Source organism: Nelumbo nucifera, chromosome 4 (assembly GCF_055504915.1).
Source record: "Nelumbo nucifera cultivar China Antique chromosome 4, China Antique-T2T, whole genome shotgun sequence".
In the NCBI taxonomy this organism is placed as follows: domain Eukaryota; kingdom Viridiplantae; phylum Streptophyta; class Magnoliopsida; order Proteales; family Nelumbonaceae; genus Nelumbo; species Nelumbo nucifera.
Genome location: NC_142652.1, coordinates 77555528 through 77699706, shown reverse-complemented (window position 1 = coordinate 77699706; position 144179 = coordinate 77555528). Strand labels below are relative to the sequence as shown.

Genomic DNA, 144179 nt, shown 5'->3' with positions numbered 1-144179 from the left:
GGTTGAAAATAATTAATCAGCTCAAAGCTAATGTGAGTGGATTTCTACGATCAATTTCTTCAATATTTTCTAAACTCTATTGATTAAAACCTTTTTGATATCGATATGTTTGCTTGAATTGAATTTATAGTTGGCTAAAAGAAATCTTATGGGCGTGGATGTTGCTTTTAGTAGTTCGTAAGGAGTGGGTATTGAGGATGATATTTTGTTTGCTATCCAGTTACTGGTTTAACATCCTGTATGGGAGATTTAAGTTTGTAATAATAAGCAGTTGTTTTTAATTTATAGAAAATGACACTATAACCATAAATATTCACAGAAAAAAATCATGATCCCTTGTTATGTCGTTGATTGATGAGATATTGTTGTTGGACTTCTTCCTAAACTTCTGACGTGTACCAACTTACAAAAATGCTGCAAGTATGTCGGTTGCATAGCTAGGGATTCATCGAGGTTCTACCTTAGTTTAGAGCTAACCTGGTGGTGTTTGGTTCACTTACCTGAACTAGATTGTTTTAGTTAAGACTGAAATTCTGTTATATTTATTTCAAGCATCTATTTTTCATCTCTAGCATGTTGAAAGGTCAAAGGCCATGTTTGAGAGTATACTATGATTTAAATACACACTTAGAGAAAAATGTAAAGAACCTCCTTTGTTTATAATTTTTGTTTAAAATAACATGTAGACAGAACTTCTGCACTTTGAATACCCTTTTTTGATCAATATTCCCTTTACCAAGCAAGGTAATTAAAATAAGTTGTTGTTAGGTAATCCAAAGGTGAGTAATAATACTGCTGCACGCAGCAGTATCATGCAAGATCTTTTTTTTTTTTTTTTTGATGAATAACGGAAAAGATTCATTTAAGAAGCTGAAAATAGTACAAGAATTCAGTCATCCCAGAGATTGAGACAAGACCCAATAAAAGAAACACAAAGAACGAAAAAACCAGCCCCCAAGCAGCAGTTACAAGTCAAACCCTGTAGTAGGGATAATTACAAGTCAGGAAAGAGTCCCAACTCCCCAGAATAGATTTTCTCTTTCTACCCCTTGTCGGCCAAGCCATCTGCCAACCCATTGAACAGATATAACTCTATTTCTTTTGAGTTCAGAAATCTCTCTCAGAATGTGTCTCTCTGTACTGCCAAGGGCACCTCTCTGCTTGCCTAACGGCCCTAACCCATTTCACCACCACTTCAGAGTCCTTTTCAACAATAATGTTGGTGTAATTATTCCTCTTGACCAACTTTAGGCCCTGTAGGACAGCTAGAACTTCTGCTCTAATTGCATTACCATGACCAGATGGACCAGAAAATAGACCAAGGATGCTTCCGTTGGCATTTCTGAAAATTCTTCCTATGTCAGGAGGTCCAAGGTTGCCTCTACTGCAGCCGTCAAAATTGAGCTTAATTAGCAAGTGTATAGGGGGTTCCTAACTAGGTTGAACAGGCACTCTGGTAATGGAAGAGGTTGCTATCAGCCCTCAATTCCTAATAATATCATCAGTGGTGAAAGATCTAAAAAGACTTAAAAGTTTTCTTCCAGTGTGTCACTCGCACTGTTATGAGGTCAATAATTACTCTTCTGTTTTGACTTTTGAGCCTTCTCTTGAAAAACTCTCCCATTTCTTTCCTCCCAAATCGTCCATTAAATAGCAGCTCTAGAACATCTCCATAGTATCTCTCCTCTCCTTGTAGGTGGATTAAGGAAATTGCTTCTGAAAACTGATGGAAAATCTGTGGGAGGAGTCCACCTGCACGGCTGCACCCAACTAGAGTGGAAAAACACTCCCAAATACCAGCCACAAAAGGGCAAGAGATAAGTAAAAAGAAGTTCCCCATTTGCAATGCAGAAAAGAGAGGCGTGAGGAGATAAGCACCAATTGGGTCTTTTCTTTTGAAGGGTCTAAGAAGTGTTTATTTTTTAGTGAAAAATTTCCTGGCAGAAATGGAACAGGTCCACTTGGACCACCCCACACCTCTTTCATTGGAAAAGTAGGGGCAGTGGGCAGGGTCACGAGAGGAAAGAGACTCAAAGAAGGAAGAACAAGAAAAGAGACCAGAAGAACAAGGGGACCAAACTCTGGCATCAAGATTTGGAAGATCCAAGAAAACACCCTCCAAAAAGTCTAATAACTCCATGCACAAGGGAATTTCTACTTCCCTCAAGTTACATCTAGACACAAAAGGCCACGAAAGCCCACTAGAGGAAAATGGCACAAATTGAGAGATATGTTTGTTTTTAAAAGAAGAAAGCCAATACAATAAGGGGAAATTTTCTTTTAAAGGAGCATTACCCCACCACAGATCTTCCCAAAATCTAATTTTGTCCCCAGAAAAGAGTTCATACCTGATAAAAGTCAAGAAGCAAGGCAGCAGACCTGAAATTGGTTTCCAAGGTGTAAAGGTAGCCCTTCCATTCAAACCAGAATCCTAGCCATTTTCCTTTAAACCATGAATACTCTGAATTACTTGTTTCCACAAACGATTCAGTTCCAGGGGAAACCACCCCAACCATTTACCTAACAAATCCTTGTTCTTTATTGTAAGTTTCCTAGCCCTAGACCCCCTTCCTTTCTGCACTTGCAAAGAATGCCCCAATTCACTAAATATCATGCAAGATCATTTACTGAAAACGTTTTCATTTGCCAAGAATAAATTATGGCATTTGATTTGTTGTGTAACTGATGTTATCCTATGTTAAAGGCAATGTTGATGCTACTTCTCAAAGTTTCATTATCCAAAGGAGCTTAATATGTGGATCCTGAGTTTCAAATCTTAGTCAATAGAAAGATGGATGAACTAACATGATGAAGATTGACAATGCTATTCTGCACAAAGGATTTGTTGCCGCTGAGAATATAGCTTTAACAAGCTTACTGATTCTGTGTTACAGGAGGAGCTAAAGAATAACACAATTACAATGGTGGAACAGAGTAAGGTTCTCAACACTCCTGGTGCAGAGAAACAGACGAAGAGGGAGCTATTTGATGCACTCCGACGTGAACTTGAGTAAGTATTTCACCCCCTTTTTTTCTTTGTTTTTTTTTCAAGATAGAAGTTGATTTTTTTATCAAAATATAGGCAAAATATAAATGCAATATGGCATTATCATGACTATATATAGAGATGGCATGGGCATTGGGGGTGAGTGGTCTGATCCATCATGCAATACGTGCACCTAGGATACAGCTTCAATCAGAATTTGCCTGTTGCAACTTTTCTATTCAGCCATCATATTTTTTTATGGTTTCCATGGAAATGGAAGTGGGTCCAGAAATTTCCAAATAATCTTTTAGAGTGCAATCGGGTTGGGTTTTGACATCATGATTCCTAAATGGGTCCATCAAGTAGTGGACATTAGCTTCACCATGTGGGGTGGAAATAGTTTTAACATTAGATATGAGAAATCTCTTTGATTGTTGCTACTTGTTACTGATAAAAATGACAAAAATCTATAAAAAAAGATATAAATATATATTTATAGATTGATTGCTCCATTATCTTCTTTTTGAGTTTTGACTAAACTAGGGGCTTTATTGTGGTGCCATTGAAATAGTTAAGATAATGAGTATTTATATGGAATGGGTTTCTTGCTCTTTATTGTACTAGTTTTGTTGCGCAGGCAATTGATGTCTGTGCCCTTGAAACTTTTACTTTTTTCATTTATGTGGATTCCACCAAAAGGACATAATTATATATATATCGATTCCTGAACCGAACTTCTCCTTTGCTAATTATAACTAGCCGATCTATGTAAAAGCTGAAAGTATCATCTAATATAATCAAGGATTAAAGTATTAGTATTGGGTATTGTATTGGAGAATTCAAATACAACGGATACGGATATGCTTTGGAAACACATGGATATGAATGAAAAATATGAAAACAGATGGATATGTTAGGGAAATACATACAAATTCCACAAATACATTAATAACACTAAATTTAAGACCAAAATAGTCACAAATAATATATAAATACATAGAAATGTATATTTTAATGGTGTATATGAAAAAATGTATTACAATTAATATATCGGGATGCCTGATATCATATAATTTTATTTATAATGCATCAATCAAGAGTCTAAGACACTAAACACATGTGCATATTATATTCTAATTATTATATCACTTATTTTTTTATTTTACTGTTTTAATTTTTAACATTAACAAAAAATCAACTAAATATTAAATTCTCAAGTGCAAATTAAAATACCAATTAATAATTCACAAAAATATAATATTAACTTAAAGTATATAAAATTTGTAAGATACATATCCTATACAAATTCATAATTTTTAATTACTAAAATAATTATTCCATTGTTAACATTTTTAATAAAATTTATTTTGTTCTATTTAATAACACAAGATAAAGTCTGGCTTGATGGTTTAGAGTGTGGCAAAAGATAGCGCGTCCAAATGACCTAGGTTCAAATCAGCATAGCTGCATTTTTTATGAAGTATAAAGAGACATGTCGTTTCGCGCGTATCGTCTCGTACTGGTGCGTATCGGCCGATACATTATGATACATGCCGATATGGATTTGTATTGGTGCAATACAAGCGACTTACGGGATACGCTTCTATTCGTTTCGTATCCTGTACTGTTGTCAACCGATACTCGGGCATATCGTGTCAATATTTAAGTCCTTGAATATAATGGAACCACAGTTTTCTTGTTACTTTTTAGATCTAGGATTGTTCCATCCAACATTTTCTTTTATTTCAATCATTTTGGTTTTTGGTGCAGAGGTCCGGTGCTTGAGAAAGCCTCTAAATCAGTTTGGGAGCTGATTCTGGATAATGATGGACTAGGGAAGGAAATTAGTGAAACAGTTGAAAGAGTTTTTTGCCGATTAAGTGGCAGGGAACCTCCGTTATTTCCTCCCAACAGTGAAACCCAGACAGAGAAAGAGAAAGAGAAAGAAAATTCAGATTTGTCATCAAAGAAAAGGAGCTTTGCTGAGATGCAGGGAGGATCAAATGAAGTTGTGGAAGCATCCAACAATCCGGTATCAAAGCTCTCTGTTGCAGTGCTGCCTTCTGATGCAAAGACATGATTCTTCTGAGAAGCTCGACTATCACTATCTAGTTTTTATTTCCAGAAGTAGCCAAGTTCGACTATCTAGTTTTTGTTTCCAGAAATAACCAAGTTCAGGGCCTTAAAGTAGATATGTAAAATTGAATGCTGAAGTTTGAATCGTCAAAATCCAATTTAATTAATGTTAATGGATATTTAAATATCCTATGCTGTTGCCTGTTGCATCCCTTATATGGTTGAAGTTGTGGGATCTTGTCTGTATCAAAAGAAAAGTTATAGTTGGATGAGTAGAAGTAATATATACTCTAATTCTTTAATATGTACTCTAATTCTTTAACCAACTTGGTAAGAATGAGCAAGAATGAATAACATTAGAGTGTTTAGTTTAAAAATTCTTGTCATGGCCACATTTATTTTAGAAAGAAAAATCAGCCCACAACACAAAAATTGAGGTAGACTATAGCACAAAAAATAATCAAGCCCCATCTTACTCATTTTCATTCTGAGTAAACTCTGCCTATAAAACTGTTGCCATAGATGTTTACTAGCGGACTACCGTAGTACTTTTATGAAAGCACTTTTGCAAAAGTACTTTTACATGAAAGTACTTTTATAAAAGTATTTTTACAAGAAAGCATATTTATGAAAGTACATTAATAAAAGCACTTTTCTACGAAAGAACTTTCGCAAAAGTACTTTTATGAAAGTATTTTTGTAAAAGCATTTTTGTGAAAGTATTTTAATAAAAGCACTTTTATGAAAGAACTTTTACGAAAGTACTTTTATAAAAGTATTTTTATCAAAGTACTTTTATAAAAGTATTTTTACGAAATTACTTTTACAAAAGTACTTTTAAGGAAGTATTTTTATAAAAGTACTTTTACGAAATAACTCTTACAAAACTTACTTTTACAAAAAAACTTTTACAAAAGTACTTTTATAAAAAACACTTACAAAAGTACTTTTATAAAAGTATTTTTACAAAAGCACTTTTATGAAAGTATTTTTACAAAAGCACTTTTATGAAAGTATTTTTATGAAATCACAAAAGCACTTTTACAAAAGTACTTTTACATAGGACACTTGTCGGTCTAAAAAGAATTCATTTTAGAATTTCAGCAATATTTTTATCCATTCTAAAAGGGCGTTTGGTTCATAGCAATATTCTCTTCCTGCCTATTTTTATCCATTCTTGTTCATTTTAGAATTTCAGCTTGAATAAGAATGAGAAAGAATGAAAATTAAACCAAACATAGCCTAAAGAGCTATTCTAGTGGTACACCATACCATTTGAAAGATCATTCTAAGGTCTGCTATTAGACCCATTATTTTGTATTCTATCCCATGTAAAGACTTGTGAATTGTGATCATTAATATAATGGATGCACTAGTACCTTCTAATGGATGAAACTGAACAGAGCAAAATGATGGAACGGAATTGTAGATTCCTATGGTCTTTTTTATTTTTGGTAATAAGCCTTTATTGAATAAACTACTTGTGCCTAACCATCACCAATCCAACAGGCAAAAAGACAATAAAGAAGATATCTTAAACGTTTGCATCGTTTGGTTCATGGGGGATATTTGATGGATGCCGTGCTCTCAGGTGTTCAAATTGTTTCGTTTTCAGGAAATCCCGTCTCTGAATGAATGGCTGTCCTACAATTATACGAGCTCCAGCAAAAACATTCCTGACCATAAAAAGTATTACAGCATTTTAAATTTCATTGTATTTCGAATTATCGATTGACGGTTGTCCATTTGGCAGAGTATGCAATGATGAATTTTTTTTTGGTATTTGGTGATAAACCCGAATCCCCTACAGCTACAGGGGGCCGTTTTTAGTTGCGCACCACCACTTACAACCCCCCTCCCCAAATTTGGTGGCTAAGGGAATTCATGGGTAGAAAGTGAATTTTAAATTCTACTTGGAGTAGAATATCTCTGGAACTAAACTGGTGTCCCCGAGTACAAGTTTGAAATCCACTGAAAGCCAGGGCTAATCTCCCCGAGTGGTTTTCTAACCGCATCCGTGTTACTGCTCTAGATGCTCCAAAACAGTGCAACCTTTTCAGTAAGCATTCGGTCCAGATCAAGTTCGATAGTAGATTGACCCTGGATAACCCTCTGTTTTACGAAGAAATGAATGAAAACATATAATTTAGTCCAATGACCTATATAGAAGTGATAACTTCAAACCAGCTACTGTTTGTAAATGTAATGGATGACAATCACACCAAATATATGCCGCCATTGCACATAACAGGAACTAACATGTTACAATACCAAAGAATTTCACAAAAATGAAATTTTAACTAGAAAATTATATAAGGTGTATTACAACACTAACACATTGGAGAATGGAGATGACTAAAGCTTCTCCCTGATTAATGATCCTCTCCAGAAAGATTGCTAATGTTGGACAATCTACAAGGGATAAAACATCAGGAATCAATGAAGCGGATGTCAAAAGTGTTCGGATGGATCTGCCACACATTTAGGGCTGCATATTCCTCTAAGCACTCCTTCAATTGAGCTTCACTGTATCCCTGTTACAAACAAAGAATATTCCAATAACGTGCAAGTTCTGAATGAGAGAGATGAATAAACTTAAGCCATTGTTGTGGAAGGAATTAATTATACACTACAGTAAAAAATATAAAATAAATATAAAAACAACCAAGCACGATAATGAATTTACAGAATTGACACTTGACACAACCGCAAGGACATCCAAGAGGCAATTATCTGCTCTCAGCTCAGGAAGGTAAAATACTTCAATAGCTGGACTACCTTAAAGACCAACTTCTGTACTCGGGATGGAGATTACTCCATGCTTGTGCTACACTACTACTGAACATCAACAGAAACCATTCCAATCGTCAATGGCATATTATTAAAACCCATTGTTTAAAAACTAGGTGATCCAGATGAAGGATCAAGCAATCTGGATTGACATGCCAGGTAGAATTGGCTCTTAACCAGGTGTTATTCCTGTGACCCCGTCAGAAATAGACTAAGCTTCCTGGTCTTAGGATCACCAAACTCAGGTGATTAGATAGATGGATCATGTGATTTGGAATGCACAAATAAGTAGAACAAAAAACAAGAAATAGACAAACAAGAGGCAGTTTGTAGGAAGGAAGGTGAAAAGAAGAAATAATGCACCTTTAAAAGTAAATAGAGAACTCTATCAGTAACATTGAGTGTCACTAACACCTTATCAGATCACAACTCCCTCAAAACATTTCAGGAAAATAACCATATCAAATGACACCAAACTCATGCAAAATAGCCAAGTTTTGGCCAATGAAAAATAGGATGAAAGAAAAATAATGATTTCATCTCGACATTTCAAAACTTCAAAAACTTTCTTATAAGAATCTGTAAACTGATTTAACCTTTTAAAACAATTCACCATACTTTTAACTTTTAAGACACTAAATAGAAAATAAATTTAAAATACTCAAAAATACTAAAAGCAATTGCCATTGGATGAAAAACTCGGAGAAAATCAATTTCTTTCTCCATGGAATCCTTTCTTACTTCCATGCCAGCACCACAGTTGGAGAGGAGATTGAAACCATAATTAACAGTTAGAGAGGAGAAACTAGAACCCTCACTCTTTGTTTATTTTTTCACTAAGCTTCAAGAATGCAGCCTGAATCCCCTAATAGCTAGAAATCTCAACCTTGAGATTGTCAATAATAGCCTCAGAAATAAGTAGGTATCAAGCTACAGGTATAAATTCACATTTCATTGATCTTTTTCTGTGTATATTTCATTCCCACTTATTGTTTTCGGGAAATCTGATTGTTGTCTTTGCAAGAGAGGCTTCAGTAAACCATCCTTATTCTTCCTGTTTTTTATAATCAAACTAGAGGGGTTCTGTCAGTTCAGAAGTAGGGGCTCTACCATGCCATATTTTCTGAATCTTTTTACGTTTCTGTTATTTGTATACATAGAATCATATTTTCATACAATAGTTGTATTTCTTCAGACTCAGTCAGGTTGGCAAAAATTCAGCAGAAACCCAAGCCAGATTACTGGGTAGATTGATCAAGTTTCCCAGTTTTTCTAAAGACATTAAATTCAATTAGCAGTACTGCACCCCTAGAAACTCTTATTAGGTTGCTAACTTTGTACTTTTTTATCAGTTGACTGTGTACTTAGACAAATTCCAGGCAACATGGTCAACTTTTTTTATGAGTAATCTCCAGGCAACACTGTCAATTGATGACAAGGTTAGATCTTCATGATGGGTTACACTAAAATAACCTCCTGATACAATGCCTTCTGTATTTCTTGTAGGCTACTCGACAAAAAAGGAAACCTTCCTCCAGTACTGGTTTTACTTTATGATGCCAAAGATTATATAGGTTGATGTGGTAGCAAGTACTGTGGGTGCATACAACATTCAAACCAGCTAGTTAAACCAAATAATCATAACTTGTTTCTTTATTTGTAGTTAAGGTGGTGAGGCACTTCCTAGGAGTTCGGATCTCCTACCCACACCTACTCACACCTCATTACAGCTGTACATTGAGAACGAACATCTCCATGTTTACATGTTATCATTCATGGAGAGGTGTTCCTAATGTACAACTGTAGTATCATGTGGGTAGGAGTGGCTAGGATTCTTGTGGGCAGGATATCTGAATTGACTTCCTAGGTGTTTTAGTCTGGAAAAGTTGACACCTAGATGGTAAAACAAACCTAATCACATTGTTACGATTAACTAAAAAATTAACCACTAATCATCATCATCTAAGCCTTGTCCCAAGTCCCAACTATATGGGGCCAACTAAATTAACCACTGATTATAATGCACCTAAATTTCTAAAAAAAAAACAAGACAAGATTGTTAAATTGCCCTGATTCAAATATAGAACAAAGGGATTAAGAGTCATAAATTTTAGGTCCATAGGCACATATGACCTAACAATAGTTAGATGAGCCCATTTGTTGCATCACCAAAATGTGGGCACAGTAATTTATGTGCCATCAACAAGATGTTTATATCTTACACATCTGGATTGGATCTACCCATATTTGAATCTGATCCTATTAATATTAGGATTTGAATAAAACTTTCTATGTTGGATTTGATTGGACTTGGATAATCATATATCATTAATGAATTAAGCTAAAAAATAATCAAATTGTTATATTCATTAAAATGAATTAAAAATAACTTCCACGAGACTAACTTTGAACCTTTGATGAAAATGTGATTTGGACCAACATTATTAATGAACATGTGTAAATTTTATATAAACATATGAACATACCAATATTATCAGACACAGGTCTTACTAGGATCAGATTGGGGTAGATCCATATCCAATCATTTATAAACAGATCTAGTTTTTGAGATCTAAATCTGGTTTAATTAGGTTAGATTTTGAACTCAGACCTGGATAATTGACTGCCATTGACAGCCCTACCTCCAAATTGCATATTAGATACCTCTGACACATTACTGAACTGTTCTTTATTAACTAAGCAGTCTTGATTTTTACAATGCTAACTAACCTTTCTTGAGATCCAGTTTAGTGCATGAGCATAGCTCACATCCATCCTGTTTGTCCTTGCAGCTTCATCTCGCAGTATGGAATAGATGTCAGAGATGGCATCAAGACCAGATCTCTGACGCTCTTCTGAATAAAGTGAGAACTTTGACATCTGCATTAACCTCAGTGCCTCGTCCACATCACTCTGAGCCACAGTTTCTGAAAAGCGGAGCCTTGCCAGTGCCTGGAAAAAGAAAAAATTAATATTCCACCATTAGCAAGCTAATGACAAATGATAAAAGAAAGTTACTGTGCCCAGCAGTCTACCCTAACATGTGAACAGAACCATATTAAATTTAAGGAGAAATGGACAAGCAAAGACCAACACTCACAGCGGATATCCGGAGAATACTGAGTAGGGTCCGCACAGTAGTGTATGAATGGGGACTATTTGATTTAGCTTCCTCCTGCCGGATGCTGGAGTAAGCACTTGCTATATACTCCTCCAGCTCTTTGGGAACATGGGGGGTCATTTTCCTTGCAGATGAAATATATGCACTGAAAACCAACAGAAAACACAAATTTTGAATGCAATCAGGGAATTCACACATTCTAAAAAGAAAAGAGGAAATCTAATGTTCTAGAAGATCCAGATAAAGAGGAAATCCATTTTGTAGGGACTGACATGTAATTTTTGGAGAGTAAAGCTAAAATCTCAGCCAGGTATATCTTTTTGGATTTCACATCAATGTTCTTTCCAGAGGCTGGAAAAAGATAACTAAATTCAGCCAAATCCATTATCTTTTATGGGATTTACATTAGAGTTCTTACTAAAAATCAGATAAAAATGGGAAATAAGCTTCTGACACATCAAATCTTTCTAGTTTTCACATTAAGATTCGTTTTACAAGAATGTTAATGCCTTTCAATTGGAGAACCTAAGTCAACTATGAGATACAAAGGTATCGTTTTCTTTCAATATATAGCAGTGCGCAAAGTGACGGAGCCCAAGAACTCTCTAATCTGGTAACAACAAAATCCATGCTCACATAAAAATAAACCATAAAATGTTAACAAAATGGCAGGGGATCTCTCAGATACAACCTACTCATAAAGTTAAACAATTCACTTCAAATTTGTAAATTATCATTTTCTTTACAGAAGTGGATAATGATATCAAAGATATATATTACAGACAGTTGTATGAACTAGAATGGACTTTACCGAAGAACGGATGGCTCAAGTGGAGTGAACCCAAGTGCAGGAGATTCTTTGTTCTGATGAACATAGACAACATGCCTAGCCATTTCAAGGTCACTGTCCATATCGGCCCTATCTAGTATCAACCAAAGAAGATCAAAACGTGATAGAAGTGCTGGAGGCAGATTGATATTTTCGGCGGGAGTTCTGCGTAGGTCATATCTTCCCCTTCAACCAAATAAGGAAAAATTTTTAACCTCAATGTGGATAACTTTCAAAAAGACACTTATCTATGAACTAATTGATTTGAATCCATGAGAATGCAAAAATATTGTTTTACGCTTTAGTGAAGAGAATGTTACCAGCTTGATTTCCATTATGTTTAAACAGAAGAGAGAATTGATTTTTCTCAAAACTAGTTTATGACTTTGACTGCTTAAAATAAAAGAATAGATTCACACCATGCAGGATTTGCAGCAGCAAGAACAGCAGTTCTGGCATTTAAGGAAGTGGTGATTCCAGCCTTGGCAATACTGACAGTCTGCTGCTCCATCACCTCATGTATCGCTGTTCGATCAGATTCCTCCATTTTATCAAACTCATCTATAGCACATATACCCATATCAGCAAGCACCTGCAGCACAACAATTTGCTTTCACAAAACTGATAAACTAAATAAAGAAATCATAATAATCATCAAACCCTTATCCCAACTATATGGGGTTGACTACATAAATCCTGTTTCTCCATTCCATTCTGTTTAATGCCATATCCAATGTTCAATTATGAGTGCTTTACCTATTGGAGCTACTCCTAGGTTCCCACTCATCCATCTCAATATATGCATTTCTGCCACACTCATTTTTTGGATATGTTGTTTCCCAACGCTCTGTTGCACACAGCATAGTTGGGCTTACAACTGTTGTATAGAATTTTCCTCACATGTTTTTCCAATTTTCAACTAAACTGAAGAAAGCCTTATCAAAACTATATTTATACATTTGAAATGAGAAAATTATCATTCATGCTAGCTAGCTAGTTCATAATAATTGCAACAGGGACAAGCATGCCAGTGCACCTTGCAATATGACATGTAGCATAAGCATAATATTTGGATAGTGGACCAATAAGCATGTGTTACACATCATGTTGCATTTGCATGCAAAATACAAGGTAGCATAAAACAGAATACATAAATTTTCATAAAACCATATATACCAAACAGATATGTTTGAATGCGAGGAAAGAAAAAATAGAAACTTGTTAAGAGTCTCACCAAGGCTCCCCCTTCAAGAACCATCTCATTAGTTACTGGATCTTTCTGAACTGCAGCCGTCAGACCAACCCCACTGCTTCCTCTTCCCGTAGTGTACACTCCTCTTGGTGCCACATTAATTATGTGCTTAAGGAGCTGACTTTTTGCAACTCCAGGATCTCCCATCAAACAAATGTGCAGGTCTCCTCTAATCTGCAATTCCAAATAAACACGTTCAGAAAGCCATCATACATTGTAGTGAAAATATTAATGAAAATTACTTGGAGATTGTTTTCCTAGAATTTAATGATGAATGTAGGCATGATAAGCCAAATGACAAGAGAAAAATGAGACAAAGAGGAGGCTACATTGTATCTTGTTACTAAGTGGAATGTGGAAATATAACTTGTGGCTGACCTAAAATGGTTACAAGCTTGATTTGTGATATTTATCTGACAAAACCAAGATTTTAACACAAATATTTGGTGGCCTTCCATTTTTTGTGTGTAACCACAGTTTACTTGGATAAGAAAAATAATCCATAAACTCTAAAGGTAAAATATATGGAGGCTACATTGTATCCTGATAAGCCAAATAACGAGTAAGAGAAAAATGAGATGAAGAGGAGGCTATATTGTATCCTGTTACTAAGTAGAAATATAACCTGTGGCTGACCTAAAATGGTTAAGACAAGCTTGATTTGTGACATCTATCTGACAAAACCAAGATTTTGATACAAATATTTGGTGGTCTTCCATTTTTTATGTGTGCTAAGCATAAGAAAGATCAACCACAGTTTACTTAGATAAGAAAAACAATCTATAAACGCTATAGGTAAAACATATGGGATTTTCATAATTAAGTGAACTTCTTTCTCATAATAAACATAGTTTAGTCATCAAAGAAAATCCCATCCCCATCAAACTGATAATAATGGGAGCATAATATGCATTTGATGGATTTACCTTCATCCCATCTTTCAATTTCCGATGAGGAGCTCCAACAAGGAGAAGAAGTAGAGCTTTCTTAACATCTTCATGGCCAAAAATCTCAGGTGCTAATGACCGTGCCAACTTATTGTAAATATCACCATCTTCAGATAGGCGTGCAATCTGCTCTTCCTCATCTCCTCTAAGTTCATACCTGTGGTTAATAAAAGTGACTAATTATATTAACCAAGGAACTTCAATTAAGAGATGCAAGGTTCATATATTATGTGCCTTGAGGCCTTTGATTTATCAATTCTTGGGGTGGGTAACCAAATTCAATATGTTTCTCCATTCAGTTTCTTTTGCATGTTTTAAAATGCTTAAGTTAGTATTGTTCAACTCCATTGTTAAGTTTTTGGTTCAGAGAATTTATAAAATCAATCTCTGCAGGGGTGACACACACAAACACATGTAGAAGGATCTTGCCCTATCAACATATTCAAATGATGTTCACTTTCAACCCTCAAACAAGATTTTAATCTACCATTTTAGATTTTCTTGTTTGAACTACTTAATCATTCAAATTAATCCAAAGTTCAAAGAAAGAAACTTAATCCCCAGTAAGTAAAATTTTCTTGAAGCCAAACCTTTTTTCTCAAGGTTCACAGCATGAAGAAGACAGGGAAGGAGGAGAAACAAAACTTACTCCTCATATTTTTTCTTGAAATGTGTCACTGACATGGCCTCCAAGTATGTGTCTGCAACCAACCCTGCCCGCATTGCTCTGAAACCTGTGTAAGGAATAGGAAGAAAAATCCCTGACATCTCAACGACATCACCTGGAGCTACCTGATCAATGCATAAAAAAGAAAAAAAAATGAATAAATGGTAGGAGTGTAATCAAGTGCACCACCAAAAAGAACATATTAAAAGAACTTCAAACCTACCAAGTTGACTTTGGAGAAATGGAAAAGGAAAGGTGTAATTAATAAGAAAAGTGAGACAACACCATTCCTTATCTACTGCTTATTAAGATGCTCATCGGTAATCTATACTTGTAGCTGTAACTGGAGGATAACGTTTTAATGGCTGATGTTATGCACTTTGCGAGAAAATTAGGTAATTAACATGAAATGGGTATATGTGCACTACTATACAATCTGTAATACCAGCATACCTTCCGAGTGAGTTCCCCACGTAGATGAACAGTCATTGTCCTTGGAATGTGACCTTTCGGAACATGTTCTGCTAGTTCTTGGATTTTTGCCTGCATCCACCCACCACAACCATATATCACATAAAAATTAAAGGAAACAAATTATGGTTTTTTTTTGCTTGTTGAGAAACCTTTTCTCTCATACAACTTTGAAAAAGAAACTAAACTTTTACATAAATTATAAAGCTTTTATATTGGAGGACAGAGAAGAAGCACCTCTTGAAACCTCAAAAACTTCGAAGCTCTGAGCTGAAGGATGAGGTTTCCTTTTGTGTTGTTTATTTTACAGCGGCTGGATGGGCACTCAAACAGGGGCATGAAGACTCGAGCGGTTACTTCCTGCAGTTATTAAATGAAAATGAGAAAAAAATAAGTTTTGTTTGGTTGTAAGTATGTGCAATGTGAAAGGGGAAAAAACAACAAAATAATGGGAACCCGAATGTAATTACCTGGTAAATTTCGAAACCACACTCTTCACATGTATACACAGCCACCTGCATCAATGGCTTAACGTCTGAGCATCGTGTAACAATGCCAGAGATCCTGACAAGCTGGCCAATGTACGAGGCTTTAACTTCTCTTATAGTAAATGGTCTCTCTTTAGAAGAAGCTTTTATATAGACTTCACTGCATTCCAGAACAAACCACGTTAGCGAAGAATACATTTCAAATTATCACGCTAATGTTCCCATTGAGCTCCCAAGTGAACATTATGGCACATTCTTATTCTACTTTTGTCATCGTTAACACGTTGATACCAAGGTGTATGGTCCAGAAAAAACCCTAATATGAGACTACACATCTTTCTGAAATTACAACAACCTGTCATCCAGGTACTTGAAAGAGTAATGATAATCCGAAGTAGGAAAAGTAAGCTGCCCTAGAAACAAGATCACAAAGGGATCCCTCCAAGACTTACTAGAAACGCTTAATCTCTGGGGGCATCCTCTGGCGCGGATCTGAACCATCGGCATTCTCCGTTCCTTCCTCCGATCGCTGGGTCATCAAAATGTCATGATCATCATCCGGGAAAGCCTCCGTGGGCTCTGGCATGAGATCATCGATGGCATCAGCAAAAATACCAAGATATCGACGGGTATTTTCAGTTACCCGTCTAAGAAATTCCTCGTCCAGGTCCTTATACTGGAGGGTCAACAATTTATAATTGCATTAGGATTTTGTTACAGGATCTCTGAATATAGGACAGAAGAGTAAAAGGAAAGGAGAAGAAGAGAGTTACATTGAAGAGATCCTCGAGATCGATTTGGATAGCTCGAATCTTACGGTTAGCGACTTCTTGCTGCAACCAACAGAAGAAATGGGGATTGCTTTAGAATAGTTGAAATTTTGAGGTGAGATGGAATCATATACCAAAAGAATTGTATGAGAAAAAGAAGACTTACGAGTATGTTGAGATACTTGGGTTCGCCATTTGCATCAGCGAAGTTGGTCAAAAAATCCTTTGCGAGGACTGCAAGAGATAGATGGATTGAAAGAGCGCTAAACGTAACGAGAGACAAAACGGCGGAGATGATGAGATCGACGGCTTACCTCTGTCGGCATCGAAGTCGAGGTCCTTCGTGTTCATCATGGTTGTTCCCGTCAGAGAACGCGAAGTGGGGGTGAGGAAGATTTTCAGCAAAAATGGAGAGTTGCTGCGGGTTGACACTCAGACACTGATGTTAGTGAGGTTTTGGCGGGAAAACGTTGATGGATCGTATCTGTTTTGGCGGGAAAGGGGATAACTGGAGCTGGGCCCGTTCGGGAGGGCTGAAGCTTTGACTCTTGAGAAGCCACTGAAAGCAGCTTCAGCGGAAAGCCCTGTTTCTGGCAGACTGTTAGGATGGGAATGTAGGACCCACTTCATAAAGCCAGGAGCCGCTATCTGAAAGCCCTCCCAAACACGGGCACTCACTGACGGGAAAGCGTTAACGGAATAGTTAGGGCCGAATCGGATTGAAATTGGTTAATAACTCGATAATTACGGTTTAAAGAAAAAAGTGAAAAGCTTTTTGTGGCTGCTGGGATTCGAGCCCAGGTCTCCACGGCCACAACGTGGAATTCTTACAACTAAACTACAACCACAAGGTTGAATAATATTATATAAACATTCTCTCAGAGGGAATGAAAAGCAAACCATTCAAATCCAATCCAACCATGAAACGAACAGATAAATATTTTGGATCTGAACTTTTCACTCGTGAATTCACGAACTCTTGCACAAATGGCTTTTGTTTGATCAAGTGCTCTTCATATATTGTTTGTTTGCAATGCAATTTCATTGATAGGAGTGCAAATGTGAATTTTGCAAAATTTGGTTTGTTTTTTCGCCCAGTTTTTAAATTATTCTGCTTTAATTCTCATTTTACTTGCTTTAATTCTCGATTGAAAGGAACAAAAATACAAATATATATATATATATATATATATATATATATATATATATATATATATATATATATTGTGCAAATACATACACGATAAAGGTTTTGAACTCTATGTATTTACATTTACACTCCTCTCAAACTAAGACTTAACAAAATTAAACCAAGATTGGATTTTAACTCATTTGCACCTTCATGTTATTGCACCAATGCGAATATAATTGCACGGGAAACAAACAAAGCCTTGAAAACGGAACCGATTTTCAATTCGCATGGTGGGTCAGTTGGTTCAACCCTCATTGTCAAATGGTCAAATGCTTAGTCTGGGTAAGTGCCTCAATCAATGTAATTCTTTGAGTGATTGGGAGTTTGGATTACCAAATTAAACTTAGCAAGGGAAAGATATTATTGGCATAGGTAGAACAATTTAGGAATATATGACGTCTTTAATGTTCTTTTTATCGATGTTTTAAATAAATGACCTGAAAACGGGAATTGCTTTTTTTATTTGGATGATGGGACGTGGTTCAATCATTTATGACATCATAAATCAAAATAATAAAATATAAATAATAGATAAAAATAAAGAATTAAATAAGAGATTGGACATGATATAAATCATATTTAACAAAAAATTGTGATAAATTAGTTTAAGGGGTAATTCGAGTTCACTCCACCTGATGGAATTGTACAGACCAGGTCAGTGTCAAATGTATTTATAGGGAGGGGATAAATACATTTGAGGAATAAATAAATAAATTGTGAGGTTGAGTTTAGAGTATAAAAATGAATTGGAATCTGCTCGGACGCCTCGTACCAATCTGATAGCTAAATCCCACCTTGTATTGATCCGGATTCCTTAGATTAAATGGGCAAAAGTTAATTGAATCATTTGGTCAAATCAATGACCAAGTGATTTGAAAACTAATGGACTACTGGCCAGGTGATGGATCCATTGATTTGACTAACCGATCCAACTGCGAGTTTGAAAACATTCTAACCAACATGTTGATTGGGTTATAAGGAGCCATTTTTTATCTTCTCCCCTCTTAAAAATGAATTATACAAATGAGGAGAAACAACCGATGAAAATGCTGAATTGTGGTAGGCAAGAAGGCTCCACCATTTCTTTCATCCGTTCCAGTAATTTATAATTTGTTTATTGTTTAATCTCAACCTACTTATATTATTATTATTTTCTCTCTCTTAAATGTACAAAATAACATGTATTAAAATCTTTGGGATTGAACCTAAACTAGCTGAATGATAGGACGGGGCATTGCGTGCTAGCCAATCAGCTGCCTAGTTTGCTTTACGATAAATATGCCGGAAGGAAATGTTTAAACTAAACTCGGACTTGAGGAAAAGACACTCACTAATGATGCTTTCCAATCTCCACGAGGGCTTAACTTTTTCCTTGAGGCAGTCAACCACGAGCTTCAAGTCTCCTTCAATAATGATAGGGTAATCCTTAAAATTAAAAGCAATGTTGATGGCCTTCCAAGCAGCCCAGGCCTTACCTAATTAATTGAAGAGACCCTAATACAATAGGCTTTGAGGTCCAATATAAAACCCATATGGTCCCTAGCAATGCACCCTATGGAGCACCAACTATCCGACTTGCAGGATGCATCAAAATTAACTTTGTTAGTCATAGGATTGGGATTGCACCATCTTATAAAATTCCATTCTTTAGAAATCTCATTGGGACCGGAAGAAAAACAATATTTGATTTTTCCCCAATAAGCAAGAGTCCTTTCTACAATAATTTGGGGATGAGCAAAATTATTGTTAAAGCAATTGTCATTTATATTCTTCCAAATAAACCATAGCAACACTGCCAACTTTTCTTTAACAAATTGTTCACTAGTAGAATCTTGGTTTCTCAAAGCACTAGACCACCGGTCATTTATTGAATTATCATTAGAACTTGGGATCTGTAGCAATGATCCCAGCCTTAACCAAATATGCTTAGTAAAGGGGCACACAATAAATAAATGCTCAAGTGTTTCATTTTCATTGCAAAATTCACATTTGGAATTCAAATTCATGCCTCTAGTAATGAGCTTACTTTTAGTTGGAAGCTTGTCATTGAATAGGAAGAATAAGAATACTTTAATTTTTGGAGGAATCTTAAGATTCTAGAAAGACCTCTGACAACTAGCACCAACACCACTTCCACTATTCTGACTACACTCTTCATTGTAGGCCAAATTTATAGAAAAATTTCCATCTGGAGTGAGTCTCCAAACAATTCTATCCTCAGATAACTTAGAGGGAATCAAGATTAGTTTTATGCAATGCCAAACGCTATTATGAATAAGAGTCTTAATAAGATCCTCCTTTCAAATCTTTCTATCATGGTCAATAACATTGCAAACAAGAAAATCCAAGTTTGACACTACATCTGGATTAACAATCTCAAGGAAATGGGAGTTAATAGCCTAAGTGTCCCTCTAGAAGTTGACACAGTTACCATTACCAATCTTCCAACTGATACCACTCCTAAGAATATCTCTAGAGGCAATAACACCTCTCCAAGCCCAAGAGATACCACTCTTAGACTCCACCTCCATAAAGTCTAAGTTATTTAAATACTTGACTTAGACCACCTTAACCCATTTCAGGTTTTTCAATCCAAGACCCCCCATTTTCTTGGCCGTACACATTCTCTTCTAGTTAACAAGATGTATAAGATTTTGACTTCTAGAATTAAAGCAAATAAAATCCCTTTGGGCCTTTTCCTACTCGCTAATGACATTATTTGGGATTTTGAAAGATTGCAAGGCCAATTGGGGGATCATAGAGTTAGTTAGGATCAACTTGCCAGCAAGGGAGAGAGTATTTTTCTCTCAATTGGCAAGTTTACTAGCCATTTTCTCGCTAAGAGATCTAAAAACCCCTTTTGAGACTCTCCAATTAATAACAGGAATACCCAAGTAACTTTTATCTTTTTCTCCAAAGGAATTTTAAGAATTCTTGCCATAATCTTTTGAAGCCTACCAGGAATATTCTTGGAAAAGGAAATAAAAGATTTAGAGTAGTTTGGCAGTTGATCAGAAGCCAAAGCGAAACTATCAAGGATATTTTTCACCTTAAGACAAGCATTAATTGAAGTTTTCACAAAAATCATACAATCATCAACAAACTGTAAAATAGGGATGGTGGGGCCGTTTCTTGATGCCTTACAACCAACAAGCTTATCCCCACTCGTGGATTCTTTCACCAGCATATTGGTGAGGGCTTCAACACAAAGCACAAAGATGTAGAGAGATAAGGGGTCCCCTTGCCTGATTCCCCTACTGGTTCTCACCTTATTAGAAGGAGAACCAATAATAAGAATTTGAAAATAAACTAATTTAATGCATTCCATAGCCCAATTTATCCATTTATTGTGAAAACCAAACTTGTTTAAGACTCTTTCAATGAAGTCTCATTCCAACCTATCATAAGCCTTCTCCATATCTAGAGGTGTAAATCGGGTCGTGCCGCCCGCGGCCTGGCACGAACTTGGACTAGACCAGCATGACCCGACGCGACGGTCCACGGACCATGCCAGGCCCGACATGATCATGTGGGTTGTGTTGGGCCTGGGGTTTTAGGTCCACGGGCCAGCATGGCACGACTTGATCGAGCGGGCCGTGCCGCCTACGACCCACGGACTAGCACAACCCAGCTCGCAGCCCGGCCCGTGGCACAACCCGACATGACCCATATATATTATTTATTTATATCTTGTATATTATTTGAATTAGGTCTAACTGAGATATGCACCAAGCCCACACATTATCAGGGATAATTAGATTCAAAATTTAATTAGGTATCAAACTTTTGGAGTCCAATGATGGCTTTAGTGGATAGGGCCCAAGCTAAACAACCCCTAATAAGTTGAATTTGGAAGTTATATGCACGTGGACAATCCTGTAAGCCTATGCAAATATTATTACACTTAAGGTGTGGGTTGGGTTAGGCCAATAAATCTTAAAAACTGCTAATACACTATCATAATTTAGCCCAAAATTTTTAATTTTTTGGTTCCTTTGGCTTCAATATTATCTAAAAATAGTTAAAAAAACCTAAAAATAATGCATGCATAGGCGCACTTGGTTTGGTGACTTTGGTCCAATCCAATTATGAATGTTACGAAGCATGCAACTTGGGTCGGTTGGGTCAGAATGAGGATCAATCCAAGCCTAATCCAAAGTCTTAAAATTGGGCTTAGATTAATTTAGTTAATGACAAAAAAAGATAACTATAGATTAATTTAATTATGACTATAGCTTAATTTTATATATTTACTGATCTTTAATTATTTTAAATATTTAAGTGATATTTACAAAAAAATGAAATAATTAATAAAATAGAACAATGACAAATAATGTGAAAAAAATAATTGTTTTATTAAGTAATTAGCAATAATTATTATTATTTTTGCTAAAAATATTAATATAATTAATCCAAATTACTAAATTACTAAAGCATTTTTGTAATAAATTATTAAAATAAAGATTTAATTATTTTAAACAACATTGCATTCTTTATTTAGTTACAAGTATTGATTATTTCACTTTCCTTGATAAATCCCATGCATCGCACAGGTCCCCGCTAGTAAAGTATTAACGCCCCAGCCATTAACTACATATTCCCCACAATCACTCCAATTGATGGTTAAATAGCCCCTAAAAAAGTTAATCCAACTAAAAACTGGTGGACCGGTCTCAGATTTAGAAAATTGGTCGTTTGTTAGGCTATTTTACTAGAACACCCCCTATAGTTTTACAGATTTATTTAAACCTACCCTATAGTTTGAATTTTACTAAAACACCCCTTATAGTTTGCAATATATTTACTTTATCAACCTTTCATTAAGAACTATTTGTTTTGCCATTTGAAAATAATAACATGATCACCTAAACTAGGTGGAAAATATTTAAGGGCGTGGACCCATGATTGTTTATTCCAAAAGTACCCCTAAATCAAGTGGAAAATGTTTAAGGGCATGGATCCATGGTTGTTTATTCCAAAAGTACTCTTAACATTTTTTTTTTGTATAGAAAACAAAATTGACCAAATTGAGAAAAATGGAGTGGTTGTCCATGTTTTACTAGGGGCAAAAATAGAACTTTTATTTTTAGTTGATTTTGGTTAAATTTATTTGATCTTATGTTTTAGTAAAACATAAATTATAAGGTAGGTCTTAGTATATTCATGAAACTACAGGGGGTGTTTTAGTAAATGAGCCTTCTTTTACATTGTTTGATATAAATGCAAATTTTTGAAGGCCATAACTCTGTGCTCATATGTTTAATTGGAGTGGTCTTTTTTCTATTAGTGATAACTTTTTGAGATTTACATGTTTCCAAGGAGCTAATTAGTTAAAGGCATCTTGCCCCACTGTTTTTGCCATTTTTTTACCTAAAATCTTAACTTTTAATATAAAAAATTTGGAACTAAAATAAAAAGATATATATTATAGCATCATATATACATATACATCACCACGGTTCAACCCTGGTAGAACTTTTGACATTTAAACCTCTCCCTTTTCTAGGTTAATGTCCGGTTTAGTTCTTTTAACTTTGCAAAGTACAAGTAATTTTGGGTTTGAAAAATACAACAGCGAGGGGAGGACTCCACGTGAAATGGAATCTAGAATGTGTATGTGGATAAACATATTGGTGGCCCTTATTAAGGATTGCAATCCAAAGGTTTTAAAGGACATTACAACTTGAAGTTTTTACAATAATATTCTATAATCTTTATATTTAGAAAATGGTCACTATCTGTCAATTTTCCCATCACTGCTAGATCTATGTTGAAGTCAGCGTGGGCAATTTGGGACTTAGGGTTATAACTTTTTACGTTTCTCTATTTTCCTTTAATTCATTTTGTTTTTTTCTTCATATCACATCTCTCAAACAACTCAATCTTATCAACTCTAATTTATCTCTTCAAACCTAAAGATGGCAAATTTTTGCTTTGCCATTGGGTACTCAATATGATTGGGTTGGAGATGGAGATTGTTTTTGTGATTAATAGGGATACTTGATTGAGGAAAACGATGGAGATGGGGAGTGAATTCCCCACCTTGCCCTGACCCCAACACACACACGCGCGCACACACACACACTATGTTTTACGCTTAGAAAACTTTTAATTTAAAAACAAAATAGAGATTTGGGTCCCTGATGGTGAACCTATCTTCATCAGAACTAAAAAATGGAGGTTAATCTTTCTCCTTGACGTGGATCAGGGTTGAGAATAGGGAATATAGTCTCCACTCTGAACCCACCCTGTTATGGTTAAGTTGATATTATGATAATGCTTGCCCCCATTAATCAAAGTTCTTAGATTTAGCATTGCTCTTGTAATGATTCCATTACTCATATTTCTATGTTTGGTAGGAGCTAAATATTTCATGTTGCACTCCTTGTTTTTGCACGTAGAAATTCTTAACTCAAAAAATTGTATAATTCGTAATTACATATTAACGTCTCTTTAAGAGAATTCATTGAACAACAATGTAGAATATAGGGATATAAGTTGGAATTATTCGTGAAAAGAAAAACATAAAAAGGGAATCATATAGATAAATTTTAGTCATATTGAGATGCACAACATATACAAAGAATAATTTGCTAAGTGTCCACCAATATCTCCATCTAAATATAGGTATTTTGTACATTCAATCCATATCAATCAATAATCCTTGAACATTGATTGGGGAATCCATCTCCATAACCTAATGGTCATGATATGGTGCAATAAATCATCTGTTACTTTATCTGTAAGATATGGTGTTTTCACTTAACTTGATCAGTTATTCTCGAATACTATGATATTTCAAGTGTACTCGTATAATTATGGAATGCATAAAAGAACTTTGACAACAGCAAGTTGAAGGGATTAGAAGGGGTAGGAGTAGACCAAGAAGGACATGGGTAATGATTTAAGTGCTAATAGTTTTAACAATGGATGTGACATTAATTAGAGCGGTGAAACAAGATTCATGTAACAAAGCCAAAATGGTTGGGATAAGGACTGGATTATAGTGACAATGATGATTCACATATCAATAATTGGTGAATAAGGCCATGATGAATGAAGTCGTGGTTAATGAATGCATCGAGTCCAAAGGACAACATACATCATAAGCTAAGGCCTTGAATGAAGTGAATACAAAGCATGCATTATGCTTCTACTTTGGTACTTCAAAAATCGTTTAGCTGAAAAAGTATGTTTTTTTTTTTTTTAATTTTTACATTATCAATCACGTGACATCTATATATGTTGTTATATCATATATCCAAATTCTATGTGGCACATGACATTTATACATTCAACCATTTGACACACACATGTTGTCTAATGTAAGGGTTTTCATGAAAAACCAAAAAACTGAACCGTGAAAATCGAACCGAAAAATGTGGTTAATTGAATCGATCGGTTTAGTATTTTTGAAAAATCGAAGGATTGGTTCAATTTTTGGTTACCCTAGAAAAAAATCGACGGTTAACTGAACCGACCGGTATATATATTTATATGTATATTTTATATATATTTTAAATATGTCACATATTTTTTATATATTATATAAATATATATGCATTATATATAAATATATTATATATCATTTATTATTTATAATATAATATTATACATATATTTATATAATATGTATTCTGAATATAAAAATCTGAAAAACCAAAAAACCAAACCAGTTAAAAACCAAAACCGATAGACCAATTAATCGGTAGTACTGGTTCATTTTCGGTTTTGAGAAATTAAAAAACTGGTAGGACCGGTTAGGTTTGCAAAAAATGTCTATGATTCGGTTAACCGAACCGTAGACACCCCTATCCTAATGCATTCTAATGCCATGTATCATCTATATATGATGCCATGTGCCCCATAATTTCCCTGAATATATTCAAGTGCTGTGCATCATCAATATATATTGCCATATGGCACGTGTCCTTAATGCCATGCAACATCCATATATAATTTCCATGTGACACACGTCACCAAATGCATTGAAATGCCATGTGCCATCTATATATGCTATTAGGTGGCATAAATGTGTCATTAAATATATTGAAATGCCATCCATCATCCATACATACTGACATGTGACACATGACACACATCTTTATATATATATATATATATATATATTTATTTATTTATTTGATGACACATGCAGTTGAATACATTGATATGCCAAATGCCACATGGGATCCATGTATATTGCCACATGGTGGGGAGTATTGATGCACAAGTTTTAGAAAATTTCAAATATTTTAGAGGTTCAAAAGCACAAGTATGAAAAGTTGTCTCCATGTTTTTCATGCTTTTACTTGAAAAAAAAAACACATGAAACAAGCATAAACATGTGTTTTTGTACTTTCAAAAGTATGAAAATATTTTGAAAAACCTATCTAAACAGCACCTAAACTCTACTCATGACTTACTCTCTAATCTCCCTCAGTGACACTAACACATATGACAACAAGAAAGAACATGTGGCACTTTATTCTATTAATGTTAAATAATTTGCGCCTAAAGTCTTGCAAATATATTTGGAAAACTATAAAACACTAGATGGTGCCAAAACATATGCTGCTCATATAATAAGACCCCCACTACAGGGCCAGTACTAGAACCCAACAAATAATTACATACAGATGGAATTGAATTTTCCGACTCCAGTGGACAAGTTGGACAAGGCAACCGGCTTTAATAGAGAACCCAAACTGAGAAGTGCACTTAAGACGGTGAAATTTCCACCAAAAGCTCCATTTGATTGTATACCTTAGCGAGGAGTCTGAGGGATTAGATGTGAATATTGAGGTATTCAGGCATGGAAGCAGGATGTAGTAGAGCAAGGTAAATTTGAGGTGTTCAAGAGTAGAGAGCCACTGCGTACGCACTTGCTGATCCAACCAAGTCCTATTCACCCACCCTAGGATTTTAGTATCAAGACATCCGATTCAAAGGGGAATAATATACTTATAAAATAAAATAATTAAGTTTTGAAAATTGAGCCAGGAAATTAGGAGGGGTATACTCTTCAAAGGTGGCCAAATGTCCTAACTGCCAGGATTTGGCCTATTGTAACCCAAAAACCACGATATGCCTGATACACTCCGTCCCACCAACTGAACTGTATTCAACATTCTGAATTCTGTACCTATGTGGTTTACCTAAGTGTCCAGGTTTTATAATATAGACATCTAAAAGTCAGACATCAACCCTGACTTTGAGAAACATGAGAAGGATAAAAAGCCAGAATACTAACTAGCATTTCTGACTGATGCATCAGTGAACCACGAAAAATATAATATACGAAAATTCCAATTCCCAATATCATCAAGAAAAACTTAGAAGCGAGAAGCTGCAAGATTGATCACTTATTTACATCAATGCATAAAAGAAAAACCCTTTATTCATCTCTCAAATCTTACAAGAGGGTACATAAAAATTCTCCACCCTTTCATTCAGAGCATTAGTATTACAAAGTAGTCAATTTACATATGCCCAAAGACTTACCATTGATACCTGCTTCAAGAAGAAATATCATTGTACTGATCAATACCATCTTTGTATTCAAAGAAACTGTAAAACCAATGGCTGGGAAAGCTTGGAATTGCCCAACTTGTCCTAACAAAAACAATGCTCAAGGACTGTTACAGCTGCAAAAACCAGTTTTAGCATTCTTGTGTGGCAAGACCATCCTGTTCTTGGCTGGTCAGCAAGAACTACTTCCTTGGCAAAAAAGAATCAAGGCATGTATGTACTTCAAGCAGCACCAAATGGAGAGCTGATCAGCTCTGATAATTATACTTCTTATGTTCATTAAGAACTTGGGTTTTGTTCCCGGCTCTTAGCCAACTTTACTTGTATTAGTCTCTCCAAGATTGCAGGCTCAAGAGGAACTGGATCAATAGACCGCTCAGCAGTTGCAACAATCACCTATTCATCAACATCAAATGATGTTTATTCAGTCCATTTGGCAAAGTAAGCAAATGATTTCCCAAGAGCAATTGCAAAGTGGTTCTCAAAATGTGTCAACACTAGAGAATACTTAATATTAGGGTAAAATACAGATAGGTACCCTGTGAGAGGGTTGGGAAGCGAGCTTAGTGAAATAAACTTTGTTAAGAGGGTTGCAGTATGGTGGCTTCAAGAACTTTGGACAAAGTTTATTTCACTAAGAACTTTGTCCAGGCAGCATTGAAGAAATTGCAGTATGGTGGCTGAGTGTCAAGTTGAAGGTGGGCTGGTTTCAGGTTTTTGAAGAAATTGCAGTATGTTAAACAAAATTTGAAATCGTGGAGTAAGGTTATATTTCCCCCAATCTCTGTTGAAAAGAATAGTATTTGGACCGAGTTGAGGGAGCTCGATGAGAAAGACTAATGATTTACAAGTCAGAACTAACTTGCAATCAAAATGGGAGCAGGGGGTCTTCAGAAAACAGATCTACTGGAGACAAATATCTAGATTCTAGTGGATCAAAGAGGGAGACAACGACACTCAGTTTTTCCATAAGTATGCAAATGGGAGAAGGAAGAATTTTTGTTGTTAGATTTAAGTTTTTTACTTCTGCTGTTAGAATGCTGTCAGCCTAGGCTGCTGTCAGCATGTTCTTTTCTTTATTTTTAGGGTGTGCCGCCAGGGATCTACTTGTAATTTCTTTGTATCTTATTTGTTACATCACATTAATATAAAATAGAAGCTGGGCACCGCCAGAACTGATCTTTTGACTCATTTTTTTCTTCCTCTTCTCTTCTCTCTTCTCTCCCCTCTCTTCTTCCTCTTTTCTTGTAAGAGAACAATCTAAGTTGCAGGTGAGTGTTCAGTTGATTGAGGAGCCTTCCAGAATCAGGGAAGAGATTGTTAATTTTTTTACAGAGCTGTTTCCTTTTGATAGATGTTGGAGACCTTTGGCCACATGGTAAAGTCCAATCCTCTCTTTTGAGACTAGGAGCTGGCTGGAAATTTCAGTGAGGATGAAACTAATGAAGCAGTTTTCTCTCTGGATGAGAATAAGGCCCCAGGCCTGAATGGCTTCTTGTTGGCTTTCTATCAGGAGTGATAGGACACTATCAAGTTTGATCTTTTTGAAGCCTTCGATGACTTTTTCAGGTCAGCCAAAATAAATAAGGGCAACAATTCAAATTTTATTAAATTGATTCCAAAAAATGGAGGTGTGTTAGGAGTGAAAGATTTTCAGCCTATCAGCCTTATTGGCAGCCTCTCTAAAAGATAGCAGCAAAAATTCTAGCAAACATATTAAAAAGGGTGATTGGAGAAGTTGTGGCTCCTGTGCAAAGTGCTTTTATACAAGGAAGGCAAATAGTTAACAGCATTCCAATTGCTAATGAAGGTGTTAAGGAAGAGAATCAACCTTGGAGGTTTGGTATTCAAAATAGATTTTCAAAGAGCTGTTTTCTCATTAATGGCTCCCCAAGGTTTGAAATGGATTAGTTGGATGAAGGGCTGTGTTCAGGGGGAGCTAGTTCTCAGATCTCATTAATGGCTCCCCCAAGGGTTCTTTAAGGCTACAAGGGGATTGCGCCTAGCCTGTCCCTTCTCTCTGCTCCTCTTATCTTTGGTTGTATATTCTAGATGCCTTCATGCAGAAAGCAAGTGGCATGGGATTAGTCAAAGGTTTTGGGGAAGGTAGGGAGAATATTCAGCTCACTGATAACACTACTTTTCCCAGTATGACACTATCTTCTTTACTGAGGGCAAGCTAGAGTTCCTTCTCAACTTGAAGAGGGTGTTCAATTGTTATGAAGCAGTAACGGGGGTAAAAACCAACTTAGGGAAGAGTAGTATTATTGGTATTAATGTTCCCCATCAGAAGATTGTTGATATAGCATTGCTTTGGGGTGTAAAGTGGAAAATTGGCCTTTAAAGTGTCTTAGTTTACCTTTGGGAGACAACCCTAAGAAGGTAGAATTTTGAGCTTCCATCTTAGAAAAATGTGAGAGACTAGAAACTTGGAGGAAGAATTTTATTTCCAAAGCAGGTAAACTCACCCTAATCAAGGCCTCCTTGCTCTAATAGAAAAAGGTCATTACCCCATGTTGGTCCCAGCTATCTGGGATCTTGGGATGGGTAGACTGGATATGGACCTAACCTTAGGCATATTTTTGCAGAAAGTGGCCACTCTCAGATTCAAACACATGTTCTGACACATGTCAGACTGAGATTTTACCATTGCACCAAGCAATTTCTCCTTTATGCTTTCTTTCACTGAAATCTTCTGAGTTATCTCCTGAGAAAACTTACCTCATCTAATAGGAAGTCAATGGCAGCTTCATCCTCGCCAATTTCTTTTAAAGGAGCCCGCAGGAACTGGATATCCAATTGAATTTGTTGGAATCCACTCCGGTTGAAGGTCTGCATCCGGATGAATTCTTGCAAGCTCTTAAGGCATAGTTTCACTATTGTTGATAAAACTGACTCCTGAAAATTTAGAAGCAAAACATGTTATACGTTGTTCCACTTGTGACTCTTTGCATCAAGTTTAACTCATACCTGTGTGAATTCAACTTTTGTGAAAATCTCCATTTTTTGCTTAAACAACTTCGCAAGATGTGTTTCCAGAAGTTGGCTCCTGGCACGTTGGGTATTTGACCTAGTCATTTTATCTTCCCTCAATGGATTGCTACGAGAGGAAGTGGTGCTACCATTGCTGTCAGATCGACGGTGTTTACGGATGAGTCCTTGAGGTAAAATCTGCTTTACTTCAGTTCCTATTGCTTCCAACTAAGGCAATGAGAAATTCAAACACACTGTCACATTCTTCATGTAGATCACCAATAAAATCAATGTTTAATGTTATTATAGTTACAGTGTATAATGTAATAAACCTATGGGAATAGAGTGAAGAGAGATTAAAATGAACAAACCTCTTGAAGAAATAAATCAACAAACATATGAACTTCTCTGGGCTCCTTGTGCTGTAATGTCATTTATGGAAAAAGTTAGGCATGCCAATTTCAAACTGCTATCTCAATGTTCTCTCTGAAAGAAGGTAATTGAATTATATTATAAATCAAGAAGCAGAAGAGTTGACTTACAAAATGCACTGACCTTTATCCAATTAGGTGTTGTAAACCTTTTTTTCAGAAGAACTGATATTTTCTGGGTTTTCATATTTATATACTGAAAACAAAAATAAACTCGAAATTAGGTTCTTGGATAAGTTTCCAGAATCTTTTTTGACACAGTAAATGAATTTGGGGAAGAAGCATTTCTTCAATGAATTTAGGTGATAATACTATACTCAATTTTGTAAATCAGCTAGGCTAAATAACAAGGATGAGATTCTGTTTGATTTCAGCATTAGGATTATTCTATCTCATGCTGGGTTAGTACCTATCTAATATTGACCATCATGCAACAAGTACTCTTTATAGTTTCCAGTGAGAAAATGTAATAACTATTTTTAACTGTTCTAAAGCTTAGATTTAAAGATGGAATTTGAGTAGATGATAATTGGTTTGCATTGATAAAGAAAAGGCCTGCCTATGCTCTCTAAATTGCTTCTTAAAGAGGTTTTACTGTTTTATAGATCTTATGTTCAATTAGAAAAGCAAAGTTTGGTTTCTACTGAAGTAAGGGGAAAATTTTGAGTGTTCATCAATAAACTTAACCACAGCAAATTTATTTTGTAATTTGTTCTATAACAATATAAGCTGATAAGGGAACAAGATTAGGATATAAATTCCAAATTGGTGAAGGAAAAATTTCCCTCTTCTAACAACTGGATTCATAGCCATAAGAGTTTGGCAAAAATTTTAATGTTCACTGCCAACCTGACATTACCCTCCTTTATCTGGGTGTGGGACTGGTGGGACTGACACAAACCTCTTCTAACATTTAGATTCATCAGGTAAGAAATGAGTATGAAATGAGCCAGAAGCCCTCATAAAATAGAAACTAATTTTTCATATATCAACTACATTGCATTTTTTTCTAAATGATTTCCCATGACTTTGGTTAAGAATAATGATAGTGTGACAAACTAATGTCATTGTCAAAAGAAAATTCTTAATACAAAAACTAAGAAATCAGTTTAATGACAAGAAATATCTATATTCATACAATTAAATGATCTAAAAATCACATAATAAAATCTAGAGAAGCTTTTATTCATACAAGTTGCAGAAACTTTTCACCAGCTGCCCGAAACATCCTGCAGATTTCTCCAGGAACAAATGGAGGTCCATGTTCATAACCTCGAACACCACCACCAGAAAAAGAAGCTGCTATTTCCTGACAAATAGAAGATGGAACTATGGTGAGATGCCTGTCAGAGTGTGGAACTAGAAGGCCATTTCTTCAAAACCAAATCAATGCTATATGATGCCACTAAGACAGAAGAATAAAATTTTTGCAGATCCTTGCCTCGGTAATTCTAGGAATTGCATTTTGTTCTACGAAAATCGAAAGCTGGGCCAGCACAAGCACAAGTCCCATGAGCATTTTGTCTCCTTGTGTTCCATCCATTGAACCTTGATCTTGACTGGTTAAATTATTTCTTCCCGAAAGCAAAAGGAAGTGATTTTCAAGTGATCTGAAGAACTCTTGGAACCCTTCTTGCACCCAATCGATGATTAAGTCTCTTAGCTTCACTAGAAGTTCCAGATTATCATCAAGCATCTGGCGGAAGTTCTGGAATGGGCAGAGATCAAAATACAGGAGAGCAATTAGACCATGCCATGAACAATATAACAAGCATAGGTTACCAAATGAAAGCCAATGAGAAATGAAAAAGTTATAACCATTGATGAAAAAGAGAATTACATAGTTTCTAAATTGATTAAATAAAATCCATGATCTAAAACCTTGGGTTTCGGTAGGGCTTTATTTAGTTGAATCAGTAGTTGGCCCATGAGTGGTTTATGCTGACCATATTTAATCAAGAATTGGCAAAGTGATTAAACTTGCAAAGATTAAAAACTTGTAAGTTCATGCTCTTCTCACAATCTATACTTTATTTCATTAAATCAGTAAACAACTGTACTAATTTAGATTCAGGGAATTAACACTACCATTCATGTTTTCCAAGCATGAGCTTGTAATCTTTATTTAAATTTGCATTGTAACATGAGGGAAAAAGAATAGCAATGACATGCCAATTTATCTTAACTTCCTAAAGGTTAGTAATTTATCCTTCCAATCACTTTTCAAACACAGCACATGCATGTCCAATTGACAATACCATAAGCTGAGGAAAATTGTATAGCAAAGGATAAATCAGGGTAACCGGGACCTAACAAAAAAATGGTTGAGCTGGCTTGAAAGATGAGTAAGAACTGTAACAGAAATTAGGTTCAGAGAATTCTATCAGTGATTGCATAAAACTAGGACTCCTACTATTTGATTGCTATTGCTAGAATCAGCATTGCTCCATGTGATCATTTTGACATAATGTCTGACCACCAATAGCAATCAGGAACTACTGGCATTACCTTAAAAGTAAAGTTGAAAGGAGTTATTTGGTCCACTCATGTGAATTGGATGAGGTTGATCCATGAGACTCTAAAGCCAATTAGTGGTCTAATCCTCTTTATAAAGGTATTCTGTCAACTTTCCTAGCAAAACTGATCTTTTGGAAATGTTTTGTGATATACTGGTTTCCCTTATCTGGTGTAAAAATAGTCCATCGACCTGAAGTAGAAGAGGGTCTCCTGGGGGCCAGCAATGGCATCCAGCACCCTTACCTAATGCTCTGTTTTCTTAGTAACAGGACAGACATTCTTAGCTGCATGTTAGCATACTAAGGCCATGTTTTTGTTTCAGTTCTCATTCTGCCATTTCTTGCTGTTTCTTGCTAGAAAGGAATTATGGAAAAAGAATGGCCAGGAATGGTGGGAAAACAAATAGAGAATAGGTTCATTTTCCCAAAAAATGAAAGTTCTCTGAAAGAGAAATAAAAAAGAATAAAGAGTACATTTGGTTTGAGAAAAATCATATTTGTTTTATATTGTACTATACTATACAATAATATGCATGTTCAATATAATGCTGTATAACATATTTATATTATAATATACTATTATATGATATATAATATAGGGTAAATTACAAAGACCCCCCTTGTACTATGGGGTCAGTGACAAAGTCCCCCCTGAACTTTAGCCGTTAGACAAAGACCCCCCTTGGCCGTTAAGTCAGATGATGGAAAGCATTAAATTACCAAAATACCCCATTAAACTTTTTCTATTTTCTTTTTCTTTCCCTTTTTCTCTTAAAACCTATTTAACCTATTGTTTTCCTTCTTTTTGGACTCTTTCCCTCTTTTTCAATTCTTTTTTTCCTGTCAGTGCTCTTCTTGCAAAAAAAATAGAGGAGAGAGGAATCCGGCTTCAGTCCAGGCAGCTTCAGTCAGGAGGAAAACATCAAGGCCATAATCATGGTATGTGAAGTGAAACTCAAAAAGAAGGAAAACATTAGGTTAAATAGGTTTTAAGAGAAAAAAGGGCAAGAAAAAGAAAATAGAAAAAGTTTAGTGGGGTATTTTGGTAATTTAACGCTTTCCGTCATCTAACTTAACTGCCAAGGGGGGTCTTTGTCTAACGGCTAAAGTTCAGGGGGGTTTTTGTTGCAAAAAAAAAGTACAGGGGGGACTTTGTCACTGACCCCATAGTACAAGGGGGTCTTTGTAATTTACCCTATAATATATCTTAATCAATTAACATTTTTATAAAATATATAGCATAACTATATTGCATTCATATATTATTTTATATAATAAACATAAAGGAAACAAACTCATTTTGAATTATGAAGTACTGCCTATACTTGATGTTAGAAAAAACTCAGGTCCTTAAATTGAGTTCTCAAGGATAACACTTCAATAAATCATGAATCCTATAGATCACTGGATCTATCACTTATGAAATCCTAGTATTCAGTTGTAGAGGGTAATGGTTTAATGAATCCTGAATCCTATGAATTACGATGGGTTTGCACCAAGGCTTAGCACTTAGTCCTTATTTATTTGCGATAGTTATGGATAAATTGACCAAACATATTCAGGAAGGTGTCCCATGGTGCTTCTTGTTTGATGATGACATAGTATTAATTGATAAAACCAACAGAAGATTAAATGCAAAATTAAGTTTGTGGACAAATACCTTTGAAACAAAAGGTTTTAAATAAGTAGGACTAAAATAAAACATATGTAATATAAACTTAATAATAATAAGAGTACAAAACAGGGTGCACTTAGGATTTGAGACAGAGATAACTCAATGTGAGTATGTGGCCTCTTTCATACTTTGGCTCAATAAGTCATAACATGGTTCACAATATCGGTGAGATTTGGCAATATATTCCCAAAATATTCCTATATGCTAGGTGGTGATACCAAATCTTCTGGTAATATTTTTTTTCCAAATATCCCTGATATTTTTTTGATAAGTAAAAAGAAACTTCATTAAAAAGAAAAAGCAAATAAAAACCTAGATAGGTTTTGAGAGAACACCTCCACATAAAGCTAAGGAACAACAACTTCCCAAACATTTTCCTATGAAAGACTTTTTCACCCAAATCCCAACCCAATACCCCTCCAAAAATCTTACAAGAACCAACCACCCCAAAAGAAACATAAAGACAAAACCCAAAATTGCAACAACCGCAAGAGCACACAAGCTAAGCCCGGGAACCAAAAGCAGAACAGCCACAGAAACATAAGCCTCACCTTTTCACCTGCATCATACCAGAAAACACTTTACTCTTCATCAATGATGCCAGTCTCCTCTCCTTTGCCTTCCTCCCATTTCCCACCCCCCCCATCAACTACAGTCTTCTTATTACTTTCCTGCCTTCTATCCTGTTCAAATTGTTCGATTGCCTTCCTCACCACCGCTTCTCCCCCCAAAAAGAAAAGACCAAGAAATTTCCCACTGCCAACTGTCTATCTACTAGTTGATCAATGCCAACTTTTCCTCTTTCCATTGTATTTGCCTTGGGAGTTTCTTCAGCTTTATTCCTTCCTATTTCCTTTCCCCCCTCACTACTTCCCCCTTTTTCAATATTTTTCTCCTCAGCTTTCTTCCTGCTCTCTCTCTCTCTCTTCCTCCAGATTCCTCTCAAAATCCTTTATGTCAGTGCTCTGAGCCTTCTTATCTGAATCCACAGCTAAACTGTCTTATCACCTTTGTTTGTGAGACAGCTCTGATTTCTAGCTGTGAGCTTACATCCTTTCCTTTTGTATTTTCTCTTGAATCTGCCACATGGACCATCCCCAACCAGTCCTTCCTTGAGGCAATGAAAAACCTTTGTGACATGAATGAGCTGCCCATTGCTGGATGCCTGGATCCTTTCTTTTTTCTCAGCTCCCCTGCCTTGGGGTTTTCATGAATCATGATTAGTCAACTTCGACACTTCTTCAACTCTCTTCCTCCCCAGATCCCTCCCCAACTTTCCAATGAAAACTAAAGAACTCAAAACTTCTTCACCCACCCTCTTATCAAACTCATCACTTGTGACTCCCCCTAATTCCTGGACCAAACCTTTACTACTGAAGTCACAAGAGGGAACCGTACTGTTTGATGAGTTGAAACTCACATTTTATTTGGAAAGTCTTCTTTATTCTGGTTTCCACTCATTTCAACTCTTTCCGCCACTCCGTTGCCCTCCTTTGCCCCATATGGAACTTTGGAAATTTCTTTCACTGGATGAACACCAAATTCCTTGGCGGAAACATTTTCTTGTGCATCGCTGTCTTCAGAAAACCATGAAAGTGCTTTGGAAACACACCTCTCTGCAGTTGTTTCAACTTCCAACTGCTCGGAAAAGCTCAATTCCTCTAGTCTCATGAACTTCGTAATCACCGACTCCCAAAGCTCCTTCCTCTTGCCCTGGAAGCCAGCAGACCTTGAAGCAATTTGTTTAAATCCTATTCTCTTCTTTGCCCTCAACTGCGAAGATGTATCCTCATGGAAGTGCTTTGGAAACACACCTCTGCGGTTGTTTCAACTTCCAACTGCTCGGAAAAGCTCAATTCCTCTAGTCTCATGAACTTCGTAATCACTCACTCCCAAAGCTCCTTCTTCCTTGATGTAACTTTATAGTTATGTGCCCAGGGGCACTCTTGTCTTTTTACCTTCTATTTTTTATAGTCACCCTATCTTATAAATACAAAATTACTGGCACCACCAGTTTGAGTTTTTGGTCAAAATTCTTCTTGCCTATTCTCTCTCTCTCTCTCTCTCTCTCCTCTCTTTCTTCTTTTTCTTCTCCTCTCTCCTCTTGATCGAGATCATGGTATCAGAGCAGGGCATCGCTCTGTAAGAGGCATCTTATCTGATCGAAGGTTTTGCAAAACACATATCTGGACTGAAAGTGGAGAAAACAAGTTCGACCCTGCATTGAGATTCACTGGTGGATCCTGTTCTCTCTTTTTCTAACAGAAACGGAAAAGAAAACAAGTTCGACAGATGATTGACTGAGTTCTATTGAGGTCAGTAGTTGTTTTTTTTCTCTTCTCTCCCATTCGTCTGTGGACTGTTTCTCAGAACTCATCAAACTGATCAGGAACCTATACTGAAGTGATTGTTTTCATTGGTTCTTGGTATTGTTACCAAGAACACCTTGAAATCTGCTCTAGCCGAATGGTGTAGACTGGTTTAATACCTCTTGTGGGTCTGTGACCCAAAACTGTGTGGGTGAAGAACTTGTCTAGGTCATGTATGACCTTATTCAGATGGAGAAATACATCAGCAGAACCGTAGAGGTTGTGTGTAACTTAAACCAGCCCTTGTAAGGTCAGATAGACCTGTAGATTTGTGACAGCAAGTGCTGTGTTGCTGTGACTGCAGTTGTTTTTAAACCCTACAGTAAGGGTTGTGTGTGTTTGTGAGTGTGTGAACTGTGGGAGAAGGGTTGTAGGTCTGAATCTTCTGATAACAGCCTTTGTTATGGCCTCTGAAGACTTTGCGATATCTGGAACTTCTTTCAACCAAGGAGGAATGAACAGCAATCTTGACTCTATGAGCTTTCCAGCAACCATTACTCCCTTAGATGGCAGAAATTATTTGACATGGTCTAAGGAGATGCGGCTGTACATCACAGCCCGAGGTAAGGCAGGGTATACCAATGGAAAAGTGAAAGAACCTAGGACTGGTACTGCTGAATATGATAAGTGGGACCAGGAAAATTGTATGATTATGTCATGGCTTTTGACTACTATGCTACCATCAGTTAAGCAGAACTTTATGTGGGCCAAAACAGCGAAGGAAATATGGGAACAAGCAAGGTCAACTTACTTCGAGTAGAGACACTATGCTAGAATCTATCAATTGCAAGCCGAGTCTGCAGCATGTAAACAAGGGTAAATAAGGATAAACTGTGGTGCACTCATTATCAGAAATCTCGGCACACATGGGAAACATGTTGGGAATTGCATGGTAAGCTGAAGTGGGCACAGGACCTAAATAAGAAATCAGCACAAGAACAAAACAAGAAACCAAATCAGAAGAGGTTCACATCGGCCAACTTGGTCTCTCATGAGTTGCAGAGTGGAGGACCTACTGTGAACTCTCAGGATTGCCCCCCTAGGTCTGATCTTAAGGAAGATATTATCACTGCCTTTCGTGACCATTTGGAGCAATATGGTAGGGCTTTCACACAAATAGATTCGGGACCCACTCCTTCAACCTCCTTTGCTTCTTCCTCAGGTAACTTAGCTTCTGCGTTCCATGTGTCTACTGATACCTCTGAATCTCCATGGATTATCGACTCTGGTGCTTCCAATCACACGACTAGTAAGTTCACCTTTTTCCAATCATACACCCTCCTTTCTGGCAAGAATAAAGTGAGGTTAACTGATGGATCCTTCTCCTCCATTGCTGGTCGAGGATCTATATCTTTGCCATTTGGCTTACCTTTATCAAATGTTTTACATGTTCCAAAACTGCCTATTAATTTACTATCTATTAACAGCATTACACACTCTTTGAATTGCTCAGTAATCTTTTTTCCTCAATCTTGTGTCTTTCAGGATTTGGCCTCCGGGAGGACAATTGGTAAAGAGAACATGGTGAATGGTCTCTATGTGTTGGAGAATAAAGTTGGTCTTACGGCCTCAGAGTCTTTGAATCAGTCAAATAAGAGTCAGGTTACTTTGTGGCACAACCGTTTGGGTCATCTGTCCTTTGAGTCTTTGAAGTATTTGTTTCTAGAATTGTTTAAGTCTGTATCAATTCATGATTTTCAGTGTCAAGTGTGTCAGCTAAGCAGACATTGTAGAACTTCATTTTCTTTACGTAATAAAAGATCAGGTGTTTCTTTTTCCGTTGTGTATTTTGATGTTTGGGGACCTGTAAATATTCCAATGGAGCATGGCTACAGATACTTCATATCTTTCATTGATGACTTCTCTCGATATACGCGGGTGTATCCTATGCACTCTCAAGATGAAGTTCCTAAACTTGTGAAAGCCTTCCAATGTATGGTATATACACAATTTCAAACAGAGATTTGAACTTTCCAATCAGACAATGCCAAAGAGTATTTTCATGGTGACCTCACAGGATTTTTTGAAACTTGTGGCTCTATTCATTGTAGTTCTTGTGCTAGAACCCCTCAACAGAATGAGGTCACAGAGAGAAAGAATCGTCATCTCCTAGAGGTTGCTTGAGGGTTGCCGATACACATGAATGTTTCAAAAAGGTTCTGGGTGGATGCCGTTATGACTACGACTTATCTTATCAATCGGATGCCATCTCGTCTCTTGGAGTACAAGTCCCCTCATCAACTCATCTTCCCTACAGCTCCATTGTTTCCTATCCCTATGCGTGTATTTGGGTGTAAGTGTTTTGTCCATGACCTATCTCCTACCCGTGGTAAGCTAGATCCCAAAGCCATTTTTTGTGTTTTCCTTGGCTATCCCCTTTCCCAAAAAGGTTATCGTTGCTTTGACCCTATTTCCAAAAGGTACTTTGTATCCATGGATGTTTCTTTCTTTGAAGATGTGCCTTTCTTCCCTGCTTCTCCTCAGGGGGAGAGTCCAAGTGAGGAGAAACAGAGGCATGTTTTGTTGCCTTCTCCTCCTGACCCTCCTCCATTTCGGGTCTTTCGTAGACAGCGATATAAAAGTCAAGGCCGGGATCAACAAAGTTCAATAGACATAAAGCATCCTGAAGCTGTGCAACCTGCGCCATCGGACCCTCAGGGGTTGAATCAATCACTGCATCCAAGTACTATTGTTCCAGTTAATGACCCAGAACCCATTGAATTTGATACTTCTAATTGTGATCTGGATCTTCCTATTGCTAAGAGGAAAGGTGTCAGACATGCACCACTCACCACCCAATAGCTCTTTCCTTCTCCTATGAGAATGTTTCACCCTCTTTTCGTGCTTTTCTCTCTTCTATTGATAGTGTTTCCCTTCCTAAGAGTGTTGCAGAAGCTTTACTTGTTCCTGAATGGACAAATGCAATGAAGGAGGAGATCAATGCCCTTCATAAAAATGGCACGTGGGTGCTGGTAGATATTCCCGAGGGAAAGGAACCTGTGGGGTGCAAATGGGTATTCTCTGTGAAACATAAGGCAGATGGCACAGTGGAGAGGTACAAGGCCCGGCTAGTTGCAAAAGGTTTTTCACAGGTGTATGGAGTTGATTATGCGGAAACCTTTGCACTTGTAGCAAAAATGAATTCTATTCGAGTTCTCCTCTCTTCAGCAGCAAATCTAGATTGGGAGCTTCATCAACTGGACATTAAAAATGCCTTTTTGAATAGTAACTTAGAAGAAGAAGGGTATATGACCCAACCTCCAGGTTTTTGTGCTAAAGGAAATGAGCAGAAAGTATGTAGACTAAAGAAATCTCTGTATGGATTAAAACAGTCTCCAAGGTCTTGGTTCAGTAGGTTCCACAAGGCAGTTCAACATATGGGTTTTAAGCAGTGCTAGTCTAATCACACTCTTTGTGAAGAGAGAGCAAGGGAGAATGGCAACTTTAATTGTGTATGTCAATGACATTATTATCATCAGTGATTGAGACTCAGAAATACAGAAATTGAAGAGATTTTTGGCCACTTAGTTTGAAGTGAAGGATTTAGGGCCTTTACATTATTTCCTTGGAATTGAAGTTGCTCGCTCCAATCAGGGTATCTTCATCTCCTAGAGGAAATATGTTCTAGATCTATTGAAGGACATGGGGAAGCTTGGAGCAAAACCTGCTGACACTCCTATAGATGTAAACCACAGGCTCGAGGATTGCAGTGACGAGCCCATAGCATACATAAAGCAGTACCAAAGGCTAGTGGGTAGACTTCTCTACCTATCAATGACAAGACCTGACATTAGATATGCAGTGGGAGTTCTTAGTCAGTTTATGAATGCTCCTAAGGCCACACACTTGGAGGCAGCATACAGAGTTCTTAGATATTTGAAGAAAATCCCTGGGACAGGACTCCTGTTTGGAAAACATGGGCGTATGAGAGTTGAGGTTTACACTGATGCGGATTGGGCTGGTTCTGTGGATGACAGAAAATCTACTAGTGGCTATTGTGCCTTTGTTGGGGGAAATCTTGTTACTTGGAGGAGTAAAATACAAAGTGTGGTGGCTAGATCGAGTGTAGAAGATGTATACAAGGCCATGTCTCATGGTGTGGCAGAACTTCTATGGATAAAGAATCTCTTGGGTGAACTAGGCTTTCCTCTCAGTGATCCTATGTCGCTCTATTGTGAGAATAAGGCTGCCATCAACATTGCAGCCAATCCTGTTCTCCATGATAGAACCAAACATATAGAGGTTGACAAACACTTCATCGGGGAAAAATTGGAAAAAGGAGAAGTTTGCACTCCCTACATCAGTTCTGAGGATCAACTTGCAGACGCCCTTACTAAAGGATTAAACTCCATACAGCACTATAATCTTTGTGACAAGTTGGGGATGATTGATATCTACACCCCAACTTGAGGGGGAGTGATGTAACTCTATATTTATAACTCTATATAAATACAAAATTACTAGCATCGCCAGTTTGAGTTTTTGGTCAAAATTCTTCTCGCCTCTTCTCTCTCTCTCTCTTCTCTTTCTTCTTCTTCTTCTTCTCCTCTCTCCTCTTGCCCTGGAAGCCAGCAAACCTCGATGTAATTTGTTTAAATCCTATTCTCTTTTTTGCCCTCAACTGCGAAGATGTATCCTTCCTCACCATTCTATCTCCCTTAAAATCTGATCCCCCACGGTTCATATGCGAAACACGAACAGGTTTCAAAGACGAAGAAGATGGTAGACTAGAAAAAGCATCCTTAAAACATGAGGCTTTAGAAGTCACGTGGGCAAAAGTCTGGTTTTTTACAGTGATCATTTCTTTTGGGTCACCTAATCCATTCGGCCCAATCCAACAATCCAAATGTCCCAGCCCGCCCCACCCATTTAAAGGCATCACTACCCTTTCATCTTCCTTATTAACGTTTTGAAAAAAGCAGTCCTCGTTCGAAGGCATCTGATGCTCAAAGTCCGTTCCACTTCCTTGACCTCGAGCTCCTCCCCCTCCCTCTCCTCTTCTTCCACTTGGGAGCTGGTTGGACACATCATCGTCTTCCTATGCCAATGATATTTCAGATTTCATTGATAGACTATATGTTTAAAATTTAAAATCTTAGAATATTATTAAACATTTTTTTAATATTTCATTAAAACAATCATAATTTTTTAAAAATGTTTTTCTAAAAGAAGCAGGAAAGAATTGGTGATTAGATAATTGGATTACTATGATATGATTCACTAAGTCACAATAAGAAAAATGGATATTACTACAGAAGAGTATTCTCAATCTAAACAAAACATATAATAACAATAAAGACAAAAGTTAAAATGGCAAATAATTGACATATATAAAGAAGAGAAGATGGCTAAAGACCAAAATGGAGACAAAGGGAAACATACCTATTACAGTCTCTTAATTTTTCTTATTTGATTTATATAGTTCTTTGCTATGGTTTTGAGCCTTAAATTTGCAATTATATTTCTTCTAATGATCTCTTGAAGGTTTATTAACTAATTCTATGTTACTAAAAAACTTTCCTGATTTTTTAGATTTTCCAGATAGCAAAATATCTCCGAAATTTCTCCAACTGTACATGGCGAACATTTCACCATGTACAGATATTGAAATTACAAACATCAAGGGAAAGATTGAGGATGTTGTCCACAGAATTAGAACAAGGATGGGCAAAAATTCAAGGGGTGCATCCGAAGCCTAATGTGATAAGTGAACACCACTTAGGCTAAAAGGAAAATTCTATTAAACAGTTGCAAGGCCAACAACCTTGTATGAAGTAGAGTGTTTGATAGTCAAGAAACAAGATGTCCAAAATATATGTTTGCAGAAAAATAAATGCTGAAATGGATGAGTGGAAAAACTAGAAAGGATGGGGTCAGAAATGAAGCCCATTCAAAGGAATCTAGGAGTAGCTCTACTAGGTGATAAAATGAAAGAAACTTGACTAAGAAGGTTTGGTCAGATGCAGAGAAGACCATCTTATGACACCCATAAGAAGTGATCTCTTACAAGTTCATGGGGCTAGAAGAGCTAGGGGCAGACTGAATAGGTTGAAGTAACATGAAATGATTTAAACGTTCATAATTTAACAACAGATATAGCACTGAACATAATGGAATGGTGAAGCAGGATTCATATAGTTGGGACAATGCTTAGTTGATGATTCATGATGACTCCCATGGATTGCAAAGCCCACTAATTGAGTCTTTGACTTCACAAGCACCCATAGATGATTATTTCTTTGTATTCACAAGCTCCAACTGTCCATTAGCAGCAAGAATCCAAAAGATTCTGCTTGCAGCATTAAGAACTTTAATGGACAGAAAAATTTTGGCTGTCTATGTTCAGCAGCCTGTGCTGACCACAGGGCTATCCCTGCATGACACGTTAGTCCATATGAACTTCATGCAACAATAACAGTGCTGAAGGTATGCTGTATGGACTAAACATATCACATGGAAGAGGCTGTGGACAGCGAAAGTTTTCCCTTAATGGACAATGCCAAGGTGATCTCTGGGTGGTTCAATGGAAAAACTCCAAGAAACCCTGAACAGAAAGCAATATTGACAAAAAGGATGGCCTCCGATTCTATAATTCCATTACATATAATGTGTACATATTAGTATACATCTGCCTCCAGTAATGAAATGGTCAACCATCGACATATTATCCAACATGGCTGTCTCAAAAGAGAGAGCTAAATGACAAGCATAGGAATCAGGTCATGAGGTTAAACATTTGGTTGCATAAAATTTTGAGATACGAGGACTTGGCTAAATCTGTTCTTGAATTGGTATGATGTATGAATATATAAGCACTTTTCTTTCAGTCAATTATGTTATTATAGGAAGAATACATGGGGCATATTAAATGATTGATAAATATTTAACTCCCAATCATGCAAGCATTGCATGTTTAATAGTTTAGATGCTTATTAATATCCGAGAAATATCAACAACAAAATAATGCAACAGTGAACTATAACATCAACAGTTAAAAAATGAACTTGCAGCAGGACAATATAATGTTTTTGAAAATGTACATATCATGAGGTTAAACATTCCTGGCTGTGGATGACTGGATTTGCCACATGTTCAATCCCAGAGTCCATATCAGCCACACGCCCTGTCTTACTAAGACTAGCTGTTCAGAGTTTTACTTTTTAATCTAGAACTAACCTGTAAAGTGGGCTTATTTTGCACATAGTGAGGCGTTTTGGGCCAAGATCTTTTCCATGCATAAAGGGTGACGAGAGGAACTTAGATGCTCATGTTGAGTTTTGAGCTAATTTTCCATGTGTAAGATTTCTTGGTCATTTAAGGAACCACAATAAACAACCCAATCAGCAAACCCACTCCCAACTGTAGAAACAAGTACTGAAACTTTTCTTAATGAAAAATAAAGGTAATTTTAATTGTTGCATCTTCTCTCTCTCTCTCTTCTGCTATTATTCTCTGCTATTCTAGGGAAAAAGCATGATGTATGGGTTGCAAGCTTGAGGCTAGCAAGGCAAATAAATACTTGAGAGGTAAATATTCTTTTTTGCCCGTACCTCTAAACATGAAAATGTTGGAATTATACAGATAACCCTCCATATCTTGTTAAATAACAAACAGCTCTGTAAAGTAAACAAACAAGACATGGAACCCTCCGATCATTAAGATTCCCTAAGATTTGTGAAACCATGTAACACCATTTGACATCCCTATGAAGTCTGTTTCCTTAGCATTTGTGTCTTTTGTGCTGACAAGATATGTTGATATTGATCTTTAACTCTTTACAAACATTAATAGCCCACAGAAAAAATCATATATCTAGAAGGTATAGCATTTTTTCAAATGGGATATAATAACATAGCTAGATAGGATTTTCTGAGGGTAGGCCTTGACACAATGGTTGGATTGCTCCATTGCGACCTGAGTGACCAGGGTTCAAATCTTGGAAACAGCTTCTCTCTGTATCTACAGGGTTAAAACTGCATATATCTGTCCCACCCCAGACCCCACATTGGTGGGAGCCTTGTGCACTGGGCTGCCCAGTTCAGAAAAAAACTTCATACTCATTTCCATGTTATAGAAATATCAAATATTCTATCTGCTCTCTGCAAGGCATGCCAATTGAACAACCATCAAATGTGCATAGGTTCTTCAGTTCTGGTTCAGTGGATTTAGGTTCCCCCAATATGGCATAAATGAATTCCCTAGACAAAAAGCATTACAAAAGGAAAACGAAGCAGGGAATAATTCTAACTATTGTCAAAGAATTACCAGTAAGGCATCCATACTGCCTTGGATCACTGCTTTTTTGCCAGCTTCCAGTACAGCCTGCAGAGAACATTCTTCCTCCATTCTTCCTTTTGGTGTAATGTGGACCACAGAGAGGGCTTCTGCAAATTTACATAAATTTGTACCTCAGGACATTGAACCATTCAAAGAATAAAAACACATACAACTAATAAGATGAATATGCACTAAAATGCATCCAATAGATGCATGGACACATTAGTTTGAACAACTAGAATAATCACCTGAAACACTGTTCAGAAGATGAGAGAAGATGCTACTAACATATTGCTTGACAGCATTTTGCGCAGCCTGGAATCAAAGCTTGTTAGTATAGCACTATCAAATTTCAATTCCTGACATGAATACCTTAAATATTAAATTTTGGGTGAAAAAAAGACGCAAGATGGGAAGAGGATGTGGGGCCGGTTATTCCCAGTGGCCCTTAGTAGTATAGAAATAAAAAAAGGAGACCTTTAAAGAAAAATCAGGGAGAGCAGCTTCAGGCAACACTTTATCCATTTCTGTCACATCTATCCAGATGGTTCCTGCGATCATCCAATAGGAGATATTATATTTCTAAGAAATCCGATTGGAATGTTTCAAGAAGCTAGTTGAACATGTCATATGCTTTATAAGTTACTTTACATCTTTATAAATTACAATAAAAGAACGTTTGGGGTCTAGTTCCATCAATTTTGACATATCAGGATAAGATGTTATATACAATCAAGGGTCAAACTGCCCAGAACAAGAAAGGTCATTACCCAATATTGGTCTCAGCTATCTGGGGTCATGGGAGGGGTGGACTGGAAATGGACCTAAATTTTGGCATTTTTGCACAAAGTGGCTGCTCTTAGACTATTAAACTGCCCGGTAGAAACCTCATATATACATGAAGTAAAGATCTGATATTCTTGTGCAAACATGTATGAAGAGGGGAAACATTAATACCACCAAGTATCAAAACAATCTTGTTGGCAACAAACATCTCATAAAGATGTTGTGACACTCTTCAACGTCTTCAATAAACCATAATGTCCTAAACTGTAGTCTATCTTTGAAACATCAGGGCAACTTTTAGAGCTTTCCAACCACTGTTACTCTGCTTGTTTAGAGGTGATGAAATGGAATTGAGGAATCCCTTATGCCTACTATATTACGATTTCTACAAGAGAGAAGGGTTCTTCATATTCCAGAAATAGCCCTTTCATTCATTAAGCAAATGATGATTACTGGGATTGTCTGTAAAGTACCCTCTGGCAACTTGATATAATTTCAGTCTTAGCCTCTAAATTTTGTGGCAAATGGTCTAATCATCCAAAGTCCTGTGCAACTCTCCAATCAATGATCACATGTAAGTTTTCCACCAAGATAAGTTCCCTGAAACCCATACAAACTGACAACTGAAGCCTCACATCAGTCCAGAACATGCGAGAAAGACACTCCATCAACATTTTCACTATTATTGTTATTATTATTATTATTATTATTATTATTATTATTATTATTATTATTATACATAAAAGGTAACAAAAATTCTCTATTATACCAAATTGGGGAAGAAACAGACTCAAGAAAGCCTCTCAAATGAGTTTGGAATTGTAGGCAGTATATCCATGAAAGAAAAATAAGGGGAAAAAATCGAGTGATGGCTGTTCCTGAATAAAACTCAGATCTTAGTACTCTAGAGAGTTCACAGACCTCATCCATCTGACCTCACATAATGCCTAATATTCCAAGGCTCATTGCAACCATCTCCAAACCAACTAACTTTTTTTTGTTAAATAACACATTCAATTTTATTGAATCAATGAGAGAATGGGATATTTACATCATGCCAAGCATCCCAAAGAAAGGAACTAAACAAACCATTAAACATTAATTCTGTTGCTGAGCACAGTTGCAATTTGTTTTATCATTTGAGAGGTAGCATCTCATGCCTCTAAGGGATGCTTGAAAAGATGTTACATTAAGTTTGTTAATAAAATTTAAGTTATTCATCATATATATATATATATATATATATCCTCATATGACAGTGTCTCAATCTTCATTTTTCTTCCACAACTATTACACCGCCACCTTGGAATCACCTTTTACCAATATTATTCTTTAGATCAAGTGATCTAACCAACCTAAGACCTTATAAGCCATCAATTCTGCCCCTGTGGAATCTAAAACCCCCCTATCAGGCCCAAGTAGATTGCTAGTAATGGTGCCTTGCTCATCTCTGACCATTCCGGCTATGCCTGAGGATGACCAACATACAAATATGTTTGCTGTTTTTACTAATGGATGAAATTTCTAGAGGATGGAGTTGGGTAGCAGCCTCTTAGACAACAAAAGATGCAATCATAGCTCGATAGAATCCTACCAGCCCAAATTGCATACAGATATTTACTCCAAACCAACTAATATGTGTATGTCAGTCGCCCTCCACTTCCACCTCCAATTGTTGAAGAACTAAGCACCAAAGGTGATTTGAAGGGTGCCCTTTATCTCCCCCCCCCCAATACATACACATGGAATCTCCTGATCTCCCCTTCCAAGTCCTTGAAAGGTCCCCTATCCTTAAGTGACTGAGGTTACTAGCTTCAAGAGGAACAGAAGAACCAAATAAACCCAAGAATAATTAGAGCAGCACTAAACCATATCTTAGCAAGAACAAAGAATATATGAATAAAGTGAAACAATAGATAATGATCCGATTGCTGATCAAAAAAAAAGAAAAAAAAAGAAAAGAATAACCAATTATAGTTGAATGAATCAAATGAGAGAAGAGATTTAATAAATTCAAAAGTAATATATTTAATCAAAAGAAAAGAGTGAATGACAATGGATTCTGATACCAATCTATAGATTCTCTAGAAATATTCTAGATTACCATTAACTCTCTTGTACTTAGATCTGCATACACACTTCATTAGATAGGGATTACCACATTCTGAGTCACTTTCACATAATGCTATCCTAACTACAAATTCTCAATTCCCTAAATTAGATTTTTAACTAACATTCGTGTCCAGTACTTTATGAATTGACTCTACTCTTGGAGTGACTTAAACTAAGTTTACAGATTCCTGGACCCAACAATGATGAATAGAAAAGCTAACACATAAATGATCTAGATTAAGTTCGACACCCCTAGTTGACAAAAGATCAAAGCAACCCTTTAAAGTATGGTAGACAGGCTTTAGATACTGGAGAATAAGGTTGGTCTTGCAGTCATAGAGTCTAAGAGTCGGTATAGTAAGAGTCAAATTATTTTGTGGCACAGTCACCTTGGTCATTTGTCTTTTGAGTTGTTTAAAGTGTTGCTTCTTGAACTATTCAAGTCAGGGTCAGTGTCGGATTTTATGTGTCAAACTTGTCAGTTGAGCAAACAATGTAGAACTCATTCTCCTTTGAGAAGTAACAGATCTGAGTTTCCTTTTCATATTGTTTATTTTGAGGTTTGGGGCCCTGTTACTTTGCCGTTTAAGACTGGCTATAAATACTTTATTACACTCATTGATGACTATTCCAGGTATTCATGGGTGTATCCAACACGATCAAGAGAAGAAGTACCCAAAGTTGTAAAAGAATTCTAACGAATGGTTTTTTCTCAATTTCAAATCGAGATCCAAATCATCCAATTTGACAATGCCAGAGAATATTTCCATAGTGACCTCATAGAATTTTTTGTTTCACATGGATCCCTTCACCGTAGCTCTTGTGCTCAAACACCTCAACAAAATGGTGTTGCGAAAACAAAAAATCGCTATCTTCTTGAAGTTACTCGTGGGTCACTTATACATATGAATGTCCCAAAATGGTAGCTTGAAGCTGTTCTACGTGCTACTTATCTCATCAATAGTATGCTTTGTCGGTGGTTGAAGTATATGGCCCCACATCAACTTCTTTTTTCCAAAAACTCCCTTGTTCCCTATTCCACTTTGTGTTTTGGGGTGTTGTTTCATCCAAAATCTGTTCCCCACTCATGGTAAACTTGATCCTCATACCATTCCTTGTGTCTTCTTAGGGTATCCCTCTTCCCAAAAGGGTTATCGATGCTTTGATCCAGTCTCCAGGAAATACTATGTTTCCATGGATGTGTCATTTTTTAAGGGTGACCCTTCTCTATTTCTCTTCAAGGGGAGCGTAGTTAAGGAGAGACATGCTCAAGTTCATCTTCCTTCTATTCCTAATCCTCCCTCATTTTGTGTTTACTTTCGTCGACACAAGAGCCAGCCGAGTTCAAGAAATGCAGAGCGTCCAGATGCTATACTACCAGTGCCATTGGACTCCCAGGGGACAGATCCTATTCAGCTAGGTATTCTTGTTCCCATTGATATGATTGATCCCATTGAGATTGATACTTTTTTTTGGTTAATCACCCATAACTTTCCCCTTTACCCTCTTTTTTCCCCAAAGTCCTGGTTGCGGGACTTGATTCCGCATCAATGCTGGAACAACCCAGCTAACACACCAACATTTAGATTGATACCTTTTCTGTTGATGACCTAAACATTCCCATTGCTCAAAGGAAGGGTGTTAGGTCTTGTACTACTAAACACCCTATTTCTCATTTTTCCTCTTATGAGAACATCTCGCCCACTTTTTGTGCTTTCCTCTCTTCTATTGACAATTTTCCTATTCCCAAAAGTGTGGCAGAAGCCCTCTTAGTTTTTTTTTAATCAATAACGGGAATCCATTAGATTAATAAAAAAATGCAGTTATAGCAGCACTCTAGAGAGAGATAAAAAGTCTTAACTCTCTCCAGAAGGACAACAAAGGAAAAATTACAGAATAACCCAAAACATTTGATCCCTTCCCACCCCTGCTTTGCCAAGGAACCAACAAAAGCATTTGTTGTTCTCTTAACCAACTAAAAATGGATTTCTAGCCCTCTAGTTAGCCACTTAATCTCCCTCCTCTCATTAGTCCACTCTTTTTCTGTAGCCAACTTAACACCAGCTTTGCATCCCCTTCAACAACTAACTTTTGTGTATTTAGTTCCTTAGTCTGCCTTATCCCCTCCAATAGCATAGATCTCACTTTAAGAGAGTCCCCAACCCCAATGGGACCTGAATACATTGCAAGCACCCTCCCATCCTCATCTCTGAAGACCCCTCCTACTCCTGATGGACCTAGATTACCTTCACTATGACCATCAAAGTTTAGCTTTGTAAAGCCACAAGCTAGTGGTGACCACACAGGACAAACAGAAGAGCGAGCATGAGTAGAATTTGCCACCTCCATCCAGCTATTCAGCAACATGTTTGTAGAAACATCAACAAACAAGTCCAAGGATTTAAGCCAGTGCACCACCCTAACTGTTATTACTTTAGAAAAAGTTTTGGCATTCCTTTCCTCCCATAGGGTCTAGCAAATAGCAGCCCTCACAAATCTCCACATAATTCTTCCCCTTTTGTTTGGCCATCTAAGGAACGAAGGGCTAGACAAGCTTTGAATATTTGGTGGTGGAGTCCATCTACAACCAAATAAAGAGAGAAACCAATCCCAAAGATCAGTAGCAAAGGGGCAAGAAATTAATAAGTGGTAGGAGTTTTCACCATTAGCCTTGCAAAGAATGCGTCAATTAGGAGACAAGCACCAAAAAGGCCTTTTTCTTTGAAGTAAGTCACAAGTTCTTGAATGGATAGATGTAATGAAAGAGGAAATCAATGCCTTACACAAAAACAACACATTGGAATTGGAAGATCTTCCTAAAAGAAAAGAACCAGTAGGATGTAAGTGGGTTTTGACAGTAAAGCATAGAGCTGATGGTACAATAGAAAGTTTGTTTAGGATTAAAAATATATAATATATATGATGGGCCATATTTGACAGCTGGACATAAATTTAAAATTTAAATTATTCTAGTTATGGGGGGAATTAAGCAACCACCCCACATACGAAGATTGGGGAGGTTGCTTTAACCTCCCTACCCATAACTACCTCCTCCATATAAGGGAGAGAGGAGAGGAAAAAGGGGCGGCAGATGAAAAAAAAAAGGGAAGAGATAGAGAAAAGAGAGAAGAGAAAGAGAAAAAGGAGAGAAGAGAGAAAATAGAGGGAACTTGTAGTTCTGCTGATTGAAGTGGTTAAGGATAAGTGTACATAGGTACATATCTTATTTTTCTTTTATCTCTTGTCTTCTATCCCTTTAAATTTTATTTACTTTCAATCCTTATCTTATCCTCTCTCTAGAGTTCTGTTGGAACTCAAAATCTCATCTCAATATATAATATCTGGTGGATTCTATGTGATAAAACAGATAAAAAAAAGAGACTAATACTTGGGAACCATTGTTATGTTTGGTGGATCCTATCCACCTCAAAAGAACTTTCAATGGATTAATTCAATGTTATAATGGATAAAAAAGTCAATTGGCAAATCTCTGGGTCCCACTATCAGTGGATTTTATTCATTTAAAAAGGGGACAAATGTATTACTGTTGCAGCCTATATTGCCACTTGTATATGGTAAGCCTTTGGGATCCACTGTCAGTGGGTCTTATCCACCATTAAAACAGGCTGACTAGTGGGCCATATCCAATGTCACAACAGATGCCACCTATCTGATTTGGTGGGTCCTACCCACTGTAAAATTTAATCATCTTTGGGGATAATTCAGTGGCTCTTATCCACCATTAAAACAGGCTGACTAATGGGCCATATCCAATGTCACAACAGATGCCACCAATCTGATTTGGTGGGTCCTAGCCATTGTAAAATTTAATCATCTTTTGATCATAACTCACAAAAAAAAAAAAAAACAGAACTAGGGTTTCCCTATTCAGGGTGAATAAGTATGCACTGTGTTTGCTAACCCCTTAATTATATTCCTTAGAGGAAATACCCTTTGACTTTGATTTTATGTGAAAGAGTTACTTTGTAAGGGTTAAACCCAATAGTAGGTATAAACAGTCCCATCACCTTGGACTCTTAGTGGACTATACCCATGAGCGGGCTCCACAATTAGTAGATAGGTCATGGGACCCACACACCATTGGACACTTATGTATTTTAAACTTACATATCTTAATAGTGAGTCCCGTTAATCAGTAAAAAGTGGAACCCACTATACTGGTTTGGTAATGGGCATGGCCCACTTTAATATTTTGACAGTAAAACCCACTAATAAATGGGACCCACTATACTAATTTGATAGTGGACATGACCCACTTTGATATTTTTAATTTAATTATTTTAACAATGGGCCCCACTAATGGGTGGGACTATGATGACTTGATAGTGGGTATGGCCCACCTTGATGTTTTAAACTTGAATATTTTAATAGTGGGACTCACCCACTGATGGGTGAGTCCCACTATGATGACTTGATAGTGGGCATGGCCCACTTTGACATTTTAGACTTGAATATTTTAACAGTGGGCCCCCACAAATAAATGGGACCCACTATACTAATCTAATAGTAGACATGACCCACTTTTATAATTTAAATTTAATTATTTTAATAGTGAGCCCTATTGATAGGTGGGACCACTATGATGACTTGATAGTGAGTGTGGCCCACCTTAATGTTTTAAACTTGAATATTTTAACAGTAGGCCCCGCTGACAAGTGGGACCCACTTTGTTGATTTGAAAGTGAGTGTAGCTCACTTGAATATTTTAAACTAAAAAAAAAGTAACATACGGTTCTACTGATAAGTGGGACCCATTATGCTAATTTGGTAGTGGAAGGTTCTAAATATTATTCAAATTTAATCATTAAATTCTGCACTTCTAACAATAAATGGGGTCCACGAAATCAATATAATTGATATTTGTTATGATAGTAGATATGGCCCATTAATTACCTTGTTTTAATGGTGGATAAGGGCCACTGGACCCACTAAATCAGAATAAGTGATACCTGTTGTAAACAGTGGGTATGGCCCACAATTTAGCTTGTTTTAATGGTGGATAGGAGCCACCAAATTATCCCAAATTAAATCAATTAAGATAAGTGATGTCTGCTGTAACAGTGGGTATGGCCCACTAAGCAACCTATTTAACTGGTGGATAAGAGCCACCAAATTATCCCCAAAGATGATTAAATTTTACAGTGGGTAGGACCCACCAAATCAGATAGGTGGCATCTGTTGTGACATTGGATATAGCCCACTAGTCAACCTGTTTTAATGGTGGATAAGAGCCACCAACTTATCCCAAATTAAATCAATTAAGTGGTGTCTGCTGTAACAGTGGGTATGGCCCACTAACCAGCCTATTTAACTGGTGGATAAGAGCCACCGAATTATCCCCAAAGATGATTAAATTTTACAGTAGATAGGACCCACCAAATCAGATAGGTGGCATCTGTTGTGACATTGGATATGGTCCACTAGTCAACCTGTTTTAATGGTGGATAAGACCCACTGTCAGTGGTTCTCAGAGGTTTGCCATTTACAAGTGGCAATATAGGTTACAACAGTAATACATTTGTCCCCTTTTTAAATGGATAAAATCCACTGAAAGTGGGACCCAGTGATTTGTCAACTGATTTTTTTTATCCATTATAACATTGAATTAATCTATTGAAAGTTCTTTTGAGGTGGATAGGATCCACTGAACATAACAATGGTTCCCAAGTATTAGTCTCTTTTTTTTATCTATTTTATCACATAGAATCCACTAGATATTATAAATTGAGATGAGATTTTGAGTTCTAACAGAACTATAGAGAGAGAGAAAGGGAGAGGATAAGATAAGGATTGAAAGTAAATAAAATTTAAAGGGATAGAACACAAGAGATGAAAGAAAAATAAGATTTGTACCTGTGTACACTTATCCTTAACCACTTCAAGTTCCCTCCTCTATTTACTCTCTTCCTCTCTCTTCTCTCCTTCTTCTCTTTCTCTTCTCTATTTTCTCTATCTCTTCCCTTTTTTTCATCTGCCGCCCCTTTTTCCTCTCCTCTCTCCCTTATATAGAGGAGGTAGTTATGGGTAGGGAGGCTAGAGCAACCTCCCCACTCTTCATACGTGAGGTGGTTGCTTAACTCCCCCCATAACTAGAATAATTAAAATTTAAATATATGTCCAGCTGTCAAATCTGGCCCATCATATATATTATATATTTTTAATCTTAAACAAATATAAAGCTTGGTTAGTAGCAAAAGGATTTACTCAGGTGTATAAATCTGGCCCATCATATATATTATATATTTTTAATCTTAAACAAATATAAAGCTTGGTTAGTAGCAAAAGGATTTACTCAGGTGTATGGAGTAGACCATGTAGAAACATTTGCTCCGGTGGCAAAGATGAACTCTATCAGGGTCCTTTTCTCCCTTGCTGCTAATTTTGAATGGGAGTTTCACCAGTAGGATATAAAAAATGCATTCCTTAATGGTGATATTGAAGAAGAGGTGTACATGGTACAAACTCCTAACTTCCATGCTTAAGGCAGTGAACAAAAGGTGTGCAAACTGAAGAAGTCCTTGTACGGCCCAAAGCAATCACCAGGAGCCTAGTTTAGCAGGTTTCATAGCAATTCGACAGATTGGCTACAAGCAATGCCAATCTGATCACACCCTGTTTGTGAAGATTATGCACTTTCTTATGCATCTTAGACCCGACTATGAGTTGATAAGATCCAGCATACTCAGTAGGGAAAATGTGCTTGACTTGGACACCGTATTGGGTGAACTATTAAGGGAGGAGACTAGTGTTAGACAGTGTATGCCCTTAGCTCCAATCAGAATGATGTACATTATGACATTTAATGTAAATGAATAAAGTACATATTTGATTCATGTTATTATGGTGTGTTTCTATGTAATACCCTTAAACTGGACACATATGAGACTCGTGTTAGTTTAGAATCTTCACAGCCGTTGGATAGACCTGGGGAGATTTATCCTACCAAGGCTTTCATTGATGTGCCGCCAAGTTGGTTGGGGTGGCTTGTCTCAGCTGCCAGGGTTACCTGAGGTACATGCAGTGTGAGTTTTCTTGAGACCCTGAACCGGACCAGAATTCCAGTATTGCCCTGGACCTTGGAGATAGATGGGCAAAACTGGAATGTTACACCTAACCCCTAAACTCAATTATGATACTGCACTAGGTGTCGGATTGGGCTGTCTTTGATATGCCAATCAGTGAGATCCTTAGAGGGGGTCAAAACCTGGGTATGTTGGGACAGAGCGAGAGTTCATCTGAGTGGGTGATCATAGTGACAGGATCAGCCCCTTTGTCGGACAAAGTGAATGATCGGGGATGCAGTCTCTCTGATGGAAACCAAAACTGCCGACAGTCGATTTCAACCGTTGAAATTTGTTTTTGCAAAATATATTTATATAGAGATATACATATATATATATATATATATATTATAGTTTCAAAATGTTTGCAAAAGGTTTTAATTCCCAAGATCCATGTGAGTAGAGAGTGCAGCACTGTATCTTGCAGCTGAGGGAGAGGCCCTCTCTTGTCGGGCAGTGTTTGATCATTATGGACTGAGAGGTTAAGTGTAAGACCATTGAGGGTAATACCTGATGGGCTAATCTTGCATCTGCCCATAGTCCCTGGGTTTTTATAAGGTGGCTTGACCCAGGGGCCATTTAGTGTAAATGTTGGGCCCATTAAGAGCCCATGGTGATGAACTCAGGGGTTCATTGTCTCCTACAGTGAATTCGGCCAGGCCTTGTAACAGAGGCTGGGCTGAACCCATGTGGCTGATGTGTAGATCAATGTTTAGGTCCCACGCCATACAAGGATGACCAACTGGGCAACAAATTGGAGGATAAGTGAGCACATAGACTTAATGGGCCTAAAGCCCAATTCGAACTGGCTTAATGAGATTAATTAAATAGGGGTGGTTCTGGGATTTAGATCAGCAGATAGGATAAGGGATTATCCCTATCCACTCAGAGAGTCCATATCTAAATAAAGATTTGGATCAGGAAACTCCTAATCAGATTAGGAGGGTTGATCTTTATCTATAGATAAGATAAGGGATTATCCTTATTTCTTAAAGAGAGTCCAGATCCAAATACAAGATTTGGATTAGGAAACTCCTAATGGGATTAGCAGAACCTCTCTTTAAGGCTATAAATAGAGGAGCAGGGAGAACCTCTAGTTCATCCATCAATCTATTGATTTAAGAGAGAAGACAACATACTGTTTGAATGCTTCTATCTTCTGCTCTTGCTCTCTCCTGCTATTGCCGCCATACCCGTTCGATCTCCACTGTGGGAGCAATCAAGAAGGGTTCTTGATATTACCTTTTGGCAAAAAAGGTAATCTGAAGTCGTGCTCACTTGCCCTCCATTAGATTCTTGCTAAAGAATCAGGTTCTTGCTGAAGAGCCATCCTGCTGATTCTGCTTCATCCTGCACCGTGTCATCTTCGGTGGAAGCAGTCTTTGGATCTTTCCTTGGGCGTGAACACCTTCATTGGAGGTTATTGTTACTTCGTATCAAGTATAACCCTCCACTCCCTTTTGGTTTCAGATCTGGTCTGGTTTAGGTTCAAGATTGATCATTGAAAATGCAGTTTTCTAAAATAGGGAATGTGATTCCCACATGGGAAAGAAAGAAATTTTTGAAATTTCGCTCAACCTTCCTACAGGGTTTGGCCATCCATATGATGGATCTCTCATCCCTTCAACTAGACTATACATACAGTCCTCCCTTGACAGCAAGAAAGAACATGAACATGATACAGTTTTTCTAGCCACCAAGCCAAAGGGCAAAAAGGACTTTTCCAAGATGTAGTGCTATGAGTGCAAGGAGTTTGGACATGTGGCCTCTCACTGTAAGAAAATGAATTTTTGTACCTATTGCAAACAACAGGTCACATCATTACTGAATGCCCCACCCGACCTCCCAAGAAGGGTCAATACAAGGCACTTTAGACAATTACAGAGTCTTCATCTAAAATTACTGTCTCCTCCAACTCAAACTCAAAGGGGGAGCCTTCTAGTACTCAGACTGAGGATAAGATACGACAACTTGTGTCTTTAGCTATTTCATCTGCCTTCTCTGCTATTGGCCTGTCTGGTAAGTCTTCTACCACTTGCTCCTCTCCTAGCCATATGCGGAATATAGATTCTAGAGCCTCAAATCATATGACTAGGGCCTCCTTTGGTTAGACTCTTAAGCCCTACTCTTCTAATGACTAGATTATTATTGCTAGTGGTGAGTCATTAAAAATTGCTTGTTGTGATGATTTATTTCTTTCTACCTCTCAATCATCTTCCTTTCATCTCCCAAAAACCTACTTTATTCCTTAGTTAACTACCAATCTTATTTTTGTGGGTCAACTTGTTGATGATGGTAACTTGGTTCTATTTTCTCATGATGGTTGTGTTATATAGGATCAACGCATTGGGGAAGTGAAAGGGAAGGGGAGTAGGCTTGGGAGGTTGTTTGCTCTTGAGTTTGAGAAGAGACCTTTGTTCCAAGCTTCTTGTTTTCTTTCTACTACTAGTGACGTGTTACATTCTCATTGTAATAATGTGTGGCATTTATGGCATAGACGTTTAGGCCACACACATGCTGAGAACATGGATCACTTAATTTCTTCTGGTTGTTTACCTACTGTTAATTCTGTTTCTAAGAATATTGATAAATCTTGCATAACTTGTGGTCTTAGTAAAAGTCATATTTTACCATTTTCATCTTCATCTGTGCATGCTATTGTTCCTTTCCAAGTAATACATAATGATGTTTGGTCGTCTCCTGTTATATCTAGACTTGGATACAAATGCGTTGTTTTATTTATTGATGATTGCACTAGATATACTTGGATTTATTTCCTCTAGAAGAAATCAGAAGTACTTCCCACCTTTCAGAACTTTCACACCATGATAATGACCCAACACAATGCCACCATTCGTATTCTACATTCTGACTCAGGGGGAGAATATTCTGATAGGGAAAATGGAGAATTTCAGACCTATTTAAAGAAATATGGTATTCTATCCCAAAGATCTTGTCCAGGAACTCCTCAACAAAATGTTGCTGAACGCAAGAACCGACACATCTTGAGTATGGTGAGATCCCTTCTACTTGACGCTCATGTTCCTGTTACCTTTTGGGTGGAGGCGGCCAGCACTTCTATGTATTTCATTAACATCATTCCATCTTCAGTTCTTGGTCATCAATCACCTTTCTATTGTCTTTTCCATTGTTCTCCAAACTACTCTACACTTCATGTTTTTGGTTGCATTTGCCTTGTACATCTTCCTCCCCATGAGCGCACTAAGCTTATTGCTCAATCAGCTATGTGTTCCATTATGGGGTACAGTATAGAACATACAGGATTTCTCTATTATGATCCTAAAGTTTGTTGTCTCCGTATATCTCGAAATGTTATCTTTCTTGAGAATTTGTCCTTTTTTGAATATGTTGTCAAATTGCATGCACCATCTTTCTCTATTCTACATAACTTTACTCCTATAGGTGATTCGGTCTTGCCTCTTCAAGTCTATCACAAGAAGTATCCAGCTGCACCAACGCCTATGCCTCCTCCTCCTTCATCGACCCCGATGCTTGTTCCTCTAACATCCTCAGACCCTGTACCATTCACATCTACTTCTCATGTAAGTGATCCTTCACCTCCTATTCCCACTCCTTTACGACGCTCTTCTAGAGTTATTCGTCCTCCTGATCGCTATGGATATTCTGCTATACATAGTTCCCTTTCTACTACTTTGTCTTTCACATATATCCCCAAGCCTTACCAATAGGTTGCAACAATTGGTAATTGGAAAGCTGCAATGGACTTGGAAATTCAGACCCTATTGGAAAATGATACTTGGGAGTTTGTTTCTCTTCCACAAAATGCCTCCATTATTGGCAGTTGTTGGGTGTAATTAGTCAAATTGAATTCTAATGGGAACCTGGATGGATATAAAGCTCGCACAAGGGTACAAACAAGAACATGGCATTGACTATGAGGAGATGTTTGCACCAGTGGCTAAGATGACTACTATTCGGCTTATTCTTGCTATCATTGCTATTAAACAATGGACTGTTCATCTGATGGACGTCAAGAATGCCTTTCTTCATGGGCATCTCCGTGAGACAGTGTATATGAAGCCTCCTCCAGGCTACTATGATGATTCTACTCTAGTTTACAAACTAAAGAAGTCCTTGTATGAGCTTAAACAAGCCCCACGGGCCTAGTTTGAAAAGTTTAGAGGGGTTATTATTGAAGCAAGATTTCAGTAGAGTGGCTCAAATTATTCCCTCTTTATTCTTTGCCATCCCCAAGGAGTGACTCTTCTACTAGTGTATGTCGACGATATACTTATTACTGGTGATGACTTGGAAGGGATCACTCAGTTGAAGCAACTTCTCAGTCAATCCTTCAAAATGAAGGATCTTGGTCCTGTGACCTACTTTCTTGGTCTTGAAATCACCAGAAGTGCTCGAGGATATTTTGTTAATCAGCACAAATATGCTAGTGACTTGATTAAGATGGCCAATCTCTCTGACTCGAAGCAAGTTGATACCCTATTGGAACTCAACCTAAAACTCAGCAAGGATGATGGACAACTCCTTCCTGATGCTACATTATATTGTCAACTTGTCGGAAGCATTATTTACATTACTATGACTCGGCCAAACATATCCATATCATATGTTGTGCAGATAATTAGCCAGTTTGCATCAGCTCCTTGACAACCTTATTTCTCTGCCGTGCTTCAAATTATCAGATATGTTAGAGGCACCTTATTTCATGGACTTTTCTTCTCATCTTCCTCATCTCCTCAATTGACTGCTTATGCTAGTGCTGATTGGGCTGGTTGCCCTAACACCAGAAGGTCCACCACTGGCTGGTGTGTTTTCTTAGGTGATTCCCTCATCTCTTGGAAGTGCAAGAAGCAACAGACAATCTCCAAATAATCTACTGAAGCTGAATACTGTGCCATGTCCTCTGTTTGCAGTGAGCTTGTCTGGCTTAAAGCCCTTCATGATTCGACCATTGATCACTCCGCTCCCATTCCTTTATTTGCTGACAACATGAGTGCGATCAAAATTGCCTCAAATCTAGTCTTCCATAAATGGACTAAGCATATAGAGGTGGACTGCCATTTCATTCAAGATCTTCTCACTACTGGTTATATATATCTTTTTCTTGGCGTGTGTGGACTGAACACACCCATCCATTTTCATGTGACTCACTTGTCTCTTCTCTTCTTCAACTGGAACTGACAAAAAAATGGTAATGCTTCTTACACCATCTCCCCCCAAATACTCCTCCCAATCTTCTGAGTATAGAAAAGAAGTGTTCAAATGTTATAATTGAAAGAGACTGAAATTGAAAGGGGATTCAAAGGCAGCCATTGGGTGGACAAAGGAAGATCAGGAGGTACATATTCAGGGAGCTAAGTGGGCCAGGGGTTAATGTATTCTTGTATGGTGGTTAGCTGAGGCTAGCCTTTTTTGGGTTTCCTTCTCTACTGTACTAACTTTTATACTGTTTAATAAATTCAGTACTGTTATTCATAAAAAAATGTTATAATTGACAAGTCGATTGTGATAGCCTTAGGTGCAACATTTCAGGTTAGCATTCCAACTGATATGGTCTTAGTACTGCCAATAAATTACCGTCACAAGTTCGCAACCAAAAACCAAAAAGAAAAAAAAAAAGAAAGAACTAATTTGGCTGAGGCCAAGGCTCTGTTTGTATAGGGTATGGGAGAGTCAGCATGCTCTGGTTTCTTGTTCTCCCATTCTTGGGAGTTTTCTATTCATACCTTTAATCAGATCCTGTTGAACTTGTTGCTTGTAAAATAGGAACTAATTTGGGAATAACTTATGAACTAAATATCTATTAGATTAATAGTTGTTATGATAATAGATGATAGAAGACTGATTTTTAAGGACTTTGCAATGCCAAAACCATGAAGTTTAAGTTATGGTGTGACAGTACATTATCATTGAAAATTACTTACGTAGCATTGCCAAAAGATCAGATAAGGAAACTTTTTTCTTGATATGCTGCTGAATGGTTTCAAAATGCCTTCAACAACAAGAAGAAATTGAATGTAAGTACAAAGCTAGTGCTCTTTCAGATGCTCCAGTGTTGATAGGAGTAACAACGAAATAGCATTCCAAGTAAATTGGGGACTGAATGCCAAAGATACACATGTACCTGGTAAATAGTTCCTGTGCAAGTTCGATTAGCTGGTTTTCTGAACCAGGAAATATTGTCTGATAAGCATGGACAGCTTCTCCAAACTGACCAATGGAAGCCCAAGTGCATAAAACCAAATTAACAAACCATGGTTATCAACTAAATGGAAATTTAATGCAACAAAGATATGATATAAGATTAACTAATGTTAGCCAATGATGTTTACTTATAGGATTAAAGTCAAAAGAATTAAGTGTGGAAATCCTTGAATGATTCATAATGTAATGATGATGATTTAAAGCTATTCATGAGATTTCTCCCAAATGTTGGTGATACATGAAAGAATTTATTGAAGCAAATTGACTGTTTGTTGTTGGAATTATAATTGCTCTAGAATGATGTAAACACGGGAGGGACATGTAAAGGGATTATATACAAATAAGCTAAAATGTTAAGTTTAATTGCACAGCCATATGTAGTCCAAAGCAAAAGCATCGGAGAATATAACAATTATACCTTTTTTATACTAGCCTCAGGTGGCACAGCTGGAGCATTTCCTAGTTCAGAAGGCTCATCTGAATTCAGTGTAGTAGTCACAGCTTCTCTAGATTCAAGCTGAAGGTCCACAAGGAAGTGCTCTAAATTCCCAAGTAGCTTTGCTTTCAAACTATCCACCTGTAAATATATGGCAAATCCATTATGGTATGCACATAAAAAAGGTAAAGGCCATTTACCTGGTCCCATCTATCTGGGGTGGGGTCTTGGGAGGTGTGGACTGGATATAATCCTATCCTTTGGCAATTTTTGCATAAAGTGGCCACTCCTAGACTCAAACTCACATTCTCATGCTTGTCAGCCTGAGATTTTACCATTAAATCAAGTAATAGCCCCTTCCTTACCAAATACACATCATAATCCCAAATTACATAAAAGAAAGATGGTGAAAGTTTACAAAATATTAACTTATATTTACGAGAGTGTAACAATGAAATAAAATTATATGTTAACAGAACACAGAAAGAAACCATATAAAAGATGCAATTTCAACATAGACACTGAAAAATTTACGTTTTTTTGAAGAGTAAAAATAAAAATTTTATTGATAAAATAAAAAACAGGATACAACTTGAAGAGGGGTGTTAAGAAAACACCTGACCCAACTACCACGACAGAAGGATTAGAAAGACACCAAAACTAACAAAAAGAAAAACAGAGAATCCCCCACTTCAAAAATAGCTAGTCTTCAGGTTCAAACACCTCATCATTTCCGTCATCATCCTTGTCCCAAACTTTTTCTTCTTTCCGTCGCAAATTCTTATTCTCTCTCTCTCTCTCTCTCTCTTCCCTTTTACCCTTTTCAAATGCTTCAATAGCTCTTCTAGCAAACTCTCCACCTCCCCAAAAGAAATGCCCTAAACTCTTGCCAATTCTTCCCTGTCCACCAGGCTCTCAAGCTCAACTTTGTCCCCCATCATCAGCTTGCTGAGACAAAATGAGACTACTTTCACCAGCTTGACTTCCCTCCTTCTTATCCCCTGACCGTGGCCTAACCTCTAGACCTTCCTTTGTCGGGATCGACGTTATCTCCCCTAATACAGCTTGATGCTCCTCCCCCATCCTTTCATCATCCTTCTTCTTCAATCCTAAGACTTTTAATCTCTTCCTCTTGTAGACTTTTTTAATTTATTGGAGGGTCCTTCCGTCTCAATCAATCCATCTTTTAGCCTTGAGAAAACCTTTGACACATGGACAAAATGAAACTTGTTTGTCTCTCTGGCTTTCTTCACGACGTCTCCTTCCTTGTTCACACTTCTTCGACCTAAATGGACTCCAATCCTACTGACTGAAATTTCCAACTTTTGGAAATCCTCGAACTCTATAGATGAGTCACATTTGTTGTCCTTGTCCAAAACCTCTTTCGCATTCTCAACACAGCAAGAATCAATCGACCTCTTGTCACCACCCCCTCCACAGACAGCCCTACCTACCATTCTTTCCTTGCCCTTCTGACCTTCTAAACAAACAGCCCCTTGGTTCTCCATCTCCAAACTCCATTGTTGTGAAAAAAAGGAAGAGAGCCCGACTACGAAATCACCAAAAGAAAGAAGCTTACCTGCTTGTTGGCTAGAGCTTGTCTTCTCCTTCTTCCCTCCACCACATTGCTTCCTTAGATCAAAACTTTCATCGTGACTTTGATCGATCTCCTCAAGATCCGCATGAACAATCCACTTCCCAGGATTTTCAGACTGAAACACACACCCAACTCTTCGATTCTGCTTGAACTTACTCTTGTTCAAGACCCTCAACTTGAAGCGAGGCATCTTCGAAATCTCTCCAGCATTGTTGATGATTTTGGCTTTTGAAACTCGACCCACATTCAGACCTTCAATGCCTTTTCCATCCCGAGACACCTCTTGGTCTTCTGAAAGTCCAGAATCCTCTTTCTCTTTCAACTCCCCCACTCTCTTTTTTTTCTTCTTCCATGTGTCCCACCAAGTTAGCCTCTGCCCTAACACCACTAGCATTTAATAAAACTAACTTTTTTTTTGAAGAGGAAATGAAAATTCATTAATTCAAAAAGAGTGAAATACAACACAATTGGTGACAAGGTGTCACCACTTCACACACAACAAGGCCAACTCTAATTGAGTACAGAAACTAATCTAAATTACAACAACTGAATTTCAAGAGCATTCCAAAAATTCTCCCCCATCTCTGATCTGCCAATTTGATCAAAATCTGGTAGCACCCAAACCCAATTCGCTAGTAGCTTCCCAACCAGAGCTACTAGTGTTTCAGTGTTCTTTGATCTGTCATCAAAGAGTCTACTGTTTCTTTCATTCCATAGAACCCAGCACACTTCAAAAGGAATGCAGCTGCAAACCATTCTTGCTTTTTCCTGTGACCTCTAAAGTTTGTTCAGGAAGAAAAGATTTTTGCTGTAGAACTTTTAAAACTTTTCGGATATCTACTGTCATTATTCTTTATGTGGCCCAAGGAAAAGTCCCTAGCCACACCAATAATATTTTTACTTCCAAAAATACCCTCATCTTCAACCTCACACTCCCCCTTCGACATGACTATTCGTCTTCCCTCCAAAACCGCCAGAATGCAACCAGACCTTCTTAGTCTCCTCACTCCACATCTCCATATTTTCAATCCATCTTGCTTGGTATGACCCTTCTACGACCAGTCGTAAGTTGAAAATTTCACCAGCAACTCAAAGAAACATGGAAGTAGGAACAAGGTGAATCTCTTCAACTTTGATTAAAATACAAGCAGCAATCAGGTTTCTCCAAGAAATTGTTCTAGAATCAACAAATCCGAATCTTCCTCAAATGTCTCCCATGGCTTTAAAGGTTTGGAAGCTCCACACTTGCAGGGGAATCCTGAAGACCATGATCCACACCATATTTAAAGGACCCATATCTCTAATTGCTCCAATTAAAGGATTCCATCTTCCAATTCTGAGGTCAGGCTCTTGAATCTTATTCTGTTCTCTCATCAGGATGTTGCTTGCCTCCCCCTCACTTTTGAAATTGAACAAAAAGAAACCAGCATTCAGCCTTCTTACCCGAAAAGGTTTCTCAGGTAGCCATTCAGCATCAGCCCACTCAATCTTCTCCATATCTGGGTCGGAATTTACGAAGTGAACAGCCAAGTTGTGATCCAGTAATCTGAGTTTATCTCTAATTTCTCCATCGAGATTCACTATCGCTTCATCTTTTATGCAGTTATCCTGTTCACTACCACAAGATATTTGATTCACCATTGAAGCTGCATTTCCCATACTAAATTAGCATCAAAGCACTTTCTAATAATGTAGACCTTTAGACTCAAACTTTGAATAAATGCACTATGAAGAACCTACATATGGTTGCTCCATGCTCACTTCCTCATTCAAATCACCATGCAAAAATGCATTTTTTACATTCCATTAAAGTAAAAGCTAATGAAAAGTAGAAACAATGCAAATAATAACATAAGCAAATGAAATTTTAGCAACAGGTAAAAGCATCTCAACATAATTAACCCTGTAGTTAATTATACATTTGTGCATAATATGTCAGTAAGATAGAATACAATGAATCTATTCAAAGTAATTATATAACTGTTTTTTCATTGATATATTCTTGGGTTAATTACTTAAAATATACCCTGCGGTTTTTAAAACTACCCAAAATATACCTTGTTAGATGGCTCCACTTGAAAAAAAATAGGCCCTCTGTTAGTGAAACATTTAGGGCTGTTTACATGTGATATCATGTGATTTATACTATCATAATTCCAGTTTTACCCTTCCATGGACCCTTCCTTTTTTCTGGGTGGAAATAAAAAAGTGGATTACTCTGGATCTGTGCTGGAAAAGGGAAAAAGACAGTGAACTTGGAGGTTTCTTTTTTCTTTTTGATCAGAAACGATAACTTTCATTAGAGATAAATTAAACTGAAATACAGAAGTAAACCCTTATTAGAAAAGGTTGGTCCAATAAACATCAAGCATTACAGCACTGCCCAATAAAGTCTCTCCCTTACAGTCCCTTGTTTTGCTAGGGCATCAGCAAAACCATTTGCTGATCTCCTTACCCACTTGAAACAAACATCCACCTCCCTTGTTATGCTAAGAATTTCCCTTATCAGCTGTCTATATTGCCAAATTCCCAGCTGCCCTGATTGCACCCACCTAATTACCAATTTGGAGTCCCCCTCTATCTCAATCTGCTGATCTGCTGTAGCCCCAATTGTTTGGCCAGTTTTACACCTTGATGTAGTGCCAAAATTTCCACTCGTAAGGAATCTCCAACTCCTACTAGACATGAATACAAAGCCATTATCTTGCCTTCATTATCCCTGAAAACACCTCCTATACCAGATGGGTCTGGATTACCTATAGAGCTTCCATCAAAGTTCAGTTTCACCCTTTGTTGTGCCAGTGGGGACCAAACTTCCTGAATCATAGCTTTGGAAGTAGTAGTAGATGCCACAATACCCCAACTTCTATAAACGTCTTCAACTGAGAAATCCTTAAAAAGACCACAGGATTTCAACCAATGGATAACCTTAGTAGTTACTCCTTCCACAACCTCTTCCTTGGATCTACAACTACCTTTGAAGATCCTATTGTTTCTTTCCTCCCACACTGACCACAATACAACAGCTCTAGTGGTTGTGGCTCTCCACATAATCCTTCCATGAACCGTTGGTTGCCTGCAAAAAGCTGGATCAAAGAGGTTCACCACGCTCGAGGAGGGAGTCCAACTGCAGCCAAAGAGAGAAGAGAACCAAGAGCAAATAAAGAACACAAAGGGACATGAGATTAGTAAATGTAAAATTGTCTCACCAGAACCCAAACAGAGACAACAAACATGGGGGGAGAGGCACATATTTGGCCTCTTTTTCTGCAATAAACCCAAGGTGTTGCTTTTTTGGAGTGCCACTTCCCAGCAAAAGGCCTGAATTTTTGGGGGTATAAGGCTACCCCACACCTCCTTTGAAGGAAAGTTCCCTAGAAGGTTAGAGGTCTAAAGTAAAATGTTATAGAAAGAAGAGCAATAGAAAAAACCAGAAGGGGAAGGGGTTTCCAAATTCTGCTATCTCTACAAGACTGATCAAGAAAGACTTCCCCTAATTGAGTGATCAAATCATCAACCATCCTCATTTCAGAATCCCTTAGACCTCTTCTCGACCCCAAATCTCAAGAGTTATCAAAAAATACTGAAGAGATCACTTTTCTTTTGTTTTTTAGACAAGGAGTAAAATCTACCTCTAAGGGAGTTTTCACCAACCCAAATACCTTCCAAAACAAGACTTCATTTCCAACGTAGACATCATATTTGAAATAAGGGAGCATAAGAGGCAAAATACCTTAAATAGCTTTCCAAGGAGAACACTGAGAAGCCCTAGGGTCGAGTCTTGCATCCTAGTCGTTATCTGCCAATCCATAAATACTAACAATCACTCTAGATCAAAGTCTGTCCTGTTCCATCGGTAGTCTCCAAATCCATTTCCCCAGCGGAGCCGTGTTTCTTAAGTGATCCTTCTTAGTATCCCCTGGTTCCCACAAGAAAACCCTCATTATCTTCTCTAACTGGTTAGCTACTTTCATTGGTACTCTAAAGGTAGACAGGAAATAAACTAGCAAGTTGGCCAAGGTTGACTTGATTAAGGTTATCCTACCCCCTAAAGAGATGTAATTCCTCTTCCAATTTGCTAACCTCTTGGAGAATCTTTCAATCACAGGGTACCAAAAACTCTCAACCATTGGGTTCCCTCTCAGTGGTAGCCCCAAATATTGTAAAGGCCAACTCCTCACTTCACACCCCAAAATCCTAGCTAGGGAATCCACCTCCTCTCCCCCTAAATTGAGCCCTACCACACAACTTTCAAATTGAAGCACTAGACTATTAAGTTCCGTAATTCCCCTTCCTCCCCGTCACAAAACAAGATGATGTCATCTGCAAATTGTAAGTGTGTGACCACCACCTCCTCCCTACCAATCCTCCAACCTCTTGTCAAATTGTTAGCATCAGCCCTCGAAATCATGGCACTCAAAACATCAGCTACTAGGGTAAAGAGAAATGTGGACAACGGATCTCCTTGCCTAATACCCCTCTTTGCAGGGAAGAAACCCCTAGCTACACCATTCACCAATATTGAGAAATGACATGAAGAAATGCATCCCTTTACCCATCTGCACCATCTCTCCTCAAACCCTCTCTGCTTGAGAACCTCTAGTAAAAAATACCAGTCCACCATGTCATATGCCTTTTCAAGATCCAATTTGCAAACCAACCCCTTTTCCATTCTCCTCCTCTTCATCTCAACACATTCATTGGCAATAAGTATTTGATCTACAATTTGTCTTCCTTCTACAAAGGCCCCTTGATACGGTGAAATTAGAGACGAGAGGATCTTTTTTAATCTTAGTGCTAGGACCTTAGAGATGATCATATACATGGTTCCCACTAGGCTTATAGGTTTAAAATCCTTTCGTTAGAGAGCGTCCTTCTTCTTAGGAACCAAGGCAATAAAAGTTTCATTTGCTCCCAAGTTAAATTTGCCTCTCTCATAGAACTCTTCAAAAACCTCCAACAAATCCTCTCTAATTATCTCTCAACAATCTTGATAGGAGGCAATCAAAAAACCATCAGGCCCAGGAGCTTTAGATCGATCCATGGAGAAGATTGCATTTCTCACTTCTTGGGCCTCAAATCTTTTTTCCAAAGATTCCAATAAGACACTATCTTTCACCCTCCACTCCAAGTCCTCTAAGCTCTCACTAGGCCTCCCTGGGTTGTCATACACTAATTTGAAGTGATTAACCAAAGCTTGAGCTATATCCTCTTCCCTTGTTGACAATTGCCCATCCCAGTCCAATTTTGAAACAAAATTCTTCCTTCTCCTCCCATTTGCCAACGAATGAAAAAACCTTGTATTAATGTCCCCTTCCTTTAGCCATTTGCACCTGGATTTTTGCCTCCAACTTATCTCCTCCTTCCTAAGAAGATCTTCCAGTTCCTGTTTCAAATTCCATCTTTCCACCCTACCCTCTTCCCCCAGCCTTCTTTCAACTTCTAGTCCATCTAACTCCTGCACTCTCCGACTGATTTCCACTTTCCTTTCCTCTATTCTACCAAAAACCTCTTTGTTCCAAATCTTGAGTCTAGCTTTCAAGAGTTGTAGTTTCTTGTAAAACCTATACCCCTTCCATCGGAATTCCACTTGGTCCACTTCCTGCCATTCTTTTATTAGCTAGAACTCTAGATGAAGTAACCACATGTTTTCAAACCTTAAATGGCACGGGCCTCCATCCACTCTTTCTTGAGACAACCTGATTGGGCAATGATTTGAAACAGGTCTCGGCAATGCTGTAACATCTAAAATCCCCCATTCAGCTTCCCAACCCACTGTAAAGAGGAACCTATCTAAACGACAACAGGTAAGCCTTTCTTAGAAGTTTGACCAGGTAAAATTTGCTTGCTGAAGAGGGAGGTCCCGCAATTCAAAATTCTCCACAAAGAGATTAAACTTCCTCATGCTAGATGTAATCCTACGACTGGGGTTATTGGACTCATTCAAGAATATTATTACGTTGAAATCCCCACCCAAACACCAAGGGTCATCCCACAAACCCCTAACAGCTGCTAGTTCTTCCCAGAAACCTTCCCTTTCCCTATAAGAGGTGGGGCCATAGACATCAGTTAACACCCAAGCCCACCCATCTTCCTCTCTCTTCAATTTTATTGACACCGAGAAATTCCCAATTAATTCTTCTTCACACTCCCAGTCTTCATTTCTCCACAAAGTAATAATTCTCCCTGAAGATCCCCACAACTGTGCAAAGGCCCAACTCAAATTTCTTGTTAACCAGATACTCCTCACCCATTTCTTGTCCACCTCAGTCAATTTTGATTCTTGTATTAAGACCACATTTGGCTTTTCTCTTCTCAAGAAGTCTCTGATCACTCGCCTTTTCTTTGAACTCCCCAAACCCCTTACGTTCCAGCTTATTAACTTCATGGACAAACATTTCAGGTTGCCCCAACCAAACCACCCTCTTTACTCCTTTTTTTATCCTTCCTACCCCCACTTACTTTATCATAATCCACCCCACTCTTTAACCTCTCCACCTCACTCAGCTTTTTCTTCCTCTTCTTAGAAAGCTCTCCTACCTTCTTACTAGACTCTTCCACCTTCTCCTTTCCTTCTAGTTTCTTACCTAACCCCTTCTTCTTCTTTTTCCGTTGTCCTTTTGGTTTTCCACTGTATCCACTTTTCTCCACTGTATTGGGATTTTGAATAACCTCCTCCTCAACCCTACCCTCTTTCTCATTCAGCTCCTCTTCCATTCTGATTCTAAATAGTTCCAAGATCAACTCCCAAATTTTGTCCCCTAGTTCTCTCTCTTCTGCTTCAAAATTTCTCCCCCACTACCTCTGTCACTTGCCCTTGATCAAATGAATTGGTAGACTTTATAGCTGGGTTGGATTCACCTATAGGCCAGACACACGCAAGACTTGGGGAAACAGAGTTAGTAACCAAAAACTGAACCTGAAACAATCCAAACCTTGGGAGGAAGAAGACACAATATGAGTTGCTGGAATAGCCTGAACCCCCTTTGTTTGACTTTCGCTGGGAATAGGACCCTTGAAATCAAGACCTGGATTGACTGCAGTGGGAAACGGGTGGTTTATAGCTCTACTCAGAGGAACCAGATTGCCAACACACACCGTACAAGCACCCATTCCCTGGTCTTTACAAAGGATCGAATCCCCTTTTCTCCCTGTTTCAGTTTTCTCCTCACCCGAGCCTGTTTTCTTTCTTTCCAACTCCTTTATAGGCAGAACCAACTCTCCTGGAGGTGTACAAGCCTCTTCTTCAAACAGTAACTTTAATCCTGGGTCATCTTCCTCCCCAATCCCTGGACATTTACTCTGTATACTACCATAGCTGGACTCTTCAACATACAACTCCTCTTTTCGTGACTCATCATCTACACTTACCCAGTCTGAAACAGAATCCTCCTCACCTAACCTCATGCGATTATATCTCAGATTAGGTTTATCTGGGCTAGTAGAGTAAGAGACCAGTCTTGGCTGCCACGCTAAAGTCGGACTGGTCTACACTTAACCAATGTATCACCCTAGGCGCCACACACTCCTTGATTTCTTGTATGCTTCTCTCCTTTTCCTGAAAAACTCTTGCATTTCTCTCTTCCCAAATAGACCAAATCAATGCTGCTCTTGCAAACTCCCACATTTTTCCATCTTCTCTGTATTCGATTTGATTTCTTAGTTTTCTTGCTTTAGTTTTTGCCTGGCTCAGGTTTGATCTTTGTTTTGGTGATTTTGAAAGGGAACTCAATCGAACCATTTTCAAACATCCAGCATCTCAGAACTCCACTGATGCAATGCTGAATAAGCATTTGTGTACTGGTTTGTATTGCCCTGTCTGTAGTTAGACTCAAAAACACAACAGTTGCCATGCAACTATACTTATCACCCTGGTTGTATTGTCCCATGATTCAGCACAATTCGTGTCCCATCTGTCATCATGAATTGCCTCCACAAGGATCTAGTCGTGCACGTGGTAGTCAAAGCTCAAGATGTGGGAGTAGAAGTCACAGTGCTACTTGTTGTACCTCTAGTAGCAGGGAGAAGAGTGGGGAGAGTTTGGGAATGTAAAATACATTTTCCTTGTTGGGGCCCTTCCACAGTTCCGCTCATCAAGTTCTCATTCATCATGGTAAATCAGGTGGAAGCAAGTTTATTGTTTACACAGACTTGGGTAATGTGAAAGCTGCAGCGGATACTCTATTGGTGTTGAATTACCCTTCAGCGGAGGTGTCTGTTTCTTTGATGGAGTGTGTAATGACATAAAAGCAGGTACGGCATGCTTGGCTATGAGTACAGCTGGAGTCTTTATTGAGGCATGTGCTGGGCCAGTGAATGGGGATGAAGCCATTGTGGTGGAAGCATGGTTCATTGGCATGCGGTTCAAATGGCAAGGAATATTCAAGCTTCATTGATCTGAATTTTTGGCAACTGTCTAATGGTTATCTATGCAATTAAAGGTTCCTGTAGGGTGGTGGTGCCTTGGAAGATAAATTGTATTATCAAAGATTTGAAATTTATATTAGGCATTCAGAATGTGATATCCTTTTGTTTTATCCCTTATTCTTCAAATGTTATTCTTCCTGTGTTATCCTCTGTTTCTTTATCCTTGTTGACCACTCAAGTACGGAGTGGGTCCCCTCTTGATGTAATTTTGTTTACAACTTTACCATCGAAAGCGCCGGAGATTGGATGTTGACAGGGTAGAGAAACTCTCTGAGTCCAATGATCAAATGTATGCGATTTCGTTTGTCCAGAAACAACAAAGAGGAAGATTAATGATGTCAGTCAAGTGCATGTTTTGAAATTTTAATTTAGGATATTTTGTCCTTCAATTTTTTCCGTCAATCTTAACAAATTAAATGCTTTAATTAGGTAATATTTAAGTAGTTTGGTGAAACCACAGGGTATAGCAAGTAATTAACCCTATATTCTATTTAACTATTAACATGTATATATCCATTTATATTCTGTACTAAGTAGAATGCTGTCCATATAAACTAAGTGTTCCAAAAATCTTAACAGGAAATATATACAAAAAGTTCAGTACCAACCGGAAAGTCCAACTGCTTGAGAAGCAATACAGCCTCTGCTCTTTCATTTGTCGGTTCAGAATCTGAGAATAGCTTCTCCTGAGATGGAAAAAACAAGAGAAAAGGAAAAGGAGGCATGAAATTGTAATGTGCTCATCCTAAAAGAAAAGTTCTTTTTATTAACAACTGTTTATGTTTTATTGGTCATCCTAAAATAAAAGTGTGGAGGTTATGGTGAAGAATATAGAGAATGAACTTCAATAGTATAACCCTTGGGAGAATAAAAAGTTCATCTATAACATCCAATGTTAAAATCAGATAACTGTTCAAAGGATACCATCAAATGGAGTCTGTACACATTGCCATCTTATCAAAGTTTCCTTCTGATTTTTACATCTTATCCCATAACTCCTAAACAAACAAGGGTTTATAGCTGCATGCCTGAAGCTAAACTGAATTCTCAAGTACTATAATTTCCTGTACAAGTTATTTAATATTGATAATTCTGCTCATTGCACCGTGTTAGAAGCAGAAGCCATAGTTTTCAAGGCACCAGGGTGAGGCTAGGCGACAGGGGGGCGCCTTGTCACCTAGTCGCCTAGGTGCCTAGGTGTCGCCTAGGCAATGGATTTTTTTAAGTAAAAACATGTATCCTATAGTAGATCCCTAGGTTCCATAACCATATTTCCTTAATAAATATCCATAATTTTCATAAGAAAAGTATAAACTTCATGTTAAAGTATAGAAAATCAACATATTCCAACATATTCATGAGAAGAAAAAGAAGAAAGAAAAGAAAATTTAAAAAAAATATATAAGGGCTGAACCCCTATTTCTGTTATAGGAAAAGAATAAAAGAAAAGGTGGACAACATTTTAGTATATAAAAACACAAAATTAGTAAAGAAAAATAAGAAAATGTGTTGATTGGACAACATTTTATGTTCTTCCTTGCTTATTGGTTCAGGTTTTAAACCCTAACAAATAAGAAAATAATAAAAATAAATTAGTATATAAACACACAAAATGAATATTTTAGTTTAAAAATGCCTATTTTATAATTATAACCTCAAAAAAATTAAGAATATAAAAGTTTTTTATGACACGCTATAAAAAACTACTTGGCGATTAGGCGAGGCGAGGCGAGCCTCCAAGGGCGCCTTGTCACCTAGGCGTCACCTTGACAACTATGGCAGAAGCCTTGATAGATGTGCAAACCCTTGTATCCAAAGGAAATAGTTAAATCAATTATAGTGGGGAAAAGAACATAACTTCTGATTAAAGCTAATCCAAATTTTGGACTGCTTCCCAATAAAGAGGTAAAATAAGCCCAAAAAAGAGTGTACCTGAAGTTTCTTTGTAACTATACTCATTGCCTCTTCGGATGCTCTCTTGCAATCATGGAAGGATGAGTCCCCATATGCCTAGAGAAGAAAACAATAAGAACTATCTTTCTCATGAATGAGAAAATTTAAGTTAAACAAAAATAGAATGCAAAGGGGGAAAAAGGAAAAACAAGTAAAAAAAATTAACCTTAAAAATTGGTGTGGCTCCAGTAAAAAACTTGACTGCATCTGCATAAGCTTCTGATTTGATACACTTTCCAAGTCGACTGGGAAGATCATAAATGAACTGCTCTTTTCCACAAAACATGAAATCTCTAGTGACTCATACATGGCCAACAGGCCAAAACTTGCATGAACTATCAGATATGAGAAAAAGACACCCCATAGCGTGATGTCTTATCTAAAGATAAGCCCTGATGCAGCATGTGGATAAAAATACAGAACTTCCTTAAAGCAACACCAGATTTTGATACCAATAACTTCTGCATAGTGGCACATAGCCTCCACTTAGCATGTCCTAGGTAAACTCTTACATGGATTATGTCATTCGAACAATTTCTTATTACAGGACCTACAAAACAGTCATGGCACAAATAATTTTATGGTTCAATTTATACCTGTACTTTCCTTAGAAGGTTCCTGGTGCGGTGCAATTTCTCTATATGTTCTCTCTTTTCCAGAAGGGATGTGTTAACCCTATCACTTCTAGATTGCACAGACATAATCTGCAGAGGTAGGCCAAGAAAAGGTGAACGTTTTTTCTAGTTATAGAAATCAACAAGTGAAATAGCAATTCTCTAACCACCTTATCAAGGAGTTGCTCCATGTTTGTCTCCATACCTACAATATTATTTTTCATCCTGTAACAGAAAAAGGAGATAAGTAACCAAACTGCAGTTTTAGGTTGATATTACTCAATCTACTTCTACTGAATAACATCTTGAAAACACAAATAGCAGACCACTCCATAAGAGTGTCACCACAATTTTCTCCAGCAATAAAAATTCAACAAAAAACATCCATAAAAACAATACACTTCTTTAATCCATTCAAAAAGAGACCAAAAACCATCTCCAAGACCTTTTGACACACCTTCAAATCCTGGAAATAAGAGAATCCAATCCACAATCCTTCTTCCATAAAACATTGCAGTTTGATCTGTTCCTCGAGCTTTTCTTCAAAATCCTTCTATTTCTCTCTTTAAAAAAGTTGTGTTACTTCAAGTTGTTAGTGTGATGTTAATCTTCTTGCTTTCCTAATCCTATGATATTGAAGCCTCTACACTGATATCTCTTTAAGGCCCTTGAGGCAGGCAAATCTAACCAAGTGCATGTTGGGCGTTTGGAGGCAGTGCCACTGACCATAATTTTTGGCCTGTATATATAATGGGATTAGTTTTATGATTTTGGTTGCAGTTCATTCTATTTAGGATTAGGGATGAAAAAACATTTGTATTTGTCAGTGGAAATTGTGCTTTCTGAGATCATATCTGCAACAATTAGGGCTTCAGTTATTCAACATGTTTTATCTTTTTTCTTTTAAAAGTTAACTATTACTAGTGCATAATCACCAATAAAAGGTAACTTAGAAACATACCAAAAAATACAAGGTAATTTAGAAGTTCATAGACCATTACAGTGTGTAAAACACACAAAAATGTGTACAAAAAGTAACCCAAAAAGCAAAATTGTAGAAGGTGCACCCCTAGGCCAAGGCTTGATGTGACCTAGTCACATATCTAGGTAAACCTGGCACACACCTTTTGAAAGGAGCTACACCTAGGTTGAAGTGAGGTGTATGTCTTAAAATGTGCCTTGCCTTTGCACTTAGGCTTGCCTTTAAAGCACAGCTAAGCATGAGGTAAGACCTGCTTTTCTCGATTGTCACTTAAGTCAACCACATTTAACCCTACAACATAACATATGAGAGAGAGAAACATAATGTCCTCACTTTACAACGAAATAGGCATATAAACATGACATGCAAAATACCACCCACACCTCCCAATATAGACTTCATAAATTCCTCCAAAGTAAAGGCCCAATCTAGCATCATGTACCCCATGTGTACACAAGTATCCCCAAGTAATGATGCACCCACTAAGAATCTTATATTACTTTACCTCTTCTCAGAAAAAAAAAAATCTTATATCACTTTCCTTCCCATTTTTTCTTTTTGAACAGTAACTGCCAATATCTTTGTATTAATATCATTGCAACAAAGCCTTATCTGAAATATACGGCTCAGCTGGTAAATGTTTTTCTACTAAAATTAGAATAAGTAAAACATGCCATATAAAAACACCAGCAACAAATACACAAGCCCATCCTCCAAGCTGTACAAGCTTTACATTGTCAATAGGGATTCACCACACATTCCCTACCCTTGCAACACCAAGTCTAGCTAATTTATCAGATAGAGAATTATCCTCACTATTAATCCACTTTAAAAACAAAGGACAAAGGAATGCAGGAATTTTATCTCACTAAGTAGGTGACACAAACTCCATAGCCCACTTTAAAAGCAAGAGGATTTCTTTTAAGACACCTCCAACATTGAAAAGGAGAGTTCAGTTTGAATTGAAGATGAAGGTATCAGTTGACGTCAGGGAGACAAGTAAGATGGAGGAAAGGATGAAGGTTCTTCATGCAAACTTGGTGGGAAGAATGTTGGGGAAAGATTGGGAGAATGATAAAATTGAAATTGGGCGGCATTAGAATGGGGGAAAGAGAAGGTGATGGTGGTTAGAAGATTAGACGCCGAACTTATTTTGTTCATCTTCCATAGTAAAGAGGCAGCAGAATGGGTTCTGGAATTCAAGAAGACAAGGGAGAGGGAATTTGATTAGAGATTAGACTGGTGGTATCTGGTGGCTAGTGAGCTGATTGCAGAGAGAAGTTCATATTTGTGTTGGATCGGAGTAGTAGGAATACCTCTGCACGCTTGGAGCATATTGACGTTCGAAGATTTTTTCAGGGCACGATAGGAATAGGACCTAGGAGAAGCTCGACATGGCAAGATTGTTGATTGAGGTTAAAGGTCCTGGTGATGTTCAGGAAGCATGCTTCTGGAATTTGCAGGCAAGTTGTATGAATTGCATTTAATTGTTGAAGGTGCAGACATCACTCTCAAGCATGTAGAAATTGGCAGCGGGTCAAGCAAAGGCACTTCGAGCAACTTTGATTTCACTGAAGAGGGGGGAGATAGGAAAAGCCTCTAGAGTGAGGAAGGTTGGGGAGAGACAAGGATGCAGAACTGGGGAGTCGGAGAAGGGGAAGGAGAAGAAAAGGGTCGATCAAGAGAGAGAGAGAGAAGAAGAAGATTAGGCAGCAGAAGAGACTGAGGTGGCAGCATCCTGTAGTAGGGAAGAACAGGTGAACAATTCAGAGTTCAAAGGTTCAGGTCGGACTAAACAGGTGGCGGGTAGGGCAGATGACCTGGAGGAAGGCCAAAGGTCAAAGGGGAGTGGGAGAGTATCGGGAGTAACCAGGGAGCATTTGGTTGATAGAAGTGAGGGAGAGAATAAAGGAGGGAGGAATTGCAGGTTTAAAAGGTTATCGATAATTTTAAAAAGAGATTAAGATTTTTAAAGAGGCAGGGGACAAGGGGTATTTTCGGGAATTGCCTTTTATCTACGAAAAAAGGGGCAGGTAGCATTGGGAAGATTGATCAAAAGAGAATACTAATCCTTGAAGAAGAAGGAGAATGGGTTTGGGTGGTATTGAGATACGAAAAGGGGACAAAGGTCGTTGTTCAAGGTGAAGATAGAAGCAAGAGCTTCGACTCCAGCTCAAAGGACAAAGAGGGCGTCCTAAACACAATTTTACAAAAAAAAAAAAGGAATTGAGTCTGAATAGCAGTAAATAGAGGTTTAAGGAGCCAGGTTTGGAGGGCTCCCTCCTTCCTTCAGAAAATACAGAAGCTGATGAGTAGCAGCCCAACAGTGGTGGAGGAGAGAGATGAACAATTATTAGGGAATGTGTGAACCCCCCTGAAGGACCTGTGGTAAATGACAGCAGGATCCCTTTCGAAGTTACTCCTACAAGTGAAGAGGTAAGACCGGAACCTTCTTTCCATCCACCAGTGTCTCTTCTTTTCTCTTTTCCCCTCTTGGAGATAAAGAAGTAGGCCTTGTTGGTGTTAGTGCGGGAAAGGAGTCTGTAAAGATTGAGGAGACAGGAGAAGGGTCGAAAAGGAAAATATCTAGGGAGGAAGCTAATAGAGTTTATAATAGGAGAAGGATTTCTGGAAAAAAGGAGTCTGTAGTACAAGAGCATGTTGATGGAGGGCAGGGGGAGGGGAGGAGAATCAGCATGGCAAAGGGTGAAACAAAAGAAGTAAAGAGTATAGCTGGTAAAGAAAAAAGAATAGTGGATATTGATAGTCTAGTGGAGAGACAGGTGAAGATAGGAAAATCCCTTGGGTTGTTCTTCTTGGGTGGAGAAGGAATATTGAGGAAAACCATAGCCAAATTCGAGGAAAGCAGAAGGGAAGAAATTAAAAAAAAAAAAAAAAGAAAGAAAAGATTGGGGAAGGTGGAGAGAGTTGGGAGGAAGGGGCAGAGAGGGAGGACAATTTAGTTGACGAGGAGTATAGGGGAAAATACAAGGAAGGTGGTGGGGGTTAGGGGACAAAGCAGAATACAGAAGATGAAATTGGTTTCCTGGAATGTGAGGGGATTGAGAGAAAGTAAGAGAAGAACAATAGTTAGGAATATGTTGAGAAAATTTAAGCCTGATGTTGTGCTGCTGCAAGAAGCGAAGTTGGAGACATTTGATCTGCACATGAAAAAATGAGATATGGGGTGATAATAGTGGGGATTGGGCAGAGGTGAGTGCGGTGGGTCTCTCTGGGGGTTTGGTGGTAATATGGGATTCAAGAAGCCTAAAGAAAATTGGAGAAAAAAGGGGAGTGTTTTCAATATCAATCTACTTTTAGGTTGGTAGATGGGGGCTGGCAGTGGGGACTTTCGAATGTTTATGGTCCTAATGGAGAGGCAGCAAGAGTGGAGTTTTGGGAGGAGCTGGAGGAGGTAAGACCAGGAGGGGGGGGGAGGGGGAGGGATGATAGAGAAAGAGTAGGGATGAGAAGGTTTGCAGATTTTATCAGAAGAAATGGTTTAATTGATCCACCTTTAGGTGGTAGCAGATTCACTTGGACAAATGGCCAATCTCCTCCCATTCTGAGGAGATTGGACTAATGTTTTAAAAGTGCAAGGCGCTAAGTCTATGTTCAAGGCTCTGACTGCAGGTGAACTTAACTCCTCCTTTCCCTTCAAAAAGATTTGGTGCAGCCATATCCCAACCAGAGTCTGTTTTTTTTGTATGGGAAGCTTGCTTTCAGAGATTAAATACTATTGATCTCCTGCAGAAGAAACATTTGGGAAGACTCTCTATCTCACCTCATGTCTGCATCTTAGGTCTGAATGATGGTGAATCAGCAGATACATCTTGCTTCACTGAAAATTCACCCAAAACATCTGGCTTCATTTCTTGAGAATGACAGGTTATAATTGGGTTATATCAGAGCACATTCAAGACTTCTTGCAACAGTGGCGAGGAATAGGACTAGGCAAAAGGGAAAAAATTTATTGGCAATCTGTTTTTCATGCAGTGACGTGGAGACTTTGGGATGAAAGAAACAAACGTCTCTTTTTGAAAATAAATATAGGCCCCTTGAAGAATTAATTTCTGATATACCATACCTCTGTAACCTCTGGACAGTCAATTCAGACTTGTACGAAGGAATCTCCATCAATGATCTCAACAGAGAGCTTCACTCTTTTCTCTTTCTTTCACACCCTCATCAAACAATCCCGAGACAAATGGTTGTTCTCAGTGATGGTAAGAAGACCCTTAACTTTGATGGAAGTGCTCTAGGTAGTCCTGGTTTAGCTGGCATTGGAGGCACAGTAAGAGATGAAAGGGGCAACATATGCTGGACTTTCAGTGGTCCAATTGGATTGGCTGACTCCACAAAGGCTGAGGTGATGGCTGCTCTCACTAGAATCAGAATAATAAAAAATTTGGGAATTCAGAACTTAACCATTGCTGGTGACTTAGAAAATACCATAAAGTGGCTTAGAAACATGGAGGGGGGACCTTGGAGATTGAGCCACTATTTGGTAGAGGCTAGGAACTCTCTGGACTGTTTAAATGCTACTTTAGTTTGGATTCCAAGGGAACAAAATCAAATAGCAGATGGCTTAGCCAAGTGTGGCGTGTTTTTGGATCACTTGTATAGTGATAAGCTTCCTCCTTTGTAATCTCTTGGGGATCCTCCCCTTTTCTTCTGTACATTTTCTCATGCACCTGTTCTTTCTTTAATGAAATCCGGTTATCTTTCTTTCAAAAAAAAAAATGCAAGGCGCAAAAAAGGTACAGGGGGGGCCAATTTGCACCCGAGGCACGTGCCTTTTTGAAGCAAGGCACAAAAATACAAAAAAAATGCTAAAAACTAAAAAAAAAGTCAAAAAAATGCAAAAAAAAAAAATCAAAACCTTATTAAGCATAATATTAATAAAAAATATAAACTTAAAATTTAAAATAAATGTTTTAAAAACTATTATATAAAATTAAAATACATAAACATAACATGTAAAGCATATTCAAATGAAAATTTAAAAATAAAACAAACATAAAAAACATTTTCAAGCATGTAAAACCCACAATCTCTTTTTTTCCTCAATTGCATTACTTCAAGTAGCTAATGTGATGCAAAACATATTACATTCCTGATTCTACGAGCCGCCTTTGTGCCACTTCCTCAAGGCAAGCCCAAACAAGTTCATGTTAGGGTCTTAAATTAAAATTATAAAATCATTATTTTTTGCTAATGTTGTTCATTAGCAACATTAGCAATGTTGTCCATTCATTCATCTTAATAAAATATCTTCTTAAAAGGCAATTAAAATTATAAAATCATTATTTTTTGTGTGAAAATTAAGAATTTAAGACCCTAACATGGACTTGTTTGGGCTTGCCTCGAGAGGCGTCGTCGGGGGGCCAAGGGCTCCCAGCTGCTAGGTTTAGAAAAAGCAAAAAAGCATAAAATTTTCAAAAGGTGCGCATGCTTGGGCTAAGTCGAAAGGCGCATCAAGCGGATGCCTAGGCACACTAGGCATGCACCTTTTGAAAGTGCTACGTCTATGACTAGGGTGAGGTACCTACCCTAAAATGCACCTTGCCTGTGCACCTAGGCGTGCCTTTTAAATCACTAGATTGGACAGATTCCTTTATTCAGGAGATTAGGAGGAGCACATGGGAGATCTATGTCAAGAAGCTCTTCCTTTTTTCCTGTCTGATCACAAACCAATTCTACTTAGGCAAGTTGTGGAGTTCTCGGGACCTAAACCTTTTAAGTTTGAGAACAAGTGGCTAGATCATCCAAATTTTCTCGAGTAGGTGGAAGATATGTGGGATGAGTAGAAGGGGCAGATGGTTTTAGACTGATTAGAAAACTGCAGCCGTTGAAGGGAGAGATAAAGAGCTGGAGCTTGTCAATTTTCGGGGAGGTAGGGAGAAGAAAGAAGGAGATCTTAGAGAAGATGGCTATTCTTGACAAATTAGAAGAGGAAAGTACGACTACAAGAGAGGAGAAGTTGGAGAGGGAAAGGTTAGATTCAGAACTGAGAAGAGTAATTTTAAGAGAGGAAGAGTCTTGGAGACAAAAGTCAAGATTGACATGGCTGAAAGTGGGAGATAGAAACACAGCTTTTTTTCATTCCTATGGTAATGCAAGAAGAAGGAACCTCATTTCAAGGATTCAGGTGGGGGATGAATTGATAGAATCTTGAGTAGGAATTCAAGAGAAGGTGGTGGGCTTCTATAAGAATCTTTACTCTTCAAGAAGATGGAACTGGATTGGTATTGGAGAGTTAGTTCCAAAGAAGCTGAAAGATACATCAATAAGCTGGCTAGAGAGGGAGTTTGGGTTAGAAGAAACTAAGGAGGCACTGAAAGGGTTAAATGGAAATAAGGCACTGGGTCTAGATGGGTTCAATTTCTCCTTCATAAAGGCATGCTGGAATATGATAGAGAGAGAGAGAGAGAGTTTGAGAGCTTATGTTTAAGGAGTGCCTTCATAAAGGCACTAAAAGTGTTATTATTCAAACGCAATTTTGGCAAAACCTTCCCCACCCCAGAAGACTAACCAAGTAATTTCCCAATCTGAACCTCCCTCTCTACCAACTTTTCTATATTAACCTCCCCATCACGTATTACCTCTGAATCAGTTCGAACAATTTGAGGGGAGTGCACAGTTACCTCCTCTCCTTCCCCCTTCCTTGTTTTGTTAACTTCATTCCTTTCCTTTCCTTTCCCCTCTTCCTGACTGAACTCTGTAGTAGACACGGCTGTCTCCTTTTCCTATTATAAACCTTGTTTTGAGATTCTCCTCCTTCCTCCCTTTGACTCATCAGGAATAGAAGGAGACTCAAGTGGAGACTCAACAGGGACAGGAAGGGGGAGTGCAAACAACTATGACAAATGCTCCCCCTGTGAACAATGCTCCCCTCGAGATGAACCATAGAAAGGAGTGGACTCAACAAAAGTAATATCTATTGAAACATAACGAGTCCCAGTGCTAGGATCAAAACAGCAATAACCCTTCTGTGTGGAGGCATAACTAAAGAAGATGCACTTATGGGCCTTTGGTTCAAATTTATGTCTTTGGGTACTAGAAATGTGTGCATAACAAGTGCAACCAAAGACACTAAGGGGAATAGAAAAACAGTCCTTATCTAGATAAAGGAGGTTAAAAGGGGACTTAAAGCTCAATATTCTGTATGGCATACGATTGATTAGGTAAGTTGCAATGAAAACAAAATCCCCCTAGGATCTTGTAGGAGCATGTGAGGCAAACAAAATGCTTCTTGCAACTTCAACTATGTGACAGTTCTTCCTCTCAGATACTCCATTTTGTTCCAAAGTGCGAACATAAGAACTCTGGTGAATGACCCCAAAATCAGTGAGATAAGAGGTTAGGTTTGTCTCAAAGTATTCTTTTGCATTATCGGATCTGAATATTTTGGTTCCTGTATCAAATTGGGTAAGAACGGATTCATGGAACTACCTCACAAGCTTAGGAACTTCATCTCAAGATCTCATAAAAAATAACCAAGTATACCAAGAGAAATCGTCAATGAACAAGATAAAGTATCTATAACCTCCCATAAAGGGTAAGTGGTAATGGCCCCCACACATCAGAGTGCACAATATGAAAAGGAAAGGAGGATCTTCTATTACTCAAAGGATAACTGTTTCTACAATGCTTTGATAACTCACAGGACTCAATGAAGGCTAGACAAGTTAATTCCCTTAAACAATTATGGGAATAAATGACTTGAAGTAGAAAAAGATAAATGACCCAAACAAAAATGACATAACATAACACGACTAAAAGACTCTGAAGAAGTAGATCCAAAAGCAGCTCTTCCAGGTTATCCTTGGCTTTGTTCAGGAGTATCCAACAGATATATTCCATTCACCTCACGGCCAATCCCAATCACTTTCTGAGACTTCAGGTCCTGAAAAACACAATAAGAAGGGAAGAAGGTTACACTACAATTTAAGGATTTAGTTAGGCTACTCACAAACATCAAATTAATATTTAGTCTAGGGACATGAAGGATAGAAAAAAGAGAGAGAGTATGTAGCCTTGATGACTCCCTTACTAGAGATAGGAGCAAGTGAGCCATCGGCTAGGGTAATCTTATCATGGCCAAGAAACAAATCATAAGAGCTAAACATAGTGGAAAGGCTTGTCATACGATCAGAAGCACTAGAGTCAATAATCCAAGGGATCCTACGATTACCTGAGATAGTTGCATGATTGGTGGCAATAGCACGTATACCTAAATGTGCAAATGTAGAAGTAATTGGATTGCCCGAAGAGTTGGAGGAGGCTACACTCTCAAGGTGGCTGATAATCCTCCCATACTTTTGCCTTCATAACAGCTAACTGTTCACTACAGTCATCTCATCTGTGAAACACCTGTCATTATCTAAGACTGTGGCTGTATTGGCACTTCCTAACTTCCTATTATCAACCTTCTTTTGAAAACAAGGTGGAAGAAGTTCTGGGTGCAGTTTCCAACATTTATCTTTTGTATGTTTGGGTTTCTTGCAGTACTCACATATAACCTCCTTCTTCCCTGAACCGCCTAAACTACTTGGAATCATCTTAGGTTTCAGCTCCATATTAGCAAAATGGTCACTTGGGATAGTCCCTTGAACCTATACCAAGATTCATTATCCTTAGCTAGGATATTTCGTCTGGTAATATCAAACTCTGGATTCAGCCCTATCAAGAATTCAAAAACCCTATTCCTCTCAACTAATATTTTGTATGTCTCAGACTCTCAGCATCATTTGTGCTTTCCCAAACAACTGTTTCCATTAGATCTATCTCTTGCCACAAGGATTTCAGCATTGAGAAGTATACTGCTAGAGGTCTCTCCCCCTACCTTAGATTATTCACATCACTCCTTAACTTATATGCCTTGGCCACATTCAATTTTTGGGAATAGGTTTCAGCAACACTATCCCATATTTCCTTAGCTGAATTCATCCATAAATAGTGTTGACTAATTTGTAATTGCATCAAATTCACTAACCATCCAATAATAGTGTAATTCTCTTGCAACCATTCCTCATAAGATGGATCATCTTTCGGTGGTGCTTTCTTGCTCCCGGAGATATACCCCCACTTGCCTCTGATACAAATATGTATCTTTACTGATTGTGACCATGCTAGATAGTCCCATTGAGCTTGACTGTGGTCACAACTAATAAAGAGTCTACGGGTGCTCCTGAAACCTGTCCGGACTTTGCGCCAAACTTATTCTCAATTCCAGAGACATCCATCTTCCTCAAACAACTCCAAAAGAACTTCAAACAACTTCAAATGATAAACAAGGAAGACATGAAAAGGCAGACACCAAGTACCAACCTCTATGAAGTCTTATTTTCCAGTTGCGTCTCACTTGGAACTTGAGATAAATAAGAAAATTGCAGCCACTCCTTGTAGGCTTCATAGAACTACACAAGACTTGGATCGATCTTCAAGATAAAGAAAGAGAACCCCTTCAGTCACTGAGCACCAAGGTGAAGCTCCTTGTGGGGCTCGCAATCAGAATTCTCCAATTGACTAGGGCTTTGGGCAAAAACTCCAAGGACTGAAAAATAATGAACAAGACAGCTTCCTTTTCTCCAAAAGACCACTACCAACTGGGCTGAATACTTTCTTCAATCACTCATTCGATTCAGCTCTCCACACACACTATGTATGGGAAAAAAAAAGGGAAAAAAAGAAGAAGGAGTCTGCTCTGATACCAAAAAGAAAAACAGTCCAAAAGAATGAGAGGACTGATTTAAAAGGTGTGAAAACAAGGTAGATATCAGCAGCAAAGAAAGAAGAAAAAGAAGAGAGAAGAAGAAGAGTTTGGCTGTAATAGGGTTTATGAGAAGAGTTGTTCGAACCTCTCTCCCTTACCTAATCTTTTCATTAAAAATATAATTACAAGCAAGCCCTTAATTGGGCAATTAACTAACTAAACGAGAACATAAAGAAACAAAGAAACATAAAGGCCCATTAACAAAAAGAATAGAAACATAAAGAAATAAGAACAGCCTATGGGCCATTCGGCCTATACTCTCTACAAGTTGTAATCAGGGGTATTCTTGTAATATCCCTTTATTTTTTAACACCTTAATATATAAGTCAAGGAGGGCACTGTCCCTAACACTTTTTGGTTAAAATTAAGAATATATAACACTTTTTGGTTAAACATAAAGAAATAAGAACAGCCTATAGGCCATTCGGCCTATACTCTCTACAAGTTGTAATCAGGGGTATTCTTGTAATATCCCTTTATTTTTTAACACCTTAATATATAAGTCAAGGAGGGCACTGATCAAAGTTAAAATTGTGGAAGTCTTAGGAATAAGTTTTCAAGAAATTTATTGTTTCAAAATTAACATATATGATAACTTTTGGACTATTTATAGTAATTCTCATAATTACTATTTTTAGTAATTTTTGGTGTCTATAAAGTAAGTTAGTTTTAGTAGGATTAAGAAAGTATTATTAGAGTTGCTTTAGTAATTAGAGTCCTTGTTGGAGTATCTTATGGGTCACCTATGGATTTGTCTTAGTTATAAAAAAATTCATAAAAAAAAAAAGCCCATAATCAAACCAATCTCTAACCATCAAACAAAGGTTGGTTTGTCAACTCCAACTGTTGTATTAATCCACAGAAAAGACCTTAATCAAATCTAATTACAGATGTTTAACTAATACATATGTTAAATTCACAACCCCCAACTCCAGCTGATTTTTATGACCATGGATCTCCAACAGCTCAGTTATAGTTCATTCCAGTCAAAACAACTGCTATAGTTGATATTTCATTGCTTCTCTTGGCCCTTTACAAACTTAATGCAGGACTCCATGCTCTCTACTTCTTCATTGTTTTTGGTATAGGATTCTATTTGTTCTTTTGAAAGGGTAGAAATTTAGAACAAGAAGTGTTAATGTGACGTAAGAAAAAGCATCACCTTTACCTTTTAATTGTGTCTGTTGCACTAATGAACTTGTTGTAATTTTCATATACTAGCATTTGCAAGTCAGTATCAAGATTCTTGATTTCAGCTGCCATTTCGACATGCCTTTTAAGAAGCCCCTCCAAGTTTGACTTTTGAACCTAAAAATTTCCAACAAAAAAATGTAGTATCAATGAAAGGGTAAAAAAGTATGAAAAAAATATAAAAAAAAAAAACAAACCAATGAATAATTACCATGTTCAGTCTACATATGTGCATATAAAAAAAAGTAATGTAAATGATTCAATCATCATATAGACCAAAGAAGTAAATAAATAAATAAATAGAAGCAAGAGAAAAGACAGTTAGGGTTTCCTTTTCAATGAACATATTTAAATGCACATAATGTTTGGTCAACATTTCATCTTACAAGGTAGTCCTATTTCAGGATTCAATTCCAATAGATGGTTGCTAAATAATGGGGAAAAACTTTACAACCCAAACCCCAAAACTTAGATTCATACCAAAAGAACAAATACATGAAATGGAGCCTCAAAAGGGTTTAAACAATAACAATTTAAGTTATCACCTAAACCATTGTTTTGAAGGCACTCAACTGGATTCCACTTGAAAGATCCTTTTGGTTGAGTATACTCAATGACTTGTAGTTAACTCATGAGTGAAGAATTAAATAAGTGTACATAAAGCCACAAGTTAAAACAATAGAAGTGTGGACATAACATGGATAAAATGAAGAAAACATATCAAGCTGAGCTGACTTGGTTGAGTTTCCTGAGTAAGAATCCATGGCCTTATCAAATTATTAAACAAGTTATTTGGATCCCAAGCCACCCAAAATTCATTAAGATTGAGTCAATACATATGACGCTAAAGGTAATTCAATGAGTGTATGACAATGGTTAAGCCTCAAGGTGAAATAAGTTAAGCTTCAAGATGCATGAGGAGCATAGAAAAAATTGTGAAATAAGTCAAGCATCAAGATGTCAAACACATCTTATTTGCATATAGCACTTGGAAACATGAAATTTTAAGTCTGCCTCTTGAGGTTCAGCTCAAGATATAAGATTCTATGCATTTTGGACAATGGGTTAGAATACAAGAATAGCTACTTGTTTCCAAGGAGGAATCATCACATTTTCATCCCTTACAAACTTGATTAGTGTTGGAGAACTCCTTTATATCTCATTGCTGGTGAAGAATATACAAGAAAAGTTTTATTTGAATAATTTAAAAGATAGGTAATATTTAATTTCCATGAGAAGTCCCTCCCCCAAGAAAGTGAAAGAAAAAGAGCATACGGCAGCAACAACATCAATGGAAAATTAAACAAATATTTGGAATAAAATGTAAAAAAATAATACTTAGTTCAGTTAAAGGAATTCCAGCATTAGAACAATGATTTATGGAAAATATGAAAGGGTATTTGTGGGTTCTCCATTGAGGTCTGACGAACTTGGCTGGGTTCTTAGAACCCTTATTTCTCTGTTACCAATCAGAGAGAGAGGGAGAGAGAGAGAGAGAGAGAGAGAGAGAGAGAGAGAATACTGAGATGTTTGGCATCTTGGCCAAGTCACTGCATATAATTAAGTTAAAAGACATGTACGAGGCATGAGCAACTGCTCCGATGACTAGATTGTGACAAAGCCAAATAACTTTGATAATGTTTTTGAAAGGTGAAAATTCTAGGGAGTCGAAGGCTTGGTCTTTGCTAGACTAGAATCTCCGGATCAATGGCTTTCGGTGAGATAGTTATATGAAGTAAAGAATTTCCGTATAGCCCTTTCCCGTAGCTTTCCAACAACGATGCCTAACAATTTAGTGAAAGCAGCCCAAAGAAGCTATGTGCATAAATAGCTCTATTGCAATTAGCTCAAAAGGTTACTACATCTCATGGAAAATCACCACATATTTCAATAGTCCATCAGCTACTAAAAACCTCATTCACCTCATTTTCGTTAAGGAAACAGAAATTTCGAATTATTTTGCAATAAGTTGATTCTACGATCCTTTACAAGCTTAGAGCTGCAATCAACTACAACTAGAATTTCAACTATTAACGGAAATTTAAGAAAAAAAATCCACGTTTCTACATTAGTTTCAAAATAAACGGAGATAAATCCGTACTTCCACCAAGAAGGTCATACTTGTTGGAATTCAAGATTAGATCCAAATGAGAGATCAAATAGATAAACATCAACAAGGAAATATCGAAGGCTTGCGCGTACCAGAAGATTCATGTATTGATCGGGATCGAAGGCAGTGGTATTAATAGCCTCTAATGAGCCCTGTTTCGCAGAAGCGGCGTTGGCAGCCATTAAAGGATCTGGAGAGTAGAAACTCGAAAGCAGATCTCGCATTCTCTTTGCTTTATCGTCCAAAGGAATATCGCTCGCCATTGTGATCTCCTTTGGTCGTGCTAAACCTTCTGCTTCTATAATTCTTTTGCTTTAAACCAGAAATGCCAGAGTCAGACTGAATTACGCTCTACGCAGCGAACTGATCGTCTGGGAGGGCAGGTAAATCAATTGCAAATTACGGGGGGTGTTTTAGTAAAATACAAACTATATGATAGGTTTTAATAAATTCATGAAGCTATAAAAGGGTGTTTTATTAAATGATCCTTTATTTTATTTCATGTTTTCTAAGCAATGCTAATAAGCATATGAAAATGTTCCTTTGTAAGACTTACAAATGCCTTGTAAAACAGACATGAAGGTAGTGTCGATTCAAGTGGTCCCACAATTGTCACTAAAGATGACCTACAGAAATATTACAAACGTGTGGTGTAGTTTCTGCAAAATCATCTTTTCACTTGAACCTAAATGTGGATGGCAATTTTTATCCTATCGGTGGGTACATCCCCTACTCCCTTTTTTTATTTTTTTCACTTGAAAGATAAATTTTGGGACAAGAATATGTTTTGGGATTCTAAAACTTGTATGGGTATAAGTAGATTATGGTATTAGGCAAACCCAACCCGCATATCATTAGAAAGCAAATGAACTATATGTATTAGGTGTTGAATTTAATGATATTTTGAATTTTATGTAAAGGATAATTGATAGTTTATATGTTTTTTATATGTCTTAATCAAATAATAAGAAATTTTGTTGTTTGTTCATGTTATTTTACTTATTTCTTTGCTTATAAATAACAATAAATAATAGGAAATTAGATATGGGTTCTGCTTATAAATAACAATAAATAATAGGAAATTAGATATGGGTTCTACTTATAAATAACAATAAATAATAGGAAATTAGATATGGGTTATAAACCCAACCCACCCTACCCTTGAATGTGGGGAAGGTTTTGCAATTTCATTTGTGGGGAGGGTTTGGATTCTCAAAATCCAATTCACAACAGACTTTGGGGTAAGTAAGGTTGGGAGGTGGATAGGGTCTAAAATATACAAACCCTCCCCAAACCCGCTCCATTGCCATCCCAGGAACAACTCTCAACAATGCTGCCGACCAAGATGGGAAGAGAATGGGCCATACAAGGGGTAGGCCTCCTCCAAACTTTGATGAAGACCCACCCATATCTCTACTATAAACAACTAGAGCTTTTGGGCATGTTTGGGAGGGCTTATGCTTCTTAACTTTGGTTCAGCTATATAGATGAAGATATTGGAACTAAGAGGCCATTTGGGAGGGCTTCAACTTTGATCATGTTGCTTTTATTGAACCACGTTGAATAAGTTATTGAAACTCATATCAATGAATAGTCGATTTCATAATTCAACAAAAGCACATTGAGGCTTTCCCAATTTTTTATCAAAATCTATCACTTGTTGATCCCAAGTGGTAAGGGAAATTTGGCAAAACATAATAGGATAAATTTGCCCATTCTAATAATGATTTTTTATGGGTAAAAAGGTTAATGTATAACTTATTTAGGAATCAAAAGAACATTAGTGAATACATTTATTCAAATAAATGGCATCTTGAAAAAATGAATAGGGCTTGAGGCTTTCTATATGGGACCCACCTTGCAAATCTAGAAGCCGCTATGTGAAAGCTCTCCCAAACCAGCACCACAAGAGGTTGAGGGTCGTGAAAATTTGGCTTTCTGAATTTTTACCAGACATTTACTTAGGTGGCATTTGATAAATTTGAAATCTAAAATCTAAAAAGTTAAAAAGATATTCAAAGTGTTTGAAATCTGAAAAGAGGCATTGATGCTTTTCTACTTTTTAGAGGCTCTGAATACTTGAGCTTATTTGTGTTGGACCAAACCTTTAACATCTGAAATGTATTGATTTTACTATTTTACCCATAAAATAGACTATTTAGTAAATTTGAGCTCAATTTGTACTATTTCATATAAAATAATTTATCAAATTCAAAATAATATTGAAATCATACAAAAAATTAATAAAAAAATAATAATTACAAAAAATAAATAATAAATAACATAATTAAATTAATAAAAATAATTAATCACTACTAAAAAATAACAAAAATGATTAAAATTTAATAAAAATTAAAATAATCAATAAAAATTAGTGGTTACTAATTAATAATTAATAAAGCTATTCATATTCTCTATTTCACAGTTCTACTTGAACAAACTAGTAAATTAACAATTGAAATTAACGAATACAAATCTGATTTTCAGTGTGTCAGGTCCATTATTCTTCTCCCATTCTCCTTAAAATAATTCTATCAGAATTAATGAAAATTGGTATAATTGTATACACAATCAAGCAGTAATTTTGAATCTAATTCGAGAACAAGAAAAACCAAAAGTGCAAAGAGAATCGAATATTCTAATGCATGAAACCGCTATAAACGAGTACAGTAATAAAGCACCTTCTCCGTACTTCAAGTTTGGGAATTTCTGTCGTCGACCTTGGATTTGAGAGACTCGTATCTTCAGCTGGGTCAACTAGAGAAGCATTCAAAGAAGAAAATAATTGATACCCATTTGATTCAGGTGGAGAAAATTTATAAATTATGGGAGAAATCATGGTCTAAGGAAACTGGGTTCTTCTAAATGTGATCGAAGAGGCCACATTCTTTCTTCCTCATGAACTCAAAATAGGAAAATCGAATCTTGGCAAGGTAAAGGAGGGATAACTGGTACTTGTCATCTCCCTAGCAGCACTCGCAGAAAGAGAGACAGAAGCACCAGAGAGTAGGAAAAACGATGAGGGGAACTCAAATCAATGGTTCGAAGGTTGGTTGTTCGTTGTTCGTCTTCTTTGGCGGAGAAGAACACAAATGTTTAGGGTTTGGTTTAAAACGAGGCATTCCACGTCTTTTCCAAAAAAATGCTGAGGTATTTACGTCTTTTGGCCACCTCTTAAACGTGTATGAGCGCATTAAGAGTCGGGCCAATGTCTATGGCTTTCAGATCTTAAAAAGCATTTCAGATCGCTCATTCAGATGCAATACAAGTGACACTAGCCATCTGGAAAATAGATAATTCGAAGTTCAGACATCTAAAAAGAGTTATCAAACGGGGCCTTAATAAACTTTTTGGTGGGCTCTATTGAAATGAGATTGAGCCCAAAATGAGCTAAGCCACAAGTGTAAAACAAGTGAACTTCTTCTAAGTTCTAAAGTTATGTAATTTCACTTTTCCCGATTCTTGTACTTGAGTTAAACAGTGTAGTGGTTGAATTAATTGTGGATCAAGACCCTAGTAATCAGGGAATGGATCTTAGTAATCCATAGCATGAAGAAGCAGAAAGGTAAAACTGGCTTTTTTTTGTTGAAATTAGATCTAAGTAAAGACTACGATAGCCTTAAATGGGATTTTGTGCTCAAAGTTTTGCATGCCTTGGGATTCTCGAATCAGTTTTACAATTTGATTTATAATTGCATTGCCACCACTAGTATTGTTGTTATGTCTTGTGGATGCGTTGGGAATTTCTTCAAGCCTTCTAAGGGGGCTCAAACAGAGAACAGAGAAGTCCATGGTGTCAAATTTGGCAAGATAGGACTGAAAATAAATCACTTGCTCTTTGTTGACAACGTTGGAAAATGTTCCATGGCTGAAGTTCAGCGCTTAGAAGATCAATTGCAGTCCTTTTGCAAGTTGTCAAGGTAGGAAATTAACTCCAAAAATCAGCTATTTGCTTTGCTCCTAACACTCAAAGGACCCATGAACAAATTCAATCTATATTGGGAGTTGCTATCCAGGCTCCGTTTGCTTTTTGGTAAGTTATTTACCCAGGTAAATGCAATTACTTGGGTAAGTTTTTCCTGGGAAACACTTACCCGGGTAAGTGCATTTACCCATGCTCTTTTATTTTTCATGTAAATAAGGCAATGACCATTTTAGCCATAAAAATCCATTATTAAAAGGGGCATTTTTGTCTCATTCAAGTGTTGGCAACTTTCCCCCTAGGTGGGAAAGTTATTTACCCACCAAGAAAATAAACTTTACCTGGTCCCCACATAAATCTGAAAAAAGAACATGGGATTCTTGGTCAATGGGAACCAAAATCCCATTGACCAACTTTCCCCCTCTCAAAATCCAAAAAAAGAATGCCCCCTCAAGGAAAACACAACGTTTACTTGGGAGGCCTCATGTTCTATACTAAGTCCTCTACAATTGACGGGAAATTTCTCGTGGACAAGATCAAAACCAAGCTGAAAGGGTAGCAGTCTAACACACTATTGCAAACTACCCATACAGTGCTTATCAAATCATCACTTAAAGTTGTGTCGATGTATCATTTGTAGATGTGCCTGGTGCCAAAGCAGGTAGCTAGTGATATAAATTCTCTAAGGCCTCGGTCACTTTTCGGTAAGTTATTTACCCAGGTAAGTGCATTTACCCATGTTCTTTTATTTCCCAGGTAAATAATGCAATGACCATTTAACCATAAAAATCCATTATTAAAAGGGGCATTTTTGTCCCGTTCAAGTGTTGGCAATTTTCCCTCTAGGTGAAAAAAGTTATTTACCCACATAGGGAATGAGTATCATACCCGGATAAGTGATACCTAAGAAAATAAACTTTCCTTAGTCCCCACATAAATATGAAAAGAGAATATGAGATTCTTAGTCAATGGGAACCAAAATCCCATTGACCAACTTCCCCCTCTCAAAATCTTAAAAAAGAACGCCCCCTAAGTCGTGACTTTTGGTGGGGAAAGCTGGAAAGAGAGAAGGGGTGATATCTTAAATCATGGTTGAGCACTTGAGCATGCTCAAATCTAAGGATAATGGAGGATTAGGTTTGGTTGATTTGACTAAGAGAAATAGATCTCTTACTTATGAAATTGTGTTGGCGCTTCTATAAACACCCAAATTCTTTGTGGGTGAAGATACTCCATGCAAAATATCTAAAAAATTGGATATTTTTAGAATGCTACGCATAAAGGAATTGGGTTAAATCACCTGTTGGGACAATTTAAATGAATTGGGTTGGGCTTGATTATGGGCACCCATCAGATTACTACTAATGATAAGGGTTGTCTTACTGCTAATGATTAGGGCTGTCAATAAACTCCAAAAGTCCAATATCCGATTCACAATCCAGTTATCCTAGACTTGAATGTTAAAATTACATTTCATTAATAATCATATTAGATGTGGATTTAAACCCATCTAATTCGATTAAAACCTAAGTTTCACACACATACATATCCCTCCTTATACCCAACATTCGTGGGAGCCTCATCCACTAGGCTGCCCCCCCCCCCCCCCCCTTTTATAGATATTATCAAGGTTTAAAGTATTAGAAACAGAAGGTGTATCGGAAAGATAATTTTAGGAGATGTATCGAGATATGCTTTGGAAACGCATAGATACAAGCAAAAAATCAAGATACACATGGATACACTAGAAAATCCAAAAAAAAAAATCTTTAAAAAATATGAACAATAATAAAAATGAGTTTTATGTGATTATAACTAATTTATTTAAACATAAAAACCATTATTCAATGATTTAAAGTATCATGACATAATTAGTAACCATTGAAAAATAATAGAAGAACTAAAATGTATGTGTATATATATACTAATATTTATTAGTTAATATTTTTTTGAAGTCATGTATTAGTTAATATGTATTATATATAGATTTAGATAATATTTATTATGTATACAAGTTAATATACACCTTAATTTTTAATAAATAAATATAATTTGTATTCACCTTATTAATATATAAATATTAATAATCAAATTTTAGCATTTGTTGGAAAACATCCACCAAGGCAATAAATATTACTTTAAGTATAAAAAAACATGTTGTTTTAATAAGCAATTAAGGTTGGCATAATTGTTAATTAATTGTTGTAAGTAAATGGCTTGGCTTCAAAACTTGTTACCTTCGATTTGCAATTTTAAAAAAGCTATTTGACTCAAATAACATTTAATGACATAAAGGTAACTCAAATATAAATAATATTAGCATTTAGTGATTGTCTCAAACTTTAAGGCTTAATTAAAACTTATATTAATGAGAGAGAGAGAGAAGAGATAAATTAAATTTAAATTTAAAAAAGTGAGGGAAATTAAATTCGACTGATACATAATTTGTATCAACCCATTTTGGGAGGTCGATACAGACGAAAAAATACAAAACCATCTAATTATACATGTTCTGTGTATCGAAACTCTTTCAAAATGATAGCATCGACCAATACGGGCTGATACGTTGCAAAATTTAAAACCTTGGATATTATTATACAATTATATATAGTAGGGGTCATGGTTTTGAAAACCAAACTGGACCAAACGACTAGACCAATTGGTCTGGGAACCAATAGTCAAAGTGGTTCCATTTCCAATCCGATTTTCAAAACCATAGTAGAGGTACAAGTCGGGCCGAGTTAGGTTGGGTTGATGTCAACCCTAGCCAACCCTAAACTATAAACCCCCAACCCAACCTTCAAGCCAACATAGTGGACCCTAACCCTAACCCTACCTAAAATCCCTCAACCCTGACCCAACCCAATGAACTAGTGTAAGAACACATTATATGTACATGTGCACAAGTACTAACCATATATAATATATGGTATTTGAATTAGATATAAATAAATATGAAAATATTTTACAGAAACTTAATTGGTTATCAAACTAATTGCGAGAGAATTTGTGAATTCCTGGAAAGCATTGTGTTTTCAAACGTTTTCAATTGTCAGAACCAGATTGGGTCACCCAGTCTAATCTTCATATGAAGTTATTACAAGAATGGGCTGGGCAGGTTAGATTGGTCAAGGTGAGTATGGATCGAATCCAACCTATTCAATTTTATTTATATGGGTCATTTACGACCTGGCAGATCAGATGGGTTGAAGATCAACCCAAACCCAACCCACCAAACTTCCACCCCTAGCTCTATTTGTTGTTCAGCACATCCGAACTCGATTAAACAGCCCCTGAGGAACTAATAGCAGCCCTTCAACTGAAATGTGCTACTTTTACCTTAATCTTTGCAAGACACACGAATAGAGCTCCACCTTGAGACGGATCCCAAATAAATTGCTATTTTTCACGCACAATAGGACATGAGCTTGACCAGTGAAAAATCTTTCATATGACACGAGGCAAAAGCAAGAATGGGTTCGCTTAACCTGTTGTTGGCAGGTGGAAACCGTGGGATGCAAGGAAAATCAATTAACCAGATTAAAGCAACAAAGTCAACAATAGACCATTATCTGGACTGGCTCCTTTTACGGCTCACCATTATTAAGTAGGTCAATCCATGACTAATAACTTTGCCTATACCAAGCTAACCCATAAATCTAGATGCCATAAAATCCAATTTTTACATCAGAACAAAACAAATTAGCTATAGAATCGTTCCACACAGAAAGTTAAAAAGAAAAGACAACAAAACCTGATTCAACCTCAAAAATAATGTTAGAACTGTTACACGCTTAAAACTATATGATGAGATTTTTACACAGGCAGGTAATATTATAAATAAATGATGGTGGATCTTACTTTAATCCAGATAATAAAAAAATAACTTACCTGAACTTCAGAACTGAATAAATAATGGCCAACTGTGAACCTAATAAAATTCTTGCTCAACCCTACCTGCTTCTCAGAATCTCTTTATTAGAAGATCCAAACCTACAAAATTGTTGATGGCTAGGACTCAATGCTATGACGTTTTTCCTTCTTGGGATCCGGAAGGGTAGGTAGTTGAAGACGTAGTTAAGCACCATAGTTCATTTTTCCGTACCCTGATCACCACCAAAAGCTAACTCAAAAATCTGACTGTAGTCATCTACAAAGTGAACTTCAATGCCCTCTTTTACATTGGATGCAAGCTCATCAAAGTCCCTTCTGTTAGCTGAAGGGAATATGACAGTCTTCACGCCACTCCTCCTAGCAGCAATTGTCTTCTCTTTGACCTGTTTGCCAAATCAGAGATATCTTTTCTTTGTCATAATCTTACCAGAAAGGACATGGTGACAACATTAAGGTGGAAATTTGGGGTATATAGCTACCAGAGAGGAAAAAAAACTTCAAATGCATAATAACAGCTTGTCTATCTTTGGATTCCATGACTGGTCAAGCCTTGTTACTCAGTATTGAAAGTAGTGAAACCATTTAAATTAAATACCAATATCTGGGGTTTTACATGGCCTAAGTTGAGAACCACGAAAGGAAAAAAAAATAATGGTTAACTATTGCCCAAGGACAAAGAAAGGACTACTCACAGAAATAGTGCTCGAGTCTGTCTTCTATAAGGATGACAAATAACATGATAAAGAATTTGGTTTGCTATCTACTCAAGATGGACGCAACCCACATTGAAAATTGTAGCTAAGTAAAATATGGTCTAAGATATTTCAGAAGTACTATAGTAGAGGTTCTGATGAAACAAAACAAAACAAAAAAAAGAAGGGTCCCCATGATCGTGATTGGGCAATAAAACTTGTGGGGTTTGGTCCACTTGCAGGATTTGTGGGAAATTTTCAAGATAACCACTGATAATGAACTTTTTTAGGGGGTGGGGATGGGTGGGTTCAAGTTCTTTCCATAGAATCTCAACTTTCCCTTTGCAAAGAATGTCAAAGAAAGTAAAATATATGTGCATATTTTTTTCAAAAAAAATATCTTCAGAAATTATAAAATTCAAAATCCCATGGAAAACCATTAGAACGACCTTTCTCACATATAATCAGAGAAGAAAGAACTAGATTCTGGCATTCAACAAATTTTTTTGAAACTATTTTCTCATCTTACTAATAGAAAAGCTATTTCCCCATCTTATAAAACCCCTGAAACTGCAAGATTTAAAAAAGCAATTGAAGCAGTTGGGACTTGGGACAGAGGTCAGATTTCAGTTTAGCTTAGTTTTACTTACACCACCAATTGGAAGGACCCTCCCTGTCAGTGTTACTTCCCCAGTCATTGCTAGGTCCTTCTTTACAGGCTTCTTCATTGCTAAGGACAGCATTGATGTGATCATGGTGCAACCAGCACTTGGGCCATCCTTTGGGGTAGCTCCAGCAGGCACATGGAGATGGAGCTTTGTATTAGCAAAGAAGTGGTTATTTGGATCTTTCTCAAGTAATATTGCTCTGGAAACTGTGTGTGCTATCTGGGCACTCTCCTTCATGACATCTCCAAGTTGTCCAGTGAGGTGGAGTGCTCCTTTCCCTTCTCCTTGTTCAACCTGGGTGGTTTCTACATACAAGGTTGAACCACCCATTGCAGTCCATGCAAGGCCCATCACAACTCCAACTGGCGTCTGATCATAGATGCGTTCAGCATGAAAAACAGGTTTTCCAACAAAATCAGACAAGTTCGACACATCGACCAGCACTTTCTCAATGGTCTTACTTGCTTCAGTTTCCTGGAGCTGATCTGTTTCTACATGTTCCTGCAAATGAGACAAAAACAAAAGTATGAATACATGAAATTGTATACGATGGTAGGAAAAAAATTGCATTGACCAATGGTTCCCATAAATTGACAAGCATCTGCTTCTAGGGACCAGAAAAGTACTGTCAGTTTTGGAAAATATAGGTAAAAGACTCCTTTTAATAATGTGACTTTTTTAAAGAAGAAAAACATGGGATTGGGGGAGTTTTCAAAAATGCCAAGGGCCAGATTGTAGCTTTATTTTCTGGTCCTGTTGGGGTGGAGATTCAGTTAATGCAGAAGTCCAAGCTGTACTACAAGGAGCAGAGGTTGTGAAAGAATTGGCAGTGGAACACTTAATTATTGAAGGCGACTCTAAACTGGTATTAGATGGCCAAAAGAGACGGAGATTGCAGCTGGTCCTAAAGGGGGGTGTTGAGAAGATTAAGTGGTTAACATCAAATATTTCAGTCACAGTTCAATGGGAAAGAAGATCGGTAAATGGGTTGGCAGATTTTCCAGCCAAACAAGCGGTACATAGGAATCAACTATTTTGGGCTCACTTGTAAGCTATATGATATAGTTTAGAGGCTGCACCTCGCGCCTCTTTGTGGGGAGTTTGTCATATGTATCCTGTGTTTTTTAATTAATAAAATTGCAACTATCTGTCAAAAAATAGAAGAAAAACATTGGATGATGTAGGTTCAATGTTATGCCAAACCTGAGAATTATTGCACTAGAAAAAATAAAGAGAATGAAGAAAATGGTCATGCAAAATCAACTTCTATGCTTTGCCATCTTTAGATGTTCCATCATGCACAAAGTTGTATGCCCCGAGATGATTTTATTTACAAAAACCACAACTTGATGCAAGTCAGTTCAACATATAGGCATTTCTACAACATTTTTTTGTCAATCCCATTATAATACATATTGTGTTCTGCAATACCTTTGAATCAACCAATAAAATATCTTCTTGTGGGATTTCAACCACTGGGAGATCCATCTGCATTTGATCAGATTCAATAGCACTAGCCTGCTCTTGATCCCCACCTTCCTCTGGTTCAGCAACAATCTCAATCTTCCTTGCCAAAGTCCCATTGCATTCTTCAGCAGACTTTTCTTTGTTTTCTTCTGGTTCAAGTTTGACTCCAATGGCTGGAGATGATTCATTTGTTACTTCTTTCCGCACAAGTTGTAGAGCAATCTGTCAGGCATTTAAAGCATGAAAATAGAATCATTCATGTTGGAGAACACCCCCCACCCTAAATTATCCTCTTCACATTACTGTAGTCACTCCAAGTTTGCAATAAAGAAATTAATATTTGAGCTAACCTTCCTGTATATCTTCTCAATGTGTTTCTGCAAATTCCTAACTCCTGCTTCTCGGCAATAATTTTCTACCAGAGCAAGAAGAGCTGCATCAGTCACTTCAACCTGGTGACAAATTATTACTTGAAATTCAGATCTTGTTTTGAAAAAGTATAAACATTAGTGGAAGAACATTACAACTTTTTTGGATTTACAAGTTGCAAGTTGAGCAGCACAAGTCTAAGCTTACCCAGGTATAAATTTGAGGACAAAATTGAAAAATTCAAAGCCAAGAACTTAATAAGATGGATATAATTTACTAAAGTGGAATAAGGCATTGCATGTTGATTTTTCAGACAGTTCTATGTTTTATAAAGAAATGAGTATTTTTCCTATACTAAATTATACCCACAAAGCTATATGATTTTGGCTAAATCCAGTCAAGTTGAGCTGGTGAGGAAGATGTGTTCACATTTTACTTCATTGCAGCCTTTCATATCCAGTTTGGTCCTATTTCTTCAAGTTATTCAAGGTGGACAGGAGCTCTTTGGCAGATCCGGCTGAAATTTTTAGTTGTTGGCCAAGAATCCAAGGTTGTGTAAAAGTTAAGATCTTATGGACCTGTATTCCCTTTGCTAGTTTGCTGTATGCTGGGAAATATGGAAAGAAAGAAATAGAAGAATCTTCTAGGAGAAAAAGAAAAGCATGCAAGAGATGGTAGCTGTTATTAGTTCAACAGCTATTGGTTGGGCGCTAGTGCTTCCAGAGTTTCAAGGACTGTGGAAAAAAGACTTTGGAGCTGATTTTTGGACTTCTCTGAATTCATTAAGGAATGCTGATTTCTGTTTTGATTCCTGGAAATGTTGTTTTTGCTTTTTTGTGGTCTTGCATTACCTTAATCTGGTGGGGTGACATCTTGTCACCTAGTTATGTTGTACTGCTTTTTCTTTTAGCAATAAAATTTCTTTCTTTATTTATCTTCAAAAAAAATCCAGTAAAGTTGAGGAACATTCAATCAAAAACATACTAATTCAACAAGAAATTCAAGTCATCCAGTTGAATCTGCAACTCTATAGGATGGAACACTCTACATTGTTCCCATGCAGTCATAGGTTTAATCCATGATTAAAAGACAAAGAAAAGAAACTGAAAGAAAAACACCATTTGTTTTGTAGTAACAGAGTAAAATTTAGTGAGTGTAACCATGTTTCAGTTTTTGTCCATTTCTCATTCATCTCTGTTAGCAGACTGTAGAGAGACTCAGCCAGATGGGCCCTAGTATCTGTTTTTATGTTTAAGTAGTATGTTATTTATTTTGTATGTTAATGGGCCTATCTTTATGGACCTGTTAACCTCTTTTGTAAGTTCTTTTAAGTTCTTGCTTAGCTGGCCACCCACTTAAGGGCAGACTTGTAATTAAGCTATTTAATGAAGATTAATAAAAGAATTAGCGAGGGGAGAGAGGAGATTATCAAACTTGCTTCTTCTTCCTCTTCTTCTTCTATTCTGCTGTATTCCTCTTTCTCTCTCATTCTTTTCTACTTTAATCAAATATCAGATTTAGAGAACAGATTTTCTTCTTGGTATCAAAGCAAGTTTTCCCTTTCTTGTTTTTCCCTTTTCTCTTTTCCCATACACCCTTCAATTAGGAGAGTGTATGGAGAGATAAGTTCCTAATAAATCAGAGGACCATTTGCCTAGTTGGTAGAGGGTTTGGAGAGTTGGAATCTGGTCGAAAGTTGCCAAGAAATGAAGTTGTATTTTTTCTACCCAAAACCCTAGCTGACTAGACAGCTTTCAAGTTATAGGCCAAGGAGAAGATTTGGGTGTGGCACTCAAGGCTTGGGAGGTGTATTTTGATCCCTAGAAGTGTGCAGTTGAGACTTGAAGGAGGTTAGGAAGCTCTGGTAGGAGTGGCTATCTCTTCTCTCTTCCTCCCCGACAACCAAGTGCAGTGAAACCCTAGTTTTCAAGTCTCCGACTATTGTACTGACCTCAGTTAGGTTTACAAAGACTAAAAAACTAGATTTTCTATTTTCATTTGATCAATGGAGCAATCTGGAAGTGAATTGAAGTAGATGCCAGTACCCGGGGTTGGTCCGGTAGATTCCCTTTTGATTGGAGTGACCACAATTAAGCTATATGGAACCAATTATCTAGCTTGGGCACAACCTATATGGATTTATGTCTGCACTAGAGGTAAACTGGGGTATCTCATAGGCAGTAAGGTGAAACCCGCAGAAACAGACCTTTCATATGAGAAATGGATGCAAGAGAACTACACAATGATCAGATGGTTGGTCAGCTCTATGCAGCCCCATATACAAGAGAACTACACAATGATCGGATGGTTGGTCAGCTCTATGCAGCCCCATATAAGTACTACCTCTGGATGTTTTCAACCAAGGAGATTTGGGACAATGTTACAGAAACATATTCATAGAAGTTAAATGTTGCTAGAGCCTATAAGTTAAAGAGTGATGTGAACAGTTTGAGACAGGGGGAGAAAAGTGTAGCGATTTACTACACCATGTTTAAGTCACTATGGCAAGAAATTGATGTTATGGAGACAGTGGTATGGGAGAGTACTAAGGATGCAGAGACTTTTAGGAAACTAGTGGAACGAAACAGAGTCTTTGAGTTTCTTACAAGACTCAACCTTGAGTTCGACATTACTAGGCAGAATATTCTAGCCAAGGATGAGGTCACTCTTGCTCAGGCGTATGCTATGGAAAGCGGTGAGGAGAGCAGGCAACAGGTATAGTTACTGGGTCCACCTACAGAACACTTTGCACATGCTGGAATAAAGTCAAAGGGTCCGACTGAGAAGAAAGAAGTGATATGTGAATACTATAAGAAACCAATCCATACTAAGGACACCTGTTGGAAACTTCATCCAAATCTTCTCCTTGACAGGTTTCAAGATAACAACAATAACAACAATTTCAAGAAGAATGGTCAGAATGGAAAGCCTAAGAATGCTAATATTGCCATAGTGCCTGAAGGAGAGAATAAGGAAAGTGAAGAAAAATCATCTACAAAGCAGCTGGCAGCAGTAAAGGCAGAGTTTGAAAAGTATGGGAGGTTACTGAATCACTTGGAAACCACTATCTCAGCATCCAACCCTTCTAGCAACACCTCATCATCCGCATTTGCCCACTCAGGTACTTGTACTTCTGCAAATGCTACTTTTCAGGCAATCAAAAAATCCCTTGGATTATTGATTCTAGTACATCAGACCATATGACCAGTTTATCTAACCTCTTTTGTTCATATTAGCTCCTCTCTGGTAGAGAGAAGATATCCCTTGCTAATGGGTCTCTTACTCCCATCTCTAGCAAAGGGGATATCAAGGCCTCTAACGCCCTTGTCTTATCCTCTGTTCTTCATGTCCCCAAGCTTAATACCAACCTTTTATCTGTTAGTAGCTTGACTAAATCCATGAATTGTAGCATAATCCTACCCATTGTGTTTTTCAGGACCTAAAATCTCAAAGGACAATTAGGAGTGGCCATGAGGCAAATGGAATATATTTGCTAGAATCCGTAGTACCCGGACATCATGGGATCCTACGTTCTCCCTCTCCTTCTTCTATCATTCAATCCTATGAATCCGCAAGTCGTGTTTCTCAGGTCGCTTCAGAAGATCATTTGCTATCACCTAGAGAGTAGAAGGTTGGAGGTGGTTCATGATTTTTCAGGCCAAGGTGATCCACTAGATCACATCTTGTGAACTCTTTTCCCTTACGTATTGCCCGCTTGGCCCCCTGTTCCTTAATTCTATTTCAACCATGAAAAATGTCATATCCATGAAAATGTCCTTATACTAGTGGAAGGCACGTGTTGCGCAAGTAAATAGCATTGCTCGTATAATGCACAAATCAACGCAATAGTTGTTACTTACCATTGTTATAAAACTCAGCGAGTCGACTCGCTGATCGGCCGATCCACTCGGTTTGTTTAAATATTTCTTTAATCTTGTTCTTTCTTGATGATTTTCTGCTTAGACTCGGTTGACGAATGTGTCGAAGGTACCTTGGAACTATGTGAAACAGGCCGTACCGATGAAGAGGGAGAGACAAAAGAGTGCACCGAGATTGGCAACATGACAAGGTTTGGCAGGGTGTTCAAGCCGGAAAATTTGAGAGGTTCAGGAGACAAGGAGAAAGTAGGAGAAGACAGAGAAGCCTTTCACAAGGCTTTAAAGAAGTCCGAGTACAATTTGATGGAGCAGTTGGGCCGGCACAGATTTCTATTCTAGAGCTGCTGTTGACATCAGAGCATCACCAGAATCAGATGTTAGAAGTACTTAAGAAGGCGCATGTCAAGGTCGACATCACTCCAGAAAATCTAGCAAAGATAGTCGGGCAGATCATGGCCCCGCGGGTCAAACCATTTTCAGATGATGAGATCCCGCCAAAAGGAACAGGGCACACTAATGCTTTATATATTGCGGTAGACTGCCGTGGTTTGAGGGTACCCGCCGTTTTGATCGACAACGGGTCCGGATTGAATGTCTGCACGTTGAACACAGTTAAGGCCCTTGGTCTCGGGAAGGCAGATATTAGAAAAAAGTACACGAAGGCCTTCAAGATTGAAATTCATCATCGGCGACCAATTGGTCACCATATTGCCCGACGATCAAGTGGAAATACCAGAGGGACAGGAAACGCTGGAAGTGCAGCATGTAGAGTCGGAGCTGAGATTCTTATTGTATCAGTTTGAGACCGTGAACTGCATTCCGGGAGGCTGGAACCCAAATCCGAGAGAAGACGAGTTGCCACCAAAGCTGAGGATGATGGCAAACATGAGGTTCCACCCCTGGAAAGGCGCTTGGGGGTGAACCAACAAGGCAGGATCGAGTATTTGATTCCCGAAAAGTACATTCCGAGATTCGGCATTGGATTTGAGTCGAGGATAAGCGATTTCATCCACCGGGCTTCAAAGAAAAGCAGAGCAAAGAGAAGAAAAGGAAGGGCAGGTGCGAGCCGGAAGAGGAACCCGAAATGCCAACCCCTTTCACTCCTGAAGAACAGGCGCGGCAGGATAGGGAACTTCTGCTCTCCATCCGAGATCTCGCTATTCAATCGGGCTGTGGACCCATAGACATTGAGATTGATGAGACTCGGGAAAGCCCCTTAACGTAGTTTTTCCTGAGATACAGATGGTCTCGAAGCGCACTCTGGCTCGCGCCAAGCCCTTCACTCCAGCAATCCATACCCGGACGTCCAAAGAGCGATGGCGTGAGCACGTCGCAAGTCTGCTTGCGGGCAAGACGCATGAAGAAGTGGTCGAGATGTTTCGTGCGGGTCAAGACATCCCTGGCCTTGGCCATATAAAACTAAAGGATGAGCAGATTACTTTGCCTGGGCCTCTGGGCCCGATTTTTCCAGCCGCTCCGGAGCTAGATTGTCCGGAAAGGAAGAATTTTTATTTCGAACCACCAGAAGTGAGTCTACCCGTTCCTTCTTCGACTACCCTTCTCGTCGTCTCTGCCTCTGCTTCGGAGACGAACACCGTTAGTCCTTCAGCCTCTACTCAGTCAGAGACTGGCCCTTTGCGGAGAGGCAAGGAACCAGTAATATCCGGGGGTGACGATGTATGTATCAGACGTTTCTTCGCCGGCCACGACGACGATCCTGAGGGAAATTACTCTCTTCCTTCTCCTCCGCGGCAGACGTGGGGCTATGTCACCGGTCCCCCCAAAGAACGTTTGAACATGCCTCATGCTGAGGCCGATAGGAGTCTTGGACCACCTAATGGAGTAGCCTTGGAATCTGTTTTGTCAGAGTCTTTTGATAGAGTCGTGTTATGTCATTTACGGTTTGGTCATTTACCTTTTTCTGCTTTGAGCCATTTGTTTCCCAATATGTTTAAGAGAATGTCTTCATCGAGTCTTCATTGCGAGTCATGTGAACTTGCAAAACATTGTAGACATTCTTATTCAGTAAGCAATAAAATATCTATTTCTCCTTTTCATATTGTGTGCTCTGATGTGTGGGGGCCATATCATTTGCTTACTATGGGGGGTTACAAGTATTTTATCCTCTTTATTAATGATTATTCTCATTATACTTGGATTTACCTCATGAAATCCCAAGATGAAGTACCAACCATTGTGCAAAAATTTCATGAACTTATTCTTACTCAGCTTAACACCCGGATCAAAATATTCCGCTCTGATAATGCTAAGGAATATTTTGAGAAGAACCTTTCATCATACTTTTATACCTATAGCGTTATTCATCAGAGTTCTTGTTCCCACACTCCACAACAAAATGGAGTGGCAGAAAGGAAGAACTGCCATGTCATTGAGGTTGCTAGATGCCTCCTGTTTGCATCACATGTTCCTATTAAATTTTGAGGGGATGTTGTTCTTACTGCCAAATATTTGATTAACCATATGCCTTCTCGGGTTTTGGGTTTCAAAACCCCATTTAGCCTTCTCTTTCCGGATGAGGATTTCTTTTCTCTTCCTCTCTGAGTTTTTGGGTGCACTTGCTATGTACATGTTCATATTCATCAGAGACAAATGTGAGCCTAAGGCACATAAGTGTGTCTTCTTAGGATATGCTTCCACACAAAAGGGATATTGTTGTTTTGATCCAGTTCATGGCACCCGTTTTATCTCTAGGGATGTCACATTTGCTAAGTCTACTCCTTTCTTTGGTGTTTCTCTTGAGGAGGAGCATTCTGAGGAGGCATTTGCTATGTCCCCAGCTGTTCCTCTTCTAGTTCCCTTTGAGTCTTCTATTTTTTTGATCAGTAACAAGAAACTTTATTAATGATGTGAAACTATGTGAAACTTTAATTACAACAAGAGGGGGGAGGTAAAATGTCTTAACTCCCCATCAACAGAGTACATTGGAGGAAAGTTAAAAATTAGCCCAAAATATAGATTCCCTATTCACCCTTTGCTTGGCTAACCCATCAGCAACTAAGTTAGCAGTCCTTTTCACCCAGCTATATTGCATTACCACATCCCTACTCAGCCATTTGAATTTTTTCCTCTCATTGTTATACCTCCACAAACCACTGTCTTCTTCTTTTAGTCTTTTATTGATCGATCTTCCTCTGTTGCCTCTCCTTCAACTAGGTCTACCTCTCATGTTCCTACTCCTCCAGCTCATCCTCCTAGTTTTCCCTCACATCCCATCATCCAAAGGTGGTACCAAAGACAAAGATTCATGCATGGGCAAGTTATTTCCACTCCTTCAACAGAGCCTCTGGTACCTCCCATCACTTTTGAGGTAACAGGTCAGCCTTCATCTAACCCTTCTGCTACCTTCCCAAACCTTGATCTTCCTATTGCCCTTCGCAAAGGCAAGTGGAAGTGTACAACACATTGTATCTCTAAACACCTGCCCTATAGCCTTCTATCCCCTACCTATTACTCTTTTCTTGCCTTTGTTTCTACCCATGTGATTCCCAGGTCTGTACCAGAAGCCCTGTCCAAACTTGAATGAAGGGATGCTATGATGATTGAACTAGATGCTTTGCATAAGAACCACACCTAGGATATTGTGGATTTGCCTGAAGGGAAGGAACCAATAGGTTGTAAATGGGTGTTCACTATTAAGTATCATTCCGATAGCACTGTTGAGAGATTTAAGGCTAGATTGGTTGCTAATGTCTACACTTAGATGTATGGTGTTGATTACCTTGAGACTTTTGCTCTTGTGGCTAAGATGACTTCAATTCGAGTTTTGTTGTCTCTAGCTACTAATTTTGAACATGAAAAGGTTTATATGTCTTTGCCTACGGGGATGTATGAAAAGAAAATGAAGGGAAGGTGTGTAAACTACAAAAATCCATTTATGGTCTCAAACAATCTCCTCGAGCCTGGTTTGAGAGATTCAGAGCTACCCTTGTCTCTTTTGGTTACGCACAAACTCAATTTGACCATACTTTGTTTATGAAAAGAAGTAACTGTTTGGCGACTATTCTAATTGTTTATGTTGATGACATTGTGGTTACAGATAATGACACCCAGGAAGTGGTTAAGCTCAAAAGATTTTTTAACTCTAAATTTGATATCAAGGATTTGGGGGATCTTAGATATTTCTTGGGAATTGAAGTTGCTAGATCTAAGGATGGTATCTTCATTTCTCAATGCAAGTATGTCTTGACCTCCTTGCCGAGACTGGTAAACTTGGTGCTAAACTGGCTTCCACCCCTATAGACCTCAATCATAAGCTCTTTGTTGCTGATGGTGAACTGTTGTCTGATAGGGGAGTGTTTCAGAGACTGCTAGGGAAGTTGTTATATCTCTACATGACTCGGCCAGATATTTCCTTTATGCATTCTCCCATAGATATACATTTAAGTAGCTACAGAAAGAGTTTTGTGTTACTTGAAAGGCACTCCAGGGAAAGGTATTCTATTTGCCAAGCATGGACACACGAAGCTGGAGGCATATACTAATGCTGACTAGACTGGATGTATTGATGATAGGAGATCCACCTCAGGATATTGTGCTTTGGTGACAGGGAACATTGTCTCATGGAGTAAGGAACAGTTTGTAGTAGCTAGATCCTCAACTAAAGCAGAGTATAGGGCAATGGCACATGGAGTGTCAGAATTAATGTGGCTGAGATCACTTTTGAAAGAGTTGGGTATTGACTATGAAAAGCCAATGATGCTCTACTGTGACAACCGGGCAACTATCAACATTGCACATAGTCCTGTTCAACATGACAGAACTAAGCACATAGAGGTTGATAGCCATTTTATACAGGAGAGAATTGCTTTAGGGGAAGTTTTCTTGCCATTTATCTCTTCAGAAGAGTAGTTGGCTGATGTTTTGACCAAAGGTGTTCCAAAAGGGAAGCTAACACACTATATAAGCAAGTTGGGCATGATTGACATCTATGCTTAGCTTGAGGGGGAGTGTAGAGAGACTAGGCTGAATGGGCCCTAGTATTTGTTTTTATGTTTAAGAAGTAGTATGTTATTTATTTTGTGTGTTAATGGGCCTGTTAACCTCTTTTATAAGTTCTTTTACGTTCTTGATTAGCTGCCACCCACTTAAGGGCAGACTTGTAATTAACCTAGTTAATGAAGATTAATAAAAGAATTAGTGAAGGGAGAGAGGAGATTGTCGAACTCTCTTCTTCTTCCTCTTCTTCTTCTCCATCTTCTTCTTCTATTCTGCTGTATTCCTCTTTCTCTCTCATTCCTTTCTACTTCAACCAAGTTCTTTATATCAGATTTAGAGGACATATTTACTTCTCAGACAAATAAAAACATAATTGGAAAATGGGTCCCCTTTGTGGGCCTCATATGTTGGCATCATTTGTAAGCCCACCAATATGTGAGCCCTAATGTGTGGGAAACACCTGTTCTAGAGTGAGCATAAAAATTTTTCCCAAAATCACTTAGAAACAAAGTAAAATCGTGGTTCCATAAGTATTATTTTACTTTTACCTGCTATACAAATAAAATAATGTTGAACCAAATAGCGTAAGAGCCAAAATGAAGGTAAAATTTGCATTCCCATCCATTTTAATTTGAAATAAATAGATCAGGAGGAAAGAAATCGGTTCAAGAAAAAGTAGCTAGTGGTTTATACTTGTTCAGGTTTGATGCCACAAGCTTCCCTAGTTGTCTTTTCCAAATAATCCCTGGCAATGTGCATCTTCTCATCAGTTATATAGCCAGCAATGGCAATGATCTCCATTCTGTCCAAGAGAGGATTGGGTATCATTTCTACTACATTTGCTGTGCAGACAAACAGAACCTACAAAGAAAATACCAGAAAAGGATGTGAAGGTTAGATACTTCATCTGTAAGCACATTTGACTAATTGTAATTATGTACAAAATGTTATACCATACTATAATAAATTATGGTGTACATGTTAAAGTCAATTTATCTAAAATCTGGCTGCAACTTGGGCGGGCTGCGGTTGACTATTTCCCAAAATTTGATTGGGCCCAGCCCATAGGCCCGAGCCCAATGCTGTGTAAATTCCTCAAGTCAGGTACTTGACTTGCATCCAGATCCAAAATGTGTACATGTTATATGAAACAAAATGATTCAAAAACCTACAATACACTTTTTTCAGTAAAAGCATACAATACAATTACACATGTAAATCAGGCTTATACTATAAATCCCAACCTAACAAAAAAAGTAATTCAGAATAGCATCCTTGCTCCACGCATCACTCCCACACACACAAGAAAAAAGAACTTGAAATTGAGTTTAAGTACTTTTAGTTACAACTTGGAAGATATACTAACTATTAGTTGGAAGTAAGAGAAACTTATGATGAAAGCAACGGAGAGTCAATTTGGTGATGCAATGACTAGCCTAGGCTATGTGGTGACTAGATGGTTCCTAGGGGCTAACTAATTGACCAAAAAGAAAGAAATGTTCGCAAGGTGCCAACCAGCTGGTTGGTAAGGTCTCCTACTGGTTGTAGCGAGACTTGGGATCGAATCCCACCTGCACCTGGATTGGGGGGGGGGGGGGGGTCGGTTATGGGTTGGGGGATGGGCTACCCCCCGTTGTGTAGCCCTTCAAAAGATATAAAAAAAAAGAAAGATACATTCAAATAATGATGCAATCTCATATTAATAAAGCTTTTGCAACAAATATGATATACAATATTCAATATAAAATCTTTGGTTGCAAACATAAAAAGGCTGGATTGATTATCAAAAAAATAAAAAATAAAATGGCTGGATTGGCAATGATTTTTGGTACAACAATGTTATGTACCTTACATCAAGTTACAAAGAATTGATGGAATTGATCATAGAAATTATTTCTTTAAAGGGAAAATGTGAAGAAATCTAGGCCAACACAATTTGATTCAACCTGATCTCTACCTTTGGGAGGAATGGATGTTAGCTGTCTAGTTGGCACTCTACAAAACTAGGCATTACTTGTCCAAAAAAAAAGAGTGGAATTAATGCCACAAAAGTTGGCAATAGATTGCCAATTCAGTTATATATGAATATTACATATGCATATATGATCTACTACCTGAATTATTTTGATACTTTAGAATAGCCATGCTTCAAAAAGCAAAAGCATGCCACCTTAAAAAACCAACTAAATAATTTTAAACTCTGTGTTTCTGAGAATAGTGGGAAAAATGATGTCTTGGCTTTCTGTAAACAAATTGTTCAAGGATAGGAATTACAACTCTTTTTTTGAACATGAGAATATCTTTTTGTAAAGCCAGGCCTGGGGGGTATAGGACTGCTTGGGCAATGTTTTGTAAATCCCTGTGTACAACTTCTTGTTGCACATGTTTTAGCTTTGCTTTTTTGCCACTCCATAACAATGAAATACTTGGATTAAAGACTCCAGTGGATACTGTACAGGAAGACAATTGGATGTTGAACGAGTGGCTACACGTAGAGGATAGATGTTTCTGTCAATAAAAGCTGCTTGAGCCTGTCTCATGGGTATATGAATTGAAAAGCTATCATCAGCACTTATGCAGAGAGTGTGGGAGGAACAACATGGTCATATATTTTTTTTAGGTGAACAAAGCAGTCTTTTCTAAGTATCTGTCAAAATTATTTACAAAAGAGATTTTTTTGGAGACCCTAGAATCTATTCCTCATCCTCTATTACCCCAGAACACACACCCCTACAGTCCTTGGGGGATGTGAAATTACAATTTCATGGCTATTCTTTTGGAAATCCTGGACCAGCTAGTACTGATGGGATCTTCACTGATAGGGAGAAATGAGGGATGCAAACTCCACCAATGCAGAGGTGATGGCTCTTTTACAGAGTCAAGAATTGCTTTCAGATTATGCTGTGGAGGCTAGAAACTTTTTTTCTCATCAGTAATCAATAAGATATTTCAGTAAATATGAAGAAATATGGCTAGTAAACTATTTAGCAAACTCAGGGGAAAGCATTTTTTTTATTTCTTTTTGAAGGGCTACACAACAGGGGGTTGCCCATCCCCCAACCTAGGTGCAGGAGGGACTTGATCCCAAGTCTCCGCTACGACCAGCAGGAGACCTTACCAACCAGCTGGCTGGCACCTTGCAACTCAGGGACAAGCTTTCAAATTTATCTGTTTAAAGGCTACTAAGGAATTGCACTTTTGCAACACAAAAATGTTGTACCAATACCGATCTGCAGGTCCATCAACAGTAACATTCAATTCTTTTACTTAATTGGCACACTGAGAAGTGTCAATATTTTCTTGATCTCAGTTAGATAATCGAGAGCCTCCATGGCCCTCAACCCAATCCATTGTTCCATCCAGTAGCATTAGTTTAATTTCTCCATAGCTATGGATGTACAATGAATACCATTAGCTATTTGAGCTCCTGTTAGGAGGGAAAGCACCTCACCATTGGTCAAGTCCACATCACCAATGGAGCTCGCTACAAGCCCAGCAAATGCTTCCATTCCTGTTAAAATAAAACAACAAGAAGAAGAAGACAAAAAAACTCCAACCCCTCTGGCCTGGGATTCCATTGGAAGGTGAAGTCAAATTGAAGCTTCACTTGTTTATTGGTCAGATGTAGGGCAATCATGTTGCAATATGGTAAAATGTGAAAATGAATAGAAACAAAAGAAATTAAGCTTGTGGTCTCCAACTTCCATGCTAACATAATATGCTTCTAAAACAGTTTAAACACACTCCAGCCACAAACTAGGTAGCATCTAAAAATCACAGCTGACCTCCAACCTTTAAATCTCTAAATTTATCCTTGAACTCTAATTCTTAAACCCTGTACAAATTCTGTTTAACTGTTATTTTCTTCTCTTTAATCCAGAGTAAAACAGACCTGTTTAGGATTTATATGACATCATGCAGAAATACATGCACAAACAGGATTCAACCCTCAAAACCAACAAAACCATAATTTGGGAAGAAAGAGTGCAAATGACCAGTCAAAGAGAAAACTTTTCTGTGGTAAAATCCATAGATAGTCACTCACCTTTGATAAGTCTATAGGAACATCAAGATAGTGGTCAAGAAAGTTTGCATTTTGCTCTGGATCAAGAAGCTCCAACAATGCACTTGCAGGATCACCAGCATGCCCCCTTCCCAACTGTTGTAATAAACATTTTCATTAATGACAAAGCCAATTGGTTAGAAAAAGAAGGTCTACCATGAATACAAGACAGAATAGAGACTAAAACTCATAACGACTCGAACAAAATGCTTTACCCAAAAACTCATTGCCTTCACATTCAAAAGATGCACTAAAAGAAACAGATCCATTCAGCTGAGATAGAAAAATGGAAAACCCACAAAATACCTTGTCGATCTCATCTATCAAAACAAGAGGGTTAGCTGTTCCAACATTTTTCAGACACTGCACCATCTTTCCTGGCATGGCACCTATATAGGTTCGACGATGCCCCTGAAAAGTAGTAGAAGTTAACAAGGCAAGAAAAACAATCCTTCTGCTGTTATGATAAAGATCTATGTATTGATGGATCACTTTAGCAAAGAGTTCTCCACTGTACCTTAATTTCAGCTACATCAGCCAATCCTCCTACAGAAAACCGATAGAACTTACGATTCAAGGCACGTGCAATGGAACGACCAATGCTGGTTTTACCCACTCCAGGAGGCCCAGACAGGCAAATGATTTTTCCTGCAATTATTACACAGAACTCCAAAAATAAGATGCTAATATTTTCAAAGTTACAGGGAATGAATAACATTAACATTGCTCTGGATCAAGTTTAAGATATTAATCAGAAGAACCAAATGATCTTTGTTTATGGTGCATAGGAATGAATGCAGTAACGTGCATAGAAATGCCCAATTTGACATTTGACCTGTCTAATGAGGTCCAGTCCTTGGTCAAGTTAACTTTTACAGTACTTAGACCCATCTAGACTGGCATGTCTGAGTGGCTTCTCAAAGGTCATGGCCTGAGCATAGTCAGATCCCAACCCAGCTGAAAGTGGTACCCCATCACTGGTTATCTCTGTCAGGTTCCAATACTCTTGCATCTGAGCATGGGCTTCATATATAGCAAAAGCTGTAAATGATAATATGAACCATCCTTTCCCCCCTTTTCATAGGCAAGGCATTATCAATACGTCATATATGTAAATTTTGGACAACTGTAAAGAAACCATTTTTCTGTTAATTCCATGGCAACACGTCTGACAAACATTTCTGAAACAACATTTTTAGGAAATGGTTGCTTTATATAAACTTTACATAATCTAAAGCAAAGATGCTAGTCAAAATGTCAAATTTATCAGAGAAAAACTGTAAATGGATCTCACTAACCTTGAGAGGTTCCTCTAAGTTTTCCAACTGCAATGAATTCCATTATTCGCTCCTTAACATCAGTCAAACCATAGTGATCCTCATCCAGTATTGTTTGAGCACGATGGACATCAAAATTCTCATCACTGCATTTTCATTTAGTTAACAAAGTATCAACTCCAACATCCAATAAGCATAAAAGCAATTGAAGTTTTTGACAGATTTACATTAAAGGTTTAAGAAACATATTTGAATATTGTCCCACCAGACTTCTATCTTGGGTCCTTTCTTTTGAAGAGTCTTGCACACGTTAATTTTTAGGTGGAACATCTCCCAACAGAAAGTCCTAAATTTATGTCCAAATAGATTTACATTAAGGGTTTAAGAAATACATTTCGATATTTTTTGATAATTAACCAGGAATTATTTCATTAATATAAACAAGAATGTACAATGTGAATTGTAAGGGGTAGAGTTACCCCAAAGAGTACGGATATTACAATTGAGCCCAGTACAGTTGCTCCCCATCAACCCTTTGCCTAGCTAAACAATCTGCTAGTCCATTTGCCTCCCTTGGGACCCATTGAACAGTTACTGTCGTTCCCCTTAGTAACCATTTGATTGCATAATATATAGATATATATATATATATATTATGATATATAATAATACATATTATAATATATAATATATATTACATGTTATAATATATTATTATAAAATTTTGGTTTATTCAGTTTGTTTTTAACTGAATAAACCAAATGCTCACCCCTAACAGAGTCTGCTCCCATCAAAATTAAGTTTTATATCGTTTTCCAAGGGTGGAATCCAGGGTTTGATAATTTTTTCTTTCCTTGTAGACGATGAAGCCACATCCCTCCAACTCCTTTTTAAAATACCAAAATTGTAGATGAGAACAGGTCCAAAGATTTCATCCAGTGTATCACCCTTATTAAAATGCATTCAATAAGAGCTTCCAAGTGTCTTTCCTCTTCCTTGAAGACTCTTGCATTTCTTTCTTCCTATACTGTCCATAGTACAGCAGCCCTAGTGCACCTTCACATTACTCTTCCACTCTTCTTTGGCCATCTAAAAGTCCCACCTACAAACAAACTCTCCAAGCTTGCAGGTGGAGTCCACCTGCACCCAAGAAGAGAAAAGCACCAATCCTAAATATCGGTAACAAATGAACACGAGATAAAAAGGTTTTCAGCAGTTTCACCATTTTCCTTGCAGAGCAAACACTAGTTTGGGGACAAACACACATTTTTTCTTCTTTTTTGAAATAACTCCTGAGTTTTGATTTTATTAAGATAAATAAAAAATTATTAAAACAGGAAAAAAACAGAATACAAGGAAAGGTGATAAGCAATCACCCGAATGAAATGAAAAACCCAAAGTACAACTGACTAAAGCTTAACACCATTGTATGCCAAACCCCCAAAAACCCAATCACCCCGACAACCAAACCCCAAAACAAGAAAAAAGCACTAACATGACACAGCAAAGAAACCTGGACAAGAAAACCATACAGCACCCAAAACAAAACAGAACCCCCGTCCGAGACCCATAGCTACAAAGAGACTCTATTTTTCCATGATAAACCTCCCAACAAAGAGCCTCTATTTTTAAAGGAACCGGTTTACACCAAACCTCAAGCATCAAAAAAGAGGACCCAATGGAAATAGGAGAAACCAGCGTCTAGGAGGCATAAGAAAAAGAGCCTTTTGGGTTGGAAGTGCAAATTCTCTCATCAAACTTGAGAGGGTCAACAACTGAATCAAGGATTTGTAGTAATTCAGTGACTAGGGAACACTCAAACCACTCAGGATCTGCTACCCACAAGTTGTTCCCACATACCTACTCAAGAGCACCACCACTGTGTATTGGGAACATCTCCCCATCAATGACAAGGGTGATATTCCCAATGGGCAGTTGTAATGTCTCGTGGGTAGAGATGTGGGAACAGCTCCTGGGTAGATCTGAGCCCCACTCAAACTCTCTTAATCGTCTTTTGAAACCCAGATCCCACGCCACCCCATCAGATACAGAAAAAAGGAGGAGATAGGCTCATTTTATTAGCAAAGAGATGGCATAAAGGGAAGGTAAGGTGTCTTATAAAGTAGCATCTCCCACCCAAGGGTCCTCCCAAAACAGAATTTTAGACCTTAACTATAAATCATACCTAATAAAGTTGAGGAAAAGTAGGATCACATGAATAGCTTTCCGGGGAGAGGCCAAAGTTGCTCTGGTGGATAAACCAGCACCCTAGCTATTTTGCATCAAGCCATGTATGCTTACTATCACCTTATGCCAAAGCTTCTCACTCTCCAAAGTTAGTGCCAAAACCTGAAGAGGCTATATGGCGCTACAAGAATGAAATGAAGAAATTCAGTTGGTTGACAAGGAATATGTTGGTTACTGTACAGTGGGTGGGGAGATCAGCAAATACTTTGTCAGATGCGTTAGCCAAGCAAGGGGTAAATAGGGAAGAATTGTTTTGGGCTCAGCTGTGATTCCTGTATTTCTTTCCTAGTTTACTTGTAAAATTCAAGGAGGGGCTGCAGCTCGCGCCTCTTCCTCGGATGTTGTATGAATTCACAACTCCAAATCAACTTCTGAATTAATAAACTTATTATTATTCATAAAAAAAAAGTTGGTGCCAAAACCATTTCCCTAACAAAGCTTGATTTTTACAAGTCGCATTACCAACCCCTAGGCCTAGCCCACCTTGTTTCTTACTTGTACTTATCGTTTCCCACTTGACCAGGTGATCCTTCTTCGATTCTCCAAGATCCCAAAGAAAATCCCTCATTAGTTTCTCCAAGATCCCACTAGAAGAGTTTTTTAATTTTTTTAGGAAAGGTTAACCAGATTTCATTAAAGCAAGAAAAGTACATGAGAAGATGTACATAGCAGCGGTAGAACCCCAAAGCTTACAGAGGAGTTCTATCACCATACAGATACAGTTCTTCCAGAAATACACCCCATTTGGCTAAACCATCTGCTATGTGATTTAGTTCCCTAGGAATCCAAGTTAGTCTTGCATTTAGGCAATTCAGGGTGTCCCTAGCCTCTGCCAAGAGCCCAAGAAATGGTTTAGTCTCCAAGGAATCCAAGTTAGAAGATTTTTTTTATCAGAAAAAAAAACAAAAGATTCATTAGATTAAGATATGAATTAAGTTTGGTACAACGTCAGAACACTACAACCAACCCAGATATACAGCTTTACACTTTTGCCCAAAACAAAGTATGTTTGTTAACCCCCCCCCCCCCCCACACACACACACACTTTGGTACAACGTCAGAACACTACAACCAACCCAGATATACAGCTTTACACTTTTGCCCAAAACAAAGTATATTTGTTAACCCCCCCCCCCCCACACACACACACTTTGCTACCCCATTTGGAGTTTTTCTACTCCAACTAAATTTGGTGTTGAGTTCTCTTGATAGGTTATCTATCTCCCTGAATAAGTGCCAGTAACTCCAATGTGCTGAAATTGATTGTCTTGTCCAAGATATGACCAGTTGTGAGTCCCCTTCCACTTCCAAATCTTTGAGACCAAGCTGTTTTGCTAGCCTTAGATAGTCCTTGTAGCAATGCCAAAATTTCATCCCTAACCTAGTTACTGAAACAATTGATCCTGAATAAATGGCCACCACCATACCTGAGTAATTTCTAAAAGCTTCCCCTATTCTGCTGTTCCCAGATTTCTAAAAACTCCAAGGTACTAGAAGATTTGCCAAGATAGATTTGATCAAAGTCATTCTCCCACCTAGAGAAATGTAGTTACACTTCCAAGCTGCTTATCTTTTTTCAAACCTTTCTACCACTAGTGTCCAAAACCTACTACTCCTTGGATTACCCCCGAAAGGCATACCTAGGTACTTCAAGGGCCAAACACTCATTTGACAACCTAGGACTTCAACAATTGCTTCTACTTCATTGTCCTCCAAATTCACTCCAACTTATCTCCAGGTTTATTCTCAGACAAGAAATTTTCTCAAAAGGACTCAATAACAATTTCAATCTCCTCACTTGCTCAAATCATTTCCATCACAAAAGATTATTGCATCACCTGCAAACTGGAGATGAGCAACCACCACACTGTTTCTCCCTTTTCTCCAGCCTCTAACTAGCCACTCCCAGTCTGCTCTGGAGATTAACCTACTTAGGACATCTGCAGTTAAGGTGAAGAGGAAATATAATTCAATATTGTTCCACCAACCTTCTTGCATCTACAAGACTACAAACATGCACAAATGTGTGAATAGGAAAGAGTTGAGTTTTCTTTTGAAGAGTCTCACACATGTTAATTTCTAGGTGGAACAATTCCCAACAGAACGTCCTAAATTTCTGTGTCCAAATGCATTCAACTAGCCAACCCCACAACTGAAGAGAACTGAGGATAGCTCAAGAAAAGGGTGCACAAAGAAAACTCCAAAGGAATCAAGGGTCCAAACGTAGAGTTGGAAGTGGAAGAGTCAAGAAAAACAACCTCAAGGAAATTGATTAAAACTAAGGCCTCTGAAGATTCAAAGTCCCTTAAACCCAAGCTGCAAGAAAATCCGGAATTTGAAGTGGACACAACATGAAAGATGGGTTCAGACTTATAGGAAGAGATAGATCAAATGATTGAAAATAAAACCTTTAAAGGTCTATCCCCCACCAGAGCTATTCCTAGAATTTAATCCTATTACCCAAACAAGCACCAAAATGGACAAAACCCAAAGAGATGCCAAAGACACTCAGGCAACCAGCTCGAATTCCACCCATTAGCATCCGTGCCATAAATGTTCAGTATGACATGTGCTAAATATTATTAGTATCCAAGGAAAATCTCCACAACCATTTCCCTAGCAATGCTGAATCCCTTACCAAAAAAGTGCTGAATTCCTATTTATCAATCTCTTCATAACCAAACTGCCATCTTTTTTGCTGTTGGTAACCATAGCCCAATGGTGATCCTTTCTGTTCCCCCCTAATTCCAACAAGAAGTCGTTAATAATCTCCGTAAGTCTATTCACCACCAACACTAGGATTCTGAACACCAGGAGGTAATAAATGGATAAACTGGCTGGCATAGATCTGATTAAGAGAATTCCACCTCCCAAGGATACATAATTCTTTCTCCAAGTGGCTCATTTCTTAGAGAACCTATCTACCACAGGGCTCCAAAAGTTCTAGCTCTAAGTTGTGTCCTAATGCCTTTCCCTTCTTAACCTCATTTAAAAGCTCCATCACTTTGAAGGCTCTAATTTTATAGAAGTACATATTATTTCTAGCTATATCAGAACTACTGATCCCTGCCCAACATGTGCCCTCTATATGCTCTTCATTTAGTACTTTTTTAAAATAGATCCTCCATCTTTCCTTTAAATTGTTTTTTGAAGAGTAAAGAAGAAAAATTTTATTAAAAGAAAAAACAGGTACAAACTGTTTAGGTGTCAAGATAACACCCCACATCAAAGCAAAAAACATACACCAAAACTTCAGTCCAGACTGAAATGATTCACATTACAAGTTTGAATCTCAAGGATGTCCCAAAAATTCTCAGCAAAGTCTGAAGGACTGATTTGCTCAAATTCTTGGAGAGATGACCCAGCTTGTGATAAGATTGCCAACCGAGGCCACAATCACTTCAATACTTCTTTCCTTTCCTTCGAAGAGCCTCCTATTCCTTTCCCACCACAGAGACCAGCAAACTGCAAAGGAAATGCAGCTCCAGACCAGGTAGAGAAAATCTTTGCTGATGTTGATGGCTGGAAGATGGGAATCCCAAAGAGGAAGGAGTAGAATCTCCAGATGAAATTTGCTAACTGGCAGGAGAAGTACAGATGAAAAACAGTTTCCTCGTCTGACTTGCACATATAACAATAGCTAGCCAGATAGATTCCTCTACTTTTCAAATAATCTGTTGTAAGAACACTCTCCGTTGCAGCCAGCCAAGCAAAAGCTTCAACTCTCAGGGGTACTGGATTTCCCCAAATTCCACTTATTTGATCATTGGATTACACTATCCTTGATGAAAGCCATATAAAATGATTTCACTGAAAATTTTACATTTCTACACTATCCTCTTTGATGCATCTAACATCAGAATCTCTACTTTTTTTCCTTTTTTTCCATCTTTCCAAGTTTATAAATTTCATTCTCTCCCTCTGTAGTGCCTAGCTTATGGTAAAGTTTGTTATGTGTCTTAAATTTAGCTTCTCACTTTTTTCTTCCTTTTTCTTTTGTGTGATTTTATGTTTTCCAAGCTTTCTACATTTCATTGATATGTAAAAAATGAATTACAATAACAAATATGACATGCACCCCAATTTCATAGGCTAGCCCCACCCACCTAACCCCAATTTCATACTCTCTAATTATATTCATCCTTCATGGGGGATGAACCCTGTTCCCCAATATAACAATGATCAGATAACTTCACGACATATACAGCCTTCCTGCTGGACATAGGTAAGGCCTCTCTCAAGGAAGAATTAGAAAGTCAGTCTCCATTAATGCCTGACCTCCTTGGGCAATCCATCCTGCAAATACACCTTGAAAGAGTTAACCTAAATGACTACTCATTCAATGGGATCATTGCCCTATGTCCTGTCTATGGAATTGCAAAAAAGTCAGACTCTTTTTCGCTAATCTGATTGGATGAGGCTACAAAGTCGACCTATTTAATAGGTTCTTTTTTCTCATCATGTGACATTAAAGGAGATCTCTGAATATCTCCTGAATTGATAACCAAGAAATTAGTGTCCAAAACCCTTTTAGTTAATGCTTCAAACAAGGAGCTTTTATCTTCAAAAATTCTGAGATTTCTCTCCTTCCATAAGCACCAAGTTACAGAAGCCAGGATCACACCCCATAATTTTCTTCCCCTCCTATTTAAGCATCAAAACTTCTAGGATTTCAAATGCTCCTCCAAAGTTTTTGGCAGGCACCAGCTGAGATTTATAAGGTTGTACAAGTGCTTATACACTCCACTAGCTATTGGACAAGTGAGGAATAAGCAATCTGTGTTCTCTCTCTCCCCTTCATAAAGCACTTTTGAAGGGATATGAGGCAGCCAAACTTCCTTATATGGGAAATCTGTCACATTAGGCATGATAAATTAATACTTGTTTTTTATAAAAAGGTTGAGTATTGTATTGATGTATACTCATTAATATCAGTAACTATATCAGCACCCATGTACACCAGGGTACCATACAATGGGAATGTACATACATCTTACAAATAAGCAGGGGTGCTCATGGTTCGGTTAACTGAACCATGGGCCTTTTTTCCAAACCAAACCGGTAGTACCAGTTTTTGGAAAACCAATAACCAAAACCAAACCGAAGCCAATCAGTTAACCGCCAGTTCGGTTTGTTGGTTTTTTTATTTTCATAATATTAGATATAATAAATATAAAATGTTTTATTATATTATAAATAATAAATAATATATTACATATTATATATTATATATTATAAATATATTTATAATATATAATGCATATATATGAAAAATATATATAATATAAATATGTGCATACTGGTTGGTTCGGTTAACCGGAATTTTCGGTTCAGTCTTGCCTGTTCGGTTTGGTTTTTCAGTTTTTCATGATCACCCCTACAAATAAGCTTTCAGTATCAATAGAAACATTACTCCTACATAAATTTATAAACATATAAAAGAGTATTACAACAATACCTATAGTTTCCCCAAGGCAATGCAGTGAGCCAATCTAGATAGTTACGGGTAACATTGAACTCACTCGAACTGGCCTCTAGAAGCTGGAGCTTTGTTAGCTCCTCTTCTATAACTTGCAGAACATGTGGTGGACATCTCTCCTTATTGGGTTCAAGCCTTTCCCTAAACTTTGCTGCAGCAACAAAAGAAAAGGTTAAGGAATTTATTCCAATCACATGCCAATAATATGGAGTTACCCAGGAAAGGTAAGAATGGATTCCAACCAACACAGCAATAGAAGAACACACTAACATAAAGAAAACCACAAACATATATCCAAATATAAGAACAAAGCAGCTATAAATGACCAAGCAGTAAAAACTAAGTACAAAAATAGATAGTGGGCTTATTAGGGTTGGATGATCTGAACCTCAAAAGAGTAAAGCGGAAGTTTATCTTAGAGGAAAAGATAAGATTCTATTCAAAAATCACTAGTTTCATCACTATTCACAGGGTATAAGAAACTTAAAACCCCATGGACTCAATGTTCAGATACCAAAAATAACTTCATAAATCTGTATTTTTATAAAATTCCTAACTAGTACTGACTTCAAGAGAGAAATCTCTTGGACCTTACTTGATCCAACAAAACTCAATTTAAATACAGACAAGACATTCCACAAGCTTAAGGGGCAGGCCTTGATGAACCCCTGTTCAAGGGTTAAAATTTGACTTTTGACCAGAAAAAAAAATATATTATAACCAATCGGTAGAAACCAGCTTATAATGTGATTGCCAGATTATGCTTGAGACATAATTCTTTACTTCTCTACTTATGTGAAAGGATTGCCAGATTATAACCTTGGGAAGCCTCTTGTGAAAGGATAAATACTCGTGACATAATTTACAGAAAAAGAAGAGCCATTTTTAACTTCTCTCTTCATGTTTGTGTTATGTACCTGAAGGACAGGGAATCAATTGCCCACCTCCTTATCAATTGCAGTGTTGCCCAAAGTCTTTGGCAGTTTACCCTTGAGATCACTCAGGGCAGTAGCTTCTATTGGGCCCCTCCTAACAAATTTTTTTATTTTATCTTCCAATGTGCTAAGTGAAAGCTGTGTCAAAGGGGTAAATTCTTCTGGAGAGCAGTCACCCACGCTGTTTTGTGGTGCATTTGGGAAGAATGTAATAAAACGATCTTCACAGTCGGCCCTCTTCCTTAGAGGGTATTAAAGGAAAATCTTGCATCTAACTTCTTCTAGGTTGATCAATAGCTTTCAGTTTAGAGGCGATCTCATTTATATTCTTGGTTGATCAATAGCTTAAGCTGATCAATAGCTCTCAGTCACCCACGCTGTTTTATGGTGCATTTGGGAAGAAGGTAATAAAAGGATCTTCAACAGTCAGTCCTCTCTTCCTCGGAGGGTATTAAAGGGAAAATCTTGCATCTCACTTCTGGAGATTGTCCACAGATCCACTTCAGCATTGCCCTCAGGCCTATCCATGACTTTTGTCTGAAATTTGATAGGAGGTATTGGGGGTCACATTTCAGATGCTAGTGGTTGGCTTTTGTGGGCTTTCAGTGGCTAATTGGTGAGGGAGATGCTTCAGAAGCTGAAGTAGCTTTCCTTCTGGGGTTAAGAACTACTAGAGCTTTTTTTTTTTAATAGGAAACTATAATTTTCATTAGATAAAACCAGAAGAACAACTGTCACCTTCTAAAGTAATAACTTAAAACACTGCACAAAACAAAACCTCCCGGTTCACCCCTTGTTTTGCTAGGTTGTCAGCTAAAACATTTGCTGACCTCCTAGACCAATACACTTGTGCACCCAGCTCCCTTGTGAGGCTCAATAATTCCCTTACATGTTGTCTAAGGGACCATGTTCCCAAACTATTTGATTGCAGCCAACCTACTACAAATTTTGAATACCCCTCCACTTCTAACTGTTGAAAACCCAATTGCTTGGCCCATCTGAGCCCCTGGAGGAGAGCCAGTACTTCAGCTCTAAGCGAGTCCCCCAAACCTATTGGACCAGAACACATAGCTAGGATTTTTCCTTCCGCATCTCTAAACACACCCCCTATTCCAAAAGGTCCAGGGTTTCTTAAGAGAGCTGCCATCAAAGTTCAGTTTAACATTACACTGCAAAGGAGGGGACCAAACTGCTTGTATGGTAGGTGATGAAGTAGAAGACCATGCTAAAATACTCCAGCCTCTAGTCAAATCATCTATAGAGACATCCTTGAACAAGTCAAGAGTTTTCAGCCAATGTACTGCCTTGATGGTGATCCCTTCAATAACTTCAGGAGCTGATTTTTCTTTCCCTTGGAAAATCATATTATTTCTCTCTTCCCACACTGCCTGCAAGATAACTGCCCTTGTTGTTCTCCACATCACCCTTCCTTTCTTCTTTGGTTGTCAGAAAAAGATAGGGTCAAATAAATCCGCTATGCTTGTGGGAGGAGTCCACCTACAATCAAAGAGAGAGGAGAACCAATCCCAAATTAGAGCACTAAAAGGACAATAAATTAATAGGTGATTCACCGTCTCACCATTCCTCAAGCAAAGGCTACAGACATGAGGTGACAAGCACCGATTTGATCTCTTTCTTTGAAGCACTTCCAAGGTATTGATTTTTTGGAGAACCACTTCCCAACAAAAAGCCCTTACTTTTGGGGGTACCAGAGCACTCCATACTTAAGGGGATATAGGTTCGGGAAGGGGAATATAGGTCTGGGAATCTATCCTTAAGGGGAGATTCCCCAATCCACAAGTCCTCCCAAAAAAGAATCTTATTACCCACGCAAGCATCATACCTGACGAAAGGAGAAAAGACAGGCAAGATACCAACAATATCTTTCCATGGGAAAAAGCGCGAAGCCCTTGGGTCGAGTCCAGTGTCCCATCCATTTTCTGCCATTCCATGAATACTTCTTATCACCTTATGCCATGAACTCTCTTGCTCCTTAGGAAACAAACCTCCATAACCATTTGCCTAACAAAGTTGTGTTTCTTATTCTAATACTTCCAATCCCTAAGCCCCCTTTGTCTTTCTTTCTAGACACCACTTCCCATTTTACCCTATGATCCTTTTTAGTATCTTTAGGCTATTCTAGACACCACTTCCAGTCATGATGTGGATCCATGGAGATTTGTTCATTTTTCAAAAGAGATCAGGGAATTCCGGAATTAGATGTTGTTTTTCCCTGTTTCTTTACATGGATTCCAAGGGAGTTTAACTCTGCGGCTGATTCTCTAGAGAAATTTGGGAGGGGCCAACGATCCTTTGTATAGTGCCAATACCTTGCCTATGTAAAACCTGATTTTGGGGTTTTTTGGACTTTTTTGTTTCTTGTGCACATCATTCATGTACACCCCCCATCTCCTTTTGTTTTCTTGATTAATAATAAATTTATTGATTCATAAGCAAATTTAGAGTGAGTTCATACATCATCCCAGCAAGAGGCGCAAGCTGCAGCGCCTCCTTGAATCTTACAAGTAAACTAGGAAAGAAAAACAAGAATCACAACTGAGCCCAAAATAATTCTTCCCTATTTACCCTTTGCTTAGCTAACATATCTGACAAAGTATTTGTGGATCTCCCCACCCACTATACAGTGACCAACATATTCCTTGTCAACCAACTGAATTTCTTCATTTCATTCTTGTATCACCACATGGCCTCTTCAGAATTTTTCAACCAACCCACCACCACTTTGGAGTCCCCCTCGATTATTAGTTGTTGTACCCCCAGCTGGTTTGCAAATTGCACCCCTTGTACAACAGCTAAAAGTTCTGCCCTGATGAAGTTCCCAAATCCCAAGGTCATTAAAGGAGAATTGATGAAAGATTTCCAAGGTCTTCAGCCAATGTATTGCCCTATTCAACACACAGTCTTTCAAATTCTGACTGCTTCTTTCCTTTTCATGAAAGATTCTAAGATTTCTTTCTTCTCAAAGAGTCCAAATCAAAGCAGCACGAGCACATCTCCACATAATTCTCCCTATTTTTGTAGGCCAATAAAAGGTAGAATGGTTGAAGAGCATGTGAACTTCTGCTGGTAGACTCCAACTACCCCCAAACAACGAAAGTAGCCAAGCCCAAAGGTCTGCAAAAAAGGGACAAGATATTAATAGATGGTAACAATCCTCACCGTGAGCTCTACAGAGGATACACCAATTAGGAGAAATACAGAGGAAAGGTCTTCTCTTTTGTAGGTTATCTAAAGTGTTTACTACCCCATGGAATACTTCCCAACAAAATGCCAAAATTTTTGTGGGAACTGGCCTACACCAAATTTCTTTTGACGGAAATGGTTGGTGAGTAGAAAGTTGAGAGATGGACTTGAAGAAAGAAGCACAAGTGAAGGTTCCATTGGGTCTAGGAGTCCAGACCCTCTTATCTGGCTTGAAGGGATCCAAACAAACCTGATTAAGACAACCAAGCAAAGCAGAAAGAGAAACAATTTCATCATCCCTAAGACCTCTACGAAACCCAAAATCCCAAGTAGGATCTAAGGGTGTTCCCAAAGGTGAGACAAATTTTGAGACCACCTCTTTTTTGTACAAAGAAATAGAAAATAGCGAAGGGAACAAATCCTTTAACGGTGTCTCCTACCCAAATATCCTCCCAAAAATGGACAGAGTTGCCAGAACAAAATTCATACCTGATAAAATTGAGGAATTGAGAAAGAGTGTTGTGAATAGCCTTCCAAGGTGTTGCTAGGTTAGCTGACCTCCCATGAATGCTTCCCACCACCTCATGCCACAATCTCCTTCTTTCCAAAAGCCATCGCCACAACCATTTCCCTAACAGAGTTTGATTTTTTCTAGTTACCCTCCCAAGTCCCAAACCCCCCTCTTCTTTACTTCTCTGCACACAATTTCCCAATTAACCAAGTGATCCTTTTTTTCTTGTCCCGGCTCCCATAAGAAATCTCTCATCAACTTCTCCAGTTTCCTAGCTTCCCTAACTGGTATCCTAAAAACAGACAAATAATAGGTTGGTAAGTTAGCCAAGGTAGCTCTTATTAGGGTAATTCTCCCTCCTAAAGAGATATAATTCCTCTTCCATGAGGCTAATCTCTTCTCAAACTTTTCTATCACTGGGGTCCAAAATCTACTCTCCCTAGGATTTTCCCCTAAAGAAAGCCCTAAATATGACATAGGCCAAGCAGAAGTGGAACACTCAAAACACTCCGCAATAGCCTCGACCTCCCCTACCTCCAAATTTATACCCGTTATGCAGCTCTTTTCCAGATTTATTCTCAAATTAAAGATACTTTCAAAACCTTTTGTTAGCTCCTTTAGGTTTGCTACCTTTTCGCTAAGACCTCCTTCACAAAAGATCATTAGGTCATCCGCAAACTGAAGGTGGGTGACGGGAACTTGGTGTCTCCCTATTCTCCAACCCCTAATGGCATCTTCGCTGTCAGCCTTAGTAATGATCCTACTAATCACATCAGCTACTAAGGTAAAAAGGAAGGGTGAGAGTGGATCCCCTTGCCTGATACCCCTGCAAGCTGGAAAAAAGTCCCTCACCATACCATTTACCAGAATAGAGTAGTGGCAAGTACTGATACACCCAAAGATCCAATTACACCACTTGTCCCCAAACCCACAGTTTTGCATAACTTCTAATAGAAACTTCTCCTTTTGTTCTTGAATGAAAGTTGCCTTTTTTTCAAAACAAAATAATTAAAACATGTAGGAAACTCATAGAATTACCACATACCTAAAATCGAGGCCAATCCAATGGTTGGATGATGAAATACATGAGACCAAATCGGCCATAAAATCTGAAAGTGATTATCATTGTAACTATCTTCTTCTTTCTAAGATGCTTCTTGGACTTGGGAGTTGTTTTCTGATTCAATTTGCAACACACATGCAGTGGGGGGGAGGGGAGGGGAGAGAGAGAGAGAGAGAGAGAGAGAGAGAGCTAACCAGAAAGTGCAGTTTTGTCATCAGTCTCCAAACCAAGCTCCTGGAGTAAGACAAATGAAGTTAGATTCATGAAAGTCCATGATAGTGAGAAAGAAAGACATATCAAAGCAAAACATTTTAAAATCCAATTACAAATTTCAATCCAGCAAGTATTTTGATCATAACTGTTTTCATGAAGAGAAACAACCAGAAATATAATGGGCATGAAACTTAAATAAATAGCAGTCAAATTCCTTCAAGTATAATGAAATACAGACCTTCTTTATTGCTTTAAGCTGTTCATTCAATAAATAGCGGCGCTGCTCACCACTTATTTTCTCTTCAATTGCTTTTGCTATTGATTCCTAGCATAGAACCATAAAAAGATAAAACTTGAAAGATGCGTCACAAAATGAAAGAGGAAACAAAATATGCAAGTACATGAACTGATAAAACCAGATAGCAAGTACCTGTATCTTGCTAATCTCCATCTCTTTCTTCACTAATTCCAGAGTCAGATTTAAACGCTTATACACCTGAAAATGGGAAAAGCATTGCAAGAGAGATAGAGAGATGAAATAAACTATTACAACAATAGAATTCTGAATCGAATATTCAAACCACAACATTTCAAATGAAAAAAAAAAAAGATGCATGGGAAATTTAAAAAAAAAAAATCGCTAATTCAGAGCTTCAGTGGACACGACAATGATACACATTTTTATGCAAGGCCTTGGATGTACTAATATATTTTCTCATAAACAAAGCTTCTTACATCTAGTTCTTCAAGCACTTTCTGGCATTGCAATTTGTTTGCTCCTGAAATAGCAGCTCCAAAATCCGCTAGCCTTGGAAAATTGAAGTCACCTATATGCTGCAATTATCAAAAGAAAAGGTGATAAGAAACCAAGGAGGGATTATATAATGCAGTTGACTGTCAAGTAATCCATAATTGTGGAAAATATAATAGACTTGGTACTCCATTCTTAAAGTTAGCACTTTTTTTAGCTAAAACAATCTTCCAAGCATCTCCAAGACATTCAAACAGCAATGTCACATACTAAATGCAGGAAAAGAGAAGTGACTCAGTAATTACCATTGCATAGAAACAGGACTAAGATAACATGGACGACAACTATCAAAACCCATCTTATATCAATTATGTTCATCTAATGAGAAGTATCACAACCTGGAAGTTGTGATGGGTTACACTTCTTCTATTTGGTGATTGAGGTTTTTGTGGTGCAAGGGGTTTTCTCTGTGTATCCTTCTCTTCCTCCTCTTTTAGTAAACTCCCTACTGCTTATAATTTATAAACCCCCAAAGCTTTGTTTCACAACAATGCTTTCCAAGTAGACAAATGAAACAAACACCAAAAAAACATCCAACCCCACTAAACAAAAACAGAACATAATTGACCCAACTCTCCATGACCTTATTTAGAAACCTCTTTGTTCTCTTGCAAATTTTCTTTTTTATGATCGATATTCTCTTGCAAATTTTCTTTGACTTCTTCACCTTCTTAGTAGGCCCAACTCCAAACAGTTTTGAGACCTAGACCATTTGAGGAGTTTTCTGGCTGTTAAATCTTCCAACAGTGTTAGGCTTCTTCTTCAAGTCCCTCAGTGTCCTTTGGTCATCAATAATTCTTTCTAGTTCTGACACCATGTTTCTCTCAAAAAACTGATCTGGCACCATCTTTCCCTCTCCTCTACAACCAAATCTATCTCCTTCAAATGGACTTGACTTTTTTCTATCAAAATCTGACCTTGAAGTGACATCAATCTCTTCGGAGACCATACTAAAATATCCTATTTTTTGTTATGAGTAATGAGTGATTTTATTAAATATCAGAAAACATAACCGATACACATAGGAAGTTTCCCACATTGAGGCACAAGATGCAGATGATTTATGTAGAATGCCTGCTTTGATGGCCTCCCTCACTGCCTTTTAATCCTTCCATCGAAACAATGGATCTCTGCAAGCAACAACAATCCGGAGCTTGAAAACTTCCTCAAGAAAAAAAAAGAGATCCAGGAGAGTTGGGATTGATCTAACATCTTCAGTCTTGACTACAATTCTTACAGCCTGTACGTTTTCCCATCTTCTGTTTTTGAAATCAAATCTTTTAAAACTTCCCACAGCATTTCCTATGGCCCTGAAAACCTCTGTATACCAGGCATGCAGCGGAATCCCATAGACATCGATCCAGACATACCTCGTTTTCTCTACTTCCACTCGAAAACTGGGTGACCAGCGACTGAAAATGATTTCGAGGTTCCTCTTTTTTCCTATGCCTTCCCTTGCTAGGGCTTCTACCATGTCTCTTTTCCACCTAAAACTGAACAAAAATAAGGATGCTCCCAACCTTCAAACACAGAAGAAACTTAGGTTTCTCCATTCTTGGTTTGCCCATTTCTCCAGATCTCTAATGTCAGGATCCAAATGGACAAATCAACCTACTAGACCTTTCTTTGACCTTGCCTCCATCACTGACACATCTCTCGTTGTAATTGATGGTGTTTCTAACCACGACGCCACTTCTAAACCCTGCTTCATATCAATCGATGGTGTTGCAACAGGGATGGTACCATTGTTTTTGTTTATCTGGGACCTGTTCTCCGGTGGTGATGATAATAGGTCCTACACTCCTAAATTCTAAAGAATAGAACATTCCAAATGTGTATGTAAAAAAGAACAAACCTGGGTATATGTCTGGACATGATCCCTCCATAAGGAACTCGTCTTAAGAACATCCCTTAGGGTTGCTATAACTTCAAAAGATGTGGCCTTGATAACATCATCATCCTTATTATAAGGTTTCTCCTGCAAAGCACATAAAAACCCAATGAGAAAAGTAGATATGCAAGTTGAATATCTTTCAAACAATCAATATGAGAATCCACATCAAATAGCTAAGTTTCTTCATTGTATTACTAAAAAATAAAATATCAAAGTTACTATGCCAATTGAAAGAAAAGGTTAAGACAGAGATAGCATGCCTTGAGATGATCAACTTTAACTGTCAGGGGATCCTCACTAACCTGCAGAAAAGAAAGTCATAAGCTTTTTCTTTTGGGAACTTATCATAAAGGGACATTTAAATATATAATACTTAATCATAAGTATCAAATTTATTTAAAAAACCTTTTTTTTATAAAAAAAAACCATTAAAACATTTGCAGTAAATGAAACCATCAATTCTGGCTTACAAGATGCCAAAATTATTATAATAAAATAAATCTTACTAAAAAAAAGAAGATACCCCTGATGAGGAGACATCACCAAAGTAAACAAGGACCAAATAACACACAACTTTATTACCTTCTACCAGACCAGATTCAACTGCACCCAGGACAAACATAAAAATACAAGGAAAACATGTTCCTCCCTCTGCTCCTACCCAAAACTCAGACCCTTAAAAAAAACACTGTCACCCCAAATACAGGCCTAAAATTCCCATTAAAATTTAACCCAGGCACCCTGCTCTAAACTTAAGATACCAAAATTACTGCAAAATGCTTGGACTTTTTCTTGGGGTAGACCTCTCAGGGATTCAGAAAACCAAGAACTCTCCAACCTTTTGTCTTCCCTTTTGGCTGTTACATCTCTTCTAACAAACCTGATCGGAGAACTTGGATGGAGCACCCTTCAGGCTTTTTCTCGGTTTCCTCTTTCTGCAGGTCACACATTCAGGAGCTCCAAAGCCAGCATTTCCCAGCTAGGAAGATTTGGAATCACAGAGTCCCTCATAAAATTTGTTTTTTTCTTATGGGAGGCTGGTTTGGGCAAAATAAACACCTGTGATCTTCAACAAAGAAAAAGAAGGGGCAGGCCGTATCTCTTGCCTCATGTTTGTGTGCTTTGTCTACAAGCTGGGGAATCCACAGATCATTTACTCCATTGCAGCTTGAGCACAAGGATCTGGCAACTTTGTCTTTCTCTTGTTGGTCTCTCATGGACCACTCTGGAGCGAGTCTGATTTCCTTTTGCAATGGAAGTGTGGTGGTTTAGGTAGAAGAGGGAAGGTATACTGGGAATTTATTCCACATGCTGTTATTTGGGACTCATGGGAGGACTCAGTCCTGGATCTTGAGTCAAGTATCTTCAATAGATGTAATTTCTGGGCTTCTGCTTGTAAAGAGTTTGACGGCTTCTTACAAGAAGACATTCATAGATGCACTTCTTTCCTGCTCAGTTCGTCCCCTAGAGTGGAACATCCCCTTGAGCCTCTAATTGGCATGATTTCTGAGATGTCTCTTAGGTTTGATGGCAGCTCCATCGACAAGCCAGGTCCAGCCTAGATTGGTGGTATTTTAGTTTCAAATAGAGATGAGATCCTTTGGGCATATAGTGGGCCTATTGGGACGGTCAATGCAACTAAGGCAAAGATCTTAGCAGCTCTTACTGGACTCCACATTGCAAATCAATTGGGTTTGCATAATCCGCTGGTTGAAGGTGATTCACTCAACACTATCAGTTGGCTCAATGCTAAACAGGGTGGTCCATGGAGGCTTGATCATTTTTTAGCCAAGGCCTTTGATCTGGCAGCTTCCTTGTCTGTCTCCTCTTGGATTCCCAGGGAGCAGAATGTTAATGGCAGATTCTTTGGAAAATTAGTGTGAATAAGGCTTAACTTGTATAGCAGTTCTGTTGTGCCCTGATTTTTCGGCTGGGCACTCCCCTGTTTTGTAAATTCCTTTTCGTTATCCTAATATTATAACACCTTGTTATTTTCTTCAAAAAATAATTATTGCAAAACGCTAAACCATGCAGGATACCAACTCTATTACTTTCCCCCAGACAAGATTCAACTGCCCCCAGGAAAAACATAAAAATGCAAGGAAAACATCTCCCTCCCTCTGTCCATACCCAAAAATCAGACCCTTAAAAAAGCACCAAGTCACCCCAAATACAGGCCTAAATTTCCCATTAAAGTTTAACCCAGGCACTCTGAAATAAATTTAAGATACCAAATTATTGAAAAACGCAAAACCTTCCATAACTTCATAAAAATCATCAAAGACATTGCAATACTTTTACAATTATCAGAGATATTTGGCAAACAGAAAAAATTATGCTTCTCATGTAAAATGCAACTTGAGTAGAGACAAAGCAAAATTAAACAGGTTTACATGCTTCAAGATAAACTTACTATCTCAGTTATCCGAAGTCGCCTATGGCCAATAAGCACAACCTGATCTCCTTGGATACTAGTTATCTGGTTCATCAAATTCAAGTGGACAACAGTATCATGGAGGTTCCCTTTAGAAAGTTTCTCACTACTAGTTATCTGAACATGTTAATGAAAGAGGTCATTCAAAGCTACGGAGAACATGTGTACCTGGGCTAAGGTGCCAACTTCATGAAGACGGTTGAACAATTCTTTTCCTTTAAGGTCATATATGTTCTTCTCGGTTTCTGAACCAGCTGCAAGACTAGGATCTGACCCCGGTTCATCTTTAAGCAAAAAAGCACCCGCATATGGGGCCTGTCGCTTACGGTTTTCCACCAAAGCTGCTAATAGTTTAGGATCCTACAGGGGAAACAGAAATTTTGCTCTGAGAACACGCAACTGAGTTACATCTCTACAAAGTAAATTTTTGGCAACAAAACAACTGATACAAACACACACACACACACCATTGGCAACAAGTACAACCCACAGAAATAAACCACATCATGAAATAACATGTAAAAACAAAGAACCATCAGAACTGAAACAGAAAATTGCAGATCAACTAAACAAAGAACTGTAAGAACTGAAACAAAAAAACGCAGATCAACTATCTTATGGATGTTTAGTAAACTATAAGAAATCAACAATCAAAAGACAGCAAGTTCTATGGTGAGGAAAGAGGGAAAAAATCTAATTCGGTTGACAAATAAGGAAAAAACAAGGACCTATGTGAAATTATAAGTAAATAAATACTTATCATTCTAAAATTGGGGTGGGAGGCATAGAGAGCTGTATGCCCAAGTTGAAATGGCTATTGTGGCAGGTTCTAATGGAACTTTCCCTGGTGTTGGACTTGGTCCTGTCATCCCCACAAAAGTATGTTATTTCATGTGGAGTAATTACCTCAATAAGATCCTGAGTTAGACAACCTCTTTGTTGGAATTAAGGTACGGAACAATCAATGTGTGTTATGTGAATCATCCCCCACCGAATTCAATAAGGTATATTCTTATGCATTGTAGCACCTCTCTTTCTATCAGTTGGCACTTCTTGAAGATATGTGGGCAGCAATTGGAGGATCATTGAATGGAAGACATGTCAATCTCATGTGGTGAATGGTGATCAGCACCACCAAAAGAACCATTGTCTCTTCAGTTTTGTTGGGAGATTTTTTTCTTTTTTTTTTTTTTTTGAAGAAGGGTAACTAACTAACTATTTCATTCAATCAAAAAGAGAGGTGTACATGAGAAGATGTACAAGAGGACAGGGCTTTACAACAAAAAACAAAAAATCCATCCACAACTCTGGAAAACTATCTGCACTGTACAAGATATTCCTCTGACCCTGACTTAGCTAAAGAGTCAGCTCTTTGGTTAAGCTATCTAGGGATAAACTTGAAGAAGCAACGGAGAAGTGAGATGATCCCTCTTATTTCAAGAAGGAGATAACCTAGCTGCCAAGGGCCTTCTCCTCAGTTGGTCACCCAGCCGATCACATTTCTGGAATCACCTTCAACTAGCAGGGACAGGGAAGCCACTTGCAAGGTTTTAGCTATTCTGAGACCCATGAGGAGGGCTTTTACTTCAGCTTCCAAAGCATCACTTACTGCTATTGGTCCACTAAAGGCACACCTCAGATTGTCATTTACATTTAGAATAACCCCCCAATCCCTGTGCCAGTGATTTAAAAGGCGTGCCTAGATGCATAGGCGAGGCGCATTTTAGGGTATGTGCCTGGTGTGCCTTGTGTGCCTTGCATTTCAGCCCAGGTGTGTGCATTTTGAAAATCTGTGCATTTTTTTTCTGTTTTTTGTGTTTAGCAGCTGGACCAAAAACCCCATATTTGCTAATGTTGCTCATTCATTCATCTTAATAAAAGATAGTTTTAAAAGACACGTAAAGTTATAAAACCTTTTTATAGGGATTAAAAAATTAAGACCCTTATATGGATTTTTTCATTTTTTGGGCTTGCCTTGAGGGGCTTGGTACAATGATGGCTTGTAGAATCAGGAATGCATAATGTTTAACATCACATTAGGTATTTGAAGTAATGCAATTTGGAAAAAAAAAATAAAGAGATTTAGAGTTTACTGCTTGAATATGTTTTGTATGTTATGCTTGATTTTATTTTTAAATTTTCATTTTAAATATGTTTTACATGTTATGTTTATGTATTTTAATTTGAGATAACAGGTTTTTTAAAGTATTTATTTTAAAATTTAAGTTTATATTTTTAATTAATAATGTGTTTGATATTTTTAATATTTTGCATTTTTTTATTTTTTCTCTTTTTTTTATTTTTATGACTTTTTATTAATTTTTTTAGAATTTTTTGCATTTTTGCGCCTTGCTTCAAAAAGGCACACACCTCGCCTTGTGCCTCAGGCACAAAATGGCCCTTGCGTTTTTTTTTTTTTTTGCACCCTGCGCTTTTAAATGCCCTAGGTTTCAAACTACCATCAAATTGTAATATACTGGTTTTCCAATACATTCTGCTTCTCTTTCCTAGTTGTTTCCTTTCCATTGCTGCACAATATCACAAACATTGCTGGGTGGACCCAGTCGAAGCTGCCACCCCAACAAAGGTCTAGAAAAAACTGCCAAAAGCCTCTTGTCACTTAGCAATTCATGAGGAGATGCCTGATGGATTCTCCCTCTTGGAGATAAAGAGAGAAGACATGAAGAGATATGTAAAGATGTCCTTTTCTTCTCCACTAAAAGTTGTCATTAGTATTGATACGCTAAAGAGCAGTCTCCCAAATAAAGAAAAAAGGATTTAGAGGTGAAAGTTCCATTTGAGGTGAGAGATGAAAACTTTTTCCAAGGACGAAAGAAGATTAGAGACATCCAAAACTTCCTGCTCGGTAAGGCTTCTTTGAAAATTAAAGTTATGGCCTTATGAGTTAGGCCATTGTTCTCGTGGGACAAAACTGAGGAGACTAGGGCTTGTCTATTTAGGACAAGCCTGAATAATCTAGGGTAGGTTTCACAACAGGGATGGTGACCCCACCAAAGATCAATCCAGAACTTGATGAGGTTGCGTTGCCATTCCCTAAGCTGAACCGAATGCAGTTTGAGAGCAAAGGCAGGGTTTGGGCGACACCTTTCCAAGGGTGGATGGAAGAGAAACGCGGAAGAGATTGGGGGCTACCCCTGCCACTAGCACAGTCACCATACTTGCTGCAGATTACAGAGGCCCAGAGAGAAGGCAACTCCTTCAGCATTCTCCAGTGCCACTTTCCAAGAAAGACATTGTTCCTATCCTCAATGTGGTCTAAGCCCAACCCATCATCCTTCTTTAGCTTGCAGATTACCTCCCAGTTAACTAGATGATCCTTCTTCTTCCTTTCTCAACCTCCTCCCAACAAGAAATCCTGTTGAAGTTTTTCCAGGTAGTTTCTCACCTTGGCAAGCACTTTAAAAACAAAAGGGAATAAATGGGGAGATTAGAAAGAGTTGCTTTGGTTAGAATAAGTCTACCCCCTTTTGAAATATAGTTCTTCTTCCAGACTTTGGATTGTTAAGAGAGATAAATAAAATATATAGGCAGATTAGACAACATTCTTTCAACAAGAAATCCTGTTGAAGTTTTTCCAGGTAGTTTCTCACCTTGGCAAGCACTTTAAAAACAAAAGGGAATAAATGGGGAGATTAGAAAGAGTTGATTTGGTTAGAATAAGTCTACATCCTTTTGAAATATAGTTCTTCTTCCAGACTTTGGATTGTTAAGAGAGATAAATAAAATATATAGGCAGATTAGACAACATTATTTCAATTAGTTTAATTCTGCCTTACATATTAGACAAAACACTTCATCAAAATATCCAACATCTCCAGGGTACGACAGCATCAAACTGAATTTCGATGGATAACCCTGGAAATTCAGGGATAGGATGACTCTTCGCAAATGGTGATAGAGCTAATATTGACATTGTATTCTGGCTACATTGGACATGGTTCAACCTGATCTGAAAATATGGCAGCTCTACGTGGGATGAGAACCTAAGATTAGCCAAGTCTCTGCTATACTTTTTTTGTGAATAGAAAAATAAAATTTCATTAAAAGAAAAAAGAGAATACAACAGGAAAGAAGATAAGACATAACCCAAGAGAAAACAACCAAAGACTGGAAAAGAAACCAACCCAACTAACATACTAAAACACCAACACCCAAAACCAAACAAACCAACCCAGAGCCCCTTCAAGACTGATAAAGCTCACCCAACTTTACTAATCACTCTTCCAAATCCTCCAATTCATCTCCAACACTACTTTTGTCTTCCAAAGTCCATATGATTTTAGAGATGAAGTGATCGAAGGGGACTCTCATACAGTTGTCAGCTGGTTGAAAAGAATAATATGGGTTTATGGAAATACAGATAATAAAAGAGGGGACTGAGAAGTTAGCTGGAGAAGTGAGGACATGTAAAAACTGGACTCCACAATTTTCTAATGGTCTGGCAGACTGGTCAGAAAAAACAAGGTAAACACAGGAATCATCTGTACTAGGGATCGATTCCCCAAGAGGACTATGTAAAAAGAAGTAAGCAGGGTGGCTAGCAAGAGCTAGACCAATACAAGAGATGCTTGGAACAAAACTTTTTCTCCATCATTCTTCTATTAACCATTATTGGTTGAAAAAGAAATTATGAGAAATAGTGCATAGTATATTTGGGAAATTTGATGACTAAAATGGAATTCAAAAAGCAAGCCCACATTCCAAAGGATAAGCCATTAAGTTGTCATACCTTCACATAGATAGGCATGTAGAAACCTGGAAATAAAGGTCTATGTGGCAGTGGCAAAGCTAACACCTGCAAGGATAACAACAAAAAGAAAAAATCAATGAATAAGAAGTTTAAAGGAGAAAACCAATGATTCTAATTTCTGAGAAAGAAAGAAAGAAAAACTGGCTAATCTTGGGGAATTCCACTTAATTAAGATGCAATGAAAAGACGTCAAGCGGAACAAACAAATTATGTCCATGGTCCACAAAGGCATAAGACTTCTCTGCAGTAAACAATAATTGGGATGGGGAAGGGAGGTGGGAGAAAAATATATAAAAAAAAACAGGAAGTTATTGGTCAAAATACATCAAAAAATGGAGTTATCATTTTCTGTTAAATAATGTCTAATGTTATCCTTCAAAAACTACCAAAAGATTGTGATAAATGACCTTCTTGATCAAGTACACATCATATATAACCACTGTAGCAGGATATTTTAGTCATCACCAATGAAACACAAGCATGCTATCAACTCAACCAAAAGTAGATCATCAGGAGGTTTGAATTTAAAACAAATGGGGATCAAGTCCATGTTTTATTGGGCGATCAAAATAATATCCTGCAACAATGGCCACTGCTGATGTGATCTCATATTGACCCTTACATAGGATTGATTTTTATTTCTTTAAGTATTATGTATCAAGGATATGGTGGAAGCATTTGAATTATGATTTATGAATATACCAGTTTTCCCCGACATTAATGCATAACAAACCCCAAAACCCTGTTCACCAGACCATTGATTCTAAATTGCAAGAAACCATTCAAATTTTTTGCAAATATAGATAGGAAAAACAAACAAGAAACAACCAGTTGTGCATAGATTAAAGGTGAAAATGTGCAGTATAATATATGTCAAAGTTGCTATCAATGTGCATTAATCTCTCTGTATATAATTGTCTATGTTAGATGTTGTAAGATATAATGCCAAAGGAGACACAAAAGCCTTATATTGCAGATTTCCTCGTTGAGATTAGGGATTGTGACTTATCAAAGCATTACAAGATATCTTCCAATCTAATCCATATGCATCCTTATAGAAGCAAGAGATTCGGTTAGCAGTACCAGAAAATTGCAGGAAATAGATTATTTTGTACTTAACAATATCCAAAAATTCACTCCATTACCAATTAAGACCAGCCAAGACAATGCTACATCCGAGTGGAAAAACAGTAAAAACCAAAATTCCTTTCTAAATTGTCCAAAGCTTAAAACTTGGTGAGCGATTTACCCTGAGATGAAAGATTCTAACCCAATACTTGCAGGAAAGAGGAGACAACTCGTAAAACAAAATTGCAATTCAAAAAAGTTAAAATGACAAAAACAAAGTCCTACCGTGAGGTAATCCTCTGGTCTGGGATTAGTAGGGACTATAGCTGACGAAGCTTTCGAATCGACTTCCTCCGCATTCTCCACCGCGGCTTCGACTTCAGCTGTCTTTTCCTCAGGCTCAACCACGGGATTGGACCCGTCGCCAGACTCTGAACAGAAATATACTCTTTTAGATAAACCTGAATTTCTTGGACTCGAACTTGTCAGAGAGCCCAAAACTCTAAGTAATGGAGCTCTTTGTTCTCCCCCATAAGAGAAATTTCCGGGAAGTCTTGGAGTTAAATTCTGCAATCGGCCCTGTCGGCATGAAGCTGATAAAACCTTCAGCATAGATGATGACTGAATGAAGAAAGCCGACAAGAATTCGGTTTCCCGACCTTTTGTGTCCTCTCTCTACTTTTATATCTGTTCGTCTTCGTGAATAATCGCCATTGGTTGAGTAGAGCTCGAAGAAAGTAGGTATTTTAGTGCATGTGCATCGCTGCTAAAACCCTCCCAAAGTCCTGGTTTGAGAATGCATGAGAAGAGTATATTACCGAAAATCTCTCCCTTCTTCTTCAAAAGTACCAATAAGTCCTTTCCAGTTGCAAAGACTGCAAAGGGGATACATCCGCGCAGACGAGAATTTAGAAGTATAAAACAGGCCGTGCTAAGTGCGGGCTGTGCCGGCTCATGGGCCATCCTGGGCCGTGTCGCCCTCTTCAGGGATAATTTGGAGGGTTGGCTCGGCATGGACCATGGCCCAAGCCCATGTGGGCCTGTGCTGTGCCGTGCTACGGGCTTGGGCCGAGCGAGGTTGTAGGTCGTGTTGTGGGCCTGAGCCATGCCGAGCTGGGCCGCAAGGTAGGCCTTGGGTGTGGGTTTAACTGGGCCAAACTAGATTTTTTGTTTTTTTTTATTTTTATTTTTATTTCTTTGTTAGGTAAAACTAAAATATTTAACTTTCTTTTGGGAATTATTTGAAAAAATAAGAAATGAAATGAAAAAAATACTTAACCAAATATGAAGTCAAACAGATAAAGACTCAAAGTGAATAGCAAATTGGATGAAAAATATGAATTTTATTTCATTTAATTTTGAATGATACAAAGCATAGTATGGTTGGACAAATGAAATATGAAAATTGAAAAATGGAATGAACTAATAAAATATCAAAAATATACTATAGTTACAAATTGAAAATAAAAAATACGTTATTAAAAATATCAAATAAATTAAATAAAATTAAAACAAAATTTTCAATAATTTAAAAAATGCTATACAATTATTGAGTATACAAAAATATTGAATTCATCATTTTCTCCTATTGTTCTTAACTTTGATCATTGTAGGAATTGAAAATGGTGGAGGATAGGGCTATTTATAGGAATTGTTGAATTGGTGTGATGAGAATGGTGGAGGATATGGCTATTTATAGGAATTGGAAATAATTTAATTGCCCAAAATACCCTAAAAACTAGCTATTTTTTAGTTGTTGGGAGGGGTATTTTGGTCATTGTAAAGTTATTTATCACTTTATCCAAAATGCTTCCCCAAACTAGCTGTTTATATAGTTGTTGGCGGGCATTGGTCTTGTTATTCCTCCCCCCAAAACCAAAATACATAAATACCTCCTTTATATAGTTGTTTATAACTTTTGAGGGGTATTTCTGTAGAAAAACCTATATAGCTACGGGCCTACAGGCCGGCCTGTGCTGTGCTAGCCCGTGCCATGGGCTAGGCCATGCCTGCATGTGGGCCACGGGTGGCACAGCACACATCGTCGTGCCATGTCGTGCTAGCCTATGGATTGGAACCCCAAGCCCAGCATGGCTTAAACCATCGTGCCAGGCCTGACACAGCCCGCATGCCATCGTGTCGTGCTGTGTCGGGCCGAATTTAAATGAAATAAAATTCTCTAGAAGAACCAAGTTGTGCTTGGCCCATTTAGATACACGCTTTGTTACTTGGAAGTGGAGGAGTTGTGATAACTGGTAATTCATTAATGGAGATGCCGCATGCTTTGAGTCTTGAGTTTTGACTCTTGAAGTTCTAAGACGTTGTCCACCTTATTTTGCTCATTGTGTGGGCCCATTGTTCAAAGTCAGATACTATCACTAGCGAGGACTCGTGTCATCCACGGGATTTATCAAGGAAAGTGAAATAACCAAAAACTTGTGACTAGGGAAAGAATGTAGTGTTGTTTAAAATAATTAAGGGCCTATTAGTTTGCTCTATAGTCTGGCATCTGAAAGTGCAATAATTACATTAAGAGGTATATTGGTATTGGTGAACTTTTCTTTCATTTGAATTCTGTGAACTCTGAATTCTGAATTCTAAAAATGATCAAATGTCCATTTTGACCCCATATATGAGAGTTTTTGTTTGTCTTTTTTGGGGTATCATTAGAAAACAAAAACTTGTATGATTGCTTTAAGAGATAAGACGAAACAAACAAACAACCATTTTTCTCTTAAAGTTAAAAGATTCCTCTTAAGAGATAAGAGTTAAGAGGAAACAAACAGGCCCTAAATCTTTAGGGTAAAATTTAAAAACCTCCCTTGAGTTTTCTGACAATAATAAAAACATCCCTTGTATTTTTACTTTAACAAAAGCCTCCTCTGTACTTTTTAGAAAATATGCAACTACCTCCCTTCGTACATAAAAAAAGCCAACCAAATGTATTTATTTTTTTAAAATGCCTATTTTGCCCTTATACCTATCTATTTAGATGTAGATTATTTAAAATACCTTCCAAAATGTTGTTCATTTTCTTCCCGATAATTGAGAACCATAGTCGCCGACCTTCTCACCCATTTGAGAAGGTCAATCTATGACACACCACCTACAATGGCAAAAGCAAGGGAATCATCCCACGAGATTGTGGCCTTTCCATGGATTGGCTAGTGGGGGCCTCATCGCCAAACTACGAGCTCTCTGTAGGATGGCTATTGGCTAGTTGACCTCACATCTACCCTACTCTGTCTCTACTCCAACAATTGAAAAAAGTGAGAAGCATAATCGTTGTCATTCATAGGTCAAAGCAGAAGAAAAAGGCGGAAAAAAATATCACTACAAGGCAAGCCATTACCCATTGGAGTTAAATATATATTCCAATCTAATGGCGTAAGAGTGTGTGGCTCCTCCTCTCACGTAAAAGGAAGGTGGCCTCTTGCTTCCAGTGCAAGAAAGAACACTCAGAGTCAAAAGGTCGGAGTCAAAAGACAAACAGTAAAATACTGGAATGACGACTACTTGAAAAAAGGTTTGAGCAAGGAAGGAATTGAGAGCAAGAATGTCTAAAACCAGAAATGATAGAAAGAGAAGTAGAATGAAGAAGAATCAGAAAGTGGATTTCGAAAACATGTTGAAGGAAATCATCTTCCTAATCCGCGTTAACATCCTAGCCCATGTGCTTTATAGCTTACGGCCAGTATGTAAGTGTTACGATCCATTTGTCCCATGTTGGTAGTATGGGATGCTAATGTGAGGTATCCTACATGGTAGTATGAGATGCTATTGTGGGGTATTTATGTGCTTGGGTTCCCTCTCTCTAACAACTAGCTTTTAGGGGTGAGTTCTCTTAAGGCACATATAAAATGGTATCAAAGCCTACACTATACCTCCCAATTGCAATCATGTGGTGAGGGTGGTGACGTCGGTATTGCAATGTTCAGCTAGGACTAGGTGGACTAGTGCAAAGCTAGCTTGCATGGGCACTGAGATTGTAGAGTGTGGTGGAATGTTACAATTCATTTCTCCCAAGTTGGTAGTATGGTATGCTGATGTGAGATATCCCACATTGGTAGTATGGGAACGTGGGTGATAAAGTGATAGACCATGTCGAGATGGACGTAGCAAACAAGAGAGAGAGAGAGAGAGAGAGAGAGAAACGATGGCTCGGTTCTCAATTATCGGAAGAAAATGAATAGTGTTGTGGAAATTATTTAAATATATATGCATAAGGGCAAAATAGGTATTTAAAAAAACAAATACATTAGGTCATCTTTCCTGTCTAGGGAGGTAGTTGCATATTTTTTTAAAAAATACAGGGGAGATTTTTATTAAAATAAAAACATAGAGGAGGTTTTTGTGATTGTAAGAAAACTCAGGGGAGGCTTTTATATTTTACCCAAATCTTTATTTTAATACTTTGTTACAAAAATATTTTACTAATTTAGTAATTTGGATTAATTATATTAATATTTTTAATAAAAATAACAACTTATTGCTAATTACTTAATAAAATAATTATTTTTTTATCTTATTTGTTAGTGTTCTATTTTATTTATTTTATTTTATTAATGATTAAATGTTTCAATTTTTTTTAAATATCATTTAAATATTTAAAATACTTAAAGATTAGTAAATATTATAAAATTAGGTTATAGTCATAATTAAATTAATATATAGTTAACTTTCTTATTCATAAAATCTAAGCCCAAACTTAAGGTTTAAGACTTTGGATTTGGGTTGGATTTATTCTCATCTTGGCCCAACTCACCCAAGTTGCACACATTGTAACATTCATAATTGGACTGAACCAAGCTGAGTGCAACCCATGCATACATTATTTCTAGTTTTTTTAACTATTTTTAGATAATATTAAAGCCAAAGGAGCTATGAAGGATGGGCTACCCCCATTGTGTAGCCCAATGAAAAATTTGATAGTGTATTAGCATTTTTTAAGATTGCTTGGCCTAGCCTAGCCCATACCTTAAATGTAATAGTATTTGTTTGGGCCTATGGTTTTTCATAAATTAAAAATTTTATTTAATTATATTCTAATATAAAAATAATATATATATATATATATATATATATATATATAATTTGTTAATTAAATATTATATAATAATATTTAGCATATATGCATGTAACTTCCAAGTTGAGCTTATTAGGGTTACTTAGCTTGGGACCTATCTATTAGGCCATCAATGGACTCTGGCAATTCGACACCCAATTAGACTTCGGATTCGATAATCCCAGATTTGGATGCTAGAATTTCATATAGTTCATAATTTGATTGGATGTAGATTTAACCCCATCCAATTTGATTAAAATTCATGTCTAATAAAAAAATATTATTTTATATATGTAGTATAATTATTGTATACACATAGATATTATGTGTAATTATACATATATGCACTTATACTTTAAAATTCAAAACCCAACATAATAATAATCAAATGTAGATGAAGATTTAGAAATTTCATAATCAGATGTTGATATGGATGTAGTTGGATTTGATTCGAATATGATCAGTTTACACCCCCACTACTCACATTATGTATGGGCTTAGTACATATCTAAGCTATACCTAACTCAAAAGAAAATAGTTGCTTGAGTATTAAAATTTATAGATCTAATCAGATTAGGCTAAGCTATATACCATTTGTTACTTTTTTATTATTAATATTAATTATCCTATCAATACTAATTTTTATTGATTTCTTAATTTTTAAT

The 144179-nt window shown here is 37.7% G+C and overlaps 4 protein-coding genes across 5 annotated transcripts in view; 1 reads left to right on the top strand and 3 right to left on the bottom strand.

Moving 5' to 3' along the window:
* The window catches only part of LOC104605085 (antigenic heat-stable protein), a 5750-nt gene extending 501 nt beyond the window's left edge, over window positions 1-5249 (top strand). For both annotated transcript variants that reach the window (XM_010269703.3, XM_010269702.3), the window contains 3 exons: window positions 1-32; window positions 2895-3010; window positions 4757-5249. The exon at window positions 1-32 is cut by the window's left edge. In XM_010269703.3, the coding sequence (XP_010268005.1) occupies window positions 1-32; window positions 2895-3010; window positions 4757-5066 (458 nt within the window). In that variant the 3' untranslated portion in view covers window positions 5067-5249. The remainder of the gene's footprint in view (window positions 33-2894; window positions 3011-4756) is intronic.
* Window positions 5250-7330: 2081 nt separating this feature from the next.
* PRL (Minichromosome maintenance (MCM2/3/5) family protein) lies at window positions 7331-16867 on the bottom strand. The gene is made up of 15 exons (XM_010269701.3): window positions 16712-16867; window positions 16564-16631; window positions 16401-16460; window positions 16080-16303; window positions 15610-15787; window positions 15377-15499; window positions 15122-15211; window positions 14651-14793; window positions 13981-14158; window positions 13037-13228; window positions 12222-12394; window positions 11785-11988; window positions 10953-11118; window positions 10583-10804; window positions 7331-7596 (listed from the first exon to the last, which is right to left on the bottom strand). The coding sequence occupies exons 1-15, from the start codon at window positions 16749-16751 to the stop codon at window positions 7492-7494; spliced, it is 2166 nt and encodes a 721-aa protein (XP_010268003.1). The 5' UTR covers window positions 16752-16867; the 3' UTR covers window positions 7331-7491.
* A 10104-nt stretch (window positions 16868-26971) lies between these two features.
* LOC104605083 (Vps51/Vps67 family (components of vesicular transport) protein) lies at window positions 26972-89000 on the bottom strand. Its single transcript, XM_010269700.3, has 20 exons — window positions 88726-89000; window positions 86501-86640; window positions 74743-74797; window positions 74555-74662; window positions 74125-74223; window positions 73938-74015; window positions 72614-72691; window positions 61964-62122; window positions 61466-61551; window positions 61266-61333; window positions 45839-45912; window positions 45610-45676; window positions 45350-45468; window positions 31966-32232; window positions 31717-31833; window positions 30649-30720; window positions 30465-30515; window positions 30091-30321; window positions 29842-30018; window positions 26972-27516 (listed from the first exon to the last, which is right to left on the bottom strand). Exons 1-20 carry the CDS (start codon window positions 88894-88896, stop codon window positions 27400-27402), a joined length of 2334 nt encoding a protein of 777 aa, XP_010268002.1. The 5' UTR covers window positions 88897-89000; the 3' UTR covers window positions 26972-27399.
* A 7222-nt stretch (window positions 89001-96222) lies between these two features.
* LOC104605082 (lon protease homolog 1, mitochondrial-like) lies at window positions 96223-139214 on the bottom strand. The gene is made up of 20 exons (XM_010269699.3): window positions 138735-139214; window positions 137361-137426; window positions 132779-132970; window positions 132590-132655; window positions 130437-130478; window positions 130138-130260; window positions 128207-128305; window positions 127902-127967; window positions 127710-127796; window positions 127453-127492; window positions 121525-121696; window positions 113841-113965; window positions 113060-113190; window positions 112849-112953; window positions 112525-112638; window positions 109173-109340; window positions 99627-99728; window positions 99241-99498; window positions 97792-98310; window positions 96223-96832 (listed from the first exon to the last, which is right to left on the bottom strand). Exons 1-20 carry the CDS (start codon window positions 139059-139061, stop codon window positions 96647-96649), a joined length of 2988 nt encoding a protein of 995 aa, XP_010268001.1. The 5' UTR covers window positions 139062-139214; the 3' UTR covers window positions 96223-96646.
* Window positions 139215-144179: the final 4965 nt, after the last annotated feature.

What these genes read in the sequence shown, in the direction of transcription:
- LOC104605082 (XM_010269699.3), bottom strand. Translation starts at nt 139,061, where the DNA reads ATGCTGAAGGTTTTATCAGCTTCATGCCGACAGGGCCGATTGCAGAAT. An exon ending in ACATGCCTATCTATGTGAAG is followed by an intron (nt 132,971 to 137,360) that starts GTATGACAACTT and finishes TTTCCCCTGTAG; the next exon opens with GATCCTAAACTATTAGCAGC. An exon ending in GACTTCGGATAACTGAGATA is followed by an intron (nt 130,479 to 132,589) that starts GTAAGTTTATCT and finishes TCTTTTCTGCAG; the next exon opens with GTTAGTGAGGATCCCCTGAC.
- LOC104605083 (XM_010269700.3), bottom strand. Translation starts at nt 88,896, where the DNA reads ATGGCGAGCGATATTCCTTTGGACGATAAAGCAAAGAGAATGCGAGAT. An exon ending in CAAAAGTTGAATTCACACAG is followed by an intron (nt 30,019 to 30,090) that starts GTATGAGTTAAA and finishes CTAAATTTTCAG; the next exon opens with GAGTCAGTTTTATCAACAAT. An exon ending in TTGACTTCCTATTAGATGAG is followed by an intron (nt 27,517 to 29,841) that starts GTAAGTTTTCTC and finishes GTTGATGAATAG; the next exon opens with GTGATTGTTGCAACTGCTGA.
- PRL (XM_010269701.3), bottom strand. Translation starts at nt 16,751, where the DNA reads ATGATGAACACGAAGGACCTCGACTTCGATGCCGACAGAG. An exon ending in GCTGCTGCAAATCCTGCATG is followed by an intron (nt 11,989 to 12,221) that starts GTGTGAATCTAT and finishes ATTTGGTTGAAG; the next exon opens with GGGAAGATATGACCTACGCA. An exon ending in GTATTCTCCGGATATCCGCT is followed by an intron (nt 10,805 to 10,952) that starts GTGAGTGTTGGT and finishes TTCTTTTTCCAG; the next exon opens with GCACTGGCAAGGCTCCGCTT.